The following is a 144,179-nucleotide window of genomic DNA, read 5'->3' as shown; positions in this document are numbered from 1 at the left end:
CGGGAAGGGACTGTGCTCAATATAGGGACAAGTAGGAAATAACACTTTCAGATCACTCACTGGCTCAAAAGAGCTGCAGTAGACAACAGGAAACATAAAGGGTTCAGACAGCATTTAACAGACAGGTTGTAAATGTTTTACATAACGCTATAGCGCTCCATGGCCAGATGGAGAGCAAATTGAATCAATCCATAGATTCTACCAAAGTATGGAAGATTTTCTAATGCATTCACATATTAAAAAGTGTTTTTTAAGAAGCAAATTTACCATAACTCATTTCATTACATCTAGTAGATATATAAATTTAGGCTTAAAGACTGGAGAAGGAGAAGGGATGAAGGAAGAAAAGAATAAAATCAAAAAAGGACAAAAGTTGGGGCCAGAGTGATAGTACAGTGGACAGGGCACTTGCCTTGCACTCAGCTGATCCAGGTTCGATCCCTGGCATCCCATATGGTCCCCCAGAGCACTGCCAGGAGCACTGCCTGGTCCTGAGTGCAGAACCGGGAGTAACCCTTGAGCATTGCCAGAAGTGACCCAAAAAGCAAAAAAATAATTTAAAAGGACAAAAGTTACCTCTCCTTCCAAGTTCTCTACCTCTCCTTCACTAAGGGCATCTCATTCTTTGCAGGTGAAAAACATTGAAGCTTAACAATTTTAATCCAGACTTGACCCTGTGCAAACTGTGTAACCCTTTTCAATCAACATCTTTAAGCCTCAATGACCTCAAACACATATGAGAATGCTAATAGTACCTGTCACATCACTAATATTAATATCCATGAACCACTTCAGCTAGACTCCACGTGTTTTAAGCACTGGTATGATATTTTTATTAGTAAAATCTGCATTGCTATGCCTGACTCTGCCACAAGGAGAACCAGGAGATCAGACTCCCCACCTGGTAGGCAGGCTGCTGGGGAGTACTGATTTCCATTGTAAATCCTTCTGGAAGGTTCACTAGCATGCCAAGGGCCATTTTACTTTCTCTGGAGCCTTTTCATCAGGAAGAACCTGAAGTTAAATTCATCCTTGCTGAGAAGTTAGTTGATAAGGGGATGTGGTCTTGCTCCTTGCAAAGGCAGGTGGTGGAAATGAGGTGGCACATTTTAAACAGGACATTATAGAGAGTGGGAAACCTCCAATTCAGAAAAAAGAAATTTCAGTGTTGAAGGGAATGTAAGGAAAGTGGAAAATTTGGAGCAAAAAATTTAAAAGCCCACCATGTGGTAGCATCACCTTTCCAAAGATCAGTCCAAACTAACAGAGGGCACTACAGAACCTCACTGACCTCTCCTTGATCCTGAGGGAACTGACCCCTAATCCATTCAGACTGGCTAAAATTGTATGCTCAGGCACACCACGAGGGAGATTGTGGACTCCTGAGATAAATGAAGTGGAAAAATCTAATATATATTGAATGGTTGTGTTGAACACTATGATTCAGTAATCTTTATGTTCCACACAAAAAATCTCTTCTAAAGCTTATTACAATCCAATGAAGTGGGTAATGGTATTATTACTAAGGGTGATAATCTAGGACCCAAAAATCTTACTGCAGGAGTTGAGTTTCTTCAAGCCAGAGTTTAGTGACAGTGAACCTAAAACTCCCTTCCATTCTACCCTCTGTACAGTGTCCAGCACCCTGCAAGGGCCGAGATCCTCTGATACTAGTTCTTGTCACATGGATGGAGGGTTTGTTAAAGCCCTTAGTCCTAGTTAGCTTTGTGACCTTGGGCAAGCCACTTTGTCCATTAGAAGAGATGAGGGTCATCAGACCTCCAATGTCCTCATATGTGCATTATTTTATCATTATCCCAAATGAGGGGTGACATAGTGTGAATTTTCTTCAGATATGGGGAAATAACTCTTAAGAATATAAATGTGCATTCTCCAAAAAGAATATGCCATATATAGATAGCTAAAAAGTCATTTCACTGTTTTTCAGATTAGGCAATTTCAAAACAATGATCAGTTAATGAACGATCCTTCAGGCAGCCATTAATTGTGTGATACAACCAAGATTTTATACCTAATATCATAAATGCTCTGGGTTCTTCTTTATGTCTTTGATATTAAGTTCTGAACTTTTTGTCTTCCAAAAGTGCACTTGGGGCGGGGGGGTGGAAGAAGAGAGACTTGCCACAGTTGCCCCAACTCACTAAGAATTTAATAAATTACAAAGGCCAGATTAGCCCTTAGAGGCCTTTATTTTTTTTAAGCATTGATCATTTTTCAGACCCTAAGGGTGTCTTCCCAAATCTACATAAGTCTAAGAAAAGCTAGACATTAGCAAAGTATAGCACAATTGTGCCACCAGAGTGTGCGAATCTAGTCCATTGATAATTTGCAAAGTTCAAAAAATTAGCATAGAATTCCCTAGAGGGCCAAGAATTCCACACCAAAGGGGGAAACAAAAACTCATTTTGGATATAGAAAAGTTTCTTCTGTTTTATTCTAGTTGCATATTGTTTCCGCAAGATAGATGATGGTTCAGCTGGAACAGAACCATCTATTTTCCTCCCTTCCCTGAGCCTGCTCCAAAGTAGGCAATGATACTGGCATTAAAAAAGAAAAAAAAAAACAGAAAATGCACCTGAAATCATTTTCAAGGCTAGAGCTACCTCTAAACAAATGTCACAACCCATTGTGCGTGCCCTGGTGTTCCAGAATAACTTGCAGCACCCAAAAGGTGCCCATTCCCTCGCCTTGGTGGGCTTATCATGGCTTGGCCCTAAATTTGAAGGACCGGCTCCAGCAGACGGTTAGCTGAACTTCCCACCATTCTACTCAAAAAGCCCACTACAGCACACGGCACACATGAATCATGGTAACAAGACGTCCATGGCTTCAGTCACGGGCACTCGGTGGGGAGACAGCGGGATAAGCCCTTCTCAGATAGTTTCCCATGAATACTGCAATGCCAAGAAATCAGCGCCCTAATTGTGCTCTGTGGGAGTTCTCACCATTTTGAGGAACCTCCATGCTCCTCTTTCTCTATATAAGCACGTGAGTTCCTATGGGTGTGCATCTGTGTGTGTGTGTGTGTGTGTGTGAGAGAGAGAGAGAGAGAGAGAGAGAGAGAGAGAGAGAGAGAGAGAGAGAGAGAGAGAGAGAGAGAGAGAGAGAGATTTCGGCATAATAGATGCTGAACCTGCAAGTCCCAAGGCACATTTAACCAGTGGGATGTGGATGCAGGTGGACGGGCAGGCATGGTGGAAAAAAGAGGCACTTACACCTCCAGAGCGCGCGCGCCACCCTGAACAGACATCAGCGATTCCTGCTGTCTCTTCTTTAAGGTTCCCACATCTGACCTCCCTTATCCCTCCTGACACTCAGTCATGTGACATTTCATACTTCAAACGCTGTCCTACTTTCCTTGCCCCGCTGGAAAGCGATATATTTAGGGACATTCACATAATCAGCCACGGAACACCTGCAGTGTGGCCGCCGACCCAGCGCGCGGGCAGCAGAGCCCGGCCACGCACTAGCAGGCGTGGAGAGAGGAAGCCCGTTTGAATGAAGCCTTTCATGGGCTCCGTCTCCACCAGAGCACGCCTTCGTGCCAAACGCAGCCGTGATTCCGCGCAAACCTTGCTCTCCAAAGCAATCTCTTTTGTGGGGCAATGCGGGAGGTGACGGCGGGGGAGGGTAGTTACTAGGAGGAAAATGCCATTTCCTCTCCGCATGCTTCTTTTTGCACTGCAGGTACTAATTTTTCCGAGAGGCGAAGCCTCGCTGTCCCTGGAGGAACTCGAGCCCCTGCGATTTTTTTCCCCTACAACACCCACCCTGCAGCCACCCAGCGCGCGCTGATGGCCAGCTCCTCGGGCCCACGACCACCCTCCCGGGCCCACGGAAGAGCGCGCACACAATAAGAGGCCTGGCCCGGCCCCACTTGGTCCTGTCTCCCACCACGGCCAGTCCCGACAATGACCAACCCCACTCGCAGCCTCTCTGCCCCGGCTTCTTCCTCCCCGCTAACAACGCGGCGCCAAGCCTGGAGGGGCCCGGCTGGCCCGGCTCGGCGGCGTTTGCAGCCCCGGTGGCACTAGACAAAAGAGGCAGGTGCCAGGCGTGCAGGGGCCGCACCCCCGGCCGGCCCGGGGCTGGCGGGAGCCGAGAAGAGCCTTCGAGGAACGCCGGGCGGGGCGCGACGGCCGAGGGGGCGCCCGCCGGGCCCCGACGCCCCGCGCTCCCCCACCCTGGTGCCGGGAGGCTTGCGGGACCCCCACCCTGAAGTCCCCTCCCCGCAGGTCTCTTTTCCCCCCCGCGCAGGCAGTGCACGCACCGGTCGGCGGAGAGATGCTGCCCGGGTTGGGGGTCTTTGTGCGGCGCAGGGGTCGCCTCCTGCTGCTGTCCGCGGCTGCGGGGACGACGGCGGGGCAGGGGCCGGGGCCGGGCTGCAGCAGCTGCGGGAGCGCGGGCGTCTGGGCGGCAGCCGCTAGAGCAGGGCTGAGCCGCGCTCCGTCCTCATTGAAATGCGGCGCTTCGCACAGCCTCACTCCTGCCTCTCTCCCGAGCAGGGCGGCGGCGGCGGGCGCGCTCCCTTCGCTCCCCCCTTCCCGCAGCCGCGAGCGCGCCCCGGCGCCCCCGCCCTTCTGGGGCCGCACGCACCCACCACGGCTGCGCCCAGTCCTCCGCCCGCGCCCTCCGGGCCGCGATGACCTCAGTGCACAGAGGTGGAGCAACTCCCCCACTCCCCTACCTCCTCCCCGAGCCGTCGGGAGATGGGCAAGGAGCTGATGATGGTGGACCTGGGAACACACGGACAGAGCCGTGGACCTGGCCAAGTCGGAGCCAGGAAAAATGTGCACGGGCACGGGAGAGGTGACATGTGGCCTCCTCTGTAACCAAGGGAAACACACACACAGACACACACACAGACACACACACACACACACACACACAGACACACAAATGTGGCCTGAGACTTTGATACCTTCCCCAGGCTTTTTCCAAGCCACCGCGCTCACCCTCTCCCACAAGCTTCACTTTGAGGTTATCCTAAGCCCTGCTGGGACAAGGGCTGGATCGACCTGCTGGGACAAGGGTGCATCGAACCCGCCTGTCACCTCTGCTGGACCCCAAGACTGAAGTCACCCTTGAACCAGTGACCTATGCTAAGAACGGGTTCTGCTAAGAACCTCTGCTAAGAACGGGTTGTGAAACAATAGTCCGTTGGTCCTTAAGGACCCGGTTTCACGGATGGACACCTGGAAGCTGGAGATCAGCGCCGGAAAGCCCAGGGCTCACTCAGGTATTCCGGTTCAGTACCAGCAGACCCAGAGGGTACTCAGTTGCCTCCCGTTTAGACACGAAAGACCAGTGACCATGAAACCATCACCTGGCTCAAAGGGCAACCTGATTTTAGAACAATTCATCTCCTGATTCGCAGTTTTCTTGTGCTGTACATGTGTTTCTCTCGATTATGCATATAAATACATTTATTTTTATAAGGGCAACACCCAGAGGTGCTGTGGGTCTGGTGTCTGCTCTGGACAAGATGCACTTTGATGCTTGGGCTGGAAGGCCAGCAATGCAAAGAGGAGTGGGTGTCTCAGGGATGCCAGGGGAACCACTCTGAGTGTGACACTTGAGCTCTCCCCAGGGGCTCAAGCTCCAGCTTTCAATGCAAAGTCAAATTTTAACTGTCTTGCCTCAAGACAGATAAAAGGTGGAGCTGAACTCAGCTACATGTTTTATGACTTAGCAAATAAGGGGTATTCTGAAATAGTCTCAAAGTGTTTTTTTAATAAATAATTACAGTTAAAAACAACTCAAATAAGATACATGTTACATATTCAACAAGTGTTACATATTTATATTTAATATCTATTTATTGGATAGCCCAGGGATGTGAGCAAAATGAAGTCTCTAAATGAACAAAATGCAAAGTACTGAATGCATTCCTTCAAATTCCAATGTGAAATGATGGCCAAAGGGTAAATATAGAGAATGTAAGAAGCCCAGTGTGTTTTCCTGAGAACAGAAATCAGAGCTTTTATTTATCTTTCCACTTACAAATGCCAAGTGATTTCTGCCAAAATGCTAAACCAAGAAATATATTTCATCTTCTCTCCCTTATGGACATTCTATCAGGGTCATTTCTGAAGTATGTTAAGTAACAGCAGCCACTTACCTCTTCCCTAGCTGTTCTATCTGGGACATGAAGATTATGTGTTGAGAGAAACACTTCTGATTTTGATTCTTGTAGTAGCGAGGTGCTCTCACCAGAAATAGCATTAGTAACCCTTTAAGGAACCAAGCGGGCAGATCCTAATCAAGTAGATGAACATACTTCAAAGCACTCATTGGCCACCATAGTTTGTTCATATCATTTAGTCACAACAGCACCCTGGTACCAACTGGCACATGGTGACCTGACTGAAGTCATTACAATGGGCTGGAGTTACTTCCAGGCTAGTTTAATCCTCAGCAAAATCAAACTCTCTCTTCAGTAATAATTTCTAATTAACCAGGATGCAATTTAAGCAGGAAAGTCCTAGTTCAAGTAATTTTCAAAAGTTGAGGTTCTTCCTCATGTCATCAGCCTATTGATCCAAGAAGTGACAGGAATTACTGTATCCTTGTCTCCATGAAAATCTGAAGATGATGAAGATCTCATGCCAACTCCTAGATGCTAATGCTATTTAAGGTTGGGCACCAAAATTGCTGTTCTAGAGCTCTCTATGTCCTGCCAGATGACAATGCCTGGGTCCCTTTCCTGACAATGGTCCCCACTAACAAGGTGCTTGGCTTTTGGCTGCACTGGGAGCTTTGACACATTTTCTTATGTTATTGTCAAAAGAACCAACCACTCAAGGTGAATATTACTAACCATCTTAAGGTTAAGAAATTTAGACATGGGGAAGGCACATCATTTCTCTGGAGTCACACATCCAAAAAGTGTGTATGCCTGCTTCATTTAAAAAAATCCCTGCCTTGGGGCTGGAGCGATAGCACAGCCAGTAGGGCGTTTGCCTTGCACACGGCCGACGCGGGTTTGATTCCCAGCAACCCATATGGTCCCCCGAGCACTGCCAGGAGTAATTCCTGAGTGAATGAGCCAGGAAAAGCCCCTGTGCATCACCAGGTGTGACCAAAAACAAAACAAAACAAAATTTAAAAAATCCCTGCCTTAAAATTCAAGCCATTTTTCTGCTTTCCATTGCCATATGCTTATAGAATTATACCAAATTCCAGTGCAAAGTATAAGTACAATCTCCTTTGGAAATGCAGTCCTGTAATCAATGTTATTTTCTATATACAGAGAGAACCAGTCTTTGCTATGATGAACTTTCTTCCTTTAAAGCTGGGCACTCTCCCTGTGTCTACCCTGAACTAAACTTTCATGAGAACACTCTCTGAGAACACTTGCTTTCTTTTTTCAGACACAAGGTTCATGAAGCGTCTGAACTCCATGACTTTTTTTTTTTACTTTTCAGGCATTGATTTAAGTAAGGTGATTTATTTTCCCTTCCAGCAAAGAAATTCAAGTATAGGCAGACCTAAGCGAGCGTCACATGTCCACATTGTCACCAGAGCCCCTGCTCTCTTTCTTCACCACCCTTGATGTGGTACTACTGTCCTCGAGGTTGCCTTGGCATCATAAAATGCTTGCTGCAGCTCTGGTCCTCTATGTTTTTGATCCTGATTAAATCAAGTTCACCTTCCTAGAAGTTTCTAGAACCCTGACCCCCATCCTGACTGAGACACTTCCTCTGTAGAACTTCTAAGGCTGGTGGTCCCTTGGAATCTGCAGCCCACAGCTCAGTACAAGCAGCTCATCGAATTCCGAAAGGGACCTGCCCAGAGAGCAGCAGCAGCAGCAGAGCCAGCAGCAAGAAGCTCATGGACTTGTGCTCCTAGAAGTCAATTTTCAGGTACTAACCAAGGAAGAGAAAGACAGCTTGAAAAAGAAAAAAGTTTTAGGGCAAAGTAGATATCTCCAAGTGTTGGAGCCCATTAAATTGCCAAACCCGTATCACCAGGTGCTCTCTAGCCCCCTGAGCACTGCTTAAAAAAACCCAAACTCATAAAATGAAACAAACAAGTAATTTTTAGTTAACCATGTTTCTCTTTTCCAATATTTGGCACTGGCATTTGCCTGGGAAATACGCTCAATCATAGAAAGTCTAAAGGCAATAATGGCAACTGGATATTAGCAGGAAGAAATGAACAGATGTTCCCCCCTCTACAAGTAGAGATTTACTCTGGACAATTTTTCTTTTGAGGGGGAGTCATACTCAGCGATGCTCAGGGTTTACTTCTGGTTTTTCACTCAGGAATTATTCCTGACGGTGCTGGGGACCATATGGGATGCCAGGGAGCAAACCTGTGTCGACCGCATGCAAGGCAAATGCCTACCCGCTGTGCTATCACTCAGGCCCCAACTCTGAACAATTCTTAATCTTGCTTCAGACCATCTCTGAGGTTGAGGGCAACTCACAGTGCTCTCTGGAAGAGGGATTACGCACATTCTGTACCTGACATAACTATGAGAAGCAGCTTCAGAAAAGTTGCTAAGATTATCTATCTTTGTCTTTCTTCCAATATGGTCAAGGCTCTTAACAGAATTTCCCAAATCTTTCCACAATTCCCCCAATTACAGAACATTCTCTTTTGCTTTCCACCTACACGACAGAAACTCTGCAAGGTCATATCTTGGCAGCCCTCTCCAATATATTTATCCCAGGCATCAATTCCTTCCAAGACAAGTTATCCTTCAGCCTCCACTGTGTAGCTGTAATGGTAGTGACAGAAGTGAAGAGAAATGTCAGGGAATTCTAGACATAATGGATGAGATCCCTAAAAGTAGTTTGTAACAGGCCATTTATCTCTGCCTGTCATTCCAAACATGCTGAACTATACTTATATAGAAGTGATATATATATATATGGAGATATATAAGATATATATAAGAAGAGAGATGTTTGGAGACATATATATATATGTCTCCAAACATCTCACTTCTTTTATATTATATAATTACTTTATATATACATATAAAGTGTATATATATATATGTATATATATTCCAAGATACTTAAGGTTCTGGACCTGCATGAACAAGAACGGTTAACTGCCACCCTCAGATGCCACATACCACATCCACCAGTAGAAACCTTTTGTCTATACTGGTCAAAATGATGTAACTTCCCTTAGTCACTGGGAACCAAGTGCAACCCTCTGCCCAGTGAGGCAGCTCCTCAAATTAAACAGAGAGTCACTTCTCTGGAATTCCCTTTTGGGACCCTTAGTCTCCTCTTTGGTTCTGACAAGAATAAATCTAAGTACAAGTGTAAAAACCATATTATAATGTCTTTCAAATTCTTCACACAAACTAGGAATCTTCTGCCCTTCGACTGTTTCTCATGTGATATGGGTTGAAAATGTCAGTGGTGAGCAATCCTTGGTGAGCTGGTCTGACTGGGAATCTCATGACTTCAATTGTTCTTGATACAAGGCTCTTACTAAAGCCCACAGCAAACCAGCGCTCTTACTGGTTCCACACTCTCCACCCCTCGGGTCAATTATAAGCTCTGCCTTTTAAGTGCTTTGCTCTTGAGGTCCCTCATTCCTTATGTGTTCAATGAGATTTGGAGAACTTGTTTCAGCGGTCAGAATTTTCCCTTATTAAATTGTGTGTTGCTGTTTGAACCATCATTATGACCTGTTGAGTGAAAACCTTGGGACATATTATGTCACCTTCCACACGAACACTCTCAGCAGCTTCCTGTCAGTCTGTTATCACAGCACCAAGAGCTCATTTGAGTTGTTGATAAAAGCTTTCAGTAGGAACATGGAGAGCTCCATCAGCTCAGTGTTAAGGATTTCTCTTCAAACAGACAGCTGATGTCAAGTGACTCTCTCAGTGTACTGGGGTAATTACAGGGGTTAACATGTTCCTTACAGCAAATAAATATCTTAGAGATTGGTGATAGCTAAAATTTATATCTTTATATTAAGAATTGCATCATTGCATTTGATGTTATTTTGAGGTCAGGAGTATTTTAAACCCCATGAATTCTGATTCATTCATCTAGTTATCCACTAAATGATTTACAAATGCCTCCAACATGCCAGGCACAATCATGGGTAGAATTCCAAGTAGCCTCTGCTTGTGGCATTGGGAGCCTGCGGGGAGATGTTAAGCAAATATTTATACAAATAATGGCTTAACTTTGATACTAAGTACTGTGAAAGAAAAGAACACAGCACTTCAGAGAGAGACAGAAACAGAGACAGAGACAAAGACAGACAGACAGACAGAGAGGGGGAGAGCCTTCCCTGAAGAGTAACATTTTTAGCAGAGTCCTAGAGTTAGCCAGGCAAACAAAGGAAATGTCTGACCCCAAGCAGAAAGAACTGTGAAGAGTGAGTGGGAAGTAGGTTGTTCAAGAATCAAGGATAGAGACATGGACAGAGTGAGTGTCTGGAGCACCATGAGTGGGCACAGAAAGAAGCTCTGGTAGGCGCAGAGGCCAGTACTCCAGGGTCCTTAGGTGTCTGAAAAATGTTGAATCTGTTCTAAGAGGAAAGAGAAATCACAGACAGGTCTTAATCAGAAACATTAGAAAATCAAGTTTGTATCTTAAAAGAACCTCTCTATCCTTTCTGGAACTTCTTGGGAGCATGATGGAGAAAACGCTGGATAATAATGTTTTTTCACTTGCAAGATTTTTGTTGGAGAAGTTGGCAGGAGAGAACAATGACTGGAAAGCAAACTTGAAGTTATTATGTTATGGAGTCTACAATAGTTGTCTTGTGATGTAAACCTAAGTTTACTAAGGTGCTCAAATACATGGATTTGTTTTAGTTTATGGATTAAATATGGCATCTCCAAATATTAGAAATCTGATTTAAAGTTGCAGGGTTTTAATGGTATCTTTGCTTCCAAAAATCACTTGAAAGGTGTATATATGTACATTCTATCACTTCCCAGAGTGTACAATAATACCCTAAACATAACACAGATTTTACTTAAGGGTTCTAATTTAATACTAACAGCAATAGCCTCTGCTAAAATGCATTTGAATAAAATTTTCTTTTACTACACTTTCACAAATTTCTTAAATGGATAATCTGCTTCTTGCTTTTATTAAGGAACACTTGCATTAAGTTATATACTATTCATTCCTACTTCCTGAGCTCCCTTATAATTCTATGAGACACAAATACATAAGGAGTCACAAAAGTTAGATTAATAGGCTAGAAAGGTAGCATAACTTTCCCTCAAATATCTAGGATGAAATAGGTCTGGAGTTCAGACAATAGTGATAGACCTTCAATTATATCTGCCTATTAACTAATAACTTCACTGTTTAACTAAATTCAATGACTATTTGGCATTTTTTTATATTTCCAAACTATTTTTATTTTTTTCTTTTACATGATAGCTGTGGGAGCAGATTCTTAATAGTATCTCTCAAAAGAGAAAACAAACGTTTCTAATGTTGATAATATTTTTGTTGAATGGATAGGTATATCATGTAGTTGCAATTGGAAAGTGGAATGCTACTATAGTTTGTACAATATTTTTTAAAATCTGTTCATTAAACAATTAACTTCACGATCATGAAATCCCGTTAATTTTCGATTTCTCGAGCGGGCTCAGTAAACTCTCATTTTGTCCTTTCCCTGAGATCTTGGAAATCTATCTCGACTCAGCCCTCCCAAAGATGTCACACTGGGGCCTCTTTTAGGGTCAGGGGAATGAGATCCAGCTTGTTACTGGATTTAGCATATGAATACACCATGGGAAGCTTGTAAGGCTGTCCCATGTGGGCAGGAAACTCTCAGAAGCTTGCCAGTTTCTCTCAGAGGGAGAAGTAGGCTACAGGATATCATGCAGCTGCTTTGCGGCCATGCACTTCTGAGAGCTTGCTTTTAAGTCTCTCTCTGGATGTTGGCCGTTGATGGAATTACACACACCTGGGTTCCTCTGCCAGTACCTTTATGCATGAGGCCTGTCCGAACATGTGGAGAGGGGCCTCGAGCATGGCTGTAGCTAGGTTCCAATGGTCTTCGGCCACTGGGAGCTCTGCTCGGGGTGGGGAGGGAAGCTGGAGCCCATCCCCTCTGAGGGGCCCTGGGGAAGACAGCCAGGCGTGAGGGCAAGAGACTCTCTGCAATTAACTTAAAATGTACAATATTTTAAGTTATAATGTATTATATTATAAATTATAATATATTAAAATTATAATGTATAATATTTTGTTATAATGTATAATAAAAATTATAATGTATAATATTTAAAATGTATAATATTATAAAATGTATAACGCTGGCCGATGTGGCGTGGTGTACACCATACTATGAGGCGCGGGAAGGAGGATGAGGGGGAAAAAGAAAAAAAAAAAAGGGAAAAGGAAAAAAAAAAGAGAGAGAGAGTTATGTACTTGTAGCAGTGGGGCTACATATCTCTTCATTTCCAGCAATGAAAAACTAATTATCAAATGTAGTAGGTCTGTCTCTCTTGGTTGGAAACTCCAACAACTATAGTGAGTTTTGTGTTGAATTATGGAATGTAATCAAGGTAAAGAAAAAATGAAGTGAAATTCATTAGTTATACAGTAGGGGGTAGGGGGTGGGGGCGGGGGGTATACTGGGGTTTCTGGTGGTGGAATATGGGCACTGGTGAAGGGATGGGTGTTTGAATATTGTATAACTGACATATAAACCTGAGAACTTTGTAACTTTCCACATGGTGATTTAATAAAAAGTTTAAAATAAAAAAAATAAATAAAATGTATAATAAATCTAAATACAAAACTGACACTAAAAACTTAAGGAAAAAAAATATAGGAACAAAAACCTTGAAATATTTGGCTACTATGTAGAGAAGACACTAAAATCTGAAATATAAAGAATTAGTAGCAGTGTACCACTGTCATCCCGTTGTTCACTGATTTGCTCAAGCGCGTACCAGTAACATCTCCATTATGAGACTTGTTGTTACTGTTTTTGATATATTGAATATGCCATGGGTAACTTGCCAGGCTCTGCCATGCAGGCGGGATACTCTCGGTAGCTTGCCAGGCTCTCCGAGAAGGATGGAGGAATCAAATCCAGGTCGGCCACATGCCAGGCAAATGTCCTACTCGCTGTGCTATCACCCCAGTACAAAGAATTAGTAATTTGTATTTTTATGGTATTTTGAAACTGCTTTGCAAGAAGCAAAGTTAATACAGTGAAACAGAAGGCATAGAGTAGCAGAAAATATGTACAAGACATTATCTCTGATAAAGCTATTGTATTCAAGATTGAATATAAGTTAATAAAATGTAAAACAGGGCTGGAGTGATAGCACAGCGGGTAGGGTGTTTGCCTTGCACGAGGCCGACCCAAGTTCAAATCCCAGCATCCCATATGGTCCCCCGAGCACCGCCAGGGGTAATTCCTGAATGCAGAGGCAGGAGTAACCCCTGAGCATCACCAGGTGTGACACAAAAAGCAAAAAATAAAAAGAAAAAGAAATAAAATGTAAAATAGGAATAAAAGGAGGGGACAAGAGATCTGACTAGAATCACCAAAGAGCATGAGATGATGTGGCTGGAGAGACAGCTAGTGCACATACTTTGCATGAAGGAGACCCAGTTTCTAACTCTTGCATCCATGACCTCTGAGCATTGCCTGAAGTAACCCCCAAATTCTGAACCATGAGTAGCACCTGAGCACCATTTTGAAAAACAATTTGCCCATTGATTACACAGTGAAGTGCATGTCAACCTTATGATACCTCAAACCCATTTAACAAAAACTTGTACTCAAATTTTCATAACAGTTGTATTTATAGTTTAAAACTACCCAAATATACTCCTCCTGGCCAATGGTTAAACAAATCCAGCAATTTAAACATGATAAACTATAAATAGCTTTTACCACATGGAACAAATATCAAGGCATTTTTATGTTTAGTACTACAAGCTAGGTACTCAAGGCCTATCTTGAGTACGTACTTTCAAGTAGGTACTTGAGCAGGTAATTGTACATTCGGACAAGCCTCATGCATGAAGGGACTGGCAGAGGAACCCAGGTGTGCGGGACCTGGGGCTCAGATCTCCAAGCCTGCTAGAATTGGGACTGGGCCTTCTCTGCCCAGACCTCCCGTTTTCCGGTAGCTTGGCAGCCACAACACAAACTGCCCTGGCACCGTGTAATCCCACTAATGGCCAACAGCCAGAAACTATAAGACCAAGCTCCTGGAAGTGCATGGCTGCAAAGCGGCCATGCAACATCTCCCTCTTGGAGAACCTGACAAGCTACTCCCCACGGTGTATTCATATCTACAATACAGTAAAAGATATATACGTACCTTTCGGAGAGCCTGGCAAGCTACCTGTGGTATATTTGATATGCCAAAAAATAGTAACAATAGGTCTCATTGTCCTGACCCTGTAAGAGCCTCCAATTGTTGGGAAATACGAGTAATGAGAGGCTGCTAAAATCTCAGGGCTGAGTGTAATAGATGTTACTGGTGCCCGCTTGAGTAAATTGACAAACAACAGGATGACAGTGATACAGTACAAGATAAGTACTAAAGATCATATACTTGGTTGTTCTACTTATATGAAATCCCAGAAAATGTCCAGAAAGCAAGTAAGTGGTTTTCAAGGTAGAAACTTGAGAAATGACTGGCTACAAAAGGGAGCATTTTAAAATTGGGAGTGTTGGAAATATTCTATGTCATCATTGTGGTGGGCTGGAGCGATAGCACAGCGGGTAGAGCATTTGCCTTACATGCAGCCAACGTGGGTTCAATTCCCCCGCCCCTCTCGAAAAGCCCAGCAAGCTACTGAGAGTATCCCGCCCAAATGACAGAATCTGGCAAGCTACCCGTGGCGTATTCGATATGCCAAAAAACAGCAAAAACAAGTCTCACAATGGAGATGTTACGGGTGCCCACTTGAGCACATTGATGAGCAACGGGAAGACAGACAGACAGACAGACATCATTGTGGTGGCAGATCCATGCAATATACTTTTGCCAACGCCTTTTATATAATATAATTAAAGGAGAAAGACTACTGTATGTATAAAATAACTCAACAGAGATGATTCTTAAAAAACACTATTCCAAATACAAAAGTCTAAAGATAAATGATTGACTTGGAAACTACTCAAAGTATTTTTGTAAAGCTCATAGAAATTAATAAGTAAATATCAAATAACCTGTAGAAAGCAAAGTAATGCAGTTTTTCACATTGGGGTTAATAAAATCCATTTCACATATAATTAATGACTATTAATCATATGAACAGATGGTCAATCTTATTAGAAGTTCTTGTATATGTAAACAAAATTGAGATGCATTTCCCCCATCAACTCGTCATCTATTAGAAATGCTGACAACATATAATGCTGGTAAGAAAATAGAAGAAAAGAGGCATAAGAACCATAATTTTTCTGGAAAGTAAATTAGAAATGTGCAAAGCTTTTGTCGAACAGTTTATTCTGAAAAAAAAAACATCAGTATGTAAGGATATATGTACAAGAATGTTTATTGTTTTTCTTCCCTCCATTGTAGAAATCTGTGAGAAGAAGCTACTGCTTATAAACAAAGAATAAATCAACACTCTTGATTGAGTAAATCAAGAGTACATCTATAGAATATTACTCTACTATTAGTAAAGAATGCTGTTATGCATATAAACATAAAATAATAAACACGATACACAATTAAATAAAACTAAAGTGCAATATAGTTGCATTGTTTGATATTAAAGAAAAAGAAAGAAAATTTACATCGTGTATCTAATTTGTATATGATGGTCCAAACTGAGACAGCTGTCAGTAAACATACACTTTTTTTTTTAATTATTGGGATTGAATACAAGGCTCATGTATGAAAAGGCAAATGATCTACCCTTGGTCACATTTCTGGCCCCAAGTAAAATATATATTAAAATAATAATATTGGCTATTTGGAGATAGATGGGAGTTGAATTGGTTGCCTATTTATATTTTGGTATATGCCTATGTTTAATGACCTGTTGAAATGAATATTTATTACTTTTGAAGTTTGAAAAGGCAATAGTTTTTAAAATTGCATGCAAGGAATCACCCTTGTCCCTTTCTTTAAGAGTTTGAAGCTTTCTGCAGAATCTCCCGACCCCACACCAAGCTGTCTTCACCAGGGCACTTTGGAGGGGGGCAGGTTGAGTTTCCCTCCCCACCCAAGCAGAGTGTCGGCAGCAACAGAATCTAGCCACAGCCATGCTGAAGGCCACTCTCCACATGCTCAGACGAGCCTCACCCACGAAGGAACCAACAGAGGAACCATGAAGGAACCGACAGAGGAACCCAGGTATGTGGGACTCGTGACTGAGATTTCCAAGCCTACTCAGAACGGGATTAGGCTTCCTCCACCCAGATCCCCAGTTTTCCAGTAGCTTGGCAGTCACACCCACAAACTGCCCCGCCCCGCCCCCCAGGCACCATGTAATTTCATCAATGGCAAGATCCAGAGACTATAAAATAAAGCTCTTGGAAGAGAGTGATGCAGTATTTCCTGGAGCTCAAGGCCGAATTCGAGGCCATGTGACCTCTTATACTCTAGCCCACAGATGTACCTATAGTAGCATACATGTGTTTGGTTTTAACATACTTGGCTGGTATTCTTGTATATATGGGTTTAAATGGCACCAGAATGAAATACAACAACCTTCACACACTTCCCTCTTATTGTGGTGGGAAAATGCTTGTTGGTTTGGTGGGTATTTGAATATTATCTGTAAAGAACTAATGTGAACTATTTTATGAAAATAAAATGTATAAAAATCCTAAAAATCCTTTAAAAAATTCCTAAAAAATAAAGAGTTTGCAGGTTTCAAAACATTGATACGGGCCATGTACATGTGCCCCCAGCTCTTGAGAATTCTACTGTCCTTATAGATTCTAACAAAACACCAGGCCTCAAGATTGAATTGTTTTGGTTTGGTTTTGTTTATAAATCAGTTTTAAAGATTTGAGTGATAAATGCACAAGAGGAAAAGATGCTGGGCTTTACCATAAGGGCACCCACCAAGGTTTAGTTTCAAAACCTCCCAAGGCAAAACCTACTACACCCACCTGAACATGAAACAAAAAACTCCACTGAGAAAGTTGTGTTTTCTGAGGGTTATCATCAGCAAAACGTGATTTTCTCAAAATCTGGTATTAAGTAGAGGAGGGAAAGAAGCCCTAAGTATTTAGAAAGAATCCCTAAGAAATTAGAATTTAGAAGCTGGGCCTCTTATAAGTTTGCTGTCTGAATTCATATTTTACTGGTGGTCTCCAAAGGCCTGATGCTGTCTTGATTCAGTTTGAATCATTTCCAGGCACTCAGGAAAAGTCTCCCTGAAAATTATCTCAGATGTCCAGAGAATATTTCATTAAAAAAAAAATCACAAAAGGGACTGGAGAGATAGCACAGAGGGTAGGGCATTTTTCTTGCACGTGGCCGACCTGGGTTCGATTCCCAGTATCCCATATGGTCCCCTGAGCACCGCCAGGAGTAATTCCTGAGTGCATGACTCAGGAGTAACCCCTGTGCATCGCTGGGTGTGACCCAAAAAGCAAAAAAAAAAGTCACAAAAGGTAACAGTGAACATTGTGAATATGAATCATCATCATCATCATCATCATCATCATCATCATCCCGTTAATCGTTGAAGTTATTGAGTGGTCTCAGTAATATCTCCATTCATTCTAGCCCTGAGATTTTAGAAGACTCTCTTTACTCATCCTTTCCAATAGTACCGCATTGGTGACTCTTTCAGGGTCAGGAGAATGAGACCCATCATTGTTACTGGTTTTGGCATATGAAAACACCATAGGGAGTTTGCGAGGCTCTCCCATGCCGGCAGGAAACTCTCAGTAGCGTGCCACGTTCTCCCAGAGGGAGAACTAGGTTATTAGATGTTGCTTCCAGGAGCTTGGTTTTATAGTCTCTGGATGTTGGCTATTGGTGGGATTACACAGCGCCGGGGCAGTCCCTGGGTGTGACCACCTATCTACTGGAATATGGGTGATCTGGGCGGAAGAGGCCAGTCCCAATCCAAGCGGGTTTGGAGATCTCAGCCCCAGGTCCCACACACCTGGGTTCTTCTGCCGGTTCCTTCATGCGTGAGGTTCGTCCGAACGTGTGGAGAGGATCCTTGAGCGTGACTGTGGCTGGGCTCTGGAGGTCTTCGGTTGTGGGGGCTCTGCTCGGGGTGGGGAGGGAAACTGAAACCCACCCCCTTTGATGGGCCCTGGGGAAGACAGCCAGGCACAGGGGCAAGAAACTCTCTTATGAATAAGATAAAAAAAAAAAAGCAGGAGAAAATAGAATCAAAATTATTTATTTTGTTGTTTTACTGTTGGGTCACACCTGGTGGTGCTGAGGGCTTACTCCTGACTCTACTCAGGGGTCACTCCAAGAGGGGTTCAGGAGTGGAGGGTAGGGTGGTCACACCTGGTGTCAGGAATTAAACTTGCGTCAGTAGCATGCAAGGCTACTTTATGTGATATGCTATCTCTCCAGCGCCTCAGAATTATTTTTGATATTGGAATGATCATACATCACTGTATCACTGCCATCCCGTTATTCATCGATTTGCTCAAGCGGCCGCCAGTAACATCTCCATTCGTCCCTGTCGCGTGCTAGTGTAGCCCAATGGGATCTTCTTGCTGCAGGAACATGAAGAGCCTCAAACCGTTCATTCAGGGCCCCAGTGAAGAAATCTGACCATCTTGTAGGTGGGCGGCCATGTGGTCTTTTGACATCCCGTGGAATCCCGTCGGTAATAACTCTAGTCCAGCAGTCATCTCTGAGTCTCATTATGTGTCTGGTCCATCTGATTTTTGACTCCTTGTCAAACAAGACGGCATTCCTTATTTTTCATTGTCAATGGAGGTTGGAACTCCAGATTCTTTCTCTTACTTGGGTGGAACATGATACTCCAAGCACAGCTCTTTCGATTCCTTGTTGGGATATCCGAATAGTGATCTCATCTTGTTTTCATAGGGCCCAGGTCTCTGAAGCATATGTTAGTGCAGGGAGAACGATGGAGTCGAAAAAATGTGCCTAGGGCCGGAGTTTTTTTGTCCTCTTAACAACTTCTTCGACACTCTTGAAGGCACCTTATGCTGCTCTCTTCCTCCTGTGCATTTCTGGCGCCAAGTCGTTCCTCATGTTGAGTTCTCAACCCAGGTACACATAGCTGTTGCATTCAGAGATGTTCATTCCCTTGAGAGTAAATGGAACGTTAGGGACAAGTTTGTTTTTCATAAACATTGTTTTGTTGAGGTTCAGCTGTAGTCTGACCTTTCCACACTTGCGGTTGAAGTCGGCAAACATTTGTGCTGCTTGGCTAATGTTTGGTGTTATTAGAACAATGTCATCAGTGAAGCAGAGTTGGTGTAGTTGCCGACTGCCTATATTCACTCCCATTCCTCCCCATTCTAGTCATTGCATGATGTTCTCGAGGGTGGCACTGAAGAGTTTCGGTAAAATGGTGTCACCCTGTAGAACCCCTCTCTTTATGTTGATGAACACTTCTTTGTAGAATGGTGAGATCCTGGTGGTGAATCCTGTAATATAGTTCTCGGAGGATCTTGATGTACTGAGTTTGAATGCCCTACTTGACTAGGGCTTCGATGACTGCTTCAGTCTCAATAGAAAATCAAAGGCTTTCTTGAAATCAATGAATGTTAGACAGAGCGCTATCTTGAACTCGTGAGAGACCTGAATGAGCTTGGTCACCGTGTGAATATGGTTGATTGTGCTGAATCCTTTTCAGTACCCGGCTTGCTCGCATGATTGTCCTTTGTCTAGTGTTCTGTCAATTCTATTCAGGATGATTTGAGTGAATAACTTGTAGATGACGGACAAGAGGCAGATCAGGCGATAGTTGCCAATGTTGTGGATGTCTCCCTACTTGTATAACAGGATGGTCCTACTGGTTTTCCATTGGGACAGAACTTTGCATTCAGACAGGTAGCGTGTGAAGAGCTGAGCCAGTGTATTGACAAGTACTGGCAGCAGATTCCTCAGGTGTTTGGGTCTGATCTTGTCTGGACCAGGTATTGTATGCATCTTTATCAATGAAATGGCGTGTTGGATTTCGGAAGGGAAAATGCTGGGAATGACATATCCATCCTGTGGAATTTGGTATGTGGTTTGATCATACATAAGATATTAAAATACCTAAGATATTAAAATGTATGTGTATTCTATTTAAAGAAGCACAAGGACACAAACTGCAAAGAGCAATTAATAATTGAAAGTGCATTTCAGAAAGATTTTGTAAAATTAAAAATAACTGAAATTAAAATTCTCAAAATCTTAATAGTTTTATTTGCAGATTTGTACAGCTGAACAAAGGGTAACCAAACTAGAAATGAATTCTAAGAATTAATCCATAATTTGCAATAGAGACATTGAAGAGATGGGAATAATAAGGAATAGTTAAAGAGTCATAGACACAAATTAGTAACAAGTTTTTTTAAAAAAAATCTATGGGGTGGAGAGAGACAGAGACAGAGACAGAGATTACTTAAAGAATGCAAGGCAAGAGATGTATTGGGTTTCTTTTGAATTTTTTTAAATTAAATTTTATTGAATCGCCATGTGGAGGGTTACATAGTTCTCAGGATTATGTCAACTATACAATACTCAAACACCCTTCCCTTCACCAGTGCCCCATTCCATCACCAACCACCCCAGTATACCTCGCGCCCCCCCCCCCCGTCCCCGCCCTTGAAATTGATAAGTTTCACTTAGTTTACGCTTTATCTTGGTTACATTCTATGTTTCAACACATTACTCGCTATTGTTGCTGGGGTTTCAAGCAAGTCCCATTGTTTGTTACATAACTTTTCTATTTTTTTTCCCCCCTCGACCCGCGCCACCGAGTTCACGCCTGTTTAGTATTCACCACGCTGCCTGACAAAGGAAAAAAAACCGGAAAAGATGGTTATTTCCTGTCATCAGCCAGCGTGGGGCTCTGGCTTAGTTGATAGTCTGGTAGAAAGTCTGCAGTTTCTGGAACCAAAAGTAGTGTGCTGGTATCGGCCCCGGCTCAAGATTCCACCAGCATCCCGCTGTTCCATGTACATAATACTTTATTCCCTTGTATCCCATTCCCATGCCACCAGGTCCATGTCAACTTAATGGACATCATACTATGGTTAACGCCACACCGCGTTTCTTCCCGAGAAAGAAGGGTATTTCTTCTCAGCTGGCGTGGGTACATGGCTTAGTTCAATCTAGAGAGATGGCTACCATTTTGGTTGCCTTCAAAATTTCAACAAAAAACTTACTATTCTTGTTAGGGTTTCCCACCAAAGTCCAACCCGTTAAAAGGGAACCATTTCATATTGCTGATGATTAGATGACATTAGGTCGCACGGTTTTGGGTTTCTGTATAAAGTCCAGGGAAAATTCTGCCTGAAATTCTATCACTACAATCTTTTACCCTTTTATGGTGCTCATAAGATGGGAAAACCTAGAGAAATACTGGGCCCCCGCACGGGCGGAAGTGGGAAAGCTCCCTTGTCCTCCTCAGTTATACTGGAGCTGCGGGCGCGGCGAAGTGGGAAAGCCCACGTAGCTGCACTCTCTTTAAGTGTCCGAGGTGGGCGGAGACCGGTACTTCCCCGCCCTCGATCTCCCGCCAGCCTCGCCGCGCATTTGGGTGCGTGTCTCCATTTTGTGCTCAGAGAAGTGGGGTGGAGGCTGTGCTGTGCCCAGGAGAGGTTGAGGGAGAGAGAGAGATTAAAAAAAAAGAGAAACGCCGGGCCCCCGCACGGGGGGCCTGGCAGAAATGCTCAAATCACATACTGCAGATTGCTGGTGGGCTGCTGGTGTCCAAAGCAGCTCCCTTGTCCTCCTCAGTCATACTGGAGCTGCGGGCGTGGCGAAGTGGGCTCTTTTGAATATTTTTTTGTAATTGAGGTAATATGGTTGCAATAGTGTCAATATTTATGCTTTTAGTGTAGAAAGTGGTTGTATCTCCACCACCACTGAACTCCTAAAGCTATTTACCTCTGTGAATTGTCAGTCACCTTCACTTTCTGCCATAACATTATCTGGCCATTCCCTTGTTTAGATTCTTTATATACCGCATAAGAACATGACCATCCTGCATTTGTCTTCTTTCCACTGACTAATTTTGCAGGATGTGACACCTCCAAATTGTTGGTTGAATATTTTTAAAGAACTGACAAAGGACATGAAGCCCCAGATTTGTGAAATATAACCAATGTCCAAAACTTTAGGTGAAATCTACAAAAACAACATTGTAGTGAGGCAACAGAGCACCAAATTTTTGAGAAAAAAAATACCAGTGACAGTTTGTCCTTTTTCTTCAAGGAGTCTCAATTTGCAAATGTACCCATTTGCTTAAAATGACTGCATTCTTTTATGGTCACTACGGTCTTTTATGGACCTGCACAAGGAAGCAAAGTATTGGCATTTCCCAACATCCTTATTCTAGATAAAGCCAAACAAGGCTACTCTGTCCTCTTGTTCAAACTCTTAGAGGATAAACCTATGTCCTTTTCACAGATCATTTAGTGTTATCTTTCCCCCATATTTGTGCTGTGGGGGGTGATTTTGCTGTTGGAAATGTTCCCCATGCACTGTGCTGCTGAGCTGTCCCATGATTCTAAGCACAAAAGACTGTGATGTGCCTTCTGGGGAAAATACACGCTCCCAAAGTTGTCAGTCATGGGTTATAGTGCCCTTGACTTGAATTCCATGTAAATGAATCAACTATGAACATTTTAAAAACTTTATTTTAATAGAAATACATATAAGGCAAGGCTTATGTTTATCGTGGTTGAAAAGATTATAGCACAGGCTCATAGAAACCTAATTGTATATTTTTTCCAGGAACAAAGAGTCATTGTTTTCATATTTGCAGCAACTTTACGACTGGAGCAACTTGAAATAATGAGGCTCAACTTTATCTAAAAGGAATCAAATGGATGCCAGAGAAGATTGGAACAATTGCCAATGTGCTAGAAGAAAATAATTATCACCTAGAGTTGCATACCAAAGAAAATCATTCTCAAGACTGAAAGTGACAAATATTTCTCAGAGCAACTAAAACTGAAGGTTGTTAACTATACACTTTCACTTAAATCAATCTATGTTTCAGATCAAGAAAACTAATTCAGATGGTGAAGGAAATGAATATCAAAGAAATATTAGTACCACTGTAATAAATTGAATTATTAAATTAATAATGTGGACCAAAAAAAGAAATAAAATTTAAGACACCATATGTTGGTAGATGTGATCAAAATTATGTCTTAATTTTGGAAGAAAAATCAAAAGGCTACAGAATCTTTCATATTGTTAGATTGCTTGAGTATTTAAATATCCAGAAAATTCACAATATAAGTACAAGATATATACATATTATCCAAAATAATCAATAAAATTAATAATTTTATTATCAATTTTGAAATAACTTTATTTTCAAATTCATTTAAAATAAGAATGAAAGTAAAAAAATACAATAGATGGGACAAAGAGAGAGCAAAACATAAGTCACTTGGAAATAACATAAATATGTCAGTAATACAAAAATAGAACAGTGCTGAAATATCCAATTAGCAGTTAAAGTGCTAGACTCAATTTTTAGAATTCATTATTTGCTATTTATAAGTGATGTGACACATGTGAAATTTAATAATATAAAAATTTAACTATAAGAATAGATTATGGCGTAAACACTACAAAATTCAGACAAGTATATTTACTGAACAATTTATAGTGAGAGGTCACACAAAGACATAAAATGACTTAATTGATTTAGAACTACAACAGTCACCAATTGGCATACACAAAATATGAGTTCAATAATATACTGCAAGAACTGACCAAGATGTAATAAGAAAATCAAACAAATTAAAGAAAATCACAATTATGCAATCTTTAGCCTCTCACAATGTTAAATAAAATTAGTAATTAAAGGAAATTAATTTATAAACCCATAAATTAAAATTTATTAATTGTACTTTAGATAATATATTATTTAACAAGAAAATTACAATGGATTTTAGAAAGTAGTTAGAAAACCAATGAACCACGAATTTAATTTCAGATATTAAAAGCAGACCTCAGCTTAAAGCCAGTATAAGTTAAAAAAAAATAGAAGAGAGGCCAAAGTGATAGTAGAGCACTGCCAGGAGAGATCCCTGAGTGCAGAGCCAGGAGTAAGCCCTGAGCACAGTCAAATGTGGCCCAACAATAGTAGCAACAACAACACTAACAACAGCAAATAGAAGAACTTTTGTAGATTTGTCACTATCACTGTCACTGTCACCCTGTTGCTCATCAATTTGCTGGAGCAGGCACCAGTGCACCAGTAACGTCTTCATTGTGAGACTTGTTGTTACTGTTTTTGGCTTATCGAATACACCACGGGTAGCTTGCCAGGCTCTGACTTGTGGGCGGGATACTCTCGGTAGCTTGCCGGGCTCTCTGAGAGGGGCGGAGGAATTTAGATTTGACAAATTCTAAAATGACTCCTAATATTTCTGTCTGTGTACTCACCCATTTAATTTCCACCTGTTGAATGCAATGGTCTGGGATCTTTTAAAATAGATCTGGATTTTTCACTCTATCCCTCAAAAAAAGAAAGAAAAGAAGGAAGAAAGAAAGAAAGAAAGAAAGAAAGAAAGAAAGAAAGAAAGAAAGAAAGAAAGAAAGAAAGAAAGAAAGAAAGAAAGAAAGAAAGAAAGAAAGGAAAAGGGAAGAAAAGAAAGAAAGAAAAGAAGAGAAGATAAAAGAAAAGAAGAGAAAAGAAAAGAAAAGAAAAAAGAAGAAACCAGCAACCAAGCAATACCAGAACTTTTAGAACTTTGCTGTGTTCTGGGGAGGTTTTTTTGTTTTTGTGTTTGTTTTTACATTTCTTTTTAAGTGGAGTATACTGGATGTCTATGCTTTGTTTAGACGACTGTAGAACCTGTAGAGCCCGTGTACACTATAGCTGCTACATAATTTACTGCTGTTGGTCTTTTTCTATTAATAAATATGTGTTTGTATATTTATAAATAATTTGAAACTTTAGCTGTGATGTCAACTTTGAAAAATGTGTCCTAGATGTATCATGTTGAATTGGCATTGTACAGATATGTACAGTCAGATTAGTCTAGAAATGTTTAACATCATTTTTTCCCCATTTGCACAGGCATAATGCACCGCGTTAAACATGTCAAGCCTTACCTCCATGAGTTTGATTACAGAAACTAATAAAGTATTCTCTAAATTTGAAATAGAAGAGAAGGATCTGTGCAAAAAACATCTGGCAGGGGGCGATTCATGGGGAGAGCCCCAGTGGCTCTCCCCATCAGCCAGCACCGGGTGTTCAGGGGGTCAGTCCCGGGCCGTTCACCCAGCCAGAGCAGCCCGGCCATGGGGCAGACAGAGGAGGAAACGAGGGCCAAGTCGGTTGATTGATCAGTTGCCGTTTATTCCATTCTTTCCACACGCCTGTTCCAGTCTCTCTGAGCTCCCCATTTTTCCTGTTGTCTCTCTCTTCCCCAGCACTCTTCCTTCCTAGCTCCTCATTCCTCCATCCCGCTCTCTCGATCCTCTCTTCTCTGGATTCTCCTTCTCCTGGATTCTGCCTGCTCTCTATAATCTGCTGCTCCAGGATTCTCCTTCTTCCCTAGTCTCTCCCCCTACTTGTCTCTCTCCACCTTGCCCTCTAGGCTACACACAGTCAGGTAGCAAAATCAACATAAGAAAGCGCTTCCTGAGGGCCAGGCATTCCAAAGCCCTTCCTGACTGCCAGTAGGCAAAATACCTCTTGAGGTTTTTCTCCTTTCCTTAGTCCAAGAACTCATTAACATCTTAATACTAGGTTTTTTGTTTTTTTTTGTTTTTTTTGCTTTTTTGGTCACACCCGGCAATGCACAGGGGTCATTCCTGGCTCATGCACTCAGGAATTACCCCTGGCAGTGCTCAGGGGACCATATGGGATGCTGGGAATCGAACCTGGGTCGGCTGTGTGCAAAGCAAATGCCCTACCCGCTGTGCTATCACTCCAGCCCCAATACTAATTATTTTTGTATGGACACAGTAAGAGATAAATTGAGGCTTGTAGAGCAGCTCTCCTGGCAACATCTTGCCACAGACTCAGACTGCAGCACTCAGGCCAGATTAATCATTCCTAACCCTAGCAGGGTCCAAATCTAGTTATCACTGTTTGGATCATGACAGCATTTGTCCATGACCAAGATCTTAACCTATAGTTAAGCATTAGGCGCTTTGGCCAGACCCATCTCGATGCCAGGGTAGCACATAACTCACTGCTTGCCCTGGGTTCGTCCCATCCCTCGTCGGGACCCTGCTTTTGCGGTGCTAGGAAGTAAGGGCAGCTAAAGTTTAGGCCGAGAGAACAGATGTCCAGGAGGAAAATATCATGTGGAGTCAAATGACTCCCATGTTACAAAGCATAGCATTTGCTACAAGTCTTCCTGTGCCCATACAAAAGGACATGGCTCTGAATAAACTATGCAAAGGACTCAAGGAGAAGAGAAAAACAATATTTACAAGTCAACAGCACACTAAGAAGGAAGTTACAAATAAACACAGAGGAAAGTTCCCAATAAACCTAAACTACCTGAGGCTATGTTATCCTACAGATCTGGATGTTATAAACAGAAATCTGAGACATTTCAGAATGTAAGCAGTCCCAGAACAAAGTAAATGGCCAGTTATTAGTTGCCTGTGGGGTTAGAAGGTTGAGTGGTTGCCCCAAGCTGATAGTCAGGTAACCACAGGGAAATGGATTCTGCCCAAACTGGAAAACTTGAAAGAGGCGTTCACAACTCAAATGAGAATCAAAGCCCAGACAGTATCTTGAATCAGACTGATGGGGTCCTGAGCATGGACTCAGAATAATGAATGAGTTCTGTTCAAGCTGCTATTGTTGTAATATCTGTCACACCACTTTATAAAACTTATCTGAGCTGATTTAATTTTATAAAATATTTAATATTACAGAAAAGATTATATAAATTTAATATTATCTAGCACTGTTGTCCCATTGTTCATCAATTTGCTTGAGCAGGCACAGTAATGTCTCCACTGTGAGACTTGTTGTTACTGTTTTTGGCATATCGAAATCGCCATGAATAGCTTGCCAGGCTCTGCCGTGCGGGCAGGATACCCTTGGTAGCTTGTCATGCTCTCTGAGAGAGACAGAGGAATCGAACGCAGGTCGACCGCGTGCAAGGCAAACGCCATATCCGCTGTGCTATAGAAAATACTATAGAAAAAAATTAATATTGTAGAAAATATTTAATATTATAGAAAAGATATGGAGGATCATTAAAAACAAATCATCATCAACAATAACAGTAATAATAAATTTAAGAAGATGAAAATAGGGGCTGGACAGATAGTAGAGTGAGTAGGGCACTTGTATTGCATAGGTCAAAATAAGGTTCGATCCCCAGCACCCCATATGATCCCCTGAGACTACTAAGAATTATCTCTTAGCACAGAATCAAGAGAAAACACTGAGCACTGATGTGTGTGACCCAAAAACAAAGCAAAACAAAAATGTTAAAAATAACTGGGAATAAAAATGTAATAGGAATGGAAATGTGAATGTAACACTAGATTTTACAGTATCTATTATTCTAAATAATATGTAGAAAATATTGTTTAGAGTATCTTAAAGAAACGAAATTTCTATCAAGATTATAATCTCCCCAGATGAAAACAACTTATAAAAATGGGGGACCTCTACAAATTAGTTAAGAAACAATTAACTTTAGTCTTTATAACTACTCTGGTTGAAAAAAAAGAGAACATTTTCCTAAAACCAGGATATCAAAACCGGGCAAGTACTATTAAAGAAAGAAATCATAACAGAGTCTCACCTATAATAGTATGTACAAAAATTCGTCATCATCATCATCATCATCCCGTTGATCGTTGATTTTCTCAAGCAGTCTCAATAATTTCTCCATTCATCCTAGCCCTGAGATTTTAGAAGCCTCCCTTTACTTGTCCTTCCCAACAGTGCCACATTGAAGGCTCTTTCAGGGTCAGAGGAATGTGACTCATTATTGTTACTGATTTGAGCATATGAATATGCCACGGGGAGCATTACCAAAACAAAAGCAGCAACATAAAACATAAAACACAGCTTGTCTTAGTAGGTTTAATTCAATAGTGCAAGATTAATTTAACAAAAGAAAAATAAATTAATATTATTTATAATTAAAATAACAAGAAAATCATTTTATAATCTCAACAAATATAAAACATATTGACTTAAGATTCAAAAAGCACTCATAATAAAAATGGCTTTGCAACAGAAGTACTAATAATAATCTCAGAATTCCACAGCAACCATCATTGTAAAACAAAAAACATTTGAAAACATTCTTTTTCATCAATGACAAGTCAATGGTGCTCATTGTTCCATCAAAGTTCACACTCAGTAAGGCAAGATAACTGTAGCACTGCACTGTCGTCTCGGTCTCATTGTTCATTGATTTGCTCCAGCGGGCACCAGTAATGTCTCCATGGTGAGACTTGTTGTTACTGTTTTTGTCATATCGAATATGCCATGGTTAGGTTGCCAGGCTCTCCAAGAGGGATGAAGGAATCAAAGCCGGGTCAGCGGCGTGCAAGGCAAATGCCCTACCCACTGTGCTATCACTCCAGTCCGAGGCAAAATAAAGAAATAAAAGATTAAAAAGAATAAATATTTTTATGTAAGCACAAAATGCCTAGGAAATATAAATGCTATCACCTTGGATAACACTTTGAACATAAATTTAACTGGAATTGACTTGTCATAGTAGAGTACATACCTTTTATGTCAAGTCCCTGAGTTCTATTCCTGGCATCATGTGGCCCATCCTTGCTCAACACCACAATAAATGGTGCCAAACTCCTTAAAATTGCCAGGTGTGGTCTCTGCAGAAATAAATAATAAACAAGACAAACACTAGAAAATACGTGCAAGTACTTTAAGTAAAAGCAAATAAAAATGAACTGAAGATTTTGTTCAAAGAACCAGAGAGCATAATACCATGAGTACTGTATGGGGTAGTAAACTATCCCACAAAGCACAGCAGGGTGTGAAACTGCCTCCCAGAGTAAATTAAAACTTTAAAATATGCAATTACGCTGAAAGATATTATGGAAGACTTAAGTAGATAGATAATTATACCTCAGTTGTGGTTTGGATGAATTAAATAACAAAAATGCAAATTTCCCCCCAATTTATCACTTGATTCCACATGATCCTGGTAAAAATGTCTACGCATGTTTTTTGTTTCCATTTTTGTGTGTGTGAAAATGTGAAAAATAAGTTGACATAGCAAAGCAAACAGCAAAAAAAATATCCAACATTCCTCTAAAGACAAAGTACCAGTCAGGAGTCTTCTCATTAGCAAAGCAGTATTTTTTATGACACTGTAGTATTGGAACTGGAACAAATTGAAAAATAGTATAAAGTCAAGAATGGCACACTGTATACACACAAAAAATGTTATTTCATGATTAAGTAGGCATTGCAGACACACAAAAAAGTTATTTCATGATTATGTAGGCATTGTGGACCAGGGAGGAAAAGAAAAATTTTAGTAAATGATTGCTTAGATCTAATTTTTCTGATGTGGGGAAATAAATGTATGCCCTTAGAACATATCATATTCAAGAATTATGGATTAAAAATTTCATGTGAACAGAAAATGATAAACAAATTTTAGAAGGATGATACTTTGACACCAAAACATCAGAACATTTCTGAAGAAAATATAGAAAATTCAAATAATGAAAAGAAAGATCAACAAGATGACATTAAGGATTTTGATTCACCAAAATATACTGTAAAGAAACAAAAACTGTAAGATGCTAAGTATGCACGGGCACAGTTTACAACTCATATAAGTTAACAAAGGATTACTCTCTAATGGGTAAGCAATGTCTAAACAAGAAATTAAAACAACAAATTGGTAAAATAGGTGCAAAATAAATAAATCTTCAGCAGACATTTTGTGGCTAATGTGTATGAACAGAAGCTTAGTCCCCTTAGTAGTCAGAGAAATTATATTTCAAATCACAATTTCACACATACAACATTAGCAGAATGAGAACATGTCTAACAATATAGTGTGATGAGGTTGTGGAGAAGTCAGAAATCCTATACAGAGATGAAAGAGGTATCTACTAGTATAAGTACTAGAAAAATATTTTGTTTTATATAGGAAAATGGAAGATTAAGCATACTTTAGGTAATAGCATACCTACTTCTAAATATCTATCCTCAGAAAACTATCACACAAGTTCTCCAGGAGGGAGATACAAGTATATTCTTGAAACCCACTATTTATAACATCATTAAAAGTACAAATAATCCAAGTAAGCATCAACAGAAAAATAGGTAAATGTGTATTTCACATTATACACTTTTATAATAGCACAGCAAACTACAGGTAAAATGAGACATATCTACATAGATTTATTTAGGTGAATCTAGCTACTTCCAATAGCTTGTGATATTTTTTCAGTAAATAAAATTATAAAAAAAGCTTGAAAAATTCTCTCCTTAAACACCTATCTCCAAAATTAGATTGTTCCTTTAAGTTCCTTTTAAAATTACTAATCAAATATAAACTATTGAAATCATATGTTTAAATAATGATTGCAATAAGTAAATATTAAAGAGGCTTAATATTCTTACATAGCACCCTGTACTCTATGATAAATATCTTTCTCAACTTTGTTTCCCAGTATTTAGCATAATGTTGTTTCCCCAGTATTTACAAACCAAATGTTTCTTTAGTCCAAATTCTTCCCAAAGTAGGGGCTGAAGCAAAGTCTTGCATGTGAGAGGCATATTTGGTAGACCAATCCAGGAAATGGGAGTGAGAAAAAGAGAAAGAAAGAAATTCAACACAAAGATCAGAAGGCAAGTTGGTATGGGCTATAAACAACTAATGAATTATCTCTCTGGACCATCTGAAGGGGCTTATGAAACACCTTCAGTATTGCCTAATCAATAAAGAGAGGAAGTGCTTTTTTTTTTATCTATTAGATCTCATTCCCCATTGTTCAAGCTGTCCAGATCTTTTCATCTCCTTGACACGAGATTGGAGCATGTGAAGGTGATTCCTTCTTGCCACCAAAATTTATATCAGAAAACCTCCAGTGGAGGAAGTAAGAGGTACTTGGCATAATGCCCTAGACCAAACATCATCAGGCTATACTGACATTTGGTAAAGACCCTAAAATCAATCGTCAAAGAAATAGGTGCAGTAAGAGATTGCAGTGGGAGACTTCTAGCTGGCACACGGTACAACTTAGACATTCAGGATAGGATATATAAAGACAAATGAAACTATGCATTTAGTTTGAATTTGGATTTAAAGTTATTCTAAAAGTGATCTCAGGAATCAAGAACAATGAATCAGCCAAAGAATATTTTCTATTTCTACTCCTCCTTCCAATTATGAGACATGTTTCTACCTTTACTTTTTATATTCAAATACAATTGTATAAGTGTTGTTAGGAGGGCATAAGTAAATGAAAGGAATGAGCCATAGTGGCTCCGGATATATCTACCTGTTAAGTTTTATTTATATTATATAATTATACCATATTACATAATTATATTAAATTGTATATTTTTACAAGTATATGGACTCGTCTCAGGAGTCACCTGTCAAGTATAAATAGAATACAGAAGAAATTTAAGTGAACTAAAACAATATAATTTGGCAAATGGAAATGATATCTATTAGAGAAAATTAGAAAGATCTAACTTCTAAGTCAAGTGTTCCATGATTTTATATCAAAATCACATATTAACATATTTTTCATTATCACATAATGAAAAGAAACAATTAACATTTAACAATTAACAATTAATATTTCCTAAAGGATAACCATCCACTATGTGCACTCTCACTTAATCCACATAGCAACTTTGACATTGACTTTTTTGTTACATATTTTCTTATCAAGTTTTGCCCTCTAAGGGGTAGTAGCTTTCTAAGTTCCCATAATTCTAAGGTAGCAGAGTAGGAATTTGGGAGCAAATTCATCTCAAAAGTCAGAGCACTTCTACAATACATCAAGCCTAGAAAATTCCTAAAAAGCAAGTGTGTTTTAAAGAAAGATGAATAATATGCAAGAAGGTAAAGAAAAAGAATGAAGTACACCCCAGTAAAGTAACATAATATAACTTACAATAGAAATAGACCTAATATAAGTAAACATGTCAAGAGAACTTGCTCCTAATACTATTCTATTTGGAAAGGAATGATACCTGAACCGAGAAATCAGGTTTATTCTTCTTCCTAACACTGATTATTGTTCAAATTATATGATTCATCATATTGGTAAAATATAAATAAAGGTTCAGAATCCTGGATTTTCAACTTATACATAGCCTTTATTTCCCTTTACAAATTATATAAACTGCAATTTTTTGCCTCTTCTTGCCCTTTTCTCCTTTATATTATAATAAATAAATTAGTAAATGGAGCTGAAAAGATAGCTGAAGGGCTGAGTGCTGAGTGCTCTATTTGCTCGCAGGAGGTCTGAGTTCGATCCTTGGCACTACATGGTCCCCAGAGCCCTGCTGGAAGCGATCTGTTTCTCTCTGGTCTGACACACTCTTACCCCCAATAAAAATCCATGCTAGAACAACCTGACTTGACCACTGAATAGGAAAAACAGTGGAAAGGGGCAATCCCGTCCAGCAAGAGAATACGAGTAGAGAAAATGAAATTAAGTCTTAAAAAAATTATGTCTTATTTAGGTTGCATTTTAAATCTAGAAAACATTTGTCACTGGATTTTACAGAAACTGAGATAGGGAAAAGCACTACAGAAAAACTTAGTGGAATCCTATTTAGTTTTTAAGCTTAATCAAGAGAAGCCCTGTAAGAAAAAGTTATAAAACTAGGGTCAGAAAATATTCCACCTAGAGCAAGAAACGAGTAAATAAAAGTACAGAAAAGCTTGCCTCACTGTATGTAAACCTTCCACCCTTAAAAGTCAACAAGGAAGGGGACCAGAGAGACAGTACGGGAGTTAAGGCTCTTGCCGGGCACCAGGCTAATTCTGATTCTAACCTCTCCACAACATATTTGTCTCCAAGCACCCTCAGGACTGATTCCACAGAGCCAGGAGTAAACCCTGAGGACAGCTGGGTGCAACCCCCAAACGAAAAACAAACAAGCAAGAGAGAATAAAGCAAGTATTAGAGTAAGCAGTGGAGATAATTGGGGACAATGAGCAGTGAAATTCAGAGGCCCTAAGGATCTTGGACCACCTCCCATTCCCCATTATCCAGAAGAAACTGAGATTAAAATGAACTCTTCATCTTAACTAAGGTGCCAGGGATTGAAGTCAAGGCCTCATACATGCAATGTAAATCCTCTGACTGTTGAACTACATCCTAACCATAGTGAAAATTTACTTCCTTCTCAGGCAAATGGATCTTTTCAGTTACTGGCAAGAATAAGAAGCATTAATTGGAAAGATTCCACTTGTCTATATGTTTATACTGCGTCCTTACCATACAGGATTTAAAAATTATAAAATATCAACATGTGAAGTAGAGTTATTGGGGCCAAAACAATAAAATTTATTTATGTCTAATTAAGATACAACTTACTGCTAAATTTTCCAGGAATTGTGTTTGACTGTAAGATAAAAGCTATTACTCAAATGACAAAAATTATTTTTAAGATTATTTTTTGCAGGGCAGAAATTTCTCCCACTGGGCTCTGTAAAAAAGACCGTATGGGATATAACCAATACCTTAAAATTTCCCAGTATATGTAGCAAAAATTCCCACAAGACAATTTTTCAGCATCTTTCAATACATGTGAGGACTGGGCAACAAAGAACATTTCTCAGAACAATTCTGCAGGGGATGGGGAATAAGTGAAGTCTTAAAAGCAGTGCCTGATAATCTATCTTGAAACAAAGGTGCTTTAACCATCTTCCTTGTAAATAGCATAGAGCTGGATTTTGCTTTAGGGAACTTCTTAAAAATGGCTTTAACAGGTAATACCCAGTCACATTTATTGAAATGATTGATATGTTTTACTTAAACCTGCCATATTATTTTATATGTCTTGTATTTACTTTGCTTTTTTCTTCATTGGGTGTATCTTCCTTATATCTTTTAAAATTTTAGTGTTGGGGAGGTCCCAATATTAGCTTTACTTTTAAATATACTAAATTTTTACCATCTTTGCCGAGTTTCCTTTGCTAACTCTTGGTTGAATAAACTTTCTTTTCTAGACCCAATCTCTCAAAAAGAATATGCAGTATTCTTCAAATTGTTGTATGTTCAAGACTTTGTCTTTTCAAGTGTCCATAGCTGAAGAGTATCCTATAAAGATTAAAAAAAAATTCTTGACCTGCGGCCAGAGATAAAGGCACTTGCCTTGAATGTGACTGAGGCTGTGACAGTGGTTTTGAGTCCTAGAATGTATATGATCCCCTGAGCACACCATGTATGACCCCTGAGCACCAACAGGCATGTACCCTGCAAAAAAAATTCTTAACCATTCTTAATTTTCTTGCACTTCTTAAATATGTCACCCCATGGTTTTTTACTTGCATGTTGCTTGATGAATCTGATGCTAGTCAAATTTTCTAAGTTTTATAATAAAATAACCTGATCACTTTTCCTGAAATCTCAGCAGATTTTTCTGTGTTCTGTTAGGGTATTTATATAGTTCATCTTTTTAACAAATTTTTCAATTTTACTCTAATTAAGTTGTTCACAGTAATTGATTACATTCCATATTTATTTATTTATTTATTTAATTTTATTGAATCACCATGTGGAAAGTTACAAAGCTTTCAGGCTTAAGTCTCAGTTATACAATGCTCGAATACCCATCCCTTCACCAGTGCACATATTCCACCACAAAGAACCACAGTAAACCTCCCCCCACTCCCCCGCCCCCTCATCCCACCTGTGTAGCTGATAAATTTCACTTTACTTTCTCTTTACTTAGGCTGCATTCAATTTTTCAACAAAAAACTCACTATTATTGTTTGGAGTTTCCCCCACCAAAGTCAGACCTGCTGGAAAAGAAGCATTTGATAATTTGTTTTCCATTGCTGAGAATGAAGAGATATGAGGTCGTGTGGCCACAATAGCGGCCGCGAGATTTTGGATTTCTGTATTTTAGTGTTTTAGTAACTAAGCTCAGAAAAATTTCTGCCAGAAGTTGCATCATTGCAAGCTCATACCTCTCTGCTACCCCGGAGAGGCAAAAAGGTATAGTAGAAACGACATCTGCATTTCTATGTTCATTGCAGCACTGTTTACAATAGTCACAATCTGGAAAAAAACTGGAGTGCCCAAAAACAGATGACTGGTTAAAGAAACTTTGGTACATCTATACAATGGAGTATTATGCAGCTATTAGAAAAGATGAAGTTATGAAATTTGCATATAAGTGGATCAACATGGAAAGTATCATGTTGAGTGAAATGAGTCAGAAAGAAAGAGACAGACATAGAAAGATTGCACTCATATGTGGAATACATTCAATATTTAAACACCAATCCCACCACCATTACACCTTCTCTCTACCATTATTTCGAGTTTTCTCACCACCATTAAAGACTGCTTGTTATGAGTTGTATAGGATGTTGTGTGGCCAAGAAAGTGGCCTGGCACTCCTGGATATCCATGACAGCCAGAACACCAGGTGGCCAGGGAGATGGGGAGGGATGGCCCATTCCTGCCTCCAGGTGGCCTGGAGTTTTCAGTCATTTCAGTTTTTCTTCTGGAGGTTTGTGGTCCCCGGGGTTCACTTGGAGAAAGTGGAGAGAGAATACCTGCTCTGTTGGAGGTGCCCTGGTGAAATCAGCTCAGCACGAGGTTCAGAGAAATCTCTGTGGCAAGCTGTTGTCTTCTGAGATTCATTTTGAGTCTCATTTGGATCATGGTAGTTAATGCACTTAATGGCACCTGGAGGCAGTTCGTGGGCGTGACAGCCAAGACCATATGAGCCTATGTAGTTCATCTTTGTAGGTAAAAATTCCAGGTAGTTGATCAGCTCATTCAATGAGTAGACTTAAGTTTTCTCTTATTTGTAAAAAGATACCTTGTACTATAGCTTTAAACATCAGTTCTGTTCCATTATTTTGTTTTCCTTTTGAGGGAAAGTCTAATACATAGGCACTGGAACTTTCTGCCTGTTATTTACTTCTATCGCTTTTCTATAATAGTGGTATTTTTAAACTTCCTTTGGTCTCATTTTTATTTGCCTTGTATTCCTGCCCAATTTTCCATTATTAGATTTCTACTTAACTGCTCTATCGACCTCTAATAATTGGTTATTGAATTTTGAAGTTTAATAAAATTTTATTGCATTTCTTCCACTGATTTGTCCATTTTACTTTGACTTTAAAAATTGGGCCACATCCGGTGCAGCTCAGTGGCTACTCATGGCTCAATGCTCAGTGATCTTTCTCAGCAGTGCTTGGGGATCCTGAGGCTGCTGAGGATTGAATCCTGGCCTCCAGCTTCTCTGAATGTTTATTAGAGAACATTTAGTTCCATTTTCCAATGACATGCTAAAATCGCATTAGCTGGAGTGTTCCAATTTTCAAATTTCCTTTACCAACAGCTTACTATGGAGTAGATTTGATTTTCTTCCCTGCCCTGAACACTTTTTAAACAGGTTTTCTGTTCTTATTTCTACTGTAGAGTGAAGTACTGTTTTCACTTTAGTATTTGTAGGAACTACAGTATTCACTTTAATATTTGTAGGAAATGAGGTGTTGTCTTATTTCTCTTGTAACTCATTCTTTCTTATACTTGCATTTACCTCCAACTTCTAACATGAAGCTGGTTGGACATGGGTTACCTCTGGGATATTGAAAATGGACAATCCACCAGAGTGAGGGAGCTTTAATATAATGCTGCTTGATTTTGTTCCTAGAATCCTAATTATTGAGCTGAGGTCAGCAATGGCATCAGGCTACCAGGTTATGGGTCAAATTCCAGTTAAATTCCAAGAACAGACAGTTCATTATGAAGCTGACTTTATGAAAAAGGCTTTTGGTTCCATTCAATAATACGCAAATTGAGAGGTAACATGAAACTCAAGGTCAACTAAGTACAGACCCGGACTTTACAGCAGCTTTCAAATTTCAGACAACAAATTGTGATCCTGAATAAGAATTAAATCTGACCAGTGTCCTGTGAGACCTATTGAGATTGAAAGTTTACTAGAAAACTTGAGCAACTTCAATGAATTCTAGTTTTTATTCTTTGCATGAAATTGAAAGTACTTCTCATATACTAGTATTCATGACATGACAAAGTGCATATAAATAAATTTACAGAATGCCTATAAACAAGACTCCACTATTCCTTATTATTTTTTACTATATTCTGATAAATTAGGTGAAGTTTTTCTGATCTTAATGATAAATGTTTTTTTAAACCTCTAAGATTATTAAACCAGACACTTGTGATTTATATTAATGAGTCTGTTTTCATTTATAATAGCCATTGAGGTAAATATAAACCTGGTTTTACAAGTGAGTAAACTTAGATTCAGAGATTATTTAACTTAGCTTTAAGTTACATATGAATTACTGATAGCAGAACTAGAATTCACAAGTTTACCACAGCCCATATTCCTTTTCTGAGATCCCTTTTTCACTTACTGTTGCTCATCTGACTCCTTAAGTTACTAGAGATTCTAAAATTTCATTTTGTTGGCCTTTTCTTCTGCTTTCTGAAATTTTTTTCTCAACAAGCATACGCTGTTTGAAGAACAACTATTCTTAAACATCTTTAACTTCTGTGGACTTCTTTCTCAGAAAGGCACTAGATTCATGAAAAATTCTTAGTAAATGCTTATAATGTTGACAAAATTGACTTGCATTGTTTACATTTTTCTTAGAGAAGATACAGTTGATGACCATCTTATCTGTGCCACATTATCTACATCCAAATGAACAATCTTTCAAAGTTAAGACAAATATCATAGTGTCTGAAAAATAAAAATGAATATTTAACTAAAAGTAAAAGAATTTAAATGTAGGAAATAATAGACTTACTTAATTTTTCTAAGCTTTTAAAAAGGAATCCTAAATTCTCTGAGTTTAATGTGTTGAACAAGGTAAGTACAACAATTTTAAGGGAAAAAGATGATATATTGTAGCACAGCAGTACTGTCGTCCCATTGTTCATTAATTTGCTTGAGTGGGCACTAGTAACCTCTCCATTGTGAGACTTGTTGTTACTGGTTTTGGCATATTGAATACACCACGGGTAGCTTGCCAGGCTCTGCTGTGCAGGCGGGATACTCTCGGTAGCTTGCCGGACTCTCTGAGAGGGACGGAGGAATCGAACCTGGGCTGGCCGAGTGCAAGGCAAACACCCTATCTGCTGCACTACCGCTCCAGTCCATGATATATTGTCACTGTCACTGTCATGTATTAAAGATCTTAAAATTGAAAGTGGTTTAATTAAAGCACCAAAAGCACAGCTTTCAAAAGAAAATGATTGGCTTATTTTATTGGATAAAAGTCAATACCTTTTCCTATACCACATTTTGCTGATACCATAAGCAAAGTTATAAAAGCTAAAGAATGAAAGTAAATTTTGTTCATTTAAATAATCAGAATGTGTAAAGTAATAATAATAATAATAATAATGAGAAGGAGGAGAAGGAGGAGGAGGAGAATGAGAAGGAGGAGAAGGAGGAGGAGGAGGAGGAGAAGAAGGAGAAGGAGAAGAAGGAGGAGAAGGAGGAGGAGGAGGAGTAGGAAGAAGAAGAAGCAGAAGCAGAAGAAGAAGAAGAAGAAGAAGAAGAAGAAGAAGAAGAAGAAGAAGAAGAAGAAGAAGAAGAAGAAGAAGAAGGAGGAGGAGGAGGAGGAGGAGGAGGAGGAGGAGGAGGAGGAGGAGGAGGAGGAGGAGGAAGAAGAAGAAGGAGGAGGAGGAGGAGAAGGAGGAGAAAGAGAAGGAGGAGGAGGAGGAGGAGTAAAAATTAAAAAAGAATCAACCAAAGCAAGTCAGACATTCTAATAGAAAAGTTAGGGATTACCAAAGGCAGTAGATGATGAGGGTGGTAAAAATGGGCAAAGGTTATAAAAAGCACAACATAAAGCTACAAAATAAGTTCTAATTATTCAATGACTAGAACTGATATCATATTTTACATTTGCAAAGTATACAAGAATCTTAATTTTTTTTTTGCTTTTTTGGGTCACACCCAGCTATGCACAGGGGTTACTCCTGGCTTTTCACTCAGGAATTACTCCTGTTGGTGCTCAGGGGACCATACAGGATGCTGGGAATTGAACCCGCGTTGGCTACGTGCAAGGCAAACGCCCTATCTGCTGTGCCCCAAATCTTAAAATTTCTTGCCACAAAGAATGTGTAATTGTGACAATGGATCTGAACTAGAACTACTATATGATCACTTAATGAGATGTATACAAATATTAAATCATTAGGTTGTACACCTGAGATAAGTACAGCATTGTACATCAACTGTATCAACTGCAGAAAGGAAAAAGATTAAGCAGCAGGAAATTAATGAATTGGCGAGTCTCAGAAAAAAATCCAAGTTGCTAACAAAAATATACACTCATCCTCACTAGCAGTAGGAAATGAAAATTAAATAACAATGTCATACCAGTTACCTTACATTGACTGCTTAATAATCAAAAAGGCTCATCTATCAAGTGCAGATGAAGAGAAACTCTCATATACCACATATGGGAACATAGATTTATATTTAGATAGTCCAGATAAGTTTCATTGTAAACAGTGGGATGCAAGACAGTGGCCCTTTATTTCTCCCTTTGCAAGGTGATTTTGCAAAATTTTTCCACAAGAGGTGGGCTTTGTCTCCTTTTGTCTTGAGGCTGGCCTTCCAGTTGCTTTCACCAACAGACATTGCATCGCTAGAAACCGGTGTCTCTCAAGAGTCTGCATATTCTCACATGTTCTCTGGCTGCTGTAATTGCCCTGAGGAAAGGCGAAGGAAGAAAGCAGCCCAGGGAGAAGAGAGAGGAGGGCCCAGGTGAGAAGAACCCAGGGTAGTCTCCTGCCATCTTATAGCTGTGCTAGCAATGCATGAACAAAAGTAACTGTAAGCACAGGCCCTCTACACTGCACTCATTTGTGGAATATAAAATAACATAATATGGAACCCAGGTGTGTGGGACCCGGGGCTGAGACCTCCAAGCCTGCTTGGATCGGAACTGGGCCTCTTCCACCCAGATTTCCCATTTTCCAGTAGCTAGGCAGTCACACCCAGGGACTGCCCCTCCGGCGCTGTGTAATCCCATCAATGGCCAGCATCCAGAGACTTAAAAGCAAGCTCCCCTGTTCTAGGGCACTCGGGTTTTTTCCAGATTCTTGCTATTGTAAACAGTGCTGCGATGAACATATAAGTGCAGATATCATTTTGACTATACTTTTTTGCTCCTCTGGGATATATTCCCAGCAGTGGTATTGCTGGGTCAAATGGGAGCTCAACCTCTAGTTTTTTGAGAATCGTCCATATTGTTTTCCAAAAGGGCTGAACTAGTCGGCATTCCCACCAGCAGTATAGAAGGGTCCCTTTCTCCCCACATCCTCTCCAACAGCGGTTGCTTTTGTTCTTTTGGATGTGTACTAGTCTCTGTGGTGTGAGGTGGTATCTCATGGTCGTTTTGATCTGCATCTCTCTGATGATTAGTGATGTAGAGCACTTTTTCATGTGCCTTTTGGCCATTCGTATCTCTTCCTTGGAAAAGTTTCTGTTCATTTCTTCGCCCCATTTTTTGATGGGGTTGGATGTTTTCTTCTTGTAGAGTTCAACCAGTGCTTTATATACCATTGATATCAACCCCTTATCTGATGGGTATTGTGTAAATATCCTTTCCCATTCTGTAGATAGTCTTTGTATTTTGGTCACTGTATCTTTTGCGGTGCAGAAGCTTTTTAGTTTAATGTAGTCTCATTTGTTGATCTCTGTTTCTACTAGATTGCTTAGTTCCGTGTCATCTTTGAAGATACCTTTATCTTCAATATCGTGGAGGGTTTTGCCAACCTTGTCTTCAATGTACCTTATGGTTTGTGGTCTGATGTTGAGGTCTTTAATCCATTTTGATCTGATTTTTGTGCATGGTGTCAGGTTGAGGTCTAAGCCCATTCTTTTACATGTGGTTGTCCAGTTGTGCCAGCACCATTTGTTAAAGAGGCTTTCCTTGCTCCACTTCACATCTCTTGCTCCCTTATCAAAGATTAGATGATCGTACATTTGAGGTTGTGTGTAGGGCTATTCCACCCTGTTCCCTTGGTCTTCAGCTCTGCCTTTGTTCCAGTACCATGCTGTTTTAATTGTTACCGCTTTGTAGTAGAGTTTAAGGTTGGGGAGGGTGATGCCTCCCATCATCTTTTTCCCAAGAATTGTTTTAGCTATCCGTGGGCATTTATTGTTCCATATAAATTTCAGGATTGCTTGATCCGTTTCTTTGAAGAATGCCATGGGTATCCTTATAGGGATCGCGTTAAATCTGTATAATGCTTTGGGGAGTATTGCCATTTTGACAATGTTTATTCTCCCTATCCATGAGCAGGGGATATGTTTCCATTTCCTCATGTCCTCTTTTATTTCATGGAGTAGCGTTTTATAGTTTTCTTTGTAGAGGTCCTTTATTTCTTTAGTTAAGTTGATTCCAAGGTATTTGATTTTCTGGGGCACGATGTGAATGCAAAAAAATTTCTGAATCGCCACTGACAGACAAAAGAAAACCTACGTGACAGCATCTTGTGAAAGTCCCCTCCTATGACAAGGCCATAGGTCCCCCAAGGAATGAATCCTCTGAACAACCTTGACACACACTTTTTGATGCATCAGTCAAAACTTTGAGGTCAAGCTCAGAAGTTAGTTTTAATTGCACAGCTTTGTTCTCACAAAATACTTAGTTCAGGTCAAGGCAGTCCTTTGGAACTGTCTTTGAGCCCTGATTCCTCCAGGATTTTCCTGAATGATGGGCCTCATTACTAATCACCAACTTCCTACCAGAGACAGCAGTATTAAGGGACTTGGTGCACAGCTGTCAGGCCTAAGGGTAGGGGTCACAACAGTGTCCCTGGAACAAGAGGAACCAGCTAGTGACAGTGGCTCAGCATCATTATTCTCCCCCAGGGTTGAGTAGGGAGCAAAAAGGGTCCTTGGGAGGCTGAGGATGGTTCAACAGTGGAGCCATATTGACCAGAATTGGGGTTCCCTCAGGCTTCCCTGATGGAAATCACCTCTGTGCCCACCTCAAACCCATAGGACCTCTTCAGAGTTTCTTTTTACCCCACAACAGCTGCTCCTGCCACCTGAGATGCAAAAGGTCTATGTGGACACAGTAAGAGACACACATTTCCATGCAGAAATTTACACCCAAGTATAGTTTTTAGCATGTGACTGAAATAGGTGAATATAAAGTACCCAAAGCCCCATAGCTTTGGGGATTTGGGTTGTCAAAATGAGTTATGATTTCCCTGACTCCACATAACATTACAACTAACTATGTTTTGAAGAAAGTAAGGGTGGAGATGGGACTTGATGAATATCTCAGCTCCCAAGACAGTAGGTTTATTAATTTGCTATTTTCTTTCTCATCAATATAATTGGCTTGATCTCTCGTTTCCCAGAGTAGCTTGCTGTAATTATGGATCTCTGGAATGATAGATAGATTAAACACAACCCTTTCCAGCATTAAAACAATAGTTACAAAAATATATATCCATGACAAAAACACAATTGAGTTCCAAAATTCCCCAAATTGTCATTCTTTGCAAGGAGTTTTTAATTTAAAAAGCAACCATGTGATCAATGAACAAAAAACGTGACCTTGCAGAATATCAAATACTTAAACTTTCTTACTTTCTATGTTCTTTTAATAAACTCTAGACATTTACCAAAGTTTGACCTTGCCAGTTTGCTCACAAGCATTGATTGAGGCAGGAGCTCTACTACAACCAAGGTACCCAGAAAGGTGAGGTCTCTTTGATAACAAAACCTTTTATCAGTGATCTGAATAAAATATCTGTCACACAAATTTCTGGCAAAAAAACTTCATGCAGAAAGAAGTGCAAATGCAGAATGCCAAAGTAGGCTCGTCCAGGAACCCCAGGTGACCATCCCAGTGCAGCACGGTTTGGGAAGGAGGAGCTGATATAGTAAGAAGATACTGGGGAAGGGGGAGTGTTGCAGGGACTAAGGTCATCCCGGTGAATACTTTGATTTTCAATGAATGAAATGAGTGATCTTTGCAAGTTTGTAAAGGAGTGAGACCCAACTTAAAATCCCAAGATCAGCCTGGTTATTAAAGCAATTAAAAAAAAAGATCGAAGAGGGCAGAAGATCGAAGAGGACAGCAGGTCAACATGGAGACAAAGCTCAGAGGTTTGTGCAATGCCCTAGTTTGGGAGACCTTGGTGGCTGGACCCAGGATGAGGTAAAGTGGTCAGGTTTGGGTAAGATTTTGAAACCTGGGCAGGATTTACTCTCACATCAGAGGATATAATAGGAGTTGAGGTTTAGAAAAGTCTGGTGTTTATGGGGTTGTGGGAAGAATGGATTTATCTTTTACTAAGAGGGAAGAGAAGAAGGAAAAATTGGGGAATTCAAAAATTCCAAAATTCCACTTTCATTTTGCTTTATTCCATAACCCTGTCTCTACATGAAAGTGGCCTTGCTTTCCTTTTTCCTTTTCTTTGGTTTCTTAAAGGGTGGTCGCCCAGGGCTACACCCAGCAGTGCTTAGTAGCCATGTAGAGGTGGGGTTCACACTCAGATCCTGCTACTCCACCACCACACACACACATGAAGCAGGCAGGCAACCCCTAACTGCTGAACCCTGGCCCTGAACTCAGAGTCTGTTTGCAGTATGTTAGCTGGTCCTTGACCTCTTGGCAAGTTCCTCTTTGACAGACACAACCCTCTGCCCCTAGGTAACCCCTCGCATAGTTATTCTGAAACTTCATACAACTAGCACACAGGACCACCTGGATCAACATTATTTTCAGGAGCTAGTGTCATAAAAACATTAAGATTTTTCTTTTCTTTAACTTCTAATACCATACATTAAAAAAATCATTGCTTTTATCTAAGCAATTAACTCTTGCTTTTATTTTTCTTTATTTTGGGTCCACACCCAGCTGTGTTCAGAGGTGACTCCTGGCTCTACACTAAGGAATTACTCCTGATGAGCCAGGATGCCAGGAATTAAGCCTGGGTCAGCTCCGTGCCAGGTAAGCATCTTACCCGCTGTATTACTGCTCCAGCCCCTGATTCTTGTTTTCTGTGCAGGTTATCATCTGCTAAAGAGACCTTTGAGCAAGAAAGAAGAGGCCTTTGGGCAAGAAAATTTCTGCCCCTAATGCAGGGTCAAGCTAAGAAGGAAGACCAGCCACACATGCTGGGAACCCAGCCACCCAATCTCTCCTCCTCCTCAGAGCTCCCAGGCTTCACTGCTTTATCATGTCCCATCCAGAAGGTTGCTCATTCAAATGGTGACCAGAGAGAGGTTTCAATAATAACATTACAACCATATGTAACATGGTTGTACATCATTTATTTTTTAAATGTGAATCAGGACAAGAAAAAAAAGAGGTTGTGCCTGTTATTGCTGCTTTCCCTTGTATTCTGGAGAGGACAGTGTGGAATTACTGCGCAATCCTGTTTTGGGAATGACGCAGTATCTGATTATCCCCAATAGAAGGAGAGCTTCTGTGAAAGGCATCCATTGTGTGAATCGGCAGAAAAAACATACTGAGGGCTGCTGACTTAGCAAGCTAAGGAGAGCAGTGAAGAGGAACTCGGACGAAACAGAGCTCCGACATTACAATTTTATTAGAGACTCCAGATGGAAAGAGACAAAGGCCAATTTAATGGCAGCATTTCCGACATCTGTAGGCTGCTGGGCTTATAGATCTGTTGTTACTTTTTCAGCAGTCACCTCCCCTGCTTAGCATCTCCCTCCCCCTGCCTCATCTCACTGGAGGAGTTGCAGAAGCTCTCATCAAAGTTATTGATTCTGCCTTGAGCAGGCAGGAAGAGGAACAAAGCCCCACTAAGAAAAAGCAGCGACCATTGATTAACAAATAGGATTTCTGGGATGAGGAAGTATTGGGATTAAACTCCTTTGCCTTACTGGTCTCAGATGGGAAAAACGATATGATATTAATCATCGACAATAACAACGGTAATATAGTGGTGAACATATAACAAAGTTACTGAATGCCAGGCTCTCACATCTAATTTTCCCACAATCCTGAGAGGCATATTACAGTAATCTCTTTTCACAGGTGAGTAAAAGGAAAGAGATTCAGTAGCCAGTCACCCACTGATGAGTGATGGAGACAGGACTTCAGAGTGTCTGACTCCCAAGCTCTGTACTTTTGTCTTCATGTTCAAACTGGCATCAAGCTCTTATTTAAGTCACAATGGAATTGTCTTCAGAAGAAAGGGGAGGGAAAGAAATATTCTGAGTGACTGGTGTTGGACAGCAAGTAGGATGCAGGTTTTTGGTTACCTTGATAAGACCATGTTGGAGGTAAAAGCCTGTCAAAGGAGGTTTAAGAGAATTAAAGAAAGGAATTAAAGAAAAACAAAAATGAGTAAGCCCTTTTAGAAAATTTTTCTTCAAAGGAGGATACAGCTTCAAAGGTGAAGCAAAAAATAAATAAGATGACGAGATGAATACACTCACGATGAAATCTTTAACTGGTAAATAAGAACTTTATTTGGTAACTTATATGTTTTGTTTTGTTTTATTTTGTTTTGCTTTGTAGCCACACCTGATGGTGTTCAGGGCTGACTCCTGGCTGTGATCAGGGCTAACTCCTGGTGAGAGACCATATGGAGTGCCAGGGACTAAAGATGGGTTGTCAGCATGGCAGGCACCCCACGTGCCCAGATTGATTTACTTTCCTGTTTATAAAATTTTCCATAGAAGTGCTTAAGTTTTACAATGCTGAGTTATCAACTATAGTCATCATGTTGAATAATGTGCTATTAGAACTTATTCATTTCATAACCAAATGTTTGTAGGCCCTTGCCAACCTTTTCCTATTTTTACCATTCCTTACAGTCCTGGCAATACACTTTTACGAGCTTGACTTTTTAAAAGAATTCCACATTAAGTGATACCATGAGACACTTCTTTCTGGCTTATTTCACTTAGCATATTAAAGCTCTCCAAGTTCAAATATGCTATTGTAAATGGCATAATTGCCTTCTTAACAGCTTAATAATAGTCCACCATGTGAATGTGTGTCTGTGTGGTCTGTGTATGTGTGTGTGCCTCTGTGTATGTGTATGTTCTTATTAATCTATTTCCCATATCTTTACTATTGTGAGTGGTGCTGCAGTGAACCAAGGAGTGAAAACTTCTAGTGAGAAAAATAATTTCATTTCACTTGAATAAATATTAAGAAATGGAATTGAAGGGTCATGTGGTAGTTCTATTTTAAAACTTTGCTGTGCAAATGCTTCTTTGCTTGATTTTTGCTTTTAGTGCCTTTGCTTCTGATGTCAAAAATATTTGCCTTTTTGCTTGATTTTTGCTTTTAGTGCCTTTGCTCCTGATTTCAAAAATATTATCACCCAGACCAAAGTTGAGAAGTTTAAATATATGTATTCTATGTATTCAAGGCATTTTATAGTTTCAGGTCTTAGGTATAAATCTGTAATCTTTGAATTGATTTGTATGTATAGTATAAGTTTTTGTGTTTATGTTCATAGTAATGTTCATCAACTTTACCTCGTTTTTCTATCTAGAGTACTATGAAAATCAGTATCAACACAAATATGTGGAGGTTAGCAAAAATATTTAAACTTGCACTCAAAAACTGACAATTATCAGTACAAAATATAAACATACTGTCACTGATGAGAATCCAACTATATACAACCCTGGTTTCAATAATTATTTGAAAAACACTGTCACCAAGAAAACATTCTTACATTTACTGATACCCAAAAGAAATGTAATTAGTGATACAAAATCTTACAATTTGAAAGTGTCAAATTATCTCCCATTATTAATGTCCATGCAATTCAAAGTCTTAACACTGCCTACCAATCAATTTTTGGTTAGTTATTTTTGCCCCATCCCTCCCCTTTGGAGCTCATATTGTATTGGTTTTCTAGCTTTGGTGCACTGTTCTTTTGCTAAAGTATTACTTTTAAAAGTTTAAGATATTGGGGCTGGAGTAATAGCACAGCAGGTAGGACTTTTGCCTTGCATGTGGCCGACCTGGGTTCGATTCCCAGCATCCCATATGGTCCCCCAAGCACTGCCAAGAGTAATTCCTGAATGCAGAGCCAGGAATAACCTCTGTTCATCACTGGGTGTGATCAAAAAAGCAAAAAAAAAAGTTTAAGATATTGAAATTTATGTCTATTCTCAATTACATGCCATCCTTTTCTAATTTTTAAAGTTACAATTGCTTCCAAAGTTCATTTTTTTTGTTGTGAAGGTGTTATTTTTCTGGACTAAAATTATGCTAGATGGCCTAATTATTATAATCTAACACTGAGCTTGGTTTATTATTGCTTTGCTTTAGCTCCACTGAGGGACTGACCTAAAACCTTTTTTTCTTTTTAAATTTAGATGGTGAGAATAGTGTCATTGGATTGTTGCAAAAGCTCCCTAAACTGTCTCTCTCTACTTTCCTATTCATCCTCATTCCACAGCCTATTCCCTAGGTGCAGGCAAGTGAATCTTTTAGTATAAGAATAATGTCTGGAGAAATAGTTCATGGGTTGAAGCGTTTGCTTTGCCATGTCCAACCCTGGTTCAATCTTTGGCACAGCATATGGTCCCCTCAGCCCCACCAGAAGCAAACCCGGAGCACAGAGCCAGGTGTGGCTTAAACAGAAAGAAAAATAACAGAAAATTATGCCAAGTAACTCCTTTTTGATTTTTGTAAAAAACCTTCCAGGTTCTCTATTTTGCTTTTTAAAAAGAGGGGGTTGAGGATAAATACTTACATTGGCTTATTAGTTCTATAGGATCTAGACTCCATTATACACCACAAATTGAATAATCTTGTAAAAATATTTTTGGACCAGAGAAAATGCACAAAAGGAGTGACTGCAGTATAATTATTATTTTTCAAAAGAACAATGTGTTTTGGTCAAATTAATGATAGTAGCATTTGGAGATAGAGGATGGAGTTCTAAATAGAAGAGAAACAAGATTCAGGAGAAATGAATAGATTATTTTTGACCTGGAATTGGTAATAATTCACTTTGTGATCATTATGAAACTGCCAAATTTCCAATGTTATATCTCCAGTAGATTATTCTTTACTAGTTTTTGGCCCACACCTGGCCATGCTCAGGGTTTTTTCCTGGCAGGATTCAGGGGACCATATGGGGTGCTGGGAATCAAATCCAGGTTGGCTCACGTGTAAGATAAGTGCCCTATTCACTGTACTATTGCTTCAGCATGAGATTATTATTTTTAGGTAAAAAAACAATTACATGAATGGAAAGCTGGAACAATAATACAGCAGGTAAGATGCTTGTCTTGTACACAGGAGAACCTTTGATTCTCAGTACCTTATGTGGTACCCAGAGTGCCAGCAGGAATGATCCCATAGGGCAAGAGTAAGTCTTGAGCACCACCCAGATGTGACCCCAACCCAAAATTATTACAAGAATGGGAGGTTGAGAAACTGAAGCAGGCAAGCATGAAACAATGATTTTCAATCTTTATTCCCAAGGAGAACTAAAGCAGAGCAGTGGGGGGAAAGAAAATGGAAGTGGATTCGAGAATGGTTTGGTTTGGTACTTTGAGATGGGAGATATTAAAGCATGCCTTTATGCTGGGGTATCTGATATGAAGGGATAATCCAGTGTTCTTGTGGGAGGGGACAGCTGCTGTGAAAATGCCCGTAGGTAATCAATATGCAAGAAAGGAAGTGGGCTTAGAGGATTTTTTTTCTTTATTAAACAATTTTATCTGGGAAATAAGGGAGAGAAAAGCAGAAAGAGAGGGAAATGCTAAGGAGACAATACAGACTTCTCCATAGTGGAAAAGCCAGGTTAACCTTTTTTTAAAAAAAATTTATATTTTAATGAATCATCATGAGATAAATTACAGATTTACAAACTTTCGTGCTTATGTTTCAGTCATACAATGATCCAGTACCCATCCCTCCACCTATGCCCATTCTCCACCACCAATGTTCCCAGTATCCCTCCCACATCCCCCCAATCCCCACCCCTGGATCTGTATCAGGCGGATTCCCTTTTTACTCTCTCTCTTTCCTATTGGATGCTATGGTTTGCAATGCAGGTGTTAAGTGGCCATCATGTTTGGTTTATAGTCTACTTTCAGTACACATCTCCCATCCTGAGCGGGTCCTCCAAGCATAATTTACTTGGTGGTCCCTTCTCTATCTTAACTGCTTTTCCCCCCAGCATGTGAGGCCAGCTTCCAAGGCATGGAGTAATCCTCCCATTCCTTGTCTCTACTATCTTTGGGTGTTAGTTTCCCATTTTGTTATTTTATATTCCACAAATGAGTGCAATATTCCTATGTCTGTCCCTCTCTTTCTGACTCATTTCACTTAGCGTGATACTCTCCATGTTAATCCACTTATATGCAAATTTCATGACTTTATCTTTTCTAACTGCTACGTAGTATTCCATTGTATAGATGTACCAAAGTTTCTTTAGCCAGTCATCTGTTCTCCAGCATTCAGGCTTTTTCCAGATTCTGGCTATTGTAAACAGTGCTGTAATGAACATACAAGTGCATTATGTCATTTCCACTATTTTTTTTTTTGCATCTCCAGGCTATATTCCCAGAAGTGGTATGGTTGGGTAAAATGGGAGCTCAATTTCTAGTTTTTTGAGAAACGACCATACTGTTTTCCAAAAGGGCTGAATAGTCGACATTCCCACCAGCAGTGAAGGAGAGTCACTTTCTCTCCACATTCACACCAGCATTGGTTGTTTTTGTTCTTTTGGATGTGGGCCAGTCTCTGTGGTGTGAGATGGTATCTCATAGTTGTTTTGATCTGCATCTCCCTGATGATTAGTAATGAGGAGCACTTTTTCATGTGTCTTTTAGTCAGTCGGATTTCTTCTTTGAGAAAGTTTCTATTCATTTCAATGCACCATTTTCTTATGGGGTTGGATGTTTTCTTCTTGTGGAGTTGAACCAGTGCTTGTATATCCTTGATATCAACCCTTTATCAGATGGATATTGGGTGAATATTCTTTCCCATTCTGTAGATTGTCTTTGTATTCTGGTCACTGTTTCTTTTGAGGTACAGAAGCTTCTTAATTTAAGATAGTCCCATTTGTTTATCTCTTTTTCCATTTGCTTGGTCAGTGGCATGTCATCTTTGAAGATATCTTTAACTTCAATGTTGTGCAGGGTTTTGCCCACCTTGTCTTCAATGTACCTTATGGATTCTGGTCTGATGTTGAGGTCTTTAGTCCATTTTGATCTGACATTTGTGCATGGCATTAGGCAGAGATCTGAGCCCATTGTTTTGCCTGTGGCTGACCAGTTTTGCCAGCACCATTTGTTAAAGAGGCTTTCCTTGCTCCACTTCACATTTCTCGCTCACTTATGAAAGATTAGATAATCATATATTTGAGGGTGTGTGTAAGGATATTCAACCCTGTTTTATTGGTCTGCTCCTCTGCTTTTGTTTCAGTAACATGCTGTCTTAATTATTACTGCTTTGTAGTAGATTTTGAGGTTGGGGAAGGTGATGCCTCCCATCTTCTTTTTTCCTAGAATTGCTTTAGTTATTCATGGGGGTTTGTTGTTCTATATGAATTTCAGGAGTGTTTGATCCACTTCTTTAAAGAATTTCATGGGTATCCTTATAGGGATTGCATTGAATCTGTATAGTTCTTTGGGGAGTATTGTCATTTTGATAATGTTAGTTCTCCCAATCCATGAGCAGGGGATATATTTCCATTTCCTTGTGTCCTCTTTTATTTTGTGAAGTAATGTTTTGTAGCATTCTTTGTACAGGTCTTTTACCTCCTTAGTTAAGCTGATTCTGAGGTACTTGATTTTCTGAGGCATAATTGTGAATGGGATTGCTATTTTCATGCTGCTTTCTTTTCTCTCATTATTTGCATATAGGAAAGCCATGGACTTTGGGCACTGATTTTATAACCTGTGACTTTACTATTGTTTCTAGGAGCTTTTTGGTAGAGGCTTTGGGGTGCTCTAAATATAGTAACATATCATCTGCAAATAGTGAAAGTTTGACTTCTTCCTTTCTTATCTGGATGCCCGTAATATCTTTTTCTTGCCTGACTGCTATTGCAAGTACTTCCAGTATTATATTGAACAGAAGTGGTGAGAGTGGGCATCCTCGTCTCATCCCTGATCTTAGAGGGAAGGCTCTTAGTTTTTCATCATTGATAATAATGCTTGACTTAGGCTTGTGGTAGATGGCTCTGACTATATTGAGGAACGTCCCTTCTATACCCATTTCGGTGAGAATTTTCATCAAATCGGGTGCTGGATCTTGTCAAATGCTTTCTCTGTATCTATTGATATGATCATATGGTTTTTATCTTTTCTTTTGTTGATATGACGGATTATGTTGACTTCCAAATGTAAAACCATCCTTGCATCCCTGGGATGAATCCCACTTGGTTGTGGTGTATGATCTTTTTGATGAGTTGTTGGATTCTATTTACTAATATTTTATTGAGGATCTTCACATTCATGTTCATCAAAGATATTGGCCTGTAACTTTCTTTTTTGGCAGTGTCTCTGCTTTTGGTATTAAGGTGATATGTACCTCATAGAAACTGTTTGGGAGTGTTTCTGTTTCATCAATTTTCTATAAAAGCTTGAAAAGAACTGGCAATAGGTCCTCTTTAAATGTTTGAAAGATTCGCTAGTGGATCCATCTGTACCTGGGCTTTTGTTTTGGGGGAGACTTTTGATTACAGTGTCAATTTCTTTGATAGTAATAGGTCTATTCAGGTATTCCAGATAGTCTTGGTTCAGCCTTGGGAGGTTATAGAAATCCAGGAATGTACCCATTTCTTCTAGGTTCTCTTGTTTCATTGCATAGACTTCAAATAGTCTCTGATGATCTTTTGAATTTCTATAGTTTCTGTTGTGATGTCCCCCTTTTTATTTCTGATTCAGTTTATTAGGGTTCTCTCTCTCTTTCTTTGTGAGTCTTGCTAGTGGTTTATCAGTCTTGTTTATTTTCTCAAAGAATCAGCTTTTCGTTTCATTGAACTTTCAGATTGATTTTTGGGTTTCCATGTCATTGATTTCTGCTCTGTTTTATTATTTCTTTCCTTCTGCCTGGTTTGGGCTCCTTTTGTTGGTCCTTTTCTAAGGTCTTGAGCTGTGAGGTGAAGTTATTTATGTGGACCCCTTTTTTCTTTCTGAAATATGCTGGCAAGGCTATAAATTTTCCCCTTGACACGGTTTTAGCTGTGTCCCACAGGTTCTGGTAGTTTGTGTCCTCATTCTCATTTGTTTCCAGGTATCTTGATTTTTTTCCTTGATTTTCTCCCTGACCCACTCGTTGTTCAACATTGAGTTCTTTAATTTCCAGGTCTTTGATTTGTTTCTCCACATCTGTGCATGATTAACTTCTATCTTCAGTGTATCATTGTCTGAAAAGATAGCTGATACAATTTCTATCTTCCTGATTCTATTAAGGTATGCTTTGTGGCCCAGCACATGGTCTATTTTGGAAAATGTTCCATGTGCACTGGAAAAGAATGGGTGTTCTTTTTTTACGGGGATGTAAAGCCCTGTATAGATCTATCACCTCTCTATTTCTTCCTTCAAAACCAATGTTTCTTTGCTGAGTTTTAATCTTCTTGATCTATCCTAAGGTGATAAAGCAGTGTTGAAGTCCCCAACTACTATTGTGTTGCTAGTAATGTCCTTAAAATCTGTTAGCAGTTATTTTAAGTATTTAGCTGGTCCCTCACTAGGTGCTTATATGTTTAGGAGTTTGATTTCTTCCTGTTGTACATATCCATTATTAATAAAAAATGGCCTTCACTGTCCCTTCTAATCTTTTTCAACCTGAAATCTATGTTGTTGAATACTAGTATGGCCACTCCATCTTTTTTGAGGGAGTTGTTTGCTTGCAGGATTGTTTTCCATCCTTTGACTTTGAGTCTGTGTTGTTCTGACTATTCAGATGTGTTTCTTGTAGGCAACAGAATGTTGGGTTCAGTTTCTGAATCCATTTGGCAAACGAATTCATTTGCCTCTGTGTCTCTCAATTGGTGCATTTAGACTATTGACATTGAGAGAGATTTTTGTCATGGAGTTTAGTGTCATCTTTCTATAGAGGTTTTCTGTGCTTCTAGGGGTTTTTCTTGTCTTACAGTAGGCCCTTAGTCCTTCCTTTAGGTTTGATTTTGAGTCTATGAAGTTCCTGAGCTCTTGCTTATCCATAAAGTAGTGTATTGTTCCTTCAAATTTGAGTGAGAGTTTAGCCAGATAGAGAATTCTTGGTGATGCGTTCATCATTGAGTTTTTTCACTATATCCCACCACTGTCTTCCGGCTTGGAGGGTTTCCTCTGATAGGTCTGCTGTAAGTCTAAGGGGTGCTCATTTGTATGTGATTTCCTTCTTTGAACTTGCTCCTTGCAGTATTGTGTCTCTATCTGTGGCATCCATCATTCTATGATATGTCTTGGAGTCTTTTTATTAGGGTCTCTTTTAGCTGGCACCCTTTGGGCTCCTTGGTTCTGGATTCCTGTATTCTCCAGGTCTGGGAACTTTTTAGCAATTATTTCTTTAACTGTGGCTTTTTCACTGGGGTTGATTCCTTGTCCTTCTGGTACTCTGATAATTCTAATGTTGTTCCTCTTGGAATAATCCCCTAGGACTCTGATTGGCCCTGAAGCATTTTGAGGTCTTTTCCCATTTTTTGTTGTTGCCTGTATGCTTTCTGCAGCTCATATTCAAGTTCACTGATTCTGTCTTCAGCTGTAGCCATTCTAATGTTGAGGGCAACCACTGAGTTTTTTATTTTATCTACCGAAACTTTTATTTGTGACACTTCTGATTGTAGCTTTCTTATTTCTGTTCTCATTTCTTCCTATATCTTGTTGGCTGTCTGTTCCACTGTTTCCTTCATGCCCTTCTTTAATTTGCTGGATGTCTGCTCCACTGTTTCTTTGAGTTCTGAACATCCTTAGCATTTCATCTCTGAATTCTTTATCGGAGAGATTGTATTTGTGGTTAGCCCCAGTTGAGGCTTCTGGACTCTTTTCTTAATCCCTCCTCGTGGTGGGTATCTGCACTGTTTCTTCATGTTATTGTGGTTGTATGGAGGTGGGACCTTCCAGTTCACTAGCACTGTTCCCTCTTACTGCAAAAAAGGCTTCTGGATGAGCTCATTCGATGGTGGTCGCCTTCCCCCCCCCCCTTCCTTTCAGGTATTTCTCTATGACTTATGTGTGGCCTCTAGGGAAGGTTCAGGGGATGTGTTCTTTTATACTGGGATTTGTACAGTTTCTTGTGTTTATTGGTATTTTGGTAAAATTGGAATAGACTTGTGTTCACTGGTATTTTGGAACAATTGGAATAGGTTAGTAGTGGACTATGGGCCCATTGTGTTTGAGATAGCCAAGAAGTTCTCCACAGAATTAGGTATTAGGGATTGAGATGTGAGTCCAGAGTTCTGGGAGAGGGGAAAGTGACTGCGGCCACCTGAGCCCCTGGAGGTCACGCCCCCTTCTGCGGAAGCCATGCCCTTTACTGCAGGGGTGCTGGCCCATCTCATAGATGCTCCACCAGGGTGCAGGTGCGGGGGGGCAGGGGCACTTGGTCAGGAAAGTTGGCATACCTGGGGAACAAGATGGAGATGCTGGAGGTCTGTGGCAGAGGGCAGGGTGCCCTGCCCAAGGGAAGCTGGGGCGAGATGAGTTTAGAGGATTTTGATGATGATGACTGAATGCCTGAATAGTCTGGGCTCAGAGTAGGGAGAAACACTGGGTTGTAATAGAAGATGTCAGGAGCTGCAAGAATGAGAAGTGACCTGAAACACTGGCTTCAGGTGGCTACTGGATTTAATTTGCAGGAGAGAGGTGGTATGAGTTAGTCTCTAAGACCTTTGAAGGGAAGTTGTGCAATCATTTCTAACTATAATTTCTTTAAAACAACTTTTTTTATTGAATCACCATGCGAAAAGTTACAAAGCTTTTAATCTCAGTCATACAGTGACCAAACACCCATCCCTTTCACCAGTGCACATGTTCCACCACCAAAAATCCCAGTATATCTCCCTACCCTCCCCCCATGTGGTTGATGATTTTTGCTTTACTTTCTCTTTGATTACATTTAATATTTCAATAGGAAACCCACTATTATTATTTGGAATTTTCCCCCAACAATCAAACCCGCTGAAAAGGCAGCATTTGATAATTTGTTTTCCATTGCTGATAATGAAGAGTATATGAGGTTTGGGATTTCTGGTATTTTAGCAACTAAGTCCAGAGAAATTTCTGCCAGAAATTGCATCATTGCAAGCTCATACCTTTGTTTAGTGGGCCTTATACGCTGGCGGTCACCACGCCGCTGCCAGGGAAAGAAAAAGCTGAGAGAAAAACCTTTCCCCTCCCATGGTGGCATGGTACTGTAGTTTAGTTCACAGTCTTGAGGCATTTCTGCAAGAAGCTGCTGGTGCCGAAAATAGTGGGCCTCCAGGATCATGGGCATTCAGCAAGGAGGGGCCGCACATGTGCAGCCGCTCAGGTCAAATCTGGGCAGAGAGCAGCGTCGGTAACGCCCCCCATCTCGAGATATCCCTCACGACCGATTGCTGCAAACTCATACCTTTGTTTAGTGGGCCTTATAAACTGGCAGCCGCCACGCCATCGCCAGGGAAAGAAAAAGCCAAAGGAGAAAAACCTTTCCCTTCCATGGCGGCATGGTTCTAACTATAATTTCTTTGTGGACTTATTTCAACTAATAACTCAGATTATTTTCTGATAAAAAGGAGAAAAAAATAATTTGCTATGCCCTTATGTTACCTTACAAAAGAAAAAAAATCTTGAACTTGAATTTCTAGAAAGGGAATTTCTAGAATGGGAATTATGGAATTAAATATATGTAATTGTCCTTAATAAGGCAATGAGCTAGGCTTTGCTTTCTTGAAGTTATATATATGTATATATTATATATATATATGTATATATTATATATATATATTCTTTTTTTTAACAGTACTACCAGAGAGGTGAGGAAAACTCGTACAGGTGGATACCAATTTAAAATTGTATCACCTCTTCCCCATGCCCCCACATTTTGTTTTGGGGAAACAGCTGGCTGTGCTCAGGAATTACACCTTTTTCTGCCTGTTCTCTTGGATCAACCCTCAGGTACTTGGAGGGCCATATGGGGTGCAGGGATTGAATCTGGGTCAGCCACATGCAAGACAAGCACCTTACCAGCTATACTTTTTTCTAGTTCTCACTGAACTCTTTAAATCATTTAATGTTGATAATTTTAATTACAGGGTTTTGTCTTTTAGTTCATATTTAATATATTTGAGAAAAATGCTGTTGAGACAGGATTAATATCATTACTTCTTTCTTCTAAATACCAAACAAAACAAAACCAAATAGCCATAGTCCTATCATTGTCCTTGGAATAACTTGCTTTTCCTTAATATACTTGAAATGCTAATTTTATCTTCCCTTGTTTAAAAGTTTAAAATAGGTGGTCTCGTCTGGTTCCAGAACAGTCTGGGTTTATGATCAATCTAAGGACGTGTCATTCTTCCTCCTCAGAACATGGAGTACTTGGCACTCATTGCACAGTTCTGAACTCTCTATCTGGCGCAACATAAATTTGAGGCTCCTAATGCATTTCTGTGGCTTTATTACATTAATTTCCTATGTGTGGTGTTGACTAGAAACAAGTGATCAGGGATAATAAACTATAGGCCTCTCCCGACATTTGTTATAAAATAGAAATGGTTTACCTCATGAAGACTCGGACATCTCCTTGGAAATGATTGATCTTTGAAAATATTAACTAATAATATATTCTCCCTTGTTTAAAGTACTCACACATTCTCTCATTCTCTTGAATTTTTTGTGTTATGTATGCACATGTTATGTGGCTCCAGGCACATCTTTTTTACTCCACCGTTCTTCCTGCACTAACATACGCCTCAGAGACCTGGGCCCTACAAAAACAGGAGGAGAACACTATTTGTGTCTTCCAAAGAGGAATTAAAAGAGCTATGCTTGGAATATCACACTTCACTCAAGTGAGAGACCTTTGTCGATGTTGGAGTTCCGACCTTTGTCGATGATGGAGAATCAGGAACGCTGCCTCATTTGCCAAGGTGTCGAAAATAAGATGGGCCGGACATGTAATGCAATTTGGAGACAACCCCTGTACTGGAGCTGTTACCTATTGAATTCTACGGGATGTCAAAAGAAAGCCTGGCCGCCCACCTACAAGGTGGTTGAACTTCTATGTCAAGACTGAATGAATGGTTTGATGCTCTTCGTGCTCCTGGAATGAGCAGATGCCATTGGGCTACACTAGCACATGACAGAGACAGATGGAGATGTTACTGGCACCCACTCAAGCAAATTGATGAGCAACAGGATAACAAGTGATTCGAGTGATACAAATTATATTCAAATATAATTTCTCTTAGTAATATGATTAAAGGGAGTGTTTCTCAACCTTTTTTCTGACCATGGCTCCCTCCCAACTTTATTTTCTTCTTGTGCCCCTCTCCCCATCCTACACATCAGCCCTTGTACTGCCCTTGTACTGTTTCCCCCCACCTTTTTGCACTTTTGACTGTGGCCCATGTTTGAAAAAAATGCTGATTTGGCTGTCTTCAACAGGGCAATTCGAGGGGAGTGGGTTGAGTTTCCCTTCCTGCCCCAGAAGAACCCTAGCTGCCAAAAAGCTCCAGAACCCAACCGCAGTCATGCTCAAGGCCACTCTCCACAGGCTTGGACGAGCCTCACCTATGAGGGGACCTCTAGAAAAACCCAGGTATGAGGGAGCCATGACTGAGATCTCCATGCTCACTCAGAACAGGACTGGGGCTCCTCCTCCAACCTCCCCAATTTCCAGTAGCTTGGGAGTCGCACCCACAAACTGCCTCCAGTGCCATATAATCTCATAAATGGCCAAGATCTGGAGACTATGAAATAAAGATCCCGGAAGAGAATGATACAGAATGTCCTGGAGCATGGGGCCACATTCGGGCCACACAACCTCTTATGCTCTAACCCACTGATGTACCAAAAGTCGCACACATTTGTTTGGGCTTAACATACATCATGCTTGTTATCTCTTACAAGGGCTTAAATGGCTCCAGGATGAAATACAACAATCTTCACACACTTTCCTCTTATAATTGTGGGAAGATGCACGATGGTGGGATTGTTTGAATATTATCTGTAATGAACTATTGTGAACAACTTTATAAAAATAAAATTAAATTTAAAAAATACTGATTTAAACTACTCAGTTAAAACTGAGTTATATCAAAGCCATTGAAATGAAATGTTATAGTGTTTGTCTTTAGAACAGTTCTAAGAATGAAGTTTTCAGTGGCTGACAATACTGGATAAGTGGGGGCTCACGTATTCAGTTATTGGATGTCCACATTATCTCACTAACCTTAACAAAGTATGATCATCACACTTTAATTTTTCACAAATGAAAAGAATATACCCAACATAATACCAAGCTACCAATCTACTTAAGACCCACAATTCTCAGTGTCCCACTTCCTGAACACTACATCTCACCTTCCACTTCTTTACATTTGATCTAGCACTTTGAGGTCTAAGATTTTTTTTTTTTGCCTTTTGGGTCACACCCAGCAATGCAGAGGGGTTACTCCTGGTGCTGCTTATATGGAATACTGGGAATCGAACCTAGGTTGGCTGCGTGCAAGGCAACCACCCTACCTGCTGTGCTATGGCTCCAGCCCCTGAGGTCAATGATTTTTTGAATGTATAGGAACAAGACCTTCCCACCTGCCTCACAAAGCCAAAGAGTCTGGGCTCTTCATTATCCTGACAATCATGCACATTGCCTTGACTCCCTAACCCTTTTCTTTTTGTCAAAAGTACTTTGTGAAAAGCTTTGCCTGTTCAACTCCAGTATCTACCCGGAGAAAAAACACAGGCTCTGACAGGTTTCACTTTAATTCTTGACCAGGTATCTTAAGTAAAGTGCTGAACAGTCCCATGCTGTCATAGTCAATATACTCTCCTAGGAAATTATTCCCAACTTTCCCCTCTCCTGTCTTCACAACTCCTACTGTCATATGTCATCCCACAAATGAGCCCACATATGCTGCCATCCCTTCTATTCCCAACAATGGTTACTCCAGAAACTTGCTCTAGAAAGTGCCTGTGATTTTTTGCTCTTTATCATTCCTTCTTCATTGGATAATTTCTATCAGCACATAAACATGAAGATATTTCTCCAATCCAAGAAATACTCTGGTGTAACCCCATACTCTCCAGCAACTGCTCCAGTTCTTGGTTCCCACACCCCTTCAAAACAAATACCCAAAAAAGCTGCCTCTTCCCGTGGTATCTAGATCTGCTCTCTTCCCAATCTCCCCAGTCAGGTTTCTTACTACCTCACCAAAGAGGGCTGGAGCGATAGCACAGCGGGTGGAGCGTTTGTCTTGCACACAGCTGATCTGGGTTCAATTCTTCTGCCCCTCTCGGAGAGCCCGGCAAGCTACCCATGGTATACTTGATATTCCAAAAACAGTAACAAATCTCACAATGGAGATATTACTGGTGCCCACTCGAGCAAATCAATGAGCAATGAAATGACAGTGACAGTGACCTCACCAAAGCATTATTTTCCATTATTACTATTTACCACCCATAGTCAAAAGTACCACTGTAAATTGCTGAAATTACTAAAGACTGTGTTAATTTGGTATGTAAGGGTTACTTCTAGCAGTGCAGTAATCCAGGGTCATAAGGGATGCTGAAGTTCTAAGCAAGAAGACCATATGCAAGTGCCTCATCCCCAAAATCTCTCTCCAGGTCCTACTAAGGACTGTATAAGTTGATCATATTACTTGGAGGATATTCTAAGTAGTCCCTCTGCCTCTGCTCTTGTTGCCTGTCTGCTATGCCCAGCTTGCACAGCAGATGAAATGCTTTTACTGCTCTTACACTGGCTTCCATCAGGCCAAACACCAATGACCAAACAGTGGTCTATACAGGCCAATATCCTATTGCTTGTCGTTTTTTTCAGCCCCACAGACTTCCTTGCTGCTTTTCACATGCAAAAATCTCACTCCTATCACTGTCCATCCAACTTCTCATTTTTTACCTTCCTTGTGCCATTTACTTCAGATGTTCTCTTCCAAGTCCACCATATGTTCTGCTTCCTAACTCAATTTTCTTCCAAACACCTGTATCACAAATGAACCCCTGACTCAGCATTCCACTGTAATTTGTTCCTGCTACCTTCCTTGAGGAATTTAATAAAGGTTTTGGCTAGAAAATACAGCATTTATGTCTATTCATTTTCCACGAAAACCTAAGCTTCTTGAAGGTAGAGTTTGCTAGAATAGTTTCTGTATACAGAAGGTACTCAATATATATTTGCTGGCTGAACGTATCATATAGATATTTTCAAAATGTACAAAAAATTATGACACTTATTATCTGTAAAAACTAAAATGTTAGTAGGAAACTAATTTGAGGAAGTCTAAAAGGACCCAATGCCAAAGTCAGTTATTAAAGCAGGCTGAAGGCTACAGAGGCAGTAGGGGGGTTAGTTACTTGCCTTGCACAAGGCTTATTCAGTCTATCCCCAGCACTGCATATGGTCCCCTGAGTACCAGCAGGAGTGATCCCAGAGCACAGTGATAAGAGTGAGTCCTGAGTACTGCTGAGTGTAGTCAAAACAACAAAAGCAGAAAAAAGAATTTAATAAAGTGTAAAGTCTTGGGGCTGAGGAGATTGTAGAGATAAGGCCCTTGCCTTATATTTGACCAACTTTTTTTGATCTCTGGCACTGTACATGATCCCTGAAGAACGGACCATGAGTCATTACTGAATGTAGAGCGAGTAATGAGTATTGCTAGGTGTGGCCTTAACCCCCCAAAGGGTAAAGTCCTGACATACTGGCATGAAGAATGAATTAAGTATGGAAAAAATAAGGGTACCAACAATAGTAAATAATTCCAATTTTCTAAGAAATCTAAGTGCCTCTCCATGTCCATTATTTATACTTTCAGAAAACAAACTTTATATAAAATTTATAAGGAAACATACTAATTTGTTAGTTTACCTCTAGTGTGATTAAATCAGTAAGAGGGAAATTTTCATTTTCATAATTTTTTAAATTTCATAAACTGTAAAAAAACTAAGGCACGCTGACGGGGCGTGTGTACTTGTGGGCTCTCCGAGTGGCTCTGTCTCACCGTCCATGTTCGGTGCTCTGGAACCGCTGTGTGTGCTGTCGGTCAAGGGCAGGCAACGAAAGGAAGGAGGCCAAACTGGTTGCTCGATCAGTTTATTTCATTCTCTCTCCCTGCTTCTCTCCCGGCTCTGGATCTCTCTCTGGATCTGTGGATCTGGCCCCCAACCCACTCTTACAGCCTAGTTAAATCTCCCCAGCATGAGGGGATTGGGGTGTACACATAGGTGTGGTCACCATCAATAGGATTGAGGTTCCTTTTCCTCAGGGGGTGCTTCTCCTAGGACTTAATTCTCTTTCAGCAGGAGGATCCACCCAAGGGCGGAGTCCCATGAGTGTGTTTCTCCTCTCCTCAGCCAGTAAACATATAAGAATTCATAATATTAATCATTTTGTATGGACACAATAAGAAATGCATTAAAGCTTATAGAATTGCTCTCCAGGGGCCATCTCTATCTCAGACTATAGTGCTCAGGCCAGATCAGTCTTTCCTATCCCTAGTAGGGTCCTAGTCTCATCATTACTTTTGGATCATGACAGCGTTTGTCTATGATCAAGCTCTTAACTTATAGTTAAGAATTAGGCACTTTGGCCAGGCCCATCTCGATGCCAGGGTAGCACATTGCCCTGGATCCATCCCGTCCCTCGTCAGGACCCTGCTTTTGGGGTGCTAGGAACTGAGGAAAACTGAGGCTTAAGTGGAGAAAGCAGATGCCCGGGAGGGAATAATATTCGAAGGCAACTAAGCCCCAAGTTACAGAAACATAATATTGTCTTCTTGTGTCTATACAAAAAAGACATTGCTTTAAATTATTCAAAAGGCATAAAGAGGGGAGAAAGGCAATGTTATAATATTCAGTGTCTAGGAAGGTCTGACCTTACAAATTAGCAGAGTCAGATTAAGGGAAAGCCGCGGATTAACTCTTTTGGAGAAGAGAGCATAGAGAAGTGATTATAGCTAAACAAGGGATGGGAGAGATTCGGGAACACCTTGATGGGTGTGACTGGGGTAAGCCTGAACTCCAGGAAAAACCGGGACAAGCTACTCATGGCAAGGGGGGAGAGGACAAAGTAATGTCATCCTACAATAAACCTAATACCTTTATAATAAAAAATTTAGATCTTTGGAACACAATAAAGAGATTTGAATGATTATTGATATTTGTTGGTGGTGTCCTTGGGTCCTAGTAGAAGATGCAGAAAAAGATGAAGTTACAGGGGAAAATAAATGAGGATGCTTCTTGCTTTTATTCATGAAAGCACAGAGCAAAGCTTATAGGGACAGGTGAGCGAGCTATATTTTATTAACTGAGTCCCTACTATGAAGAAAGTGATATACTTAATGACAAGATAGACGCACTTCCTCTCTCAGAACAGAACTGGAAGGTAGTATCCTGCAGCAGGTCTAGAGACAGAAAAACAAGGTCGAGAGAAGCTTACTGTTCGCCAGTCAAGTTTAGGTAAGAAGCAAGAGAGCTGGAGTTCAGATCTATCAAGCTGCTGCTCAGAGAAATGAGTTTGCACAGCTGGGCTAAGATGGAGAAGAGAACTTCTGGAGCTGAACGCTTCCTTGGGGCTGGATCTTCAACAAGCCCAGAACCCTGTGGAGAATCCTGACAAACTGCTCTGGGAAAAGGCATGAAGAGTAGAGTGTTGGGATCTATCAGGTGATGGCACAGGGAAGGGGCACTTTGGAAGTCCTGTGGGGGCACTCTGGAAGTCACTGGGTCAAGGTTAGCGATCCTGCCAGCCCAAAGGAGCCAAAGCATCTTCCCTCTTTCCATTCATACCCAGCTAGACAGAGTGACACAAAATGGCCCTAGGATCCTGATTTCTTTTTCCACTTGAAAAGACGACGCCTTGCTGCAAAGAAAGCTGGGCAGGGAAAGCGTCAGGGCAATAGCTGCTACTGTCGAGGTGGGAGGGTCCCTTGCATACCAGGACTCCTGGAAACATCCAGAACCTGAATGAATAAATGAATAATGTAACATCTCTGAGCAGAAAAGGAAACAGGTGCAAAGAGGTATAAAATTTAACCAAATATATGCACGAGTAACTAGGGGAAGCAGCATTCCCATTCTGATTCTGAAAGTCCCATTCTGATTTCTAATATCGGTACTTTCCCAGCATAGGCTGTTCTCTGGGAACAGGACCTTGTGGGATGTCCTTGGATCCAGAACACTGAGCCAACAGCAAGAACTGAGGATGGAGAGGACCGGGTCAGAGAAATGTGGAAAAGCAAGCAATACAGGGACACCCTGTGAATCACAGGAGGAACAAAATCGCCAGTTGTCCTGTCTTTGTTTCAGTGGCAGAACGTTCAGTTACACAGACAGTGAAAAATGATTTTTAACCGGAAGCCTTCGTGACTGGCTTGGCGTTGCCACTGGGATCTGATTAGTATTCCTGAGAATTCATTAGCTTTTGAAGGAAATGCTCAAATGACAAGAAGCCAATACCGGTAGCTTAGATTTAACATTTAAACCAAATTTCTCAAGCACAGTTAATGTTTTATAAAATGGCGCCTTCTTTCCCCAAACTATCATGGGGAATATCATCGAAGCAAACTATCATGGAAGCAAACCATCTTGACACCTTCAAGTTCACCTCCACTTAACCAACCCAGAGGATGCGGCTCTGTGTGGAGTGAATTTACATAATTTGCTGTGGGCTTGAAGAAGTGGGAGTATTTTTCCCAGCCTTGGCTGGAGGAAAGCCAAGATGTAAGTGCAAATCCCTTAAAAACGATCTCTCTGTAAATACCCCTTGGACCGACATGATCCCACCCAGAGAGCAGCATTTTATTGCATCCTTTGTTTTAGCTTCCCATTTTAGGGAGAATTGATAGTGATACTAAGAATAAACACTTTGCCAGTCAGAGTCTGTGGCTAGGTTTTTCTTTTTTTTTAAGGAGCTGGGAAGTCTTGTGTCCAGGAATAATATTTATATTGAAACTCAGCTGTGTTTCACAGGGCGAGGGCAGCTCTGGTCAAAAATGAATTCCTTTCCCATGTTCAATTCCTCTCCCATGACTAAAGCAAGTGAGGGAGTATCTAAGTTCTGTGTAAATCCTACAGTAGTTTCTCAGTTGCTTAAGATAAGCATTAACCTTTAATAACCCCCTGAAGTCTTTTTTTAAAATGTGAAGACCATATGTTCATATTCAAAAACTCCCAAACATTTTTTCCTTTTTCTTTTTTTGTATTTCTGAAGTAGTAATGTGATATCGCAACTCTTCCCCCATGCATAAAATTCTCTCAAAAGACTTTGAGGCAATTTTGTCGTTTCTTAATTTACTAACCCTGTAAAAGCCTTTGTTGCATGGGGCAAAAAAAGTCTGGAGTGACTCTATTATCAAAATATTGCACTGTAGCACTGTCATCCCATTACGCATCGATTTGCTCAAGTGGGCACTAGTACAGTAATGTCTCCATTGTGAGACTTGTTACTGTTTTTGGCATATCGAATATACCGAGGGTACTTGCCAGGCTCTGCCGTGCTGGTGGGATACTCTCGGTCTCCAAGAGGGACGGGGGAATCGAACCCAGGTTGGCTGCGTGCAAGGCAAATGCCCTACCCACTGTGCTATCGCTCCAGTTCATCAAAATATTATAATTATTTTGTTAAATGTCATAGGAGAGTAATTCATTTATAGGGCTGATTAGAGAGAAAAAGCAATGCTGAAACCACTGTGGCCTTTTGATTATAGTAAATCTATAAATATTAAAGGAAACACATAATTAAGTAAATAATATATTAGAGAATCTGTAGTAATCCAAAGCAGTAAAGGAAAAAAATCTGTAAATTTATTATTTCTTTCCATGTTCTAACCTAACCTACATGTGGTTATGAGAGTTTCTACTTCCAATAGTTTCCAGTTAAAAACAAAGATCAACTTTCATTCTACTGGGAAATAACCTGCAAGGAAATTTCATACTGCTGGTAAAATTGAGGTCTGTTATTGGGGATTTAAAACTGTTGTGACGTCTCATAAATCCTAAGTCGCAGAATTTTTAAAATTTTGGCCATCATTTTGAATGATACCAAAAAATTGTCTGAAGATTAACTGAGGAATAATTCACTGTTAAAAAAATATATATACTCCTCCCAACATTCTCATAGAATCTGAAGACTCCCAGGGGAAAAAAATAGGTAGTAAGGAAATATCTCTTTGTAAAATCTTGTTCTTTTTTTCTTCTCTTTACTTTTGGGTCACACCTAGTGATGCTCAGGGGTTACTCCTGGCAGTGCTCAGGGGACCCATATGGATGCTTGGAATTGAACCCAAGTCAGCTGCATGGAAGGCAAACGCCCTCCCCACTGTGCTATCACTTCAGCCTCTGCAAAGCCTTTTTGGGATATAGGCAAGTAGACCATTTCTAGGGTAAGATGATCTGTGAATTTTGAAAGTCAATTTTCTTCAAATTTCTCCCACTTAGTTTAACATCTAATTTCTAGAAATCTTTGCTATTTAAGCAAAATGAAAATGTTTACTAAAGACCAGTGAGATTCAACAATGTATGTAACAAAACCTATTTGTGTGTGCATGCATCTTCCTGGCTTTTTGTTTTCACAACGATCATTCCAGGATATAAAAATAACCTTGAAAATACAGATAAAGGGTTTCTCTGTCTTCCATAGGAGTGTTGTGTTTCCATGGTGATGAAACCAGCTCTTGATATCCAATTAACCAAGGTAATTCTGGGTTTCCTGCTTCCTCATTCCATGAAACAAGGAGACAGGCAGAAGGAGAGGGGAAACCAATAGTCTGCCTGATAGCTGGATAAAAATTGCCAGGAGGCTTAAATTCTGGTCTCAAGACTTTTCTATGATACATCAATGCCAAGTATTTAGGGAAATGACATACTTCCATTATTCATTTATTTTGTGAAAGTGGCATTCTGCTCTCAACAATACCTTCAATTTTATGAAACATGAATGACTTAACAAAAAGGAAAAACATTGCCTTTCATAGCAGCAGTTTCCTTTTCCATATACATGAACTACACAAAACCTACCTCACTTCCCTGGTCCTCACCTACTCACTGGTCCCTAGACTGGTTCCTCATAATAATCCTCTGAGCACAGTTGTTTCCTACAGAAATGTCTGAATTACAGCGCAGTTCTCGAACTGCCTCCTCAGCAAAACCTTTCTCAGTTGGTCCTTGTTCCTTCTGTGTAAACCTGTCTGGACTTAGGGGGAGACTGTGCTTCACTTATCCACATCAACCCTTAGCATGAATAAGCATGTAAAAAAGTATAAATGTGGTTCTCAAATTTGACTGCACATCAGAATCATGCAGAGTTCTGGGCCTCACTCGAACTATGGATCAGAATCTCTGAACGTGGATTCCTAAAATGAATAGATTTTACCAATCTTTCTGGTAACCTTTATTAAGCATGTATATTTTATAAACTCCAGTTGCTGTACAGACACTGCAGATTTGGTAGTCAGTGGTGCATAGTGTTCATTTACTTCCATCTGTTCTTCCAGGGCCTGTTGCAAACTCGCACCCATTTATGAGCGCGGGATGTTTTCAAGTAGGATTCAATCAGGCACTGCAACACATCCACCATAATTGATACAAATTAAATGTTTACTCTTTGTCAGGCACTGTTCTAAGGGTGTTCACACCAGGAGCCCCGTTTTATCTTCACAACGAACCTCAAAGGCAAGTACTGTTATTCCAAATTTTAGGGATGAGAACTTGGATACGAAAGTCTCCCATTAGTCTAAGAATGAGATGAGTTATCTTTTAATATTCTATGTACTATTTCATATGTTTCACTTTCATAGCACTTAGAGTAGCTACTGAAATCTTGTTTACCTTTCTCTTCCAAGAGACTCTAAGTTTCTTGACATACAAGGTTAAAAAAAATATGCCTTACATATATTTGTATCTCCCAATATTTAAGACAATTCTTTTTAGTTATTGAACAAATAGATGCCTGATTTCTGAATTGTTCAATACATCAGTTTATTTATAAGTGCCAACAATTATTGTAATTTCTCCATGGTAGATCATCTAACTTGTGTTTTTGAAAATAAACAGAGAGGAGCAGGAATTGGGTATAACAGGTTAATAATCAAAGGATAAAACTACAATTATTGACAAATATCAACTTTCAATCTTCCCTTTCTCCTGTCTTCAAATGGGACCCAAAGTATAACTATGTTACTTCCTTTTTCAGTTCAGATCCTTGCCCTGCTCTTGGCTCCATATTCACCCAGGTTCTCACCAAGTATCTGTCATCCATCCATCCACCCAATGAGCAAGGTGGCAGACATTAGTCAATTAGGGTGAGTACCACTCCTTAAGGAAATATCTAACAACAACAAAAAATCAAAAACTCCTTAAGTGTTTGTTACTGTTCTTACCCCTTATTTGAACAGAGGCAGAGTCTTCTATGCCATTAAAGTACACTAAATTTTCTAGACAAACTCTCTAGATCTTTCACACTGTGAAAATAACGCTGGGGTATCTCATGAACAATCTCATTTTTCAAAGGAAAAATCTGCCCACTTTCTTCAGACTGAGACATACTAACTTGAAATTTAATTTTTCAGGTATTAAAAATGGAGTTCTAGTACAAAAACTTGAAGTTGGGTGCATCAAGCTCAAGATCATGGAATGCACCTTTGGCAATGGTTCTGTCACCCTCAATCTCCAGGTTGAGGTTACACTCTAGATGGTACAGATTCGATCACTGATGTAAATGAATACAGGATGAACAATCAGGCTGCATTGGTCCTTCGCAGAGTAAGATAATCACATATGCCCGTATGTAAAAAGGGTCCAACCTGAGGTTTTGATTATCTGACCCCGAGCTCATTACCTCCACAATATCCCAATCTGCATGTTGAAAAGGGGAACTGAGGCATCAAGAAAACAAGATAGACGGCTTGTGTTCTTATTACTTCTGTTTCATTTCCAGTGACAGGCTATCAAGGTCCATGTGTGATCAAGGAACCCCCAATTAAGATTTTACTACAGAGGGGTCATATCAGTATCCAAAATACCTCAAAGGTTTCTCTTACAATGCCAAGTCAATTATTTCTAATGGCATGAGTGTGGAGAGGTAAGCACTCATTTGCAATAATAAGCATAGAATCTTAGTTCTGTGTTGGAAACTCCTTGTTTCTTTATAAAAAAGTTTGTCAAAAACCTACAGGCTCCATTTGCATAGTATCCTCAAGAAAATTTACATAATTTAACATGAAAATTAGGCTATGTCTGAAGTAACTTTAAACTTCTCAAAAATCTAGTAAATGTAAATTCTCTTAAAAAATACTATTAAAATAGAGAACACATATAAATAAGATATAGTTAGCATTTTCAGTCAAAATTAAATATATTAACAATAAAACTTTGTGCATGTGAACATTTCAATGAAATATGAAACAAAATATTTTTCTACCTTTATTTTCAACAGTTGTTTATAATACCCATAGGGTGGAGGAGATAAAAAAAAATTGCTAGTGTATAAGTAAATGTTCAGGAAAAAATGACCTCTTAGTTATCCTTTCACTCAAGGCATTGTGAAATGCAAAAACAAACACATCATTTTATTAATTTGTCATCAAGTGATCATCACAAACTAAGTTATCTTAGTATTACACTAAATAACAATGAAGTTCCGTAAAATGTTGAAGCTAGAAAAAAAAATGCCACCTAAAAATAAGTGACAGCAATTCACAATTATACTAAAACTCAGAATTAAAATGCAGTATCTTCATTGAATGACGCCAGAGTAACAGTGTTCCTCCCCAATCTCATCACTTTGTCACATGTATAGTGATCTTCCTTATAGCAAACATTTTCATAAGCAGGGATAACTTTTGAGCAAAGAATCTATGTCATCTAGCCATCAGTTCTTATTTCTCTGTGGTGGGGGCAGACCCAAGAATGTATGAAAACAAGTGAAAGCTGTGTGGCTAGTATTCCCACTCTTTATCTTTCTACCTGGCAGAAGCTTTCAACCCATTTATAGAAACCATATATTGCAAACTCTTACAATACTGTATCTCTGGATGCAGTTTTCAAAATCATTCTTTGTTCCATTCTTCTCGTAATTTCAAACCGTTCCCTATAGGTGGTCTAGAGTGTGAGTTTCAAACATATGCTATTAATATGCCCAAAACTGTGGCTGCAAAAAAGAAAATAAAGTGTTAATTGAATTCTAGTTTATTTTACTCATAATATTACAAATATAATTTTTGTATTCAAATGTAATATAATTTGTAAAACTATCCACTTGATGCCTTCAGATGAATACACCTACAGCTTTTAAGGTATGTAGTATTTGTTGATGTTAAAACTGCTTTATTAAAACAACTTTACCATAGGGCTATAACCAATGGATAATGGTACAGAGATATTAATAACTTGTTTATTAATAAACATCTTGAAAGGGTGGAAATTGTACTCCTAAAATCTCCATTGAGAAACACGACAAAACAACATATAGTCAGTACATCTCAACAACCACCACCAAATGTTACCATGCTTTCTAATTTACCCTGGCTTCCCTGTTAGTGTATCACATCAGCAACAGATATCTGGGGATACTTCATATTTAAAATTTTCCTGGTTATTCTCTTCGAATGTTTTCCATAAACGTTTTTGAGAAGAACACTGTGTTCCCTTTTTATAGATACATGAAAATGGTAATAACAGTACATACCTCAAAGAATGTTTCAGAGATTCATAAATCACCCACATTATGTCTATAATGTTTCCTGCATACTTCAATTTGATGAGTGCTCAAAATATGTTAACTACTATTAATATGGGATGTTACTAACAGCTACCTTAATATCCTCAAAAGTCCTATTTAATAAGTTTAGTTCAGTTTGGGTCTTGCTCAGAAACTGAATCTACCATTGTTTATAGAAGCTGATCCTGAAGTGCTTTTCCAGATTTCATTCCTCATATTCTGGCTATGACAGAATATTCTTTGAGGGGCAATACCTCGGTTCTCTGAAGTCTGGGCATCACTACATTTACTAGTGTCCTCCTATTCCCTGCTCCGCTTTGATTTCTAATTGCCTGTTCTCATCTGCTTTCCTGTGTTGCTAATGCTTCATAAAGGCAGGGACGGAGTCTGTCTTCGCAAATTTCATTCTTAGTGGCCAGAGCAATGTTAGAACATGTATGCTCACCGCATCTCTATAGGGGGATATTGACAATCTGGAATTGGGTGGGTTGCTGGTGAAAGAACAGGTTTTCATGTAGTATGACTACTGCAATCTAGGAGCCAGTTGTGGAGCCAAATGGGGGTGGATGATGGTGGAAGGGGACGTAGAATCATAGAAGCAGAGATTCAGTGGGAATGAAGGGGCCCTAGAGAATATCAGGTTTCCCATCTAGACACTGAAGGTTAGCCCAGCTGGGTCAAAACCAGAGACACTGATTTGGGATCTCTAGATGCTGCTCCTGTGATAGGGGAAATGAGAAATTGGACAGTACCAGAGCTCAACCTAAGATACTTTCTGTGCCTAACATCAACAACAAACTGCAAGTCAGAGACCCCTGTCAGCTGGAATAAAAGTGTCCGATCCAACTCAAGACCCCAGAATACTTACCAGACAGTTGGGATGTGTTGCGCATGTCTGGCCCAACACAGAATTGCAGTGCTGAGGAAGGAACTTGGAGACTTTGGGCATGGCTGATGGAAAATGAATAGACATGCTCTGATTTGTCACTGCAGCTGAATCGTAAGAAGGAATGCCTTTAGGATAGTAACTGACAGAATGGAAGGAACTAAGAGACAGAGCTGGGCTGGGTATGAGAGTTTTATACATATCTCCAACAGAAGTCTCTGCAGTGGAGCTGGACTGAGCTTCAACAAAAAAATAAAGAAAACATCTGTCAGTAAATACAAATCTGTAACCGAGCTACTAAATGCACATGCAATCAATGGCTCTCCACTCCATCCCCTCATACCATGAACTTACACTCATACTACTGGGAAACAAAGCAGAGTTTTCAGCAGTGTTCTTTACTGCTCTGCAGGCTGGGAGTGGACTGACCATATACCATGAAAAGATAGAGTGTTTAGAGGAGTATCAGATCTCTGTGCCTTTGGGCATGGATGGTTTGTTTTGTTGCTTTTTGAGTCATAACAAGAGATGCTCAGGGGTAATTCTTCTGACTCTGTACCCTGAAATTACTCCTGGTGGTTCCTGGGGGACCATACAGGATGCCAGGGATTGAACCTGGGTCAAGTGCATGCAAAGCTAACACTACCCGCTGTACTATTGCTCTGGCCCTGGGTATGTGTGTCTTTTTAATTTTTTTGCTTTTTGGGTCACACCCAGAAATGCATAGGGGTTACTCCTGGCTCTGCACTCAGTAATTACCCCTGGCGGTGCTGAGGGGACCATATGGGATGCTGGGAATTAAATCCGGGTCGGCTGCATGCAAGGCAAGCACCCTACCCGCTGTGCTATTGCTCTAGCCCCTCTGGGTATAATTAAGACAGGGATAATCCTGACAAAGCAAGGAATATTATAAAAAAAAAGAATTTTCAGTCACAATAGGTTTAGCTAAATAATAAAGTGACTTATTATACATCTATATTCTGCATCACTGACTGTATCACTGTTATCCCGTTGCTCATTGATTTGCTCGAGCGGGCACCAGTAACATCTTCATTGTGAGACTTGTTATACTCTGCATAATAACCAGAAAAAAATAAATATGTATTCATTATAAATATAAATGTTTATAATGTAATCTAAAATAACACCGCAAATTCTTTCTGCATGTTAGTAAGAATGAAAACATCACTTTCTCCTTTGTGGTAGGGCCCATACCCAGCAGTGCCCAGTGGCTATTCCCTGCTTTGTGCTCAGGAGTGACCACTGGCCAGTGCTCAGGGTACCATGTGTGGTGCAATACTGGGAAACCAACCAGGACCAGTGTGAAGGAGCTGTTTAAAAGGCAAGTGCCTTCCCTTCTGAACTAGCCCAAACCTAATACAAGTATTATCCTACTTTAATGTATCTGTATATTTGTGAAAAATATTTTCACAAATGCACAGTGCACATAATTTATAAAAAAAGAACATGGGAAGGCAATGCAATGACATTGTAACAAGGACTGCTTCACACAGGCTGACTTCAGCACAGAAACCTGGTGATCCCTGGTGGTTGTTTAACTTCTCCAGTCTTCAATTTGCTGACATATATGATGAAAGTGTAATATCCAACACATGATTTTAACTGCTCTAGTCTTTCAAAAACAATATAGCCACATACATTAGAAGTATTCACATTCTTACTTACTTCCCACATACTTAAAGTATCTGACCCCCCAAAAAGGGTCCAAAAAATATGTGAAAAATATCTCCTATAGTACTACAGAATCACTCTTTCTATAAAACTGGAAATACACACGGAGAATGGAAAGAAAACAATTCTATAAAACATATGACACACTACTGAAAACAGTGAAATGATGGTATGGCAGCTGTTTAGTAAAAATTGAAAGTATATATGATAAAATGCAGAAGGCAAACTTGGCTGTCCAACATAATTCTACTACTGTAGAAAAGTACACACACAACATATAAAAGCACACACACAACATATATGTTGAAGACAACATATAAAAAATGAAGTTGTCATCTTAGCTGAATTAGTAACAGACGAATACTGCTTTTCAAGTAAAAACAATAATTTCTAATAATTCTAATAGTGAAAATAGGGGTTTGGACCTCCAAGGCATCCTTCAGTCTGGAGATGCTCTGTGGTCCTCAGAGATCAGTCTCCCCAAGAACAATCCCTTTAGGTGCTGTAATACTAAGAGAGGTAGGGGCAGAGTCCTGAATTCACTACCACAAAGAGTGATCACAGTTTCTGCAGAACATAAATGGTGAGAATTCAGAAGCATCGCATTTAAAATGAATAACATGGACAGGCATATATATATGTATATATATATATATATATATATATATATATATATATACACCTGCAGCTGGGTTTCCATCTAATTTCATCTGGGTGGAGCTGATCAATCCCCATGACATACAGTCACAGCTACCTGAGGATATTAACCATGGCTACTTTTCCTCAACTCATCCAGAGTCAGAAGAAACATTTAAACTGATGTAGAAAAACATCCTAAGGCTGATTTTGTTATATGAGCAAGAAGGCTCGACTCCCTATTTGCACTTCTTCCATTTTAACTTCAGATGCCCTCCTCAGTAACTTCACACATGCCCACGGCTTCCACTACAAATCCACAACATACCTGGCATATCTCAAAATACTGTAGTAATTGTATTATGCTTTAGGACTCTAGATTTAAAACTTCTCTAAGAATATGAACTGTGTCTCATTTGTTATGTGTCCTCATCTTTGAGGCAAGGGCACTTAAGCTGAGCTGGAAGTTAAGCAGAGACCACCTTGAGAAGGTTCTGGGCTGAGAGTGGAGGTCCTACAAGAAGTCAGCAGGGGAAACAGGAAGGTGACAAGCATACAGCTCAGGAACCCATGGCAGGTTTCTTGGCAGACAGTAGCCTTAGGAAACACTGGGAGTCACACACTGGGAGCTCATCCCTTTTAAGATGTTTGCATCCTCTTGTTTCTAGAAGTTACAGGGCATACTTAGACATTAACATGGATAATAAAAATGCTTCACACTGGGTAAACGTTGGCTTCACAATGAAGCAATATGATGAAGGTTTCCTTTTATTTCTGGGGTTTGGGTGCCAGGAATTGACTGAACCCAGGTAGTCACACATTTGCAGTATGTGCTTCCTGATGTGCTACATCGCTAACCCCATGAATCTTTCTTGATAACCTACTGTATGCTGCTTGATAACCTGCTGTGTGATGCTAGAAATACAGCATTGAACAGGCAAAAAAAAAAAATAAGAGTTCACAGGCTAGTTGATAGGTGATAAACAACATTTGCAAATAAAGAATAATAGATGATAATAAGTGCTGTTAAGAAAAATATAGAAGAAAGGAAAGTACGTGATGCTGGGAAGGAATATGCAGTCTTAATTGGGTGGCTAGAACTTGAGATGATGAGTCTTGAACAAAAACATGAAGAAAGCAAAGAGACTGATCTGTCAAATGCTTTGAACACAATACTGAGTCAATATGAATCCTCCCCTTCAGAGATCCCTTTCAGATCCTCTTCATATAATTAAGTCACCAATATTCTTTCTGTCCATAAGGAGAGCCTCTGGTAATGCAGGTCAATTCTGAGTCCATTTTGTTTTGGGGCTCTATGCTCAGGAATCACGCCTGGTGGGCTCATAGGACCATATGGGGTGCTGGGGATCAAACTCAGGTCTGCTGCGGGCAACACAAGCCCCCATGAATCCACTTTTAGGGATAAACTATTTCAATGCCTGTGGCCACTTGATAACATCCAGCAGACAGCACCAGGGCTCTGGGAGCAATGTTGTGGCAGTGCTCTGTCCCTGGGCACAGCAGTGAATGCACAGGAGCCCGGGGTGGTGGCACTGGCACATGGGCCCAGACACATGGCACAACATGTGCAGTGGGGTGCTCACCTCTCACATCTTCCTCCAAGGGGTCCCCTGAGGCAGGAACAGAAAATATGTTCGAGCAATTCTCAGCCAGTAATCTGACCCCTCTCACAGGTGATGGAGTGCTTGTCAACACACGGTCTTCTCTTAAAAGGAAAGAAAAAAATGCACATTTCTCAAGGAAGATAATATGAGCACTGTGGGATTCAACTGCTCTTCTGCCATTCAAGTTTTAAAAATGAACAGGGTTGAAATTGCATCCTTTAAATAAATGGTTATTCAAAATAATAGACTATATGATGATTGAAGCAAATTCATGATTATTCTTTAGGATGTAAAAGACTGATTGTGTTTCTAAGCATATCTTTGCTTACATAGTCTAATAAATTGAGATAAGGATACATTTCTGTGGCATGTTCTAATTTAATGATTTCCTTGAGAATGCTGAACTGAAACAGGCTGGAATGCTGTTAGGGCTGTGATCTGCTGTGATGGAAAATTCCAGAGTCCTCGGGCCCCATGGGCGGCACAATCACAGCCAGCACCAGGAAAAAGCCCCAATTGAAGATCCTCCAAAATCACAAAAGATGAGACGATCAATGAAAGAAGGATCATGGGGTCTGAGAACATTGCATGTTTTTGTTACTCTATAAAATGACGCATACTGGCAAAGGGAAGCAGCTCACCAGTTCTTAACAAACACCAATGTTTTCCTTATGTGGTCTGGAGCCTGTCTACACACCCAGAACAGATTGGGAAGAAGCAGCTTTCAGTTCATACCTTTGTGCCACAATCCTGCTGGCAAGGGAGTGCTGCACGGGAGCTTGCTGTTTCTTACAAAACCTTAGATTGCTCTGAAGGGCTTCTGTAATCTTAGAAACAGAAGATCTAGCTATAATTTGCCTTATTCCATGCAAACACACATAGATTTCCAAGACAAAAAGCAGGAATAAGAATTGTAGCTTTAAAGTGTGTTTGATAAGGATATAATCCAAGGGCGCAAGGGTTCCATACCTGCTCCATGAGGGCTGGAGGGGTTTTCTCCCGAATATACTTTACATACTCAACTGTTGCCTCCAGGACTGACGCAACATCATTTTTTCTCCCTTTTATATACGGCAACAGAGCACGCAGCTGTTCATAGCAATACTTGATACGTTCTCTGAGAAGAAAATTTTCAAAAGGAACAATTGGTTTCATCTGATGTCCTGTACCATCCTGGGTTTATATAGAAACCCCCCACATATACTCCACCTAGTCACCTTTCAGGGGAAGGTGGTGTCCCCCAAAGTTAGTACCTCCCAGTGTCTGGAAGCACCTTATTAGAGTGTCTGCTCACAGCGCAAACAAGGACAGTGGTGACAGCCCTAGGTCACTGTCCCCAGGCCTGTCCAGGGTGCAGGATGCAGGTATGGCAGAGAACAAAGATCCCAGCAGCCTGCAGACACAGCTTCAGCTGAAAGAGGATAAGGTGCTCTCTCTCCTCTCTTCTTTCCTCTCCTCTCTCTCTCTCACCCCTTCACTTCCTCTTTCCCTCTCTTTCTCTCTTCCTTGATTGCTCCCTCTCTCTCCTCTCTTCTCTCTCGTGTATGTCTCTCAATATATATAAAAATGTATATATTTTGGACACCGGTGCTCAGAGGCTGGAGAATGCAGTACCACTCAGGGCCTCCAGTGCTGGGGATTACCCAGAATACCTAGCAGGCAAAGAGCAGTCAAGATATTCATCATGACCCGAATCCTTTTTCCAGTAACTGACTAGTGCACCTTGGCATACATGGGCTGCACCCATAATTGTGCATTCTGAATCAAAGAAAACCCAGAGATTGTCTCTTTACATGAGGTAGGAATGGGTAGGAAAAAATAAACTAATATACAAAGAGAACAATGTCCTGCCTACTTTTAGGGAAAAAACAAAAACAACCTAAAGTCTTTTATAATTTTAACGGAAACATGTAGGAAATATAAGTATATATTGATCCAAGCCTTTGGTTTAAATAAGCCTTCATTTACCTTCATGGATCTTTAATAAATATGACTGAGATTTAAGCACAGAGCCATGTGGGGACGCTCCTTTGCGGCCCCGCGCGAGATCGACCCCGGAGGCAACTGAACCACTTTGGACACGAGCGGCGCCCCCAAAATGCCTCCAAACTGTGTGCTGGGAGCTTCTGGCCCAGGCGCTGCCAGCGAGTGATGCAATTACCAAAAGAATTTTCCTTAGACTTCATATAGAAATCCAAAACCGCAGCCGCGCGACCTAATATCTCTTGATTGTCAGCAACGTGTAAATGTTCCTTTTTGGCAGGGCTTAACGTGGGGGGAAACTCCAAACAATAGTACTAAGTTTTTTTGGTAAAGGGTAAAAGATTGTAGCGATAGAATTTTAGGCAGAATTTTCCCTGGACTTTATATAGAAACCCAAAACCGCGCGGCCGCGGCAGCCTAATGTCATCTAATCATCAGCAATATGAAATGGTTCCTTTGTAATGGGTTGGACTTTGGGGGGACCATAATAGGGTTAAAGTTTGTAGCGATGTGTAATTTCTGGCTGTACTTTCCCTGGACTTTATACAGAAATTCAAAGCCGCGAGGCTGCTGCCATGGCCGAGCAACCTATTGTCATTTAATCAGCACCAATATGAAATAGTTCCCTTTTAACGGGTCGGACTTTGGTGGGAAATCCTAACAAGAATAGTAAGTCTTTTGCTGAAATATTGAAGGCCACCAAAGTGGTAGCCATCTCTATAGACTGAACTAAGCCATATCCCCATGCCGGCTGAGAAGAAATATCCTTCTTTCTCGGGAAGAAACGCGGCGTGGCGTTAACCATAGTATGATGTCCATTAAGCTGACACGGACCTGGTGGCGTGGGAATGGGATACAAGGGAATAAATTATTATGTACTTGGAACAGCGGGACGCTGGTGGAATCTTGAGCCAGGGCTGATACCAGCGTATTACTTTTGGTTCCAGAAACTGCTTGCAGACATTCTACCAGACTATCAACTAAGCCAGAGCCCCACGCCGGCTGATGACAAGAAATAACCATCTCTTTTGGTTTGTTTTCCCTTTGTCAGGCAGCGTGGTGATTACTAAACAGGCGTGATCTCGGTGGCGCGGGACGAGGGGGGAAAAAATAGAAAAGTTATGTAACAAACAGCGGGACAATATCTCTACATTCTCAGCAATGGAGAGCCATCAAATGCTTCCTTGACAGTGGGACTGTCTTCTCTTTTTTGGGGGGAAACCCTAGCAACAATAGTGAATTATGTGTTGAAACATGGACTGTAACCAAGATAAAGTGTAAATGAAGTGAAACTTATCACTTACAAGGGCGGGGACTGGGGGGGCGGGAGGGGGCGGGAGGTATAATGGGGGGGTTGGTGATGGAATATGGGCACGGGTGAAGGGAAGGGTGTTTGAGTACTGTATAACTGACATAATCCTGAGAACTTTGTAACCCTCCACATGGTGATTCAATAAAATTTAAATTTAAAAAAATAAATAAATAAAATAAATATGACTGAGCACCTGTCTTGTGCTGAAAACTGTCTTGATGTAGAGAAGCGCACAGAGGGTTCTGCAAATACTAGTTGCTAATCTCTTCAATGCCCAGATTGGCAAAGAAATAAAACTAGGCCACGAGCCCCCGCCCAACTAGCCGCCGCTCGCTCTTCTCAACAGGTCTGTGTGTCCCACTGCACGCCCCCTCCCCATCCAGTCCCATCCCCCTCAATGCCAGCCATAGGGACTGGCCCTGTGGACACCTGCCCAGACTTCTACTGCAAGTCCCCATGCAACTAGCCGAGGCTCTTCTCAAGAGGTCTGTGCATCCCACTGCATGCCCCCTCCCCATCTAGCCCTGTGCCCCTCAACGTCAGCCGTAGGGACTGGCCCTGGGGACACCTGCCCAGACTTCCACCGGGAACCCTGCCCAACTAGCCACTGCTCTTCTCAACAGGTCTGTGGGCCCAGGGACTAGCATCTGGAGCAGCTAGGGGTGTGCCCTCCACTGTAGGGGATGTGGCCTCCTCAAAAGTGAGTGTGGCCTTCTGTGCGGCCACCTGAGGTTATATTTCCCATTCCCAGCACTCTTGACTCACATCCTAACCTTTATCACCTAATTCTGTGGAAAACATCCTGGCCACATCAAACACAACACAACAATAATCCCACTGGCCTACTCCAATTCCAACAAAATTTCAATGTATGTATGAGGCTCCACAAGCGCAATATAAACACCTCCTCCAATGCTTCACTAGATGTCTATCAGAAGTCACAGAAGGAATGTCTCAGAGGAAGGATGTATTCTAGAAGGGGAGAAGGTTGATCACCATTGACCAAGATTATTCAGAATCCTTTCCCGCAATAAGAGGGTAAATAGTGCTAGTGAACTTGAAGGTTTTACCTCTATACAACCACAACAGCTTGAAGAAACAGAGCAAATTTCCACTGTAAGGAGAGGATGAAGAAAACAGTCCCAAATCCTCAACAGGGGTTACCCACAAATACGATCTCTCTGATGAAGAATTCCAAGATGAAATGCTGAGTATGTTCAAGGAACTCAAAGAAGCAATGGAATAGACATCCAGAAAATTAAAGGAAGAAATGAAAGAAACAGTGGAACAGATAGCAGAGAAAATAAAGTAAGAAATGAGAGCAGAAATAAGAAAGCAACAAAATGAAGTGTCAAAAAATAAAGGATGTGGTATATGAAATTAAAAACTCAGTGGTTGCCCTCAACAATAGAATGACTTCAAGATCACTGACTACAGAATTAATGAGCTTGAAGATGAGCAGCAGAAATTGTACAGGCAACAATAAACAATGGGAAAAGACCTCAAAATATCTCTAAGGTGAATCAGAAATCTGGGAATGATTCTAAGAGTAACAACATTAGAATCATCAGAGTACCAGAGGAGAGGGAGGCAACCCCAATGAAAAGGCCACAATTAAAGAAATCATCAGTGAAAAGTTTCCAGAGTTAGAGAATGCAGGCACCCAGATACAAGGAGCCAGAAAGGTGCCAACTAAAAGAAACCCTAATAAAAACACTCCAAGGCATATCATAGTCAGAATGATGGATGCCGCAGATAGACACAATACTGCAAGCAAGCAAGGTCAAAGAAGGAAATCACATACAAAGAAGCACCCCTTAGATTTACGCAGACCTATCAGAGGAAAACCTCCAAGCTCGAAGACAATGGTGGGATATAGTGAAAAACACTCAATGAAATGAATGCCTCACCAAGAATACTTTATCCAACTAAACTCTCACTCAAACTCAATAGAACGATATGACATTATATAGATAAACAACACTCAGGAACTTCATAGACTCAAAATCAAACCTAAAATGAGGACTAAAAGGGCTCCTGTAAGACAAGACGGAAAACACCCATAAGCACAACAACCCTTACAAAAAGATAGCACAAAACCTCTCTCAATGTCAATGGTCTAAATGCACCAATCAAGAGACACAGAGTGGCAAAATGGATCCAGAAACGGAAACCAACATTCTGCTGCCTACAAGAAACACATCTGAATAGTCAGAACAAATACAGACTCAAAGTCAAAGGATGGAAAACAATCCTGCAAGCAAACAACTCCCTTAAAAAAGATGGGGTGGCTATACTAGTATTTGACAATATAGATTTCAGGTTGGAAAAAGATTAGAAGGGACAGTGAAGGCCATTTTCTGTTTATCAAGGGATATGTACAACAGGAAGAAATCACACTCTTAAATGTATACGCACCTAATGAGGGACCAGCTAAACACTTAAAACAATGGCTAACAGATTTTAAGGAGGATATTGCTAGCAATACAATAGTAGTCGGAGACTTCAACACCGCCTTGTCAACTCTGGATAGATCAACAAGAACAAAACTCAGCAAGAAAACACTGGATCTAATGGAAGAAATAGAAGAGAGAGGGCTAACAGACCTATACAGGGCTTTACACCACAAAAAGAAGAATACACATTCTTTTCCACTGCACAACGAACATTTCCTAAAATAGACCATGTGCTGGGTCACAAAACATACCTCAATAGGATCTGGAAGATAGAAATTATATCGACTATTTTTTCAGACCATGATGTGCTGAAGATAGAAGCTAATCACACACAGACACGGAGAACCAAATCAAACACCTGGAAATTAACTCAATGTTGAACAGGAAGTGGGTCAGGAAGGAAGTCAAGGAAGAAACCAAAAGATACCTGGAAAAAATGAGAATGAAGAAACAAGCTATCAATACCTATGGGACGCAGCTAAAGTTATGTTAAGAGGAAAAATTATAGTTTTGAAAGCATTCCTCAGGAAGGAAGAAAGGGCCTACATAGATAATTTGACTTCACAGCTCAAGATCTTAGAAAAAGACCAACAAAAGGAACCCAAACCCAGCGAAGGAAAGAAATAATATAACAGAGCAGAAATTAACGACGTGGAAACCCAAAAAACAATTCAAAAGGTCAATGAAATCAAGAGCTGGTTCTTTGAAAATAAACAAGATTTATAAACCACTAGCAAGACTCACAAAGGGAGAGAACCCTAATAAACCAAATCAGAAATGAAAAAGGGGCCATCACAACAGAAACCAAAGAAAGTAAAAAGATCATCAGAGACTACTTAGAGAGTCTGTATGCCATAGAACAAGAGAACCTAGAAGAAATGCATACATTCCTGGATTCCTATAATCTCCCAAGACTGAACCAAGAAGACCTGGAATACCTGAATAGACCCATTAATATCAAGGAAATTGAAACTGTAATCAAAAGTCTTCCCAAAAACAAAAGCCCTGGCCCAGATGGATTCACTAGCATATTCTTCCAAACATTTAAAGAAGACCTGTTCCCAGTTCTCCTCAAGCTCTTCCAGGAAACTGAAGAAACAGGAACTCTCCTAAACAGTTTCTATGAGCACATATCTCCCTAATACCAAAAGTAAACAAAGACATCACTAACAAAGAAAACTATAGGCCAATATCCCTGATGAACACAGACATGAAGATCCTCAACAAAATATTAGCAAATAGAATCCAACAACTCATCAAAAAGATCATACACCATGACCAAGTGGGATTCATCCCAGGGATGCAAGAATGGTTTTACATTTGGAAGTCAATCAACATAATCCACCATATCAACAAAAGTAAAGATAAAAACCATATGATCATATCAATAGGTGCAGAGAGAGCATTTGACAAGATCCAACACCCACTTATGGTGAAAACTCACCAAAATGGGTTTAGAAGAAACTTTCCTTAAGATAGTCAAAGCCATCTATCACAAACCTATAGCAAGCATTATCCTCAATGGGGAAAAACTAAGGGCCTTTCCTCTAAGATCAGGGACAAGATAAGGATGCCCACACTCACCACTTCTGTTCAATATAGTACTGGAAGTACTTGCAATAACAGTTAGGCAAGAAAAAGACATTAAGGGCATCCAGATAGGAAAGAAAAAAATCAAGCTCTCATTACTCGCAGATGATATGTTACTATATCTAGAGAATCCTAAACTCTACCAAGAAACTCCTAGAAACAACAGACTTATACAATAAAGTTTCAGGCTATAAAATCAATACCCCAAAATCCACAGCCTTCTTATATGCAAATAAAGAGACAGAGGAATGTGACATGAAGAAAGCAATCCTGTTCACAATCGTGCCCCAGAAAATTAAGTACCTCAGAATCAACCTAACTAAGGAGGTAAAGGACCTCTACAAAGAAAACTACAAATACTACTCCAAGAAATAAAAGAGGACATGAGGATATGGGAACATATCTGCTGCTCATGGATAGGAAGAATTAACATTGTCAAAATGGCAATACTCCCCAAAGCTATACATATTCAATGCAATCCCTATAAGGATACCCATGAAATTCTTCAAAGAAATGGATCAAGCACTCCTGAAATTCATATGTAACAACAAACACTCACAAATAGCTATAGCAATTCTTGGGAAAAAAAGGAAGATGGGAGGCATCACCCTCCCCAACCTCAAACTCTACTACAAAGCGGTAACAATTAAACAGCATGGTACTGGAACAAAGGCAGAGCCGTAGACCAATGGAACAGGGTGGAATATCCCTACAAACAACCTCAAATGTATGACCATCTAATGTTTGATAAGGGAGCAAGAAATGTGAAGAGGAGCAAGGAAATCCTCTTTAACAAATGGTGCTGGCATAACTGGACAATCACATGCAAAAAATTGGGCTGACAAAAGTCAGATCAAAATAGATTAAAGACCTCAACATCAAACCAAAATCCATAAGGTACACTGAAGACAAGGTCGGCAAAACCCTCCACGATATTGAGGCTAACGGTATCTTCAAAGATGATACGCCCCTGACCAACCGAGTAGAAACAGAGATAAACAAATAAGACTATATTAAGAAGCTTCTGTACTGCAAAAGATAGTGACCAAAATACAAAGACAATCTACAGAATGGGAAATAATATTCACCCAATACCCATTTGATAAGGGATTGATATCAAGGATATACAAGCACTGGTTGGAATCTATAAGAAGAAAACATCCAACCCCATTAAAAAATGGGGCAATGATATGAACAGAAACTTTCTCAAGGAATAAATACGAATGGCAAAAAGACACATGAAAAAATGCTCTTCATCACTAATCATCAGGGAGATGCAGATCAAAACAATTATGAGATACCATCTCACACCATAGAGACTGGCACATATTCAAAAGAACAAAAGCAGCCGCTGTTGGCGTGGATGTTGGGAGAAAGGGAACTTCATACACTGCTGATGGGAATACCAACTGGTTCAGCCCTTTTGGAAAACAGTATGGACGATTCTCAACAAATTAGAAATTGAACTCCCATTTGACCCAGAAATACCACTTCTGGCAATATACCCCAGAGATGCAAAAAATATATAGTAGAAATGACATATGCACTCGTATGTTCATTGTAGCACTGTTTATAATAGCCAGAATCTGGAAAAAAGCCAAATGCCCGAGAACAGATGTCTGGCTAAAGAAACTTTGGTACATCTACATAATGGACTACTATGCAGCTGTTAGAAAAGATGAAGTCCTGAACTTTGCATATAAGTGGATCAACATGGAAAGTATCATGCTAAGTGAAATGAGTCAAAAAGAGAGAGACAGACATAGTAAGAATGCACTCATCTGTGGAATATAAAGCAACATAATGGGAGACTAGCACCCACCCAAGAATAACAGAGATAAGTACCAGGAGGTTTGCTCCATGGCTTGGAACTGGCCTCACATGCTGGAAGAAAAGGCAGCTCAGATAGAGAAGGGAACACCAGGTAATGTTTGGTTGGAGGACCCACTTGGGATGGGAGATGCACGCTGAAAGTAGACCATAGACCAATACAATGGCCACTCAATACCTCTATTGCAAACCACAACACCCAAAAGGAGAGAGAGAACAAAAGGGAATGCCCTGCCACAGAGGTGGGCTGGGGTGAGGGGATGGCATGAGGGGTGGGAGGGATACTGGGATTATCAGTGGTGGAGAATGGGCACTGGTGGAGGGATGGGTACTCAAACAGTGTATGACTGAAACACAAGCACGAAAGTTTATGTTTGTAACTATCTCACGATGATTCACTAATAAAAAAGGGAAAAAAAAGAAAGAAAAATATGATTAAAAGTTTGCTATATGCCACTATGTAATTGAGATATTCAAAGTAGTGTTCTTTTGGGATGTGTGGAACTCTGGTGATTCTGTTGAGATGTCTCACTATTTTGTGAAAAAGGAATGGAAGAAATAAACTCTAGGTATAAAGAGCTTTGAAGCTTTTCCTACCTTTTGATATACTTCTTCCAAGGATATGAAAATATATCTAGTTCATTAGTTAGATATAAAAACAATCTAAAAAAAGAGTGGATATTTTACTATACATAGCTAAAAATAATATTATGTCCTAGTTGAAGTGAGCTAGTATCAGCTCTCATGAAATAAAGCACATTTTTATAGCATATAACTACAACTTTATCAGTCAGTACACAAAGTAAAATTAAATTTTAAAAACTTATTTCTATTTTTTTATTGATAGTTATTTCTGATGGTTGAGCTAAGGATATGTTCCAGCATGCAAAGTGAACATGCACTGTGCCCTGGATGAAAAAAAAAAAAGAGTATTATTCTGCAGTTGTTGGGTATTCTATAAATATCTTCAAAATCAAGGTGGTGATTAGTGTTCACATCTATATTTGACTGATTTCTGGGTGTCTTTCTGTTTCATCAGCTGCTGCAAGAGGAATGCTCTTTAACATTGCAGATATTTTTAATTGTGTGAGATTTAATTTGGTCCTTTTGCTTAGAATAAATAACCACAATCTATCTGCAATTGTTTTATCATTCTGATAAGTTGACACTTCCATCATTAGGAAATACTACTCATTACTTCAAGTGAACTGTTTGTTCTGAGGTTTATTTGGAAAGAAGACAGTCAATCTGGTATCTTGTACTTACTGTTCCATATATATGCATGTATATGCAAAATTAAATATATGCAACTTTGCATTTACATTGCCATATATTTGTATATAAAGTTGGTCTCATATAAGCAGCAGATAACTATGTCTGTTTTATTATTTTCTTTAATCATTCTGGTAATTCCTGCCTACAAATTGAATATAGTTAAAGTCCTACCATATTTTTTGTTTTGGGGCCACACCTGGTGGTGCTCAGGGATTACTCCTGACTGTGCTCAGCATCACTCCCAACAGGACTCAGGGGACCGCATGCCAGGAATTGAACTTGGGCTGACCCTATGCAACAACGTTCAACAAAAACAATACAAACAATCCTATCGAAGGGAAGACGAGCAGGACAGATACTTCTTAGTGATACAAAATGGAAAAGGTGGGCACACTTTTTAAGGCTTGATGGGAAGAGGAGCAAGACGCCTCCATGATGACTTAAAGCTGGCCAACAAGCATTTGAAAGAGTGCACAACATCACTGAGCATCAAGGAAATGCAAACCAAAACAATAAGCTATCACCTTACGTTACTGAAAATGCCCAATAGAAAAAAGACCCAAAATAGCTAGTGTTGGTGGTGACAAAAGGACCCTCGTTCACTGCTGTTGGGACTGTAAATGTTTGGCCTTTACAGAAGACAGAGACTTATCAAATACCAAAAATGTGTTTCTTGCTAGTATCTCTCAAGAAAAACTCTAAAAAGGAGGTTCTGGTTAGTTTTCACTTCTGGAAAAGAAATGTTTCTAGATCTTTAAATAATGCCACAGGGATAGAGTGGCCTTCTGATTATACATTTTTATCAACTACTAAAACTGAAAACTCAACATGAAATTTTATGGTTCCAATAAAGAATTGCCAACATTAGACTGAACATGAAAAGTAACGAAAGAAAGCTACTATCTTCCAATATCATTTTGTGATAATTATTTACTAATACCACTGCAATTTTAGCACCAAATAAATTACAGAACATAATCATTTTTTGTGGTTTGTTTTCAGAAGAACTATTTATTTCCAACAAAGCCTTGTAAAGTGTGCCCACCATCTACATTTTATATATTAATAAAAACAGATGAAAAATGGAGTGATGTAGTCCAAACTCAATGTACTAAAGGCACAGGTCAAGAGAGACACTGGGACCTCTTTGGTCTGACCTTAAGACAGCCTGAAAGAACATAATCTTAGAGCATGAATTGTATAATTGTAGCTTCCCTTATGGAAGCTCAATCAAATCTATGAGATAAGACTTGCCAACAAGCCCCACAATTTCCTTTGGACAAAACCCATGAATGTTGGCCAGACTAGCTCATCTTCTAGCACCTTTTGCCAAGGCCCACAAATCCACTATCTTCCAGCTAATCTTCAGCAGATGATGGAGACCATTTGGCTCAACTTCTTTCCCCTCACTGAGTTCCATTCAAAGGACTCAACTTTCTAACCACATTTAGATTCTGTTCCTCTGCATGTTTGTGGAAATCTAGTTTGTGGAAACTAGATTCTTCCATCAAGTTCTAAATTCCATGGCCTCTGCCTCCTCAGAAATGGCTATATCTGTCATCAACCCTTTCAACAGCTGTAAAGGATTAACATTCCTGGACATTCATCTCACTGAGAGGTGGGGTCTGCGCACACTCCCACTGAATCTGATTAGTCTGACTGCTTTGACCAATAACATATGGCAAAAGTGGCTCTTGGCCAGATTCTAGCCCTAGGTCTTAGGACCTGAAAGCTTCTTTTCTGTATCTCATGGAGCCTTATCTCTAGTAGCTCTGGGCTACCTGGTTAAAATAGTACAACCCCAGGATGACTACATTAGAGAAGTATCAGTTGACAGTTCCACCTGAGCCTGACCTTCCAGCCATCCCTGCATTTCAGACATAATATCTTGGATCTTTATGGTTGAACTACCCATCACTAAACATTACCAAGAAATTTCAAGTAGGAAAAATTGCTGAACTGAGCCCAGCTCAAAATGCAAATGCATAAAAGAACCCTAGGTTAAATTAACTGGTAGTTTATAAATTTTAATTTGGAAATTTGCCAAGTTGAATTTTTTGTTTTGTTTTGGGGCAACACCTACAATGCTTAGGGGTTACTATTAAATTTGTACTCAGAAATCACTCCTACAATGCTCTGGGGACCATATGGGATGTTGCAGATTATACCAGCTGACCATGTATAAAGAAAGCCTTACATGCTATCTCTCTGGTTCCTACTAAGCTAAATATTAAAAATTAAATAACTGTTACAAAGTTCAACTTAAATTTTTAAAATTTAAAATGCAATATAAATAAAACCATGTGTGTATCTTCAAGGCTCCTCCCTTCCTTGAGGCTGGAGTGATAGTTCAGTGTGTAGGATGCTTGCCTTTCATGCAGCTGACCTGGGTTCAATATTCAGCATCCCATATGGCCCTCTGAATCTGCCAGGAGTGATTCCTGAGTACAGAGCCAGGAGTTATCCCTAGGCACCACTAGATGTGACCCCCCCCCCACAAAGAAAACACAACCAAACACAAGCAAGAAACCAACAACAACAAAAAGACTTTTCTCTTTCAGCTGTTTTCTCTTCAAATATAAAGATGAATATTCAAATCTAGCCTAGTCTCATCAAAATGTCTAATTTTATTCTAACCATCCCACCCCCAATTTCACATGCCACACATTCATTTTCTCCTTTTCACCCATCTCCCATATTTCATTTTTTATCAACTTTCAGCAATAGGGAGCTTTCCCTTAAAAATTCAAATGAAATTTCTTTTGACAAGATCAACAGGTTCAGGTTTGCTATATTCAAAAGTTTATTATTAATTCTTACCTTATTCGATCTCTCTGTCACTCCTGGAGACTCATCCCTTTAGAAGCCTCTCTATCCCTGTCTCCCCCATACAGCTCCCTCAAGATTTCCTTCTTATCTTCCTCAAAACTTTTTCTTCTGATCTCTTTTATGTTCCCTGTTGCCCAGATGCTGAGATTTCCTTCCAGGTAGTTTTATCCACTTGCTTCTTCTCCACTTGCTTCTCAGGTTTTGTATCTAACCCTACAGTCACTGTGTCAGATAGATGCTATATCCTGATAGTTCTAAATCTAGATTAGATCTTTCTCTAGAATCTATGGGTCAACTCCTCCTCAGGCAGCTCCATTTAAACCTAAAGATATTCAAATTCAGCAAGAACAGAAATATTTCCCACTATAACATTACCATTTCATTCCACATCATAGGTAGTCCTGATTCCACTACCTATTTGGAAATTATACTCAACTCCTGCTTCAACCATGCTCTACTATCTACTAAAATGATCTAGAGCAGGCCTATTCCTCGCCGCCCCATCCCTAACACCATGGCTCATGATTTCACTGCAGACTCAACTGGCCTCCAGGTTCAACTCACTCTCTATTATCCTGCTGTGGTCTTCAGTCTAAAGTACAATCTGGTCTTATCACACCTTTGCTAAATCCTGAGTGCTTCCCCAGAAGTTCAGGCTGATTTTAAAATTACTTAACATAATATACCCTGTCTTTACCAACTATCTCCCATCTAAGAGCTAAGTTAATTATTTGCAGTTCCACAAATTCACTATTTTCTTGGGTTGTTTTTGTTTATTTTTGGCCATACTTAGCAGTGCTCAGGGCTAACTCCTGATTCTGTGCACAGGGATCACTCCAGGTAGAGCTCAGGGGACCAAACATATGTTTTACCATGGATTGAACCCAGATCAGCCATATGAAAGGTAAGTATTTACCTGTATTTCTCCGGCACCTGTTTTCTTATGTTATCAGGCTTTGTACCTATTAGTCTCACCATATGATATATAAATAGGTTCCCTGACTTCCAAATCAAATTAATTGTGACTTTTTTGTTTCAAGTACAATTTAGCTATCCAAAGAAATTTCTCAGAAAACCTCCTATTCCCTCATTATGTCTTAAACAACTTTCCAGGTGGTATTGTGTGTTCTTCAGCCCCCTGAAATTTATCATTTTTAAAAAATTTTTATTTAAAAGCCTACTGTCTGGGTATTAGGATAAGATTCTTGAAAACAAGCATTTTCTTAGGTTTACTTTGTATTCCAATGCATTGCAGACATATATAGTTCTTTTAAACAAATAAGTGAATGGCACATATTTAATTGCCAGATTTCTATTTCACATACTTTTAACTATTAAAAATGCTATGACATAAAAGTAATTTCTTCCTGTAAAAGAATAATTCTAGAAAAGGGCTTGTATCAATATTCACCTTCTCTGCTTTTCCTTGCTTGAATGAAGAAGAGAAATCTTTTTGCTTTTCTCAAAATCTGATAGTGGAGCCTGTAATTCCAATCCAATGCCAGTTTTTGGAGATTCAGAACTAGAAACAAGAAAATATCTACCATAAATATATAGGCAATACTAAGATTGCAATAAGTAACAATATACTCATAAAAAATGTGCTTCTCAAAGTTTCTTGTATCAATAAAGTATTGTCACATATCTAAGTGTGAATTCATATTACTTTATGATTTCAACTGAGGATGCTTCATTTCAAACAATTCTTATCATATCATCATAAACTATCACTGAAAAAAATCCTAATATACAAATTATGTTCATATCTATTATGACAATTCCAAATCACGTGATTCTATCTTATGGTACATTAAAAGAGGGAAAAATACAAAGGATTAAAAAGGCCAAGTTACACTATTCCATCTTTGTCAGCAAAGGGCACTGTCCCAGTACTTAATAAAAAACATTTTCTGGCTCTACGATTTTTTATTTTTAACTTTGTTATGTTTTGTTTTAAGGGCCAAACCCAGTGATACTTAGGTTTAAACCTGGCTCTGCACTCAGGGATCACTCCTGATGGGGCTCAGAAGACTAGATTGGATGCCAGAGACTCAATCCAGGTAATCTGTGCACAAGGCAAACATCCTTCCTGCTACATTATCGCACTGGCTCCCTCTACCAATTGAAAAAAAAAAAAGTTTTATGTGTCTATTCTAAGAGTCTCTTGCCCAAGCGCCTGGCTGTCTTCCCCAGGGCCCCTCAGAGGGCATGGGCTCCAGCTTCCCTCCCCGCCCCGAGCAGAGCTCCCAGTGGCCGAAGACCTCTGGAGCCTAGCCACAGCCATGCTCAAGGCCCCTCTCCACACGTTCGGACGAGTCTCACGCATGAAGGTACTGGCAGAGGAACCCAGGTGTGTGGGACCCGGGGCTGAGACCTCCAAGTCTGCTCGATCGGGACTGGGCCTCCTCCACCCAGATTTCCCATTTCCCAGTAGCTAGGCGGTCACACCCAGGGACTGCCCCTGGCGCTGTGTAATCCCATCAACAGCCAGCATCCAGAGACTTAAAAGCAAGCTCCTGGAAGCGATAGCTTATAGCCTACTTCTCCCTCTGGGAGAACCTGGCCAACTACCAAGAGTTTCCTGCCCACATGGGAGAGCCTCGTAAGGTCCCCATGGTGTATTAATATGCCCAAACCAGTAACAAGCTGGGTTTCATTCCCCTGACCCTGAAAGAGCCTCCAATGCGGCATCGTTGGGAAAGACGAGTAGAGAGAGGCTTCTAAAATCTCAGGGCTAGGATGAATGGAGATGTTACTGAGACCGCTCAAGAAATTTGATGATCAACGGGATGATGATGATGATGATGATGATGATGATGATGATGATGATGAATATCATTGCTATTATCTAGTTTTGATTAGCAGTAACCCAAACTCTAACGCATCCAGTGTTGGGGACTTTTATCTTGCAAGCTTACCTGTTTCTCCTTAGTCAACTATGATTATTATTAAATTCTCTACAATAAGTTGAATACTTCTATAATGTATTTCTGCTGTCCATACCCACGATTTTGAAATGCAGAAAAAAATTATATCCCTCCTCCACAAAGAAAACTTATTTTAAGTGTTCTATGCAATAAAGTGTTTACAATATTTACTATAATCTATTACCAAAAATTGCTATAATGAAAAAAAACTAACCAAGTAAATAGACCAGTAGAAAAACGTCCCAGGTGGTCACTGCACGACTTCTGCAAGGGCAAACCAAGTTCTTCAAAGTTTAGAGAATTTTCATTCTTAACTGCAAGTTTTCAAATAGGAAGCATTGTCATTGTGAGATCATTGGTGAGGATGACACTCATCACACAGATTAGTCTTAAGCAAATTACACATGTTAGTCAAAAGCAGTTGTCACTTTTTACTAAGTAAATTTTACAAAGCAAAAACATTTTTCAAAAGAAGATAATTTCAATCGGTGAAGCAGGAAACAAGCCACATTCGGAAGTAAAATTGAAATACTATTTTCCCAAGACATCCTCTTCCAGTCATATTTCAGTAACAAGAGATGGGTGTGCTTAAAATATATTCAACTATAAGTTCTATTAAATTCTTATTTAAGGTAAATGTCAGTGGCAGAGAGAAAATTTGAATCTTCAGTAGGCAGCTGTAATGTCAAAACATTGGCATCAAAACATGGGCTTACTGGGCTTTTTTTTTTTTTTTTTTTGCAGCTGCTCATCTAGAAGCAAACAAGACTGTGACCAACAAGAAAGGGTGGGTCTTAGACAGGTGGTCATAACCACTGATATCCAAATAAGAAGAAGGTATAAAAAGGACTCTGGTCACCATGACTAGTCATTTCCAGAAAAACTTTAAAAACTGCAGAGATTGGGAGCCAATAAAATGTTGCAAAACAGACTCATGAATTCCTGAAGATCTTAAAAGGCTTATAAGGAAGGATAGGCACCTTCCAGTGGTAGGGTGCAAAAACTTTGTATGACACCATAAACATGAACATGTTAAACTATAATAAAAACAAATACTGAAGGAAGGACGTATAGAATTCTGTACCATGTGGAACATGATTTTACAGAGGACACACGACTTAGAAAAGAATGAGTTTTTACTGACCAACAATGATTCCAGCAGATTGGAAATTGTAGCCTGTCCTTTTGTAAGATATATTAAACCACTGTAATTAGTTAATTTTGGTGCCAGCAATAAGAAAAATACAATATAGGTGACGAGTTTAAAAATGTCAGTTCTAACTGAAGCACTGATACTAAGATCTAAGTCTAAAAATGTGAAACAGAAAGGATAACCAGTTTATTAATTTGAATAAGTAAAATAATTTTTTTAGGCAAGCACTTGGCAAAGTAGAAAGTACAAAACAATTTCAGTTCATAGTTCACGCTTCTGAAAAACTATCAACCAGGAAACAATTAATTCCTTTTTATTTGTTTTATTTGGGAGGGGGGCATACCAAGTGGTGCTCAGAGCTTATACCTGGCTCTGCACTCAGGAATCACTCCTGGCAGGACTTAGGAGATGACATGGGATGCCAGGAATCTGAACCCTGGTTGCTTGCATGCAAGATAAGCACCCTACTCATTTCCTATCTTTCCAGTTCCTAAGTCCATTTTAATGACTAAGAAAAAAGATAATAGCTAGGCTACCAAAAGCAAAATCTCTGAATTTATCAGTGCACTGTATTTAACTATGTGAGACATATTATAAACCATAACAAGTGAAACTTTCCCTTCAAAGGTAAAGAACATGTTTTCCTTTATTAACATTTACTTCTTTAGACTATGATTAATACAGATATGTTCTTATTGCACACAGCATACACTACAGTTGCTATTAAGTAAAAAGTGCAAATGTAAAAGCAACTTAAAATTTTACAAATATAGCATTTTAAAAACAATTTTAATTAAAATTTTCAAATCTTTGGCAATTTGTTTTCCACTCACCAGTATTTGAGAAATATGTTATCCAGTATTTTACCACAATATTTATTTTTTCCATGGTCAGTGGTTCAGTTAAAGTAATATCAGCTCCATACCCTGTAACACAACCTAAGAATCTATGTATTAAATATTGATCTAATGATTTCAATTTGGAAAAAAATAATCTAGCCAGCAGGCACATACCTTTAAAATTTTCAGGGACTATAGAAACAAATAGCAACTGTGTATTTTTCATCTTGCCAAACCTGAAAGGAATAAAGTAAAAGTGAAGCAAAATGTTCATTGGAAAAATTGCAATTTAACCATTCTGTTTTTTAAGAACTATTTTCTTTATTTAGAATTTAAAATGGTGGAATCAACATATAAATTTAGAGAAAATAGCATTTGAAATCACTAAGTCAAAAGAGAACATATATTCATACTTTTTTAAAGAGTCTAAAACTTATCCAAAGACTAGATATAGCCACCAATTTATAAGAAATTTAAAAGAGGACTATTTTAAATAATAGCATGGGGATGAAATCAGCAAAATCTAGAATATAGGAAATTCCATAAGAAAAATGTCCCTTTTTAAAAGCAAATGTGTATAAAGACAATAACAGAAGGAAAATTAAACCCTGATTTCTATGACAACAACAACTTTAAAAAGAAAATCAGGGGCTGGAGCAATACTACAGTGGGTAGGGCATTTGCCTTGCACGAGGCCGACCCGGATTCGATTCTCAGCATCCCCTATGGTCCCCTGAGCACCTACCAGGAGTAATTCCTGAGTGCAAAGCCAGGGGTAACCCCTGTGCATCGCTGGGTGTGACAGAAAGGAAAAGGAAAAAGAAAAGGAAGGAAAAGGAAGGAAAGGAAAGGAAAGGAAAGGAAAGGAAAGGAAAGGAAAGGAAAGGAAAGGAAAGGAAAGGAAAGGAAAGGAAAGGAAAGGAAAGGAAAGGAAAGGAAAAGGAAAAGGAAAAGGAAGGAAAGGAAAGGAAAGGAAAGGAAAGGAAAGGAAAGGAAAGGAAAGGAAAGGAAAGGAAAGGAAAGGAAAGGAAAGGAAAGGAAAGGAAAGGAAAGGAAAATGGAAAAGGAAAAGAGAAAGAGAGAGAGAAAGAAAGAGAGAGAAAGAAAGAAAGAAAGAAAGAAAGAAAGAAAGAAAGAAAGAAAGAAAGAAAGAAAGAAAAAGAAAGAAAGAAAGAAAGAAAGAAAGAAAGAAAGAAAGAAAGAAAGAAAAAGAAAGAAAGAAAGAAAGAAAGAAAGAAAGAAAGAAAGAAAGAAAGAAAGAAAGAAAGAAAGAAAGAAAGAAAGAAAGAAAGAAAGAAAACAATAAAATTAGCAGAATATTAGTTCTGTGGTTATTTTTAAAAGATACCATATCTTATTTGGCACTTAAAAAGGTTTCTACGACATGCTTTAAACCCAACCACTAGTGAGCAGGAGGCAGAGAAGGCAGCGCCGAAACAAGCCAGGCTCTTATGGAACTGGAGACTGCACCATGGGTGCACGTAAGTCCATTACACTATCCTCTCTGATTCACATGCCTCAATATTCACAAATCAATTTTGTGGCATTATTGTTCACTACACGTAAGAGTGAAGTAATTTTGAATTTCTAATAATCTGATACGTACTAAGTATTGGAAATAGTTGTGCTTTTTTTTTTTTTAAAAAAAAGAACTTCTACAGCAGTGTATTCCTGCAAACTGGACTTCAAAAAGAGCAGGTGGAAACCGCTTAAGAAAAATAAAATATTCTTAAGGTATTAGTATGCAGTATATGTAAAATAAGAGAGAAAAAGATACTGTCATAAGGTTAATGCTTTCCTGGGGAGGAGGATAGAGGCAAACCAATTACTGTAGATAGCTAAAGAAGTGGGCAAATATGTGGCCAGTGCTTTTGCAGAGAAGCCAAGGTATAGGTGGGAGCAAATACCTGTGTACTCACCTGTTCTGCATCTCACAGGCCCCTCCACAGAAACACCCGAGAGGTCAGCGAGAGCTAAGAGGGAGCTACAGGAAAGATGGGGTACGGGAGAACGAAGCAAGACCATCAATAAAAGTGCATTCCAATGACAGTCCCGAATAGGCCAAATGAAATACCTGGAACTTAACTGAAAAAGGACAATGGAAGCTAATAACCTCAGAAGTAACACAACTCTTCACACTGTAGAAAGACCACTCTTTGTGGCTGGCTGGCTTGGTGGAATGTAGCAAAGGGGACTTGAGATCAAATTAGAATTATGCAGATGAGAGCTGATGTTCGAGAAAAGGAGATAGCACAGAACTTTCTTTAAAAGAAAAAAAAGAGGCCGCTCTCTGCCCAGATGTGACCCTCCGATGCTGGACGCCCATGATCCCGGAGGCCAACTAACTACCTTCAGCACCAGCAGCTTCTTGTAGAAATGACTCTAGACTGTGAACTAAGCTATGGCCCCATGCCGCCCTGGGAGGGGAAAGGTTTTTCTCTCTCGGCCTTTCCTTTCCCCGGCGGCGTGGCAACCGCCATCTTATAAGGCCCGCTAAACAGAGGTACGAGCTTGCAATGATGCAACTTCTGGCAGAAATATCTCTGGACTTAATTACTAAAATACCAGAAATCCAAAACCTCATATGCTCTTCATCCTCAGCAATGGAAAACAAATGATCAAATGCTGCCTTTTCAGCAGGTTTGACTGTTGGGGGAAAAATCCAAATAATAATAGTGGGTTTTCTGTTGAAATATTGAATGTAATCAAAGTAAAGAGAAAGTAAAGTGAAAACCATCAGCCACACAGGCTGGGGGTGGGGGTGGGATGGGAGATATACTGGGGGTTTTGGTGGTGGAACACATACACTGGTGAAGGGATGGGTGTCTGATCATGGTATGACTGAAACTTAAGCCTGAAAGCTTTGTAACTTTTCACATGGCGATTCAATAAAAAATTTTTTTAAAAAAAGAGCTATTTACTAATTACTTGAAACAGGCAAGATATTGCTAAACAGTGACATTCACACAGTTGGCGTGTAGTTAGACTTAATTCTATTCAATTAATTTTGAGGAGTTTGGGCAGAAAAAGAAGAAAGAAAGATGGCCTGGTTTCTAACAAGTGAGCAGCTCAGGCAGGAGCATTACCATCAAGAAAGTGGAAGAGACACAACTGACTGGATGGCTAAATGTGGTGGTTAAATGCATGAGAACGAATTCGCTGAAAAATCCAGATATGCGGATCTAGTGACTGAAAACTCCGGGCTTTATGGAGTCAGGGATGGGCGACATCCTCCCATCTCCCGTTCTTCCAGTTCCCTGGCAGTCACAGCCTCCAGGTGCCATTTAAGCACATTAACAGCCAGAGACTCACAAATGAATCTCAGAAGAGAGTAGCACTCTGCAGAGATACCTGCAGACCCCAAATATTTAAAAATTTTAGAATTCCAGGAACACGCAGCTGCTTTTGCGGCCACACTACATTTCATACTATTAGTAACAAGCACTGTAGCAATGTCCTCCTGTTGTTCATTGATTTGCTCGAGTGGCAGTGACATCTCCATTATGAGACTTGTTACTGTTTTTGACATACCGAGTACCCCATGGGTAGCTTGCCAGGCTCTGCCGAGCGAGCAGGATACTCTCGGTAGCTTGCTGGGTTCTCCAAGAGGGACGGAAGAATTGAACCTGGGTTTCAGCCCCATGCAAGGCAAATGCCCTACCTGCTGTGCTATCACTCCAGTCCCATAACAAGCAATACAAAATAAATTATTTCACATCTGTCTATGGGGCAGGCTTGGGTGGTGGTGGAAAAATTTGAAATAATGGTGGTAAGAAGGTGTAATGGTGGTGGGATTGGTGTTAAAACATTGAATGCAAACAAACATTGTGAACAGCTCTATGAAAATAAATTTTTCTAAGTGGAAAATAAATAAATGTGGTGGTAAGAAAAGCACATCAGTATAGTGGTGTGGTGTGAAGGGAACAAGTGAAAAGCAGGCAACTGCCACAGTACAAGCATTTCATTCATATAGACAGATATATTGTTATTGTTGTTTGTTCAATTTCACAGATTGAATCTGGGTTGGTCCATACAAGCCAAGTACCTTTACCCAATATATATATGGACCCCCTTATATATATTTTTAAGTGATGAAAGAGTGTGGGATATAACGGAAGTATAGATAACAAGAGGAGGAAAGATGGAAGAAAATGACTAGACAGGCCTACTGAAAGAAATATTGTTTGGTATTTTTTAGATTAAAAATACTGTGGGGGCCAGAGTATATAGCAGGTAGGTTACTTGCCCTTGCATGGACCAAGTCAGGTTCAATCCCTCGCACCATATAGAGTTCCCCAAGTACAATCAGAAGTGATCCCTGAGCACTGAGCCTGGAGTAATTACTAAGCACAGTCAGGTGTGACCCAAAAACAATCCCCATCCAAAAAAAGGGGGGGGTGGTTTCACAAAAAGTAGTAAGTAAAAATACTCTAAGCATTAGAGAAATTTTTAAAATCCTTCGATTTTACAAACAATTCTATTTTTTTAAATGGTTAGAATTGATTTGTCAAAAATGGATAATGTCTGAACATATTGATCAGTATATCTGGTGGCTTTCAAATTTCAACCTTTACCTCAGACAGAACTCCAGTGAACCCTAATTCTACAGGAATTTCAACAATTAATGGAGTTCCTGGAATCCAATTTAAGCAGCTATCTGGTTTTTAGGATCAAACACACACACACACACACACACACACACAGAAAAATAATCGCCCTTAAATTTCCTTTGTAATACAAAGCAACACAAAAATAAAACCATCTCCTTTACTTAGTCCAATTAATACTTCTTTAACATGCCAAAATTAGATTGCAGGTTCTAGGACGTTGAGTATCTTCTCAATTGAAGTCTCTTCAGTTATAAAGCTTGACAATCCTCTGAAAACAATTTCTCCTCATGTTTCACAGAAAACACTGTTTGATAAACAGAATTCATACTTCCCTGAAAATATGAGTGTTCTGCGCTAGAGAGAATAGTATAGCAGGCAGGGTGCTTGCCTTGTATGCGGCAAACACAGGTTCAATCCCCAGCACTCCCTGAACACTGCCAGGAGTGATCGATCTATAAGTGCAGAGCCAGGAGGGGCCCCTGAGCACCACCAAGTATGGCCCCAAAACAAAGCAATCAAAGAAAGTATGAAGGCTGACTTTACTCCACATAGGAGAGAAGAGACTCATCCCTCCCCCACCACCACCCCACCACTACCCATCTGTCTCCTGTGCTCCCTGCAAGTGGAGGCAGCCAGAAGCTCGCTGCAGCTGCACCCGTCTCCAGCCCTGCCCCACTCTGGAGTCTGGTCTCTAGTACTGGAAAAAATATAGATGTGTTTCTCAACGGGGAAAAACTAAGGGCCTTTCCTCTGAGATCAGGCACAAGACAAGGATGCCCACTCTCACCACTCCTCTTCAATATAGTACTGGAAGTACTTGCAATAGCTATTAGACAAGAAAAAGAGATTAAGGGCATCCAGATAGGAAAGGAAGAAATCAAACTCTCACTATTTGCAGACGATATGATACTATATCTAGAGGAGCCTAAAACCTCTACTAAGAAACTCTTAGAAACAATAGATTTATACAGTAAAGTTGCAGGCTACAAAATCAATACCCAAAAATCCATGGCCTTCATATATGCAATGAGGCAGAGAAAAGGGACATAAAAAAAGCAATCCCATTCACAATCGTGCCCCAGAAAATCAAGTACCTCGGAATCAGCTTAACCAAGGAAGTAAAAGACCTCTATAAAGAAAACTACAAAACGCTACTCCATGAAATCAAAGAGGACATGAGGAAATGGAAACATATACCCTGCTCATGGATAGGGAGAATCAATGTTGTCAAAATGGCAATACTCCCCAAAGCATTATACAGATTCAACGCGATCCCTATAAGTATACCCATGAAATTCTTCAAAGAAATGGATCAAGCAATCCTAAAATTCATATGGAACAACAAATGTCCAAGGATAGCTAAAACAATTCTTGGGAAAAAGACAATGGGAGGTATCACCCTCCCCAACCTCAATCTTTACTACAAAGCAGTAACAATTAAAACAGCATGGTACTGGAACAAAGGCAGAGCTGAAGACCAATGGAACAGGGTGGAATACCCTTACACACAACCCCAAATGTATGATCATCTAATCTTTGATAAGGGAGCAAGAGATGTGAAGTGGAGCAAGGAAAGCCTCTTTAACAAATGGTGCTGGCACAACTGGACAACCACATGCAAAAAAATGGGCGTAGACCTTGACCTGACACCATGCACAAAAGTCAGATCAAAATGGATTAAAGACCTCAACATTAGACCACAAACCATAAGGTACATTGAAGACAAGGTTGGCAAAACCCTCCACGATATTGAAGATAAAGGTATCTTCAAAGGTGACACAGAACTAAGCAATCTAGTAAAAACAGAGATCAACAAATGGGACTACATTAAACTAAAAAGCTTCTGCACCGCAAAAGATACAGTGACCAGAACCCAAAGACTATCTACAGAATGGGAAAGGATATTTACACAATACCCATCAGATAAGGGGTTGATATCAATGGTATATAAAGCACTGGTTGAACTCTACAAGAAGAAAACATCCAACCCCATCAAAAAATGGGGCGAAGAAATGAACAGAAACTTTACCAAAGAAGAAATACGAATGGCCAAAAGGCACATGAAAAAGTGCTCTACATCACTAATTATCAGAGAGATGCAGATCAAAACAACCACAAGATACCACCTCACACCACAGAGACTAGCGCACATCCAAAAGAACAAAAGCAATCGCTGTTGGAGAGGATGTGGCGAGAAAGGGACCCTTCTACACTGCTGGTGGGAATGCCGACTGGTTCAGCCCTTCTGGAAAACAATATGGACGATTCTCAAAAAATTAGAAATTGAGCTCCCATTTGACCCAGCAATACCACTGCTGGAAATATATCCCAGAGAGGCAAAAAAGTATAATCAAAACGGCATCTGCACATGTATGTTCATCGCAGCACTGTTTACAATAGCCAGAATCTGGAAAAAAAACCCGAATGCCCTAGAACGGATGACTGGTTGAGGAAACTTTGGTACATCTATACAATAGAATACTATGCAGCTGTTAGAAAAAAGGAGGTCACAAATTTTTTATTTAAGTGGATCGGCATGAAAAGTTTCATGCTAAGTGAAATGAGTCAGAAAGAGAGAGACAGACATAGAAAGATTGCACTCATCTATGACATATAGAATAACAGAGTGGGAGACTAACACCCAAGAATTGTAGAAACAACTACCAGGAGGTTGACTCCATGGCTAGGAGGCTGGCCTCACATTCTGGGGAAAGGGCAACTCAGAGAAGGGATCACCAACTATAATGTAGTTGAAGGCCATGTGGGAGAAGGGAGTTGCGGGCTGAATGAGGGCTAGAGACTGAGCACAGTGGCCACTCAACACCTTTATTGCAAACCACAATAGCTAATTAGAGGGAGAGAACAGAAGGGAATGCCCTGCCACAGTGACAGGGTGGGGTGGGGGGAGATGGGATTGGGGAGGATGGGAGGGATGCTGGGTTTACTGGTGGTGGAGTATGGGCACTGGTGAAGGGATGGGTTCCCGAACTTTGTATGGGGGAAGCATAAGCACAGATGTGTATAAATCCGTAACTGTACCCTCATGGTGATTCATTAATTAAAAATAAATAAATTTATTAAAAAATATATATATAGACGTGTTTGGGACTAAACTCTATATTCTACTGACCAAAGAACCTTAGGAAAGCCCTGCCCTTAAAAAGCTATCATCTAATAAGACAAATAAAGATTCTTGTAAGTCCTTATAATGCCAGTAGGAAATTTTTACACTCACTTCTTTTCAAAACATAATAAATTTTACGGGTCAAAATCAGTGTTATTTCGAGGGTTTGGTCTTCTTGAGGACAATTACCCATTATTCTGTCTGTGGGTCAAACGTAGTCAAACTTAAATTTGGTGCGGTCTCCGGCTGCTATCGTGGCTGCGCGAACTCAGAGTCTTCACTCTCAGCAATGAAAAGAAATTATTAAATGATGCCTTTTCAGCAGGCCTGATTGTTGGGGGAAAATTCCAAACAATAATAGTGAGTTCTCTATCGAAATATTAAATGTATTCAAAGTAGAGAGAGAATAAAGTGAAGATCATTAGCTACTTAGGTAGAGGGTGGGTGGGAGGGGGGTATATTGGGGTTCTTGGTGGTGGAACATGTGCACTGGTGAAGGGATGGGGGTTTAATCAGTATATGACTGAGACTTAAACCTGAAAGCTTTGTAATTTTTTTCACGGTGATTCAATAAAATAAAAACTTAAAAAAATTTGGTGTGGTCTCTTTGAGATGTGTTTTAAAATATTGTACTTTTTGTTACCTATTTAATTTAAAGATCATTTTAGGAAGGAAGTGGAGGTTGCCAGTAAACCTGGAAACACTATTTTACTTATTACTAGTGGGCAGCTGTGTTCGAACATACCAAAGTCCTGAGAGTGTATCCCAGGGACAGGGAAGGTTCCACATGCCTGCTCCAACCACATTGCTTGTCAAAGGCGAGCCTCTTAGGTCCATCCACTACAGTTTACAGTACCAGAAATGAGAAAGAATTTGCTATCACATCATCAAGTGACAGAATCATGTTTTCAGAAAACTGTTAACTGTCAGGTACTAAGGGCCAAGGCCACATAAAATGACTCAAAAGATTGCCTGGGCAGCACTGTCAAATTCAGGAAGGTTATGAACTGGGGGCTTTACTGGATAGCGTGTTAGATCTATATGGGTCACTTGATTGGGTTTCCTGAGTAAAGCAGCAGGTTAACTGCTCAGAAAACTGAAACTGCAGGAAGGAAAGTGCAATCCAATCCAGACTTGATCTGCAGACTGTGCAGATGGAACTGCATGCATGCTACATTCCTTTCCTGTGGTTCAATTTTCGGAACTCAGGAGAACCACAGAAACTTAAAACCTCAGAGACATTTTTTGGGATGGAAAATATCACACATTCAGACAGAACCTACATGTTGATGAGTTTGAAACCTGTTTTAATTTTCTGTCTCTACCTTTGGAAGATAGACTAGATATGCTTGAGTTACCAAACATCTGCCCTTTACATGTGGTTCAATTTTGAGAAGGGATCTCAAATATCCCTAGAATTCTGAAGCCAAGTGTATGAATTCTAAGATGATCTTAAAATATTTTACCACTGGGACGATTTTAGTTCATCGGACTCAAAAATGTATTTTTAAAATAAAATCAAATGGGGAAGTATGAAAAGAATGTTAATCTGTAATTTATATGTGCCATGATTTCTTACATTGTCACTTGGGAAAATACCAATTTTTTATGAATACTTAAAAGTGATCAATGACTGTCTCTAAGCTAAAGATTGTATTTCTTCTATAAGAATAAGTTTAAGAAAATTTTTAAGGAAACTGCTTATAAATTTTTAAATCACCCTGATAATGTAATAGGCTCTATTTCTTATTTTCACTAGAAATCAATGTCTTATAAGCATATAAATTTGTGATGCACCTCTAATATTAAAGATAAATGTGGATGTTTCTGATCACAGAGTTACTGATCATAGAGTGCCCAGAGAGAAATACATGGTAAATGGTTACATATTTTCTTAGATATTTTCAGGTTTTGAAGTAGTATATAACAAGAATGATCTAAAGGAAAAATATAAAATAGAGCAGATGAAAAGGTAAAGACTCTTCATCTTAGTAATTCTAAGTTAGTGCAAACTCAAAGAATAGTCATTTGTGAAAGATGAAGACTTCAATGCCTTATAAGGCCATCCATTCACATGGTAAATACTCTAAGAAAAGCTATAGGTTTGAAATAAAAACATGCTTTTCAAATATTTAAATAAGTTTGTGACAGTAATCTATATCAATCATGTTCTCATAATAGTTCTGAGGGCAAGAAATGATCACCAAAGGCAAAACTCCCACAAAGAAAACTCTATCCATTCTTCAGAGAGAAACACAAAAGCTAGAACTCATTCTCTGTCCCTGGCCAGTATTTCTCACTCACATTCATAGTAAGAGTTTACCACCTGCTATCTGCCAAGACCTAGACTGAGTATTGGGAATAGCATAACAAGAAATGAGAAAAACAAAACCAGGTGTGTTCCAAAAACTATTTTTCTTTCTCTCAAATAAGAGCTTTTACAACAAAATTAAGAACTACCATATGCACAGCTATATATTTACTACCTTTATAGACTTTTTTCCTGATAAGAAATATTGAATTATGTAATTTGGCTTAAAGAAGGTGGCAGGGGGAGAATTCTCAGTCAGGAAGGCTTCTACTTTAACCTCCTTTTAACAACTGGAATAACTCCTGTTCTTCCGTTATTCTTAGCTTTCAAAATGTAATTTCAACTATGATCAAGTAAAATCCTTTGGATAGATACGATAGGGATCCTACCCATGGAATGGAGAGCTTTCAGCCTCACTGATGCTGTCCAGTACTGTATGCTCAGTTTACACTGAGTCTGGTCTGCGATGACTCACAGAGATGAGAGGTGGCAACTCTAACACAGAGGCCAAATAGAGACCCTCAGAAAAAAGGAAAAGCAGAAGAAAAAAGTTCTAGTCTGAGTTTTGTGAAAAACAAGTATTACGATGCTAAACAAGACAGGTAATTTCATTGCTTCTCTTGACTCCGTGCTCAGGGATCACTCCTGGAGGTGCTCCAGGGACCACACTCAGTGCCAGGGAAACCACCTGGGGCTGTACATATGCAAGGCAAAGGCCTTAACCATTGTCCTCTCAGGCCCACCACTCCAACTTCTCTCTGTCCCTAACAAAATACACTTGTTCATTTTGAATCAATGATCACCATATCATCTCTAAATTTTCTCTTATGGTCCGGAAAGATCTTCCTATAAATAAGGCAAGTCTGTGTACTAATGTACACCTTACGAGTACATTTCCTTTCATCTTTCCATTGAAGGGCAATACATTCTGACCTGTTTAAACACATGCCAATATCCCAAGCAGGTAAACTAGAAGAGCCTAACTCTACCCCACTAAACTTCACTTTCTGGAGCTCAGTGGGTCAAACAAAACAGAAACTTCTGAAGAGCTATCAGATGAAGCAAGAACAAAAGGGGTGGCACTGATGAGATACGATGGATCCAGAGAGCCTCATGGTTCTTTCACATGAGGGCATATCCTATAAGAGACACCTTTAGTCCACAGCTAACATAACACAGAGCAAACCATGCTCACCTGCTTTAGTACCTGCAGTAATAGTTAATGAACTCTGGAAACGTGCCATTTTAATGACACACTTATTAAAAGGAATACCCAGGGAAAGAAGGTGTTATATTGCAAATAAATTCCCATGACCAATTAGCTCTTACACTGGCACCCACCCCTATTTTTAAGTTAAAAATAGTCATTCTTATCATAGTATGTTAGATTGGTGACAAAAACAAGATTCTACTCATGAAAATGTACCTCTGTTTGAAAAGCAGGAAAAAAAACCATTTACCCTCTTTGAATGATATTTAGAGAACTAGGCTGTAGCAACAATTTTCCTGAAGACAAACTTTTAGTGAAGATTTTAGAAATTTACCGAATTAAGTCAACAGCTTCCAGCTCCTCAGTCACTGGTAAAGATGTCATCTTAAGGAAAACTATGTTGAAAGTTCCATTATCCCAGAGTGCTGCTACCTTTTTCACCTCACTGATGGTGATGGAGACTTTAGCTACACCCAAGAAAGCTTCCTGGACAACATCAGCCAGGTACTGCATGGTAACATCGCCAGCCAGTAAGAGGTCAATCTGTACCTAGGAAAAAAAAGGAAGCAGCAGCACATATTTAATAATCTGTGAACAGAGTGTATGCTATGCATGAAAGAAATAAAAATTACAAACAACAGGATGGTTTACAATATAATAAAACTAGTCAATTTTAAGTCCTTCACAGGCAGGAACTTAATTTTCTGTTCTTAATACCTAGGGTAGTAAATGGAATTGAAGGTCAAGCTATTTTTCAAACTTTTGCCTCTACAAACTCATCCATGGTTGTCCTGCACCTTTCTTTCTTGCCCTATGAAAAAAGAACTGTTTAAACTTTTTTGTGTGACTAGATGTAATCAAAAACCATGACCCAGTTTCCCAATCATACATCATACTGGAAAATCCATTTACTAAGAACAAAACTATTAACTCTCCCACATCAAAACATTAATTTTGTTGAAACACACATTCCATAGAACAGTGAAAGACTTAAATTCCTATATCTGAACACTGAATTTTCTTTCTTTGAATGGATCATACATGCTATTCAAATAAACCACAGCATTAAAGTCAAAAAGGCTATGTTTCCATTTGGGCATACTTTTAAGCACAATCAATTAGAAAAGCAAAACGTCCATCCTCAACTTTTGTTTCTCTGTATCTTACTCCTTATTGCTATTAAACACAATCCATTGAAAATATCAAAGAATGGGGATGCTTGCATTTGCAGAAACACTCAATAGACAGCTAGAAATGCCAGGTCACAAGAAAAGTCAACACAAGAAAATAGACTCTGGATTTGACCAGAATGGAAACCAAAAGACGTAGTGAAAGGAGTTGAAAATGCCTTTATAAAGAGATGCTGTAGCCAGAAGGCCACTACACAGGGTGGGATGCAGATGTAGATATCCACCGGGAGCTTCCCTCCCCTGCAGCCTGGTTCTCTAGGGTTTCTGGAAGGAACAGGTGTGATGCAAAGAAATGGGGCAAGTTTGAAATAAGTAATGAACCAGGGACATAGCTCAAAGGGTGAAGAACATGCTCAGCACTGGGGAGTCCCAAGTTTGATCTCAGCTTTCCCTTGTTTGTTTTGGGGGCTATTCTGGTGATGTTCAATGGTTACTCCTGGCTCTGCACTCAGTAATCATTCTTGGTGGTACTCCAGGAACCATAAGGAATGCCTAGGATTGAACCTGGGTTGGCTATGTGCAAGGCAAGTGCCTTAAGCCCTATAAGTAACTCTCTAGCCATACAGAATATTGTCTTTTTCAGGTAAGTTGCTTTCCTCCATTAATAAGTCAACAATTTCTCAGAAACTCCAGGCTACTAGAAATACTTTTTTCTAATTCTCCAGGCAATTACTTTTATCCCTTAAAAAACACATTCGCTGGGGCTGGAACAATAGCAAAGAGGGTAGGGCGTTTGCCCTGCACATGGCCGACCCGGGTTCGATTCCCAGCATCCCCTATGGTCCCCTGAGCACCGCTAGGAGTAATTCTTGAGTGCAAAGCCAGGAGTAACCCCTGTGCATCGCCAGTTGTGACCCAAGAAGAAAAAAAAACACATTCACTGGGGCCAGAGCACAGTGGAGAGGGCATCTGCCTTGCACAGAGTCAATCATATTTGATCCTCAGCATCCCCACGTACCTCTAGGAGTAATTCCTGAGTGCAGAGCCAGGAGGAACTCCTAAGCACCGCCAGGTTTGGCCCCCAAACAAAAACTAATCACAACACATTTTCCATTATTTGTTGGGATCCAGAGTGGAAGGAGAACAAGTGATCATTTGAAATCTTAGTTCAGTCTTGCTTAATCATGATAACTGAATCATTCTCTGATGCTAGGTTTGACGTTATAACAACACTGTGATGAACATCTTTACAATATAAACAGGTAAGGGTAAATCCTTCAGGTAGTGCAGTAAAGCAAGTGTTTACTTTTGTTTTTCAACTTTGATAATGCTAAATTGCTATTCCCCCAAAGACAAAAATATACATCTTAAACAAGGTCCATTTCCCCAAATCTTTAAACTAATTGTTCATGTTTTTCCCCAAAATTGTGTGTGGAGGGGGAGAACATCACAATTTTCCTTTTCTTTTTTCTAATAGTGAGACTGAATATTATCATTTTAGTGGCAATTTCCATTCTTACTCATTGCTTACACTATAACTTCCTTTTAACTTTGTTCACCTTCCTACTTGTCATTTACCTTTTTCTTGCTTATCCATAGGAGTTTATACATTCTATATTATCAAGCCAACTTTTTTATTGAATCACTATGAGATAGTTACAAGCTTTCATGTTTGGGTTACAATCACACAATGATCAAAGACCCATCCCTCCACCAGGGCACATTCCCCACCACAAATATCCCCAGTATACCCCCCCTTTCCCACCCTACCCCACCTCCATGGCAGACAATATTCCCCATACTCTCTACTTTTGGACATTATGGTCAAGCCAACTTTTAAAAATTGATTATGGTTTTTTCAGTTGACTGGTTAAAGAAACTTTGGTACATCTACACAATAGAATACTATGCAGTTGTTAGAAAAGATGAAGTCATGAAATTTGCATGTAAGTGGATCAACATGGAAAATATCATGTTGAGTGAAATGAGTCAGAAAGAAAGAGACATAGAAAAATCGCACTCATATGTGGAATATAAAGTAGCGGAATGAGACACTAACACCCAAGAGTAGTAGAGATAAGAACCAGGGGGTCTGCCCCACAGCTCGGAAACTGGCCTCACATGCTGGGGGAAAAGGCTGCAGAGACAAAGAAGGGAACACCTAGTAAAGAATGTTGGGAGGACCCACTCGGATTGAAAGCTTCGTACCAAAAGGAGACTATAGACTGAACATAATGACCACTCAATACCTCTATTACAAACTACAACATCCAACAGGAGAGAGAACAAAAAGGAATGCCCTGCAGCAGTGGCAGGATGGGGCTGTGGGAGGGATACTTGGATCACTGGTGGAGGAGAATGTGCACTGGTGGAGGGATGTAAATTAAATACAAACATGAAAGTTCCTAAGTTTATAACTGTACCTCATGGTGATTCACTAATAAATTTTTTAAAAATTGATTATGGTTTTTTACTATAAGCTATCAAGTCACAAAAAAGTTTACTAGTTACAAATCTACCTTTTCTTACATTATTAAAACATGCTTTGATAGTTATATAGTCTAATACTTCCATGGCATTTAATTTTTTTGTCCAATCTGAAATTTACTATGACTAATATAAAGTAGCTATTTAATTTTACCTCTTTTTAAAATAAAGGTAATTATTCAATAGCATTACTGAAAAAGCTAAAATATTCCATATTTTCAAATGCCACAATATATTTGCTATATTTTTTACATAACTTGCTATAATTACAGATTATAGTTATTTCTCTTGGTGTTATTTTGATCCATTGATCAATTTGCCTATTCCTAATACCACCTAGACTCATTTCTCCCTCTTGTATTTGAAGGAAACACATAGCTCTCCCTTGCTGTTTTTTTTTTTTTACAGCTCTTAGATATTTTCCATCAGTTTCCTTTCTAACAGGATTTTAGCATCAGTTTGTACTTAATTAGGTAATACCACCACTGTACTAATACTCCCTATTTTTTTTACCGTTGCAATTGAAATGCTTATCTTCTTCCAAAGTGTCAGAATGGGGAGTTATTTAGAAGTAGTAAAAATATAATGATAAAAACACCCTGCAAATATACAAGGTCAAAACAAAGACTAAATATTGAAAAGTCAAAAGAAACACATCAGTCAGTTCACCAAAAGGAGGCAGAAGCTGGACAAATACATTTATGGGTAAAAAAAAAAAATCTCTGAAAATGTTTTGACATTGCTTAATGCAAGTTTTACTCTCAAAAGACGGGCATTTAAGTGAATAAGCCAGGCTGGAAGTCAGAGCCCAGAAATGACTCAGAGGTGCAGCAGTGTCTCACTCAGGCCAGGGCCCTTGGAAATTCCAGCCCAAGAATTAAGATTCTCCATTTAGGAACGATAACTCAGAAAATAGAGCCATTTCCATAGCCACCACCCCCTCAGTTTTCCAGTAAATTTCACATAGATTTGGCATATGTCCTCAGGTACTTCTGAGATTTTCAAGATTTTGGTATCACTGTGAGGGAGACAGCTTAATTTACTATTTTCTGCTTATAGGGACCTATCAATTTCTTTATGAGGAATTTGATTAAAGTAATTCATGGTCCTCTTACTTAGTTCCACTGTTTTCGTTGACCCTTCTGAATTTCTGGGGTGGGAGAATCACACTGACTTCAAAAATGATGTTTTTTCAATTTTCAAAACTTATGCACTTTATTTACTGATCTTAAAGGATTGACTGAACAACCAATAAAACCATGATAGAACAAATAGCAAGCATTAGTGCTTTGTCCCTGACTTTAGTGGAAAATTTTCAAATATTTTTACCATAAGAAATGATGCAGTGGAGTTTCGATCAATACCCTTTAGAAACTTTAAAAACCTTATTTCTACAAGGAAACCAAGAATTGTCAATCAGCAGTGATCGCTGAAATTTATCAAATGTTTTTTAGTATCAATTTAATCATATTTTAAACATATCTGCTGAGTAATAAAATTTTGCATTTATATAATAAAATGATACAATTTTATTCTATAATATAGTATGGGTATCAGAATTATGCTGTCTTGAACAGTGAAATGGAAAACAGTGAAATAAATAATATTATTCCATGGTGTCAACTGTTTTCATTTTTTAAATATACAGTTATTGAAAGCGTAATGATGATTTGGAAGATTCTTTTATTTAAAATAAAATTTAAACCCACCATTTTTCTTTTCTTTTTTCAGCAGCTTTGATTTATATTTATTAAACATTCTTTCATATTTACAACACATATGAATGATAATGAATACATTTCTGCTTTCTTCACTCTTTTTTTATTGAATCACCATGAGAAACACAAAGCTTTTATGTTTGAGTTCCAGTAATACAATGATCTAACACCTATTCCTCCACCAGTATATACATTTTCCACCACCAATGTCCCCAGTATCCCTCCTCACCCCCACTTCCCAGCATACCACCACTCCCCCTGCCTCTATGGCAGACAGTTTCCCTCTTACTCTCTACTTATGGGCATTATAGTTTGCAATACAGATACTGAGAGGCCATCATGTTTGGTCCTTGATCTTCTTTCAGCACACATCTCCCATCCTGAGGAAACTCTTCAACCATCATTGACTTAGTGATCCCTTGTCTGTTCCAGCTGCCCTCTCTCCCCCAGCCCATAAGGCAGGCTTCCAACTATGGAGCAATCTTCCTGGCCCTGTCTCTACTGTCCTTGGGTGTTAGTCCACAAACGAGTGAAATCATTCTATGTCTGTCCCTCTCTTTCTAACTCACTTCACTTAGCATGATACTCTCCATGACCATCCACTTATAAGCGAATGTCATGACTTCACCTTTCCTAACAGCTGCATAATATTCCATCATGTAGATGTACCAAAGTTTCTTTAGCCAGTCGTCTGTTCTCGGGCACTTCGGCATTTCCAGATTCTGGCTACTGTGAACAGTGTTGCCATGAACATACAGGTGCAAATGTCATCTCTACTGTGCTTTTTTGTACCCTCAGGATATATTCCCAGAAGTGGTATCTCTAGTCTTTGAAGGAATGCCCATGTTGTTTTCCAAAAAGGCTGGACTAGTCAGCATTCCCACCAACAGTGAGAGTCCTCTTTCCCCACATCGGCACCAGTATTGGTTGTTCCTGTTCTTTTTGATGTGACCCACCACTTATTTTTTTATATACTCCTCAATCTTTTCTTCTCCTTCCAGTAATTCATCCCCTCATTTACCTTAATTCTATTGTCAGTGACCACTGACATTTTTTCCTATAAGCCAGTATTATATTATATTGTAGATGGGTAAAATCATCCAATAATTGTGTTTTCCCTCTTGACATACTGATTCACATAATCCCCCTTGAGTTTCTTTTGTTTTATTGCAATGGAAATTGTTCATGCTTTTAGAGCTGAGTATTCCATGCTATATGCCTATCTTCTTTATTAAAACATCATAGGCATTCAGGTTGTTTCCATAGCTTAGCTATTATAAATAATGCTGCACTAGACATAGAGGGCATAACTCTCTGTTACTGTTTTCATATTTTATACATACAACAGTGGAATTACTGGGGGTCAGATGGTAGCTCTATTCATAGTTTCTTGGGGAAGCTCCATGATGTTTTCCAAAATCACTATATCAGTGCCATTTCCAATTACTTGAATATGTTATGAAACACAGAAATTATGTGCTTCTTGAAGTCTGGGTAAAACATGTCTGTGAGAAGTCAGAGACAGTACAATAGGTAATTCTCCTGCATTGCAGCAGCCAACCCAGGTTTGACATCTGGCACCAGATGGTCCCCCGATCCCTCGCCTGGAGTGATTGCGAGCACATGGCCAGGGGAAGCCCTGAGCACTGCCACATGTGGCTCAAAAACAAACTCAAACAAACAACAACAAGATGTCTATAAAATCTGAGCCTAAAGCCACTCAGAGAGGTGAGTTTTACTGTTTTATCCTCCTTTAATGATAACTTAGTAATTTGCCTACCTGCTCAGAAATGAATTTTGTTTATATTTTTAAAAACCTCTTTTGGGGGCTGGAGTGATAGCACAGCAAGTAGGGCATTTGCCTTGCACATGGCCGACCCGGGTTCAATTCCCAGCATGCCATATGGTCCCTTGAGCACCGTCATTCCGGCATGGGACCAGAGACCCCACGGTGCGCTGAAACAGTGGGAGCCGGGCATCCCCCAATTCTTTTACCCTCTCTCTCTCTCCACACCTCCCCCCTGAGCACAGCACAGGATCCGCGGTTTTCCTGAGCGCAAAATGGAGACGCCGAGCCTCTCTCTAGGCTTCTCCATCTTATGAGCACCATAAAAGGGTAAAAGTTTGTAGTGATGTTATTTCTGGTTGTACTTTCCCTGGACTTTATACAGAAACCCAAAACCGCGCGGCCGCGCGACCTAATGTCATCTTAGCATCAGCAATATGTAATATGTCCCTTTTTAATGGGTCGGACTTTTGTGGGAGATCCTAACAAGAATAGTAAGTCTGTTGCTGAAATATTGAAGGCAATCAAAGTGGTAGCCATCTCTCTAGACTGAACTAAGCTATATCCCCACGCCGGCTGAGAAGAAATATCCTTCTTTCTCGGGAAGAAACGCGGCGTGGTGTCAAACATAGTGTGATGTCCATTAAGCAAACAGACCTGGTGGCGTGGGAATGGGATATAAGGGGAAAAATTATGTACATGGAACAGTGGGACGCTGGTGGAATCTCGAGCCGGAGCCGATACCAGCGCAAGCCCTTTGGTTCCAGAAACTGCTTGCAGAAACTCTACTAGTCTATCAACTAAGCCAGAGCCCCACGCCTGCCGATGACGGGAAATAACCATCCTTTTCGGTTTTTTTTTCCCTTGTCAGGCAGCGTGGCGATTACCAAACAGGCGTGAACTCGGTGGCGCGGGGCAAGGGGGAAAAAGAAAAGTTATGTAACAAACAGCGGGACTTAATATCTCTATATTCTTAGCAGTGGAGAACTATCAAATGCCTCCTTGGCAATAGGACTGCTTTCCTTTTTTTGGGGAAACCCCAACAACGGTAGTGAGGTGTGTGTTGAAACATGGAATGTAATCGAGATAAGGCATAAACGAAGTGGAACTTATCATGTACAAGGGTGGGGACTGGGGAGGTGGGAGGGGGTGGCAGGTATACTGGGGGGGTTGGTGATGGGAGATGGGCACTGGTGAAGGGAAGGGTGTTTGAGAATTGTATAACCGACATAATCCTGAGAACTATGTAACCCTCCACATGGTGATTCAATAAAATTATTTAAAAAAAATTAAATTAAATTAAAAAAAAAATAAAAATTTTCAACTACTAAAAAAAAAAAAAAAAAAAAAAGAATATTCCCGGTACGCAGAAGGCCAGAGGCTTGACACCCCCCAGTATCACATCATCTTTTGAGCACTATTGGGGAAGATAACCTCAAATAATCTATTTAATCTATCCTTAATTTTTAATGCAATATTTATGATCTAATCTGATTTCATCTTTCTAACTTGAGAGTAAGATATAATAATTTTATTTCTTGGTAATGCTTTATTAAATCCTATAAGAACATTATGGCTTTATTTATTGCAAATAAATGTATTTCAAATAAAATCTCAAATAAGTTAATAAATCCAATTTAATGCAAATAAAATTAAATCAAATTTGCTAGTGATGATTAGACTAGTCACATTTGAAGAGTTCAATATCAACATATGGCATGTGAGCTCAATTATAAACATTTTCATCACTGCAGCAAGTTCTCCTGGGCTCCAAGAGTCATTGGATTGTGCCAACATTATTTTGATATATATAGTTTATGTCCATTTGTTGTAAGTAGAAGTTTAGTTTACACTTCCATTTTATCTGGCTATATTAAACACCTAAAGATGTTTTTAACTTTCAGTAAAATGATAGTTTCATTCTTGTCTTTTTTTTCTTGAGTCTTCACAAGTTGCTTGTTATTTAGTGCAGCATTTCTCAACCAGTGGGGTCCCAGGATAGTTCAGAGGGGGCACAAGTGAGAATAAATGGGAAGTGTCACTATATGTGAGGGCCAGCCAATAAGACTCCAGGGGTCCCAAGAAGGAAGCAGGCTGGGGACAGGCATGGTGGGGACAGGCTGAGAAGCACGGACACAGTGCACTGTGAATGGGGTGAACCTCACACTTTAGAAGTTGCTGATAATTTCTGTGGTATAACACATTTTCTGTTTATGTTCCAAGGATATTGAAAACTGTGAGCTTATAGAACTTTTGAACTGCTTTCATAATTTAGGTCTACTTAATCTTTCAATTTATGCTGAGTTGTGTTTATCCTCTAATTATGGTTCATCCCTACATCAACTGCTCAGATTAAAATTATGGGTTAGGTATCTAAAGGTTCTTGATAATTATACACAAATAATATTTAATATATGCTATGTAAGAATCTATAATCTTATATAACATGCATTAAATATATATACTGTTATCTGTATATAAGGAAAATTATATACATGAGACATTATACTTTTAAATTTTTTATGCTTTTGCTGAATTTTAACCTTTTTTGATATATAATATTTTCTTATATGACTTTATTTTGAGCCTTTCACTATCATTTTGATTCTGTGTGAAACTTACAAGCACCTTATATTTAAATTTCTGGACTTTTTTCAGTCTTTTATGACTTAACATAGGAACTTAAGTAATCATACTAATGGAATTAACTAGTCACTTGTAAATAACACTCAGTAACTATAAAGTATATACAACTTAATGTGAAATACCTTTAATCCTTTGTCTCCTACTTATTTCATTTTGGACTTAGGGCTACACCCAGGAGTGATCAGGACTCATTCCTGGAGGGCTTGGGGCTAAAGTGATGCCGGGGGTCAAACCAAGAACCTCACCCCTTATCTCTCTGTTCCCTACTTAGCTCACTCTTCACCCCACCCTTCAAGCCTTCTGTTAAATTTTCCTTTTCCCTTCATGCTGCATCTACAACATTTTGGGAGCAAAACCTTCATTCAGTGCTAGTTTTACACTACCACATACTTGGAAGATCAAAATCACTTTGGCTCTGAACTCTGATGATGTTAGACCATTTTCTACTAGCATCAGTGTTAATAAAAATAACAAGCAGCATCATTCTTCCTTTGGTAAGTTACTTTCTTTTAGGCTGTGGGTCCTGATCATTTTCTAAGATGTGTTGCTGGTATGGTCTCATTCATCCTGGACTCAGTGACTCTAGTTTCCTTCCATTATTTCTTTATTTCCTCCTCCTTGCTGTCTTTGTCTCTCCATAAATCTGTTAGAAGTCAGGTATCCTAAATTAACCCTGCATGCTTGAACTTCTAAGAGATTTTCTAGCTCACTCAGTCTTCCAGAGGTTTTTATAGTTTCAGTTAAGTTAATGTGAATTACTCATTTAAAGCTTAAAAAGGGAATTGGAGTACTTTTTATAACCCATTTTTAAAGATAATTACTTAGAATCCAAATTAAAACTTTGAAAGTACTTTTCTATACACCTATATAACCACATCTATGAAATAGTTGTGCCCAGTGTCTGAGTTTATGTCTAGTCTCACTCATGTCTGGTGGCTCTCAGTTATCCAAATACAAATATAATTCAAAGAGTATGTCAACAAGTATTAGTATCTTCCTCAGGGGCTGCTGCATTTAGTTTGTGATTAGAACATGAGAAGCAAAGACTGGAGACCAGCACAGAGCCTGGGAACACATATTAGTCTAAAACCAAGAATGATAGTTCATTTCCTCCCAAACAGAACTGACTTTCCTTCGCCCCTTGAAAGTTATAGAAGCCTGGAAGCCATCAACACTAGAAGTGTAGCAACTCCTACTGCTCCAGCTATAGGAGTGAGCTGGGAGAGTTTAAAGGATAAAGGAATGTAGAGGCTCAACTGGCCCAGGAGTTCTGCATCAGCCAACTCTTCCCCAGGGGAGCACCCTCAGGCTTACTTTTCTCTGTTTCGGTTTAACACTCACCCTGCACCAGAAATTTTTACCTCTGCCTTTTCACTTCGTGTCGGTTGAACTTTTTCTACTTTGTCTCAGTGGAAGTCTAATGCCATCTGCTTTCTTAATTTAAAATTTTCCTATGGATATTCTTTTTAATGTTCAAATGCATTGTTCAAACAAGCAGAATTCTATTAAGTACCATAAGTTGCATTTGATTATTGCTATTTGTACATTTCATTTGGAATACCCATTCCGTGGTCTTCCCCCCCCCCCCCATTATATTCACTTGCTGAAGGTATCAACACCAATTCTAGTATCATCTGCAACGGCATTTAAGCTGGACGGGGAAGTTTACATGTGTGTTCAATTCACTATTGTAAATGAGCCTCACTCACAAGCCCCAGCTGGTTCTAAAGAGAATTAGAAACCAAATACTGACTGGAGAGACTAAGGCGGATAGGGCGCTTGCCTTTCACACAGTCAACCTGGGTTAAATCCCGGGCATCTCTACCTAAGAGTGATCCCTGAGCACAGAGCCAGGAATAAGCCCTAAGTGTGTGGGGTGTGGCCCCAAAACAAACCAAAAAGTCGTACTAATTCACCCACATCACCAGCTTTGTTTCTTTATATGTCCCCCAAATACCCTACACCTAAAAAGACAAACAACACAACACTTTCAAATGAGCTTTGAAATTTGGGATTTCAACAGTAGGGAGTGTTGAAATCCTTCTGGAGTGCTTCCTTTCCATTTTATAAACATTTCTCCTTTCCAAGAGCACTTTAGGAGCAACGTGGGACTCTAAGCCCCTATGATTTGTCTGCCTGAGTGTGAATTTCCACAGCTGCACAGGGCTTCCTTCATATCAACAGGCCCCATGTGAAACAAACACCAGGCATTGAAACAGACTTTTACCAAGAGATCAAAGAGTGATTATATTTTGTTTTTTAATTAGCCTGGTTAACTGAAGCAAACTAAGAATGTGTCAAAATGCTCAAAAATAATCTATCAAGTGGCCATTTCCCTCCCAAACTGAAACAGTTTTGATAATAGAGGGATGTTACCAATAATTACACTAAAATGTGGGCCAGAGAGATCATATAGTGGGTAAAGCACTTGCCTCACATGCAGCTGACCCGGGTTCAATCCCCAGAATCATGTATGGTCTCCCCCAGATCTTGCCAGGAGTGATCTCTAAGCACAGAGCCAGGAGTAAGCCCAGAGACCTCCAGGTGTATCCAAAAAACAAAAAACCACTAAAATAGCAGACAACCCAGGTGTTGTGAACAACAGGGCCGACATGACGCTTGGAATGCACAGACAGACAAGCTCTCCTCAAGGAGCTTACATTCTGGCTGCCTTTCTCTCAGTACCTAAGAATCACTCTCAGTCCTGGGAACACAGCAACAACCATTGATGAGACTCAGTTCCACCAAGGCTGTTACAGATCCTTTATTAGCTTCATTCAGTGAGAAAAGGGGAAAGGCTTCCCAGAAGACCAGACCTGAATCGACCGCTCTCTTTAAGCGCTTGTGTTGACTATGGGTAAGATAGGCATGTGACCCTCAGCTGGGGGTAATACTCGCTACTCAAGGCCACTCTGTGGGCAATGTCTGCACAATGCCTGTAGGTACTAGTGATTGCCATGTTTTCTCACGTACTACCCAACTTGAGCACAAAGAAGACAAACCAGGAGTAACCCCTGTGCATCGCCAGGTGTGACCCAAAAAGCAAAAAAAAAAAAGTTTTCCTAGGTAGCATCTCATAGCAGTATTTCCCTTAGAGGCTCAGTTCCAAATTCCCTGCAAAATTCTCAGCTGATCTTAAGGAGAAAACTCAGGAATAAACCATGAAGGGCAAACTATGGGGACTGGGATGTGGGAAAGAGATTCAGAAATTCAGAGAACCATGGACAGAACTCTAAAGTTTTCCAGGGTGAGGAGCCAGAGAGTTGGTACTGTGAGTAGGGTGCTTGCCTTACACACAACTGACCTTGGTTCCATCCCCAGCATCCCATATGGTCCCCCAAGTCCACCAGAAGTGATTCCAGAGTGCAGATCTAGGAGTAACCCTTGTACCGCCTGGGTGTGGCCCCAAAAACAAAAACAGAAAATTAAGTTTCCCAGGGAGAAACTATACCAGGACAACAGAGGCAGGTGGACTAAAGCAGCTCTGAAAAGAATCGTTTCTGCTTTCTGAAGCTGCCTTCACAGTTCTAGAAAAATCAGTCACAGCATATTGGAATATTATTAGGCAAATTAGGATAGTGCATATTTAAATGAAATTCACTTATAAATTTTTGACTATGTAGTACAGATCAACACAGGTGGTGAGAAACATTCACTGGTAAGATGAAAAGAAAGTGATCTTTTCATACATTCTGCTGTGGAAAACCATGTTAGGGCACCTAAGATTTTCATCAGGTGTAAAGCACTACAATGCGAATTACTGTCAGGCTTCATTTGGTGGTAACTGTTTTTTTTTTTCCTACTTGAACTGTTTATTTAAAAAATAGTTAAAGCACTTTTTAAAAAAGCAATACATATCCATAGAAGAGGATTTTTTAAGCAGGTCCAGAGCAACAGTACAGCAGGCAGGCCTTGCACAGGGTGTACACAACTGGCTCCCGATATGATCCTCAGAGCCCACCAGTAGTGATCTGAGTACAAAGCCAGAAGTGATCCGAGTGCAAAGCCAGGAGTGATCCGAGTGCAAAGCCAGGAGTAAGTCCTGAGCACTGCTCGGTGTATTTCCACCCCAAATCTAAAATAAAATAAGCATTTATAATGCCACCAATTGAGAGTAAACACTAACACCTTTCAGTGTTGCTCTTTTACGCACGGGACATGTTTACAATGGAACATCATCACCAGCAATGCTCTTTATCCACCCATGTGATTTCTGAGATCGCAGTAACACAGAGCACACCAGTCAGTTAACAATTTTTAAAACACTGGATTTCCATTTGTAGTTGGTGGCAGGCGCAACCCTTCATTAGCGACTTTCCTTCATTAGCTGAAGGACTTAAAGCAAACGAGGCCTGCACCTGGGTGAGTGGTCACTTATGTCCCTCACCCCTGAGCACCCACCGAGAAAAGGGCTTCCACTTCTCCAGGAGAAAAGGGATTTATTTAAACATCTCCACGAGGCCCCTCGCTTAAGAGGAAACCATTATAATTTACATAGTACGAGATACCCGAGATGTTTTGAGTTCCTTAAATGAAATACTCTTTTTCCTTTGCCCCTAAAGAGATGCCTCCAGATGGCTCCGTTTCGAAATTATTCCGAAAACCTTCTACCTGGCTCATTTCCAAGTGATAACGATTTCATTTCAGAGAGCTCGTTCTGTAGGGGAGGAGACAGGGGTATGTATGCGCACGGACACTGCCAGGAGGTACCCAAACCTCCACGCGCCCACGGCGGTCCCTACAGAGTTCCACCAGGGCAGGTGTGCAGCGCCCCTGGCTTTGTTGGCTCCAAGGGATGGGGGAGGGTTTTGGTTGAAAAAAAGTCGCCTTCGTTTGTATCTGAAATGGTCTCGCGGGTGACCGCGTACTGCGAAAGGACAGAAATCGGGGACGGTGCAAGAGGCCGTGGCCAGGGTTTTTCTGGTTTTTGGTTTTTGGTTTTCCGAGTGCCTCGGGGAATGGGGCCAGGTTGGAGGGCAGCAAAGGCCTCTGGCTGCCACCGGGGTGGGTTCGGGCTGGGGTGGAAGTTGCGGGACCGCGACACCTTGGATATCCCGCCCGGTACAAAAGTCGCCTCGCGGGCGGGAAACACAACTCCAGCCCCGAGCCCAGCTTTCTCCGACGCCGAGTCAAGCTCCCGTCCGCGTCCTCCACCTGCAGGTCTGGCCACCGAGTTCCCCGCGCCGCGGCCGTGCGCCCCCGGGCCCCGTGCCCCGCCTCTACCCCAGCAACGAACGCGAAGTAGCCAGAGCGCCGGACACCCAGCGGGGATCCCGGTGGAACCTTCCAGCGCGTCTCCTCCGGCCGTCCCGTCCCGGGGCGCCTCCCCAGCCTGCGGGGGAGCCGGCGCCGCCCCCCGCGGTCCCGGGACCCGACGCCCCGCGCGCGTGCGGCCAGGCGGGCCGAGGGGCACCCCCCGGGCCGCCCGCCGCCGCCTCTCGTACCTGCCCGCAGACCTGGCCGCGCTCGGGCGCGGGAGTCGGCGCCGCCATGGCCCGCTGCGCACGTGCGGCCCGAGCCGCCTGCCCGCAGGAGCCCGCGCCCCCGCCCCGCCCGCGCTGATGGCACGTGGGCCGCCAGCTGCGAGCCGCGCGCGCCCCCGACCGCCCTTAAAGTGGCCCCGCGCGCCGCCGGAAGGCGCGCGCCCTTGTCCATCGCTAGAATTAGCATCCCTTTTCTCCCTACCGCCTAAATCAACGTGGAAGACGGAGAAGGAGCGTTCCGGCGTGCGGTTTCCAAACCACACACACAAAACAATTTAATGTAGTTCGAAGCATTCCATTTCATCCCGGTGATTCTATAAGCACTCGCCTCCTTCCTCCTCATCTAAGAACGTGGGGGTGGAAGTGTTCTGGGCCGGAATGATTGCGTGAAGGTTAAGGCACGTGCACGTAGCTGCCCCCGTTACTTCCCCAGCCCTGCGCAGCCCCTGAGCACTATTGAGCACCCACTCCTCTCCTCTCCTCCCCTCCCTATCTCTTCCTCTCCTCTCCAAGCAAAAGAATGAAGGTCTTCTGTGACTGCTGCTATAAAGTCCACTTTTTCCCGACCATCTCTAGACAGTCTGTTGCTAAACATCCTTCGCTCTTGTACTGGAAGTTCCCCGCTGCTAGACCAGGTGGAAAGAACAGCGGAGTTTGTCACTTGGTTTGGAGTCGCCTGTAGACAACAGCCAGATCCCAATTCAGCCCATAGACCTTCCGTCACACTTAAACACATCAGCCTAGGCTCCCCTGGAAGGCTGTTGCCCGTGGCGACTGGGTGGCAGGCTCCAATATCCTGTGCTGGGGGCGGTTCTTCGTGGTATCCTGCAGTGGGGGCGCTTCTTCCCGGAGTCTGATGGGGAGCATGTGAGTGTGAAAAATTTTCTTGGTTCTCTGTGGTTTTGAAGAGAAAAAAACCTTCTGGTGGAACCATCCTGCATTATATTTGGAAGTAAATGCAACTTTTTAATAGAAATAATTTTTTAAATTTTTTATTAGTGAATCACCATGAGACAGTTACAGACTTAAAACTTTTGTGCTTGCGTTTCAGTCATACAATGATCCAGTACCCATCCCTCCACCAGTGCCCATTCTCTACCACCAATGGTCCCAGCATCCCTCCCACCATCACCACCCCGTCCCCTGCACCCTGCTCGCCTCTGTGTCAGGGCATTTCCTTTTGGTCTCTCTCCTTTTGGGTGTCGTTGTTTGCAGTAGAGGTATTAAGTGGCCATCATATTCAGTCTACAGTTTACTTTCAGCCCACATCTCCTAGCACCGTTTACTTGGTGGTTCCTTCTCTATCTGAGCTGCCTTTCCCCCCCATCCCCCATGTGAGGCAGCTAATAGAAATAAATTTTGACTTCACTGCTTTTCCAACTGGGGACTGAGTACTTAGCGAGCTGTCAATAATGTAGTTTGTTCATCAAAATAGAGCCGAGGCCAAATCATGACAAGGTATGGGAGGAAAATGTGAATAGAGACAGCTTAGAGTATTTCCCTGTATGGAAATCAGGTTTTTATTGCTCCAGAGGATTTGAAAAGTAAATCTGATGCTGGTAGTGGCAAAGACTGATGTATTGTTGAAGATGATACAGACTCTTTCTAAGTTGGAGCAGACAAAGGCCCTAAATTTAAATTTATATAAGAAACCATTCCTGTGTAGGAGGGAACCAAAACTAGTAATACTCTATGTGTAAGATTTCATGGCTCATAAGACCCAACCAAGATATTTTAATTATTTATAAACAACTAAAAATGAATATTCATAACTTAATTGGTACAGACAATACCTCTAATGGGGCAACTTTATCTTCAAGGGAAATTGCCAATGTCCATAGATAGTTTTTGGTGTCACAACTAGCACCTAAGCGATTCTCCACTGAGCAGGAAGGAAATCTTCCTAACAACAGATAACTGACCCAAAGATGCTACTAGTGCAGAGGTTATGACATTCCAGTTTGGGGCCAGAGAGACAGCTGAGCTGAAAAGATGCTGTCCTTGGTGGCTTGGGTTCACCCTGGGGTTGGTGGAATGTAAGGCAAATCCCTTAACCCCTATACTATTTCTCTGGCTCCCTAAAATTTATTTCTGTTAAGTTTGTTGATAATTCATTTGCTTATTTCTTTTCAATTTATATATGCATGGAACCGAACTTTTTCTTTCTGACTTACTTCATCCATCGTAGTCACCTCAAGTCTCATCCATGTTCTTGCAAAAGATATTAAAATAGCTGAAATAGGAAAGTGCATTTGCTTTTGAATACTGTACTTGCACCATCCTGCAATGTTTTGTTCAAGAGTCTACCAGGACTTTACCATTAAGAGCCAGTCTTGCAATGTAATCAAATATATTGTTATAGTGCTAAGAGGGCTTTGGCTCTTTTGTCATCTTCCCCATATTCCTTGTGGAATAGCCAACACAATCCTTTTATTTTTTCATACTTCATACTGTAATGCTGGGGTATGTGCTGTGGCTCTCTACTCTGGAGAAGGCCATGCGTTGTCTTGAGTGTATTAACCACCTCCCCACCAACTGCTTTATTCTCCCTCAGTCTTTCAAATAAAATCTGTTATCCTCACTGCCCCTCTCCTCTTGAAATTGTTTTCTGAGAGGCATAAGCAATGGGTCCGAAAGGGTATCTTGGTAAGGTCTAGGACTGACTTTCCTTTCTGGCAAATAGCAAGGCTCAAATTTCCCAGAGTTCCCCAGGTGGCAGAGGTGGATGGAGAGAAAATAGCAGATTTCCTCCCTGTGGCTGCCGCCTCTCTCCTCCCCATTTTATATAAGCCACTTGGGAACCCCACTGGCATCCGTGTAGTAGTCCAAACAAGTCTGGGAAACTACTGTCACTGCCACCTTCTAGAATGCCAGGTGTTTTAGAGACAAAACAAAACCAAAAGAAAAAAAAAAGTGAGTATAATGCTAGAATAACACCTTGCCTTGAACTTCTTTTTGCTTTTGTATTTGTTTTTTGGATCACACCCATCACACTCAGGTCTTACTCCTGGCTCTGTGCTCAGGGATTACTCCTCGCTTGGCTCTACCCACTGTTCTATTGCTCCAGCCCTAGCTTGAACTTCTTTCTGATTGGAATGTTATTTCCCCAGACCTCTCCATTTTATTTTGATTTCTCAAATTATATCATCTCCTTGAAATTCCCTTTTATAATCTACCCCATTGCTGTTGTTTTTTAACCTTTTTTCTGGTGTTGTATCATAAAAGTATTTATTGATAAGTAAATACTTTTATTCATATTGATAAATAAAAACTCTCTAAGAGTTTGCTTGTACTATCCACTACTATTACCTTGACACAGAAAAGTGCCTCTCAGAAGGCACTTTTTTATTTGAGTGCACACTAAATTATTTGAAAGAATTAAATTTAATGCAGTACATTGGTGTGTGTGTGTGTGTGTGTGTGTGTGTGTGTGTGTGTGTGTACTTAGATTCAGGACTTTCTGACTTCAGACCTGTGATCTATGCTCTATTTTATAAAGCCACTCATTTGTCATGAAATAAAAGGTTGCATTTAGAGGGAGAAGTAATGTATGCACCAAAATAAATTCTACAGCTTGAGGCTGATGCTACTTTAAATTGCTTCGGTGCTGGCACCAGAAAGATGGAAAGGTCCTTTTTAATGACATCTTTTCGCCATTTAAAATCTCTAAGTGCTCCTTTGCTTATCAAGTTAAGTTCAAATTTCTCAGTGTGACACCTTGGCCTACATTATCTTGCCCCAATCTGACCCACTAGATTAAATCTTTAATCAAGTGGACAAGATCATTTCTGTTCCCTGACAGTGACCTGGCATATCCGAGTTCTCCATGGAGGATTTGCCACAAGTAGAGAAACTTTTTCTTTGAAACTATGGGAATAATCACCTGACACCTCCAGAAGTCCTAAGCTGCTTTTAAACTCTAATATTTAGCAGCAAACCTCTGTCATTGGTTTGGAAATTGCTCTAGAGTACCCTTGATCCTTCCCAGCTGGTAACTAACTCATTTATCCCTCAGTCTTTCTTAGTTCTGATCTCAGCCTAAATTCTTTTCAGCAGGCCAGAGAGAGACCACAAGGGTTAAGGCACTTGCTTTGCCCACTACTGACCCCGATTAGATCTTTAGCATTGCATGTGGTCCTCTGAGCATCACCAAGAGTAGCTCTTGAGCACAGAGTAAGCCATGAATACCCTGCATATGCTCCCTCCCAAAACAAAGCAAAGGATTTTTAATTTTTTTAATTCAGTGGGGGGGGGGAAGTGCTTTTTTTTCTTGTTTGTTTTTCCCCCCTGATTCCCTGCATCAAAGAAGAAATTTCCCCTTTTAATTCAGTGATGGACAAAACCTGGGTTGTCTGCATGCAAGTGTCTTTCCTACACCACTTGTTAACTTTCAGCAACAAAGTTCAGTTCTACCGAATTAAAATGAGGCAAGGATGCCTCCTTTTAACTGCAGGTCTTTGCTAAAAATGTTTATGTACATTCATTCAAATGGCACTATGACTTAGAGTTATATGGGGTGGGAAGAGGGCTGTGTCAATCAAGAACCAGAGCCAGGCTCAGCCTGTCACAGGACTCAGGGCCTCCTCCAATGGCAACCCACCCCTCGGGCAGCAACTCTGGAGTGAGTGAATAACACTCCCCCCTCCCCCCAAGAAACCTCTCAGCTATTCACTTACTCATTTTCCTTTAGCCACTAGCACTTGAAATCAGAAGGAACTTCTTATAGAAAAAATAGGGCCATCTTAAAAGAAAGACATTTCTGGGGAGCCAGGAGAGGGTACAATGGGTAAGGCACTTGTCTGTCACAATCAACGCAGATTTTACCCCTGACACCCCACTTGGTCCCCCAAGTGTTCCCAGGTGTGACTGCAGAGCACAGAGCCAAAAGTAAGCGCTGAGTACAGTTTGGGTATAACTCTAAAACCAAAGAAATTACATGACCTAGGGAAGCTTATTTAACCTTCTTAATTTTATACTCTGAAACTGCTCAAAACTGAAACCTCTTCTAATTTGGGGGCCACACTCAGCAATGCTCAGGGCTTACTCTTTGATCTTCATTAAGGAGTTAGCCCTGGTAGTAGTAGGGACCATATATAGGATGCTGAGATTGAACCCGGGTCAGTGGTGTGCAAGACGAATGCTCTACCCATTGTACTATCTCTCTGGCCCCATCAAAGCCCAAACTTTTCTTAGTTGGAAATGCTTGCAAATGATCTTTAAAATATTTTTCATCTTTTATTTCATGGGATGTTCTTTTGTATCACTATTGTTAGTAAAAGCTGACACATTTTAAAGAAGAGAATAGGGTAGAAAAGAAGTAAATAAATATGCTAGCATCCTTGATCTGCACAAAAGTTTATTCCCACTTTATTGCGAGGAAATTGAGGCAATATGGAGTGATTGTATTCAATGGGAGAAATTCTGAAGTGCAAATCCAGTGTTAGAGCAGAGATCTTAGAGTCCTTGTTTTGATTATTTAGAGCAGTGTTTCTCTTTTTTTGGTTCATGGTCCCCAATAGGTTCCAGGATTCTAGGTGGGCCACAGGTGAAAATGACATAAATGGGTTACCTCCAGTATAAGACTAGGGGCTAAATCAGTAGGATGGGGCAGGGGTGAGTATAATAACAGTGTTAGTAGAGATCAGGAATGTGTATGTCTACTTTATTTTAGAAACATTTTTTTTTGAGGAGGATCTCAGGCAGTGCTGGGTGGGGGGAAGGGGAGAGGGGGGCGGGGGGCACAGGGCCCCTGCTGGTAGATGATTCTGTACTAAGGAAGGCCCAGTGACATGGTGCTGTTCAGACCCAGTGTTGCTGGGAGCCACCAGGGCCACATCTGGGCAACACTGGGGACAGAGGCCACAAGGTGCTGGAAATTGAACAGTGGCCCTCTTGCAAGGAAATCTTGCGCCCTAGAGCTCAGAGAATGACCAACAAAAGGACCCAATATGAACAGTAGGAAGAAAATAATAAAACTCAGAGCAGAAATTAATGAGATGGAAACCAAAAAAGCACTCTGAAAGATCAATGAAATCAAGAGCTGGTTCTTTGAGAAAATAAACAAGATCAATAAACCTCTAGCAAGACTCACAAAAAAAAAAAGGGGAGAGAGAAAACCCTAACAAACCGAATCAGGAATGAAAAGGGGGACATTACAACAAAAACTACAGAAATTCAAAGGATCCTCAGAGATTACTTTGAGAATCTTTATGCCAAGAAACACGAAAACCTCGAGGAAATGGATAAATTCCTAAATTCCTATAGCCTCCCAAGGCTAACCAAGAAGATGTGGAATACCTGAACAGACCTATCACCATCAAGGAAATTGAAATAGTAATTAAAAGTCTCCCCAAGCACAAAAGTCCTGGCCCAGATGGATTCACTAGTGAATTCTTCCAAACCTTTAAAGAGGACTTACTCCCAATCCTCTTTAAGCTTTTCCAGGAAATTGAAGTACCAAAAACATTTCCAGTTTCTATGAAGCAAATATCACCCTGATACCAAAAGCAGACAGAGATACCACAAAGAGAGAGAATTACAGACCAATATCCCTAATGAAGCAGAAGCAAAGATCCTCAAAAAAATTATTAGAAAATAGAATCCAACGACTCATAAAAAAAAAAAATCCAACTCACTCATACATCATGACCAAGTAGGATTCATTCCAGGGATACAAATATGGTTTAACATTTGCAAGTTAATCAAAATAATTCATCATATCAATAAAAGAAATAATAAAAACCATATGATCATATCAATAGATGCAGAGAAAGCATTTGACAAGATCCAGCACCCGTTTATGATGAAAACTCTCAGCAAAATGGACATCAAAGTAACTTTCCTCAATATAGTCAAAGTCATCTACCAAAAGCCCAAGGCAAGTATCATTCTCAATGGGGAAAAAGTAAAAGCCTTCCTTCTAACATCAGGCACAAGACAAGGTTGCCCGCTTGTGCCACTCCTATTCAATATAGTACTGGAAGTCCTGGCCATAGCAGTTAGACAAGAAAAAGATATCAAGAGCATAAAGATAGGAAAGGAATAGATCAAGCTATCACTATTTGCAGATGATATGATACTATACTTAGAAAACCTTAAAGACTTTACAGAAAAGCTCCTAGAAACAATAGATCAATATAGTATAGTGGCAGGCTACAAAATCAACACCTAAAAGTCCATGGCTTTCTTATATACAAATAATGAAAGAGAAGAAAGAGACATTAAATAAACAATCCCGTTCATAGTAGTACCTCAGAAAATCAAGTACCTTGGAATCAGCTTAACCAAAGAGGTGAAGGACCTATACAAGGAAAATTACAAAACAGTACTTCAAGAAATAAAAGAGGATACTAAGAAATGGAGACACAACCCCTGCTCATGGATAGGGAGAATTAACATTATCAAAATGGCAATACTGCCCAAAGCACTATACAAATTTAATGCAGTCACTATCAGGATACCCATGACAGTTTTCAAATAAATGGACAAAACTCCTGAAATTCATATGGAACAATAAACCCCCACGAATAGTTAAAGCAATCCTTGGGAAAATGAAGATGGGCAGACTCAGCTTCTCTAACTTCAAACTCTACTACAAAGCAGTAGTAATTAAAACAGCATAGTATTGGGCTAGAAATAGACCTGCAGACCAATGGAACAGAGTTGAATATGCTATCACAGATTCCCAAATATATGGCCACTTAATCTTTGACAAAGGAGCAAGAAATGCAAAGTGGAACAAGGAAAGCCTCTTCAACAAGTGGTGCTGGGAAAACTGGATAGCTACCTGCAAAAAAAATGAACTCTGACCTCTGTCTAATGCCAGGCACAAAAGTCAGATCAAATTGGATTAAAGACCTCAATATCAGACATGAATCTATAAGGTACATAGAGGAAAATGTAGGCAGATCTCTCCATGACATTGAAACTAAAAGCATCTTTAAGGATGAAACAGCACTGACCATGCAAGTGGAAGCCAACATAAACAAATGGGACTACACCTAACTAAGAAGCTTCTGCACTTCAAAAGAAACAGTGACCAAAATACAGAAAGAGCCCCCAGAATAGGAAAGAATATTTACCCAACATGCATCTAATAAGGGATTAATATCCAGGATATACAAGACACTTGTAGAATTGTATATGAAAAAAACCTCCAACTCCATCAAAAAATGGGGAGAAGAAATGAACAGAAGTTTCCTCAAAAAAGAAATACAAATGTCCAAAAGGCACATGAAAAATGCTCCACATCACTAATCATCAGGGAGATGCAAATCCAAATAACAATGAGATATCATCTCACACCACAGAGACTGGCACACATTCAAAAGAACAAAAGAAACCAGTGCTGGCGTGGATGTGGGGGGAAAGGGACACTCTTTCACTGTTGGTGGGAATACTCACTGGTCCAGCCTTTCTGAAAACAATATGGACACTCCTTCAAAAACTAGAAATTGAGCTTCCATATGACCCTGCAATACCACTTTTGGGAATATATCCCGAGGATGCAAAAAAAGCACAGTCAAAAAGACACCTGTACTTATATGTTCATTGCAGCACTGTGCACAATAGCCAAAATCTGGAAACAACCCAAGTGACCTAGAACAGATGACTGGTTAAAGAAACTTTGGTACATCTACTCAATGGAATACTATGCAGCTGTTAGGAGAGATGAAGTAATGAAATTTGCCTATAAATGGATAGACATGGCAAGTATCATGCTAAGTGAAATGAGTCAGAAAGAGAGGGACACACATAGAAGGACTGCACTCATTTGTGGAGTATAGAAAGGCTGACACCCAAGAACAGTAGATACAAGGTCCAGGAGGATTGCCCCATAGCTGGAAGCCTGTTTCATGAGCGAAGGGGAGAAGGCAGATAGAATAGAGAATCACTAAGAAAATGATGGCTGGAGGAATCAGTTGGGATGGGAGATGTGTGCCGAAAGTTTATAATGGACCAAACATGATGACCTTTCAGTGTCTGTGTTGCAAGCCATAATGCACAAAAGTAGAGAGAGAGTATGGGGAATATTGTCTGCCATGGAGGCAGGGGGAGGGTGGGAAAGGGGGTATACCGGGGATATTCACTGTCACTGTCATCCCGTTTTTCATTGATTTGCTCGAGCGGGCACCAGTAACGTCTCCATTGTGAGACCTGTTGTTACTGTTTTTGACATATCAAATACACCACAGGTCGCTTGCCAGGCTCTGCCATGCAGGTGAATTACTCTCGGTAGTTTGCCAGGCTCTCCAAGAGGGGCAAAGGAATCAAACTCGGGTCGGCCGCATGCAAGGCAAACATCCTACCCACACTGCTATTGCTCCAGCCACCAGGAATATTGGTGGTGGGGAATGTGCAGTTGTGGAGGGATAGGTGTTTGATCATTGTGTGATTGTAACTAACCCAAACATGAAAGCTTGTAACTCACAGTGACTCAATAAAAATTTTAAAATTATATATTGTGCCCTAACTCCTGAGCTATCTCCCTACCCCCAGAGGTATGCTACTAAAAGCAACCGTAATGATGCCAACTTTTAGGTTTTTAAAAATATTTTTCCTAATCAAATGCAACACTGTGAGAAAATGATTGTCATGCAGACCAGGAAGCACTAAAGTCTCATTTAAGTCTCAGTGAAGAACTAAAGAGAAGTGTATTATTCATTATCTGTTTCATTCCCAGAAAAATGTAGCAAACAACAGCTTCGCAAATTGAACATTATGGATGAAAAGGGGAATAAATGGAAATCCTCTAGGTCCTGGAATCAGGGATTGGTTCTTGGAAGATGGTTTGACATTTTTTTAATTTATTTTTTAATTGAGTCACTGTGAGAACAGTTACAGGGCTTTTAGGATCGAGTCTCAGTCATGCTATACTCAAACACCCATCCCTTCACCAGTACACACGTTTCACCACCAAAAACCCCAGCATATCCTCCTTCCCACGCCCCCTCTGCCTGTGTGGCAGATGATTTTCACTTTACTCTTTCCTTACTTTGATTACATTCAATTTTCGACAGGAAACTCACTATCATTATTTGGAGTTATTCCTCCAACAGTCAAACCTATCAGATGGCATCATTAGATTGTATGTTTTTTATTTCAGGAAAGGTTTGGAGATGTCCCAGTCCCACATACCGGAGCTGAGTTAGTAGAAGCTCAGTGTCACTGGGGCTCCATTTGGAGAAGGCATGCTGGCACCCCAGTGTTGTTGGCCTGGTCTGGGGTCCGGAGCACTCTTCCGCTTGCGGTGCCTGCCAGAACGCCTGGATTCTTTACTGTTGGCTGTGGCAAGATGGTGCCAAGGGTGGGTCAAGGGCGTGACTTCTGGTGGCCGGGGCAAATTGGAAACTGGGCTGACACCATTCAAGTGCCTCCCCCCCAGGTTTGGAGATGTTCCAGTCCCGCATACCGGAGCTGTGTTAGTAGAAGCTCAGTGTCACCAGAGCTCCATCTAGAGAAGGTATGCTAAGATGGTTTGATTTTGAGATCATTTTCATGGCTCCTTTCTTGGCCTTCTGATTAACTGGATTATATATTTCTCTGAAATAAAATAAGTATATGTCACAACATTTAAGCCAGCTCATGTAAAACAAAATTGTTATATGACACAGAAGAAGGATCATGTATTCCTCTAGTTTCTCTGAAGTCCTTTAAGCATTATCTCCTTGTGCAGATTCTCCGCTTATAGTATAATGCTAGAAAACCACATATTATATCATATATTATATCATATAATCTTACCATAGCTAGAGAGGCAACTACCTCAGGGAGAAATAACCCAAAGGCTGGGAGAAGCCCATGAAGGGGTCTAATGCAAGTAATTTTGTCCAAAAAAAAAGTAAAATAGCCTACTATGATACACATGATAATATGAATTGAAGCTAAGAAAACACTATGAGGTTATGAACTAGAAAAGAGACAATAAAAAATTAAAGATCTATGAATAAGCCAAAGATCCATTAATTACATTTTAGTAAAATTGAAGTTGTGATATAACTGAGGTTTTTAATACAAAAGAAAAACAGCAGGTGTAGATGGCAATTGGGAATGAAAGGAAAGAGCATCAGCAACTGGTTTACTGTACTATAAAAATAAAAGCACCAATATACAGGACATTTTCTGGAACTATTTAAATTACATTTCTAGATTTATCGATCCCACATGGCAGAGCCTGGCAAGTTACCCGTGGCATATTCGATATGCCAAAGACAGTAACAAGTTTCTCAATGGAGACTAGTGCCTGCTCAATCAAATTGATGAACAACAAATCTATCAATCTATCCATCCACACAAACATCTCAAAATACCTATGATGTAGATGCTGTTGTTATTAGCCTTGCCAGATAGATAAGTAATGCTTGTTATATAATTAGAAATAGATCTGAAATTTGAATCTGAGAAGGCAATGTTAAAAGTCCATGAATTTTAGTACAATTCTATATGCAAGGTCATTAAAATGTAGATCCATGCTGCTCCCTCTTTTAAACTTTCTTGACTTCTAATTCTAATATCTATAGGTCAATTGAATTTCTTGTTCTTGTATTTCCATGGGCAAGCTTCCCAAGGCAAGCATCCCACCTATATTATCTCCCTGGTCTAAAAAATTATGATTTTTGATGTTAAATCAAAGCTATGGAGAAATATATGGTTATCATACTCTGCTAATGCAGTGCAGATTAATACAAACACTTTGAAGTGCTTTTCAGTGTTCCTTTTTCTTTTCTTTTGGGTCACACCCAGCAATACTCAGCAGTTACTCCTGGCTCTGCACTCAGGAATTACCCCTGGCAGTGCTTGAGGGACCATATGAGGTGCCAAGGATCGAACCTGGGTCAGCTGCGTGCAAGACAAATGCCCTCCCCACTGCACTATCACTCCAGTCCTCAGCATTACTTTTTACATTGAGCTGAAATGCTCTCTAAGCTCTATGACCCAACAAATTTACTCCTAAAAATTTTACACGTAATTATGCCAAAAGAGCTTTACAGCAATAGTCATAGCAGCCTGATTCATAGCAACAGTAAAAAATAAAAATTTTATACATGTGAATGTATACGAACAAAAACAATACAAATAAACTACAATAACATTGATAAATATCAGTTGGGTATAAGAGTAATAAAATATGTGTCACATGATTTCTTTAATATGTAATTTCAAAGAGACAAAACTAAACTGTTTCACTTATAAGAGGACAAGGTAACTTATTTACCAACAAGAAGGAGTAAGGATTTAATGTTTTTGAGGGACACTGGAGGCCTCTCAATGTGATGGAAATATCCTATTTGTTTATCTATTATATAAATGTTACACAAGTATTTGCTTTCTTATAAATCACAGAGTTTGATTTATTTTTGTACATATGTTTTGTGCTTCTATACGTGTTATACTTAAAGCATCATTTTAAAAATCAAGTTTTAGTAGTTTTTAATATTTGCCCTTCAAAATAACATGCTATAATTAAAACTCTGTTTTCCTAATGTTCCGAATAAATCGAGTGCTAGAAAATGCCCAATTAGCTAAAATTCTACTTTATTGTCAGAGAGAAAGAGTACCTAATTGGATAATAATTATTATATGCCTACCATGTGGAAGCATGACTACAATGAACAAGATATCTACATTGTTAGTAAAAGGGAACCTCTCTGACAGGCACTTTCTCTCTGTCTCTGTCTCTGCCACTCTCTCCTTTCCACCTTCCCTCTTCTCCCCTCCTTTTCTGGGCATTATAACTTGCAGTACAGGTACTGAAAGGTTATCGTGTAGAAGGGAACACTATTACAATGGTAGTTGGAAAAGATCACTTTGAACAAGAATTGAGGCTAAAAGTAGGTAAAGGGATATATAGGAACCATGCACTTTAATACTAGCAAAACTCATATTTCTGTGAACAAAGAGCTCAAGATAACACAGGAAACCTTTTCTAGAAGTAGAAATCTGTAAAAATGTCTTATTTTCCCTCTTAGGCAGCTTTACTTTTTTTTCTTTATGAGGAGTTTTAGAATGAATATAGGCCCTAGAGGAAGAAAATAACAAGTCCTTAGTGCTAAGAGATAAACACACATGAGGGAAATTATTTTAGGGCTCATAAAAAGATACTTTGCTTTGTCAAAATCATCTATTGATAGGTAAAGCTGCCAGAGTGGATAAAAGGCAACCCAAATATCCAAGGAAGAACAATAAATTTTGATGATATCATAATTATTAAAAGAATACATTCTGGAAAAATGTATAACTGACATAGGAAAGTGTTTACCTATAGTAATAAATAAAAATTATAAATATCATCATGAGGTTAAACGACTTATACTTTTCAATGTTTTCCTTAATAATAAGTATTTTATAGTCATTCAAAATTACTCTGTTGTAGAAGCCAGAGCAATAGTACAGCGGGTAGAGCTTGCACACGGCCAACCCAGGTTCAATCCCGGCATCCCATATGGCCGCCCCAGCACCACTAGAAGTAATTCCTGAGTGCAGAGCCAGGAGTAACCCCTGTGCATCTCTGGATGTGACCCAAAAAGAAAAAAAATTACTCTGTTGTAGAAGCAAGAAGCAGGGGCCTTGGGCATGTCTGTGGTGAGAGGCAGATACCAGTAAACATCTGAATCACTATACCCAACCTCACTGAAACCCTGGCACCCAAATGACTACAATTAAAATAAAAAAGAAATGTATCTTTCAAGTATTTAGACCCAATTGTTGGAGGGAATCAGAGAGAATCTGGGGTTAAAAGTGGAGAAATGTGGTTACAGAGTGGTAGGATTAAAGATGTGAACATTGGGGGCTGGAGCAATAGCACAGCTGGTAGGGCGTTTGCCTTGCATGCGGCTGACCCGGGTTCAGTTCCCAGTATCCCATATGATCCCCCAGGGAGCACCACCAGGAGTAATTCCGGAGTGCATGAGCCAGCACAGGGGTGCATCACTGGGTGTGACCCAAAAAGCAAATCACTGTCACTGTCGTTCTGTTGTTCATCCATTTACTCAAGCAGGTGCCAGTAACGTCTACATTTGTCCTAGCCCTGAGATTTTTAGCAGCCGCTCCTTACTCATCTTCCTAATGATTGGAGGCTCTTTTCAGGGTCAGGGGAATGAAACCTGTTATTGTTACTGTATTTGGCATATGGAATGCACCACAGGGAGCTTGCCAGGCTCTTCGGTGATCTTCTCTAGTACTACCAGGAGTAATCCCTGAGCACCACCCAAAATCCAAAACACACAGCTGGAACGATTATTACAGCAGATATTGCATACGCCTTGCACATGGCTAACTGAGGTTTAATTCCTGGCATCCCGTGATTCCTGTGGTCTGGGCCTGGCACATGATAAGGCTTTTTATTACCTATACTGTGTGACCTGCAAATGTTATAAATATCCAATGAGGGAGCTCTCGAGATAGCAGAGCAGGTAACTCCCTTGCCTTGTGTGCAGTCAATGCAAATTAAACCCCAGCACCCCATAGGGTCCCGTAAGTCCCCAGGAGTGATCCCTAAACGCAAAGCCAAGAGAGAGCCCAGAGCACAAAAGGTGTAACCCAAAATCAAAACAGGAAAACACAGAAAAAAACACATTCTTGAGTCTTTAAACTTGTTTTGGGGTCACTCCTATTAATAATGGTTGTCCATGTGGTGCCAGGGGTTGAATAGAGGACTCTCCATGCAAAGTACAGGCTCCAGCCCTTAGAGTTATCTCCCACGTCAAAACTTCTTAGTCTTTTATTGAGAAACCATGATTTTCAAAGTTATTCATGCCTGAGCTTGGTGGTCCAACACCACCTCACCACTATCTGCTTCCCTCCACCAATGTCCCCGGTCTTCCTTCCACCAACAGCCTGCCTCTGTAGCAGTCACTTTTTTTTTCCAATTTTAGGCATTGATTTATAATACTGTTACTATGTTACTTTACTACTGTCCAGCACCACCTCTGTTGATCACCCATCATTTAGCAAATTGTAATCTGGAAAAATAATATAAATAAAAGATGAAAACATTGTATGCCTAAAACCCTATTATAAACTCTTTGTAAATCACAGTGTTTAAATTAAAAGAAATTTTTTAAAGGAGCAGAACTGGATACTGCCATGGTCATATTTAAAAAAAAATACTTTATGTTAAAAGAGAAACATCAAGAGAAATTCCTTCTACTATAGAAACCCTCGAGCCAAAATAATAGTATTTGTTCGTAGCTAATGCAGAACAATATTTTAAACCTGTAAGTTAACAGCTGAAAATCTGCACCGACTTTGTAGCAGATATACTTGAATCTATTTTTGCCCCCACCAATGGTTCATGTAGCTTTGTTTGAACAACCTCCTTCAGGGTCAGTTTACTCACCAATGAATGGTGGTGGTAAAACCCAAACTGAATGATTAATATGAAGTGAGAGTTCATTTCAAAATTCCTAATTTAATAAACATTAGTGGGCTGTGGATGGATCAAAGGCCTAGAGTCATACTTTGTGTCAAAAGCCAGGCCCCATCCTTGGTACTACATGATGGTTCCCTGAGCACAGCTAGAAGTGACCCCAGAGCACCAATTGATACGGCCCCCAAACAAAAAACAAAACTTAAAAAATATAACCATTATTATCACTTTTCGTCAAAGGATACTTTGTTGAGTTAGGACTTGATTGAATATAAAGAATACAGTAATGTCAAAAGGGAGGGGACACAAAGCAATAGGACAGGGAGTAGGATTCTTGCCTTGCAGCTGACCCGTGTTCAATCCCTGGCATTCCATATGGTACCCTCAAACACTGCCAGGAGTAATTCCTGAGTAGAAAGCTAAGAGTAATCCCTGAGCCTGCTAAGAGTAATCTCTGAGGACAGAAACAGTAGTAAGCAAGCCCTGAGCTTACTTTGCAGTGATCCCAGACACCACGTGTGGCCCCAAAACCAAAAAAAGAAAAGAAAAGAAATTTAGGCTCCTGAGGATAGAGCCAGAGTGGCTCCTGAGCATGGTCATGTGTGGTCTCCGTATAAAACAAAAGAAGAAATTCAGGGTTGCAGAGACAGCTCAGTGGGCTGAAGCACAAGCTTTGCAACTTGACCCCTGGTTTTGATCTCAGGCACTGATTGGTCTTCTGAGCACTGCAGTGAGCAAGCAGGGAGCCAGGTGTGGCCCCAAAACAAAAAAAGAAGATAAGCATAAAATTTTAAAATAGAAAAATATATTTTGATAGAGGCTACAGAGATAGTAATGGGTACAGGGAGTTGGAGTAAGGTGTTTGTCTTGCACGGAGCCGACCCCAGTCCAATCAGTAGCACTGAATATAGTCTCCCAAACACTGCCAGGAGTGATCCCTGATCACAAAGCCAGGAGTAAGCCCCGAGTACAACTGAGTATTCCACCCCCCCTAATAATAACATTTTAAAATAGTGACTTGCCTAAAGAGAAAGCATAGCAGGCTTGCCTGGAATTACAGTTGATGGATGGAGCCTCTGCCCGAAGGCATGAGATCTCCTTTGATCTCCACCAGTGAGGGATCCCTGGGGCGTCCTTCCCTCCCCCACCCCCAGCACACAGCAACCTAACAATGCAACTTTCAGACATTTTCATAACAACAAAAGGAAAGAAATACAGCAGCCCCCTCATTTCACTTAGCATGATACTCTCCATGTTGGTCCACTTATATGCAAATTCCATGAGTTCATCTTTTCTAACAACTGCATAGTTTTCCATTGTGTAGATGTACCAAAGTTTCTTTAACCAGAAACAATATTTTAAGGTAAATGTTTTCTTGTGGTGACAGTGCCGATTTTGCAGTGTTTTATTTTGGTCTAGGGATGCTGGGGGCCACTAAGGTTACACCTGTCATGCTTAGAGATCGATGATGTGGCAGGACTCACACCTGTGGCCACCAGTTACAAACCATATGTTCCAGCCCTTTGGGCTATCTTCCTAGCCTTTAACGAAGTAGTTAGTTTAACTTCCCCTTGGACACAATATTGTTTTAGTTTAAAAATAAGATCAAACTGTGTTTGAGGATAATAGATATTCCTGAGATATATAGAAATGAATATAAACAGTGAATGTTGAGTACAAACAGCTTTAACTCTCTTACCACCTGTTATTCTATATTGCTGCTATAAAATCTAAAAGTTCAACTTTCCAAATATAAAGGACACCTGTGTTGTCAGTACAATTCAACAGGAAAATAGAATTAACTTGAAATGAATGATAGTTAAATTTACATTTTCACTAGATTTTCTTTCATTCTAGGCACTTGATCTATCTGTTGCCTATCAGAAACTTGGTATGAGGGAGAGAACTGAAATACAAAAAGTTGAGCATTTATCCTTATATCTCATTACTGGTTTCCTAGACAGTCAATTCCCAATTAACTATTTCATAACCACATCCTACAGTTGTATGTTTAAGAGAAGATGAAGAACGCTTGGATATTCTGGCTCCCCAGTATTATCAAATGTTTGAGGAAATTGTGAAATCCCGCTAACACATACAGAAACTATGAAAATAGCATCTTCCATGTAGCACAAATAGTAAATGATTCTTTATTGCTGTTTTTTAAATTGTTTGGTTTTCAGGCTACACCCAGCGGTGCTGAGCTTACTTCTAGCTCTGTGCTCAGGGATTACTCCTGGTGGTACTGGGGGAACCATATGGGGTGCTGGTGATCAAAACCAGGTCAGCCGCATGCAAGACAAGCACTCTACCGACAGTACTGTTTATCAGTCCTTGCGATAATTATTAATACACGCTAAATCTAAATAGCATATACACACTTCCATTTAGGTAGATAAGGCTTTAGAAGCTGTAGGTTTATTGAGCAGAAGTGGGAAGACAAGACCATTTTTTAAGCTTTTGTCAATCTTGAAATTTCTCCAGAATACAAAAGAGGAAATGATTTTGTAGGCAGAGTAAATGTAATATAAAATTCAGGAACAATAGGTGCTGATGACCTTAGTGATCACAATTGCAGACAGAAGTAGATGAGACCATACAGAGAAGAAAGTTGATTATTTATGGGAAAGCAACTTTTACAGGAGAGAAGACTCATTAAAGATAAACAGGGCCATCTTTTAAACCAGAGATTCCAAAGCTTATTTAGTTTCTACCCCGCTTTTCAGGGAAAAAAAAAACAAGCTCAAAACAGTTTCCACCTGGAAACCTGTTTTCCTTAAGCTAACAAACAGAAATCCTCTTCCCACTTGCACCGTAAGCTATTAAGTAGGCCACCTGGATTGTTCTAGTAGCTCTCACCCAACCCCACCCCTCAAGGGGGTGGTGGGGAGGGCTCTATCATCCACTTTGGGGAACACTTATTTAAACAATAGAAAACCAAAAGAAAAGGTGCCATCATGAAGACCAAATAAATATCCTGGCCTTTTGTAAAACCTTTGCACAAGTTTTGCTTGAATACTAAACAAGTATACAACAGATATGACTCACTCAGGACACAGACTCTGGTAGAACACTGCATTACAAACTAGGAAAAAGGCATTCCAAGAAGAAGGAGCAGCAAAGGCCGACACCTTGACAGAACCAGGAATTGCATGTGCTGTCACTGCAGAGCTGGGTGAGTGTAGGTAGGATAAGGCTGGAGTGGCAAGTGCTGCTGATAAGAAAGATGCTCAAGAACCAATGAGTTTCCCTGAGATCCTCTGGGCAGTGCTCAGCAGGAGCTTTTTGTTTGTTGGTTTGGCTTGGTGTGAGGGCCACATCAGCAGTGCTCAGGACTTATTCCTGTATCTGCAATCAGAAATCACTCCTGCATGTGGTGGGAGGACTAGATGCAGTGCCAGAATCAAACCCAGGTCAGTGACAGGCGAGACAAGTGCCCTACCCATTGTACTATCACTCTAGCCCCTCAGCAGAAGTCTTAACCAGACAGACTACCGCAATATCTGTATTTCAACAAAGAAGAAAAGTGAGAATGATGAAGATAAGACTGTGATAGCTGTGCTCTTGACATTATATCTCAATCTAGATTTAAACATGTGGGTCTGCCTTTAAAAGGACAAAACGTTGTTCAAAAAAGGTAAGAGAAATAGTTGGATGGCCTGGTACCTATGTCACAAGGAATGACTAATATAACAGTATTTTAGCTCAGAAAAAAGAATGGTTGTTTTTAAATTTCTTAAATGTTGTCATAAGAGAGAGGCTTCGTCTGTGTTCTTCAGAGGATGAAACTAAAACCAAAGAGTTCTTAGGATGTTCTAGCAAGAATAAGAGCTTTAGTTAATGGTTTAACAATTCTGACAATTAGAACTTTCTAACAATGACATGTAATGACTTCACTTTTCTTATCTGTAAATTCATGCTGAATAATCATTTAGATCCTTTACTAAATTCCCTATTCAAGTTGATGTAGGCAGGTAGATTAGGGAAGGTCCCCCATGGCAATGAAATTCCTGGGAAGTAATGACGAGCTAGCCCACCACCTGTCAGGACCCACCTTGTGAGCTCAGGAACTAAGACCTGGTAAGACTTTTACCAGCAGCTAGTGCACCCTCCAAGAGAAGCCCCAGCAGCAATAAGGGCAAGAAAAGCAGTTCCAAAGAAGGCCATTGTAACTCTCTCTGCTTGGCAACCATCCTAGCAACCATCCTTTTTACCTAGGTAGAAAGCACCATGGGGGGCAGCTTGGAAAAACCCTAGAAAAGCCAAGTTGAACAAAGAAAGTACGAGCATGTGCTACCCAAGCTCATATGCTGCTTGTGTCCATGTGGCCAAGCACATGTGGTGCCTGAGCGAGCACACGTCTTGCCCACATCTTCCCCAATCTTGAGATGTGTCCTGGGTCTCTCTCTTGAATGAGTCTATGTTCTCTTGAATGTGTCCCCTCCTTCCCTCCTTCCCTCCTTCCCTCCCTCCCTCCCTCCCTCCCTCTCCTTCTCTCTCTCTCTCCCTCTCTCCATTCTTCTCTCCCTCTCCCTCTCTCTCCCCTTCTGTCCCTCCCTCCCTCCTTCCCTTTCCTCAAAAGCCTCCAAATAAAAACTGTTGTTTTGTTTCACTACTGATCTTCTGAAAATCTTTTCTGAGGGAAAGGCAAAGGACCAAGAAGGCCTGGGTAAGGCCTAGGACTGTTTTCCTTTCCTTCGAAGAGCAATTCCTCCCCCCAACCTGAGTCCACAGCTCCCCAAGCAATAAGGTGGAGATTAACTCCTGTGCCAAGCAGACTGAGTGGATGTCAGGTGTGGCTTGCTGGCTACCTAGTGGGGCTGGCAGGGCTCAGTCCCATGCCACACAGGGGCTTCAGGGGCTCATCACAGACTTGATCAGTACTAGTCTGCCAGCCAGTTCTGGGGTGGCAAAGGAGGATGGGGAGAAAGTGGCGGTCTCTCTCCTCTCTGCTTCACACAAGCCACATGCAGGGGCCCGCTGGCTTCAGTGGGAACACACTCTGAGCTCATTATGTATTACAAAACCTTCAGCCTCTGACAGGGGTTATGTACACTCAAATATACCCAGTCCTACTAGCTCCAGTTCCCAAAATCTCTGAGGGCCACACCAGAGATCCCTGGGGGCTATGCTGGTCTACAGCCATGGGTTTCTCCCAGCTCTGCTGAGCACCGTGCAGTGCAAAAACCACCTTAACCCTGTACTCTCCAGCCTTCTCTGCAGTATACTTGCATAGTCTTCAAAATCAAAGATCAAGGTCCTGCAAACTAGCTCAAAGGACAGGAGCACATGATTCGCAAGCTGGAACCATGGGTGTCATCCCTCACACAGCCTGGTATCTGAAACACTGCTGGTAGCTAACCCTGAGCACTGATCCAGGAGTATCCCCAGAGCACTGTTGACTGTCCACCCTCCAACACACACACACACAAATAGGCAATGTCCACACACAAACTTGTGATATGAAAATACATTTCCAGTAAAAACAGTACAACAGCCGATTTGCCAAATTACTCTAAGTCATCTACCAAAGACTCAATTATTTATATATTCCAAATGGAAAGAAATGCAAAGCAGTGATTGACCTTTTCAGTTACCACAGTACCCATATGGGCAGGACCACCTTTGACTATAAAGATTAACAATTCACTCCAGAGTAAAAAATCCTTATTAACATTTAGACTGGGAAACGAGATTAGCATCTTCCTGGGAAGCTGTTTAAGCAGGCATAGTAGTATATTCACTGATCCTGTATAATCAGGGGAGGAACTGTTCCACCTAAACGGATTTTTCTGACACAAAGCTAATGGAGGAAGCCTAAGGCAAGTAGAAATTCTGATTCCACTGTCACAGGGAGAGGGGCTAGGGAGGTCAGGAATGCAAAATGTGAAAATAATGTTCACCATTTACTGGAATTCAGGAGCTATTAAGTACCAGGCATTTCACTCAGCATTTTCCATACATTATCTCTAAACACGCACAACCCCCTGCAGGATACCGCTGATCCTTCCCCTTTACAGGAGAGGAAAGAAATTAGGACCCGGGAAGGTTCCCTAGCAGTGAGTGCTGAGCTGCGATTCAAATCCAAATTCACAATGACTTCAGAGTCTGTTCTTTCTTCTAGTCATGCATCAGAAGAGAGATCCCACTTTCTGTTTGAAGGAAACAAAGAGCAGGGGATGGAACATGGCAGAATATTGCAGGTGGAAAATACAGTATGAAGAAATCAGAAAGGTGTGTCCTTCCTAGAAGGTCTCAGGTGGGAACTGACTGTCCGCCTGTCTTAGGGGTGTGAAGCTATGATGACATCCCATTTGGGCTCACTTCCTAGCTCTAAGTTCAAGCCTCCCTATTTCCCATGGCTGCAATTTTGTTCTCAAGTTTTTTATGTACACCCGTCCTGGCTTCAGTTCCCAAATACTTTCCTCTTGATCAGTTCATTGACCTTTGGATATGTAATATCAGTGATTATTTTGTATATATGTATATATATACATATATGTCAAACCCAGTCCAAAAGGTCCTCCGCCATATGCCTTACCATTCTATGTCCCAAGGATTATAAACCTATTTTTATTTTTTTCCTTTTTCTCCCTTAACTGATACTGCTGAAGCTCTTCAGAGCTTTATACTTGAGTATCCTTTCTTTTCAATATGTGTTCTTGGTTTATACCATTTATCCACACAGTCTCATTTATAATTTATATGCCAATAATGCTCATATATTATATTTACAATCTTTATCTTTTCCTTCCTGAAACTCATATACTCAACTGCCCTTTGGACAATTCATTTGAGTGATGTACATGGAAAATTAAATTTATACTTTGATACTAAAGCATATGCCAAAATAACCTTATTAAGTATAAAGTATTTTAATGCCAAAGTTGAATAATATAGTCATAAAAATCTGATCAATATTAGAAAAATTAAAATTAGCATAGTCTTTCTGCAAACTCTTTCAAAGCCTTGTGTCATTGTTAATGCCCTTTCTAGCAATACCAATACTATTTTTAACCTTTTCATAAAAACATATATTTTCTTTTTAACATTCCATATTTAGATATTCCAACTGTTCACCCTTAATTTTATCACTTATTTCTCAAACACACCAAGAAATCCAGAAAAGTAATATATATATGTATAGATAGATGATAGATAGATAGATAGATAGATAGATAGATAGATAGATAGATAGATAGATGGATAGATAGCACTGTAACACTGTAGCACTGTCGTCCCATTGTTCATTGATTTTGCTCAAGTGGGCACCAGTAAGGTCTCCATTGTGAGACTTGTTGTTACTGTTTTGGGCATATCTAATATGCCACAGGTAGCTTGCCAGGCTCTGCTCTGTGGGCGGGATACTCTCAGTAGCTTGCTGGGCTCTCTGAGAGAGACGGAGGAATCGAACTCTGGTCAGCCTCGTGCAAGGCAAACATCCTAGCCACTGTGCTATCACTCCATACATATATATGCTGTATGTATGTGTATTGTGTATATATGTGTATATATGTATATGTGTGTATATATTTATATAGGTGAAACTCAGAAATTTGGAAGTAAAATGAAAAGTTACCATGGGCATTTCATTTCAGCTAAGTATTTATTGTGTTCATTGTTGGTCCTGTGGTAAGCCTGTGTAAGAGACACAAAATGAAAATGTCCAGTGTCAGAGATTAGTAATACTAGCAAGACTATTAGTAAGAAAAATTTGTTCTTTTTAAAAAAATATATATGTAGAAATTCAACATAATTAAACATAATAATGCCTCACACAGGCATTATTTACCTATGAAAATTATGTACTTTGTCAAAGATGAATTTAATACCCACAAATATAATCTCACTCCCAAAGAAAATTGATTATTTTCATTAAAAAAATTAAACCTTTATCAAACAAACCATTATTCACGTATGAAGAGGTTTTGAAGGGATTCAGGGAGTGACAAAGATATAAATTTTCCACACTTACTCTTACTCTGAGTATCTAAGTTTAGCCAACCACAATAATATGATTCAGTTATATCACTTTCTAAATACATACAAGTGAATATAACTTTTTAAATATTATTTTAATAGAAAATATACTTGTTTGTATACAACATCCCATAATCTCAGGCCTAGCTAGGCCTGGATGTAAATGGTTTATGTTTTGGTTACTGTAACTTTAAATGGCGGTTACTGTTTCCGTTGGTTGATTTGCATATTCGCCTATGTGGCTGAATATGATTGGTTTGTATTTTAATCTAATAAATAAAAGGAGGTTGAACAGGTGGCTCTCCGGCAGGCCATAACACAAAACGTCCGGAGGCAGTCCTGTGATCCTCCCCAAAAAATATATATTTATTCTCCGAGTAAAGTGCCTCTGACTCTCCGGTAAAATTGCAACATTGTTGCAACAATACTTTAAATAACTTTTAAAAATATTATTTCAATAGAAAATATACTTTAAGTTCTGAAAGAAATTAGCTTACAAATAAGTGACTGAAATAACAATTATCTCCGTATCATGGATTATTTGAACAAGATATAATCTGAGAAATTCTAGAGGCTCAATCAAGAAATTCTAGAAGTAGAAGCTCAAACAAGAAATACACATATGACATAGGCAAAATTCAAGGTAATTCATGTTTAAATTCCAAAATGTGTAAAATGCATAATAAATGTGGAAAATAAATCTTTCAGAAGTTTTTTAAAGAGGTTGTGGATGTGGTAGAACATTCAGGGTCTCAAAACTGGGAAGGACTTGGATAGGTATGAAATAGAGATATAAGGGACTTATAAATTGCCCAACAGAAGTGATTAACTATTGGTACTGCTGGAGCTAAAACAAACACTTGAGCAATAGGTAAGAGGGTGTATGTAGAGGGAAACACTATTATAGAACAACTGGAATGCTAGACTCACAGACGAAAACACTGATGGCAATTGGAAATTATTTTAAAAATTGATATGATAAAAGCAGAGGTTTACTAATCAGTAGCAATATCAATGATGAATTTTCTGTTAATACTGGTGTGTGTTTAAGGTTTAAATATCTTCAAAATATTTTCTTTGTAATAATCTATTTCTTCTGTCATTTCCAACCTGACTAGATTTCCTGCCACCAAATTTTTTTTCATTTT

General features: G+C 40.1%; 2 protein-coding genes across 6 annotated transcripts in view; both read right to left on the bottom strand.

Moving 5' to 3' along the window:
- The window catches only part of DCLK1 (doublecortin like kinase 1), a 372,695-nt gene extending 368,078 nt beyond the window's left edge, over positions 1–4,617 (bottom strand). For 2 of the 4 annotated variants that reach the window (XM_055131489.1, XM_055131485.1), the window contains exon 1: positions 4,292–4,616. The gene's annotated coding sequence lies outside the window, so the exon portion shown is untranslated. Of the gene's footprint in view, positions 1–4,291 lie in introns of all 4 variants that reach the window. The other 2 variants (XM_004604525.2, XM_055131479.1) reach the window with 2 other exon arrangements.
- A 61,257-nt stretch (positions 4,618–65,874) lies between these two features.
- SOHLH2 (spermatogenesis and oogenesis specific basic helix-loop-helix 2) lies at positions 65,875–119,749 on the bottom strand. Of its 2 annotated transcripts, none has more exons than XM_055123883.1 (11): positions 119,646–119,749; positions 104,769–104,983; positions 93,354–93,415; positions 93,174–93,278; positions 91,402–91,501; positions 89,672–89,782; positions 75,955–76,102; positions 75,721–75,812; positions 74,965–75,086; positions 71,015–71,271; positions 65,875–69,576 (listed from the first exon to the last, which is right to left on the bottom strand). In XM_055123883.1, the coding sequence occupies exons 1-11, from the start codon at positions 119,691–119,693 to the stop codon at positions 69,556–69,558; spliced, it is 1,281 nt and encodes a 426-aa protein (XP_054979858.1). In that variant the 5' UTR covers positions 119,694–119,749; the 3' UTR covers positions 65,875–69,555. The 2 variants fall into 2 exon arrangements, with proteins under 2 accessions (XP_054979858.1, XP_054979859.1); XM_055123884.1 differs by lacking the exon at positions 119,646–119,749 and adding an exon at positions 95,099–95,163 and having other exon boundaries at positions 104,769–104,836.
- Between the last annotated feature and the right edge of the window lie 24,430 nt (positions 119,750–144,179).

Source organism: Sorex araneus, chromosome 1 (genome assembly GCF_027595985.1).
Source record: "Sorex araneus isolate mSorAra2 chromosome 1, mSorAra2.pri, whole genome shotgun sequence".
Classification (NCBI taxonomy): domain Eukaryota; kingdom Metazoa; phylum Chordata; class Mammalia; order Eulipotyphla; family Soricidae; genus Sorex; species Sorex araneus.
Note: the sequence above shows the minus strand (reverse complement) of the source record. Positions and strands in the feature narration are given on the sequence as shown.

What these genes read in the sequence shown, in the direction of transcription:
- SOHLH2 (XM_055123883.1), bottom strand. Translation starts at nt 119,693, where the DNA reads ATGGCGGCGCCGACTCCCGCGCCCGAGCGCGGCCAGGTCTGCGGGCAG. An exon ending in AACATATTTCTCAAATACTG is followed by an intron (nt 91,502 to 93,173) that starts GTGAGTGGAAAA and finishes GAAAACTTGCAG; the next exon opens with TTAAGAATGAAAATTCTCTA. An exon ending in AGCAAGGAAAAGCAGAGAAG is followed by an intron (nt 76,103 to 89,671) that starts GTGAATATTGAT and finishes TTTTCTTCTCAG; the next exon opens with AGAACGTATCAAGTATTGCT.